The sequence below is a fragment of the Balaenoptera acutorostrata genome, chromosome 18 (assembly GCF_949987535.1).
Source record: "Balaenoptera acutorostrata chromosome 18, mBalAcu1.1, whole genome shotgun sequence".
NCBI classification, from domain to species: Eukaryota; Metazoa; Chordata; class Mammalia; order Artiodactyla; family Balaenopteridae; genus Balaenoptera; species Balaenoptera acutorostrata.
In genome coordinates, this window is record NC_080081.1 from 51,691,343 (window position 1) to 51,835,521 (window position 144,179).

The 144,179-nt window shown below is 33.8% G+C and overlaps 1 long non-coding RNA gene across 1 annotated transcript; it reads left to right on the top strand.

The window, feature by feature from the left end:
* Positions 1-74,829: 74,829 nt before the first annotated feature.
* LOC130705616 (uncharacterized) lies at positions 74,830-110,175 on the top strand. The gene is made up of 3 exons (XR_009005935.1): positions 74,830-75,233; positions 98,808-98,904; positions 104,948-110,175. It is a non-coding gene; the product is annotated as an uncharacterized LOC130705616 (long non-coding RNA).
* Positions 110,176-144,179: the final 34,004 nt, after the last annotated feature.

Below are 144,179 nucleotides of genomic sequence, written 5' to 3' on the forward strand. Positions count from 1 at the left end.
TTAAGGTTAAATAACTTTTAATATACAGTTGGCTAAAACAAACCTGAATTCTCCCAAATCAAAGACTGAAGTAAAAATATTAAGTGTAAAGCAGTAAAAATTTTTAGCTAAAATCACAATTAGCCCTCAGAGCTGCATGTTGGAATTTTTGATGTCCAAGAGGGATAGAACCTTTGGCTTTTGGATTAATAAAAGCATGAAACTTTTTATAGTCCCCCTTTATGTATATAAAGCTAGTAACCTGGAATTTTGAACCTAAAAAAGTATCCACAGCATTGAAAGAACACTAGAAAACATCTAGTCAACTGTCCAAAAAATAACAATAAATTGTGATTTAATGAAAGATATAGATTAAAACCCCACATTTGATTCCCATGTATACAGCATAACAATCAAAACTGATACCTAACATCATAGTAAAACAGTAGAACACCAAAGAAAGTAGAAATTTTAAAAGGAAACAGCTAAAAAAGATAAAAAATAAAACAGACTTCTCATGCAAATGTAAACGTCAGAAGCCAATATATTTAGGTCCCTGTAATATTTGAGAGGATAGAGATGATGTTTAATCTTAGGCTTTATAAACTAGAAGGCATATTAAAATATTTAGGGAAAGAGACTTCTGGCTTCACTCCAGGAAATAGAAAGCTGTAAAGAGATTTTTCTAACAACCTAAGAATAAGTTTGATAATTTAAAAAATCATGATTTTTCTTGAGTTCACTAGAGTGTTCAGGAGACAACAAACTACCTTGAAATCGAAGGAAATCTGAAACACGTGGGGCTCCTGGGAACAGAAGCCCTTCTATCCCCCATTTCTTTTGGGCAAGACTCCAGCCTCCATGACATTCCCTGAGTTCAAAGGGTGATATGAACAGCTGCTAATCGAGGGAGGAGCAGCCAAGAAACCACCAGAGGTAGGATTAAGGGACCAGAGAAGCTCATCAAGATTAGGAAACAACCACCTGAGATAAAGGGAGTGCAAGCCCTGCTCACACCCTAATCTTGTCAAAGACCCCACGTTTGAATGACTGTTATAAAACCATTCATCAAATCCTCTGGGGTTAGGACACATAGTTTTTTGAGGCAGAAACCTGGTGTGTTACCCTTTGCCTGGCAAAGCAATAAAACTATCCTTTTCTACTTCACCCAAAACTCTGTCACCAGGATTTGATTTGGCACTGGTGTACAGAGAGGCCGTTTTCAGTAACAAATCCAAGGCAAGAGAGGGTATGAACACTGGCTCATCCTTGGCAGGGAAGAAAATGGAAGCCTCCTTACAAACAGGTAAGAAGAAGCCAGTTAATGTATTTGACAAATTTCTAAAGGCTGAAAGTGGGCTAACACATGTGTATAGAATCTAGTGGGAAAAGTTTACACCTTACAAAACAGGTGGGGAATTTCAGAAAAAAGAAACTATATGCAGTGGGGTGGGGATGGTAGTGTGCTGAATTGGGCAATTGGGATTGACATGTATACACTGATGTGTATAAAACTGATGACTAATAAGAACCTGCAGTATAAAAAAACAAACAAAACAAAAACAACTAATACTAAACTTTCTTTGGGTTATTTGTATGTTAATATAAATGTTTCAGACATTACATGAAATTCCTAAAAATCTTATATGTTCTGGTATAATGTTATAAGTCATAATTCTAGTTATTACTTTAAAATATATATCTCAGAAATAACTAAATTTCCTTGTCAATTGCATTATTATGAACTTTCATCAAATCTTTAACCATGGTCTTTTATAAGTCTTCTGTCATTTACAGATAGTTCTGGGTGTACTCTGATGTTTTTGCTAAAATCTTCTTATAAAAGGGTTTCATCTTCAAGGAATTCATGGAAAAGACTCTGACAAGTACAGGTTTCTGGTAACTGACTATACTGCTGAACTGAATGAATAAGCATTTTCAGAACTCTAATGGAAAACTGATGAATTCATAAAAGTGCTAACAAAAGATTGATGAAAAAATAATAATTACATGGGACTGAGTGAACTGATGAGGATGATTATAATGTTTGTGACTTTCTGTTTGAATTAAAAAAAAAAAAAAATCCTGCAAGGACTCAGAGGCAAAAAGTATACAAATCAATTTTCACTGCAAAGTAAAGGACCTGTTACAGTGGAGGACTACTGGACTGAATGTCAATATTATGACATAGTATGAGTGTGTTTCGTGTTTGGTAATTGCAATCATTGTTGCTTTTGTTGTGGTCATCCATTTACAATGTTTGGTGTCAGTGTATTTATCTCTTTTAAAAATAAAATACAGTGTGTGTGTATGTGTGTGTGTGAAAAAAAAAAAAGAAAGGAACACATGCATGTTTCAGAAAGTAACAGAGAAATTAAATCCAGAGAAATTAAAAAAAAAAAAAAAAAGCAACTATGTGGAAGGGTCCAAAGGACATGTCCCAAAATCAAAACAAACAAAACTTAGTAACAGAGATAAAGAAGTCTTTGAAGGAGTTCCTCAGTAGACTGGACACAGTGTGGAAAAACTAAGTGAACTTAATGATAGAACAATAAAATTACTCAAATTGGAACACAAAAAGGAATGAGAGATAAAAAACAAAAAAAAAGAGAGAGAACAGATTCCAACAGGTAATGATATAACGATGTCAAATGGTCTACCATATATGAAACTGGAATCCCAAGAGGAGAACAGAAACAGGGAAGAAAAAATCAAATAAAAAAAAAAGAAATTAAAAAAAACCAAAAAAAACGGGAGGTGGAGTCAGGATGGCAGTGTGGGAAAACACGAAGTTAGTGTCTCCCCACAACTAGGGCACCTGCCGGCCGCTGCTGGGGGACTCTGATGCCCAAGGAGATGGGAGGAACCCCAAAGTGAACTGGTAAGACGTAGAGGTACTGGTGGGGAGGAGAGTGGAGGCCAGACAGGATCAGCGCCCCTGAGGCAAGGGAGCTCAGGAGAGGCAGGTGTGAGGGACTCTCTGAGAAGAGTGGGAGAAGAGCAGAGTGTGATTGTCTCACCCACTTGGGCTGGGGAGCCTGCTGAGCTCCCAAGTAGGTATCCCCCTCCAAAGCCCCATTCAGGCCATGTGGGTCCTGGGGGCATAGGAGGCAGGCCAGGGAGATCAGGATAGGCAGGCAGGAGGGGCCACCCAGGAGGAGCATGAGAGGAGTAGAGGGTGTTTGCCCCACCCACTTGAGCCCAGGAAGCTGGCTGTGCTCCCAGGTGAGGTTCCCTGCCCTCTGACACCAGTGGTGGGGGCACGCCTGGGCCCCTTCTGTTCCTTGAGCCTAAGCCCCAACCCCCACAGCCCCCAGGGACTTTTCCATCTTTGTGGGTCCTGAGCATTCACTCCATGACCATGACTGCCCAAACCTTGCCCTTGCTTAGGCCCTGGCCTCCACAGCCAAGGACTTTTCCCCAATTTTTTTTTTTTTTTTCTTTTCCCTCCTCCTCTTTTTAATTATTGTGGTACTGATGTACTTTCTGGTTGTTGATTCATCTATATTTTTATTTTTATATTATTTCTAACATATCTGTTAGTTTCCTAGTCTAATTTTATTTTTTACATTGTTATTGTTCTTTTTTTTTTTTTTTTTGCCACCCCATGTGGCTTGTGGGATGTTGGTTCATGAGCCCGGGGTCAGGCCTAAGTTCCTGCAGTAGGAGCTCCAAATATGAACGACTGGACTAACAGAGAACTTCAGAACCCAGGGAATATTCATCAGAGTGAGGTCCCACGGAATTACTCATCTCAGAACCAAGACCCAGCTCTATGCAATAACCTACAAACTCCAGTGTTGGAAGCCTCAGGCCAAACAACCAGTAAGACAGGAACACAAACTAACTCATTAAAAAAAAAAAAAAAGTCACAGATGAAGGACCAAGATAAAAACCTACAAGACCAAATAAATGAAGAGGAAATAGGCAATCTACCTGAAAAATAATTCAGAGTAATGATGGTAAAGATGATCTGGAATATCGGAAATATGATGGAGGCATGGATTGAGAAAATACAAGAAATGTTTAACAAAGATCTAGAAGAACTAAAGAACAGAGATGAACAACACAATAACTGAAATGAAAAATACACTAGAAGGAATCAATAACGGAATAATTGAGGCAGAAGAACGAATAATTAAGCTGGAAGACAAAATGGTGGAAATAACTGCCAAAGAGCAGAATAAAGAAAAAAGAATGAAAATAATTGAAGACAATCTCAGAGACCTCTGAGACAACACTAAATGCACCACCATTCGAATTGTAGGGGTCCCAGAAGAAGAAGAGAAAAGGAAAGGGTCTGAAAAATATTTGAAGAGATTATAGTTGAAAACTGCCCTAACATGGGATAGGAAATAGTCACCCAAGTCCAGGAAGCACAGAGAGTCCTACACAGGATAAATCCTAGGAAAAACACACCAAGACATATATTAATCAAACTAACAAAAGTTAAATTCAAAGAAAACATATTAAAAGCAGCAAGGGAAAAACAAAAAAATAACGTAGGAGGGAATCCCCATAAGGTCATCAACTGGGGGAAAGTAAAGAGTAGCATTGACATATATACACTACTGAATGCAAAATAGTTGGCTGGTGGGAAGCAGCACATAGCAAAGGGAGATCAGCTTGGTGCTTTGTGATGACCTAGAGTGGTGGGATAGGGAGGATTGGAGGGAGGCTCAAGATGGAGAGGATACGGGGACATGTGTATGCATATGGCTGATTCGCTTTGTTGTGCAACAGAAACTAACACATTATTGTGAAGCAATTATACTCCAATAAAGATCTTTATTTATTTATTTATTTTAAACAGACAAAAAATAAAGATAGGTGTTAGCTCTTCTCTAAATGTTTGATAGAATTCAACTGTGGAGCCATCAGGTCCTGGGCTTTTGTTTGTTGGAAGATTTTTAATCACAGTTTTAATTTAAGTGTTTGTGATTGGTCTGTTTATATTTTCTATTTCTTCCTGCTTCAGTCTTGGAAGGTTGGGCTTTTCTAGGAATTTGTCCGTTTCTTCCACATTGTCCATTTTATTGGCATAGGGTTGCTTGTGGTAATCTCTCATGATCCTTTGTATTTCTGCAGTTTCAGTTATTACTTCTCCTTTTCATTTTTCTTATTCTATTGATTTGAGTGTTCTCCCTTTTTTTCTTCATGGGTCTGGCTAATGGTTTATCAATTTTGTTTATCTTCTCAAAGAACCATCTTCTAGTTTTACTGATCTTTGCTATTGTTTTCTTCATTTCTTTTTTATTTATTTCTAATCTGATCTTTATGATTTCTTTCCTTCTGCTAACTTTTTCTCAAACTCTTCCAAATATAGCAGAGGGAGGAACACTCCCAAACTCATTCTACAAGGCCACCATCACCCTGATACCAAAACCAGACAAAGATGTCACAAAGAAAGAAAACTACAGGCCAATATCACTGATGAACATAGATGCAAACATCCTCAACAAAATACTAGCAAACAGAATCCAACAACACATTAAAAGGATCAGAAAACATGATCAAGTGGGGTTTATCCCAGGAATGCAAGGATACTTCAGTATATGCAAATCAATCAATGTGATACACCATATTAACAAATTGAAGGAGAAAAAACATATGATCATCTCAATAGATGCAGAAAAAGCTTTTGACAAAATTCAACACCAATTTATGATAAAACCTCTCCAGAAAGTAGGCATAGAGGGAACTTACCTCCATATAATAAAGGCCATATGTGACAAACTCACAGCCAACATTGTCCTCAATGGTGAGAAAGTGAAAACATTTGAACTAAGATCAGGAACAAGACAAGATTGCCCACTCTCAGCACTATTACTGAACATTGTTTTGGAAGTGTTAGCCACAACAATCAGAGAAGAAAAAGAAATAAAAGGAATCTAAATCGGAAAAGAAGAAGTAAATCTGCCACTGTTTGCAGATGACATGATACTATACATAGAGAATCCTAAGATGCTACTAGAAAACTACTAGAGCTAATCAATGAATTTGGTAAAGTAGCAGGATACAAAATTAATGCACAGAAATCTCTTGCATTACTATACACTAATGATGACAAATCTGAAAGTGAAATTAAGGAAACAGTCCCATTTACCATTGCAACCAAAAGTTTAAAATACCTAAGAATAAACCTACCTAAGGAGACAAAAGCCCTGTATGCAGAAAACTATAAGACACTGATGAAAGAAATTAAAGATGATACCAACAGGTGGAGAGATATACCATGTTCTTGGAATGGAAAAATCAGTATTGGGAAAATGACTATACTACCCAAAGCAATCTACAGATTCAATGCAATCCCTATCAAACTGCCACTGGCATTTTTCACAGAACTAGAATAAAAAATTTCACAATTTGTATGGAAACACAAAAGACCCCGAATAGCCAAAGCAATCTTGAGAAAGAAAAATGGAGCTGGAGGAATCAGGCTCCGTGACTTCAGACTATACTACAAAGCTACAGTAATCGAGACAGTATGGTACTGGCACAAAAACAGAAATATAGATCAATGGAACAGGATAGAAAGCCCAGAGATAAACCCACACACTTATGGTCACCTTATCTTTGATAAAGGAGGCAAGAATATACAATGGAGAAAAGACAGCCTCTTCAATAAGTGGCACTGGGAAAAGTGGACAGCTACATGTAAAATAATTAAATTAGAACACTCCTTAACACCATACACAAAAATAAACCCAAAATGTATTAAAGACCTAAATGTAAGGCCAGACACTATCAAACTCTTAGAGGAAAACATAGGCAGAACGCTCTATGACATAAATCACAGCAAGATCCTTTTTGACCCAGTTCCTACAGAAATGGAGATAAAAACAAAAATAAACAAATGGGACCTAAGGAAACTTGAAAGCTTTTGCACAGCAAAGGAAACCATAAACAAGATGAAAAGACAACCCTCAGAATGGGAGAAAATATTTGCAAATGAAGCAACTGACAAAGGATTAATCCTCAAAATTTACAAGTAGCTCATGCAACTCAATATCATAAAAACAAAAACACAATCCAAAAATGGGCAGAACACCTTAATGGACATTTCTCCAAAGAAGATATACCGATTGCCCACAAATACATGAAAGAATGCTCAACATCATTAATCATTAGAGAAATGCAAATCAGAACTACAATGAGATATCATCTCACACCAGTCAGAATGGCCATCCTCAAAAAATCTAGAAACAATAAATGCTGGAGAGGGTGTGGAGAAAAGGGAACCCTCTTGCACTCTTGGTGGGAATGTAAATTGATACAGCCACTGTGGAGAACAGTATGCAGGTTCCTGAAAAACCTAAAAGTAGAACTACCATGTGACCCAGCAATCCCACTACTAGGCATGTACCCTGAGAAGACCATAATTCAAAAAGAGTCATGTAGCAAAATGTTCATTGCAGCTCTATTTACAATAGCCAGGACATGGAAGCAACCTAAGTGTCCATCGAGGGATGAATGGATAAAGAAGATGTGGCACATATATACAATGAAATATTACTCAGGCATAAAAAGAAATGAAATTGGGTCATTTGTAGTGAGGTGGATGGACCTAGAGTGTGTCATACAGAGTGAAGTAAGTCAGAAAGAGAAAAACAAATACCGTATCCTAACACATATATATGGAATCTAAAAAAAAAAAAAAAAAAGAAAAAAAAAGAAAAAGAAATGGTCTGAAAAACCTAGGGGCAGGAGGACAAGAATAAATATACAGATGTAGAGAATTGACTTAAGGACATGGGGAGGGAAAAGGGTAACCTGGGACAAAGTGAGAGAGTGGCATTGAAATATATACACTATCAAATGCAAAATAGGTAGCTAGTGGGAAGCAGCCACATAGCACAGGGAGATCATCTCAGTGCTTTGAGACCACTTAGAGGGGTGGGATATGGAGGGTGGGAGGGAGGGAGATGCAAGAGGAAGGAGATATGGGGATATATGTATATGTATAGCTGATTCACTCTGTTATAAAGCAGAAACTAACACACCATTGTAAAGCAATTATACTCCAATAAAGATGTTAAAAAAAAAAAAACCCTAAAAACAGGAAACAAAAAACAAACAGAAAAAGAAACAAAACAAAACAAAGAAAAGAAAATTAAAAAACAAGGCAGAAGACATATGGGAAGAAATAACAGTTCTGATTTTCCAGTAGTGATGAAAATCCTCAAAATAATATTCAAGAAGCTTAGCGACCCCAGGTAGAATAAATATCCCCCCAAAACACATGAAGATATATTATATTCAAGCAGCTAAAAATCCATGTAAAATGAATAGCTTTACTGTAGTCAATAAAAAAGGAATGTGCCACAGAGAAAAACAAAGAAACATAGCATATTTCTCATTTAAAAAATATGAGACAGAATATTGAAATATACAAATGAAACACACACATACATACACTCAAAAGGCTAACCCATAGGAAAATATATTTCAAAAATGAATAAGAAATAAAGACTGTTCCAGAAAAACACAAATTGAGAGAATTCATTAACAGCAGGCCTGCAGTACAAAAGTGTTGAAGATATTTTTTCAGAAGTATTACAATACCAGTTAAGAGCCTGCATCTACCTGAAAACAAAGATCTCTGACAATGGTTAAAATGAAGGTACATATGGAAAATTGTTTTGATTGTTGTTATTTTTATTTTTATTCTTTACAATTTTAGTTTTCTTTTTTTTATATCTATTTATTTATTCATTTTTTGGCTGTGTCGGGTCTTAGTTTTGGCACACAGTCTCTTCGCTGTGGTGCGCAGGCTTCTCTCTAGTTGTGGTTCACAGGCTCCAGACCATGCAAGCTCAGTAGTTGCTGTGCATGGGCTCTGTAGTTGTGGCATGCAGCCTGTCTAGTTGTGACATATGGGCTCAGTAGTTGTGGCATGCGGGCCTAGTTTCCCCAAGGCATGTGGGATCTTAGTTCCCTGACAGAGGATCGAACCGGCATCCCCTGCATTGCAAAACCGATTCTTAACCACTGGACCACCAGGGAAGCCCCTGTTATTATTATTTTAAATCTCTAAAAAATCGTGGAGAATTAAAAAAAAAATCTATTCTAATCACATTGAGCTTTCAATCAGAGATTTGTAGTGTTCAGTCCAGCAGGATTTTATGTAATTATTAAACTGACAGTTTTGTCTTTGCCCCTTTTTGTTGTTGTTCTCTTGTTTCTTCTTTCTTGATTTCATTTCAGTTAATTGCTTTTTCTCTTTTTTAAGAATTCTACTTATTTGATTTGCTTTTCATTATCTGTATCACTGTTAGTCATTTAGGAACTAGTCTGTCCATCAGAAACAAAATACATCTCTCAAACTTTGTTATGTTAAGCCCTACAGCTTATGGTGCTTCCTTGTTTCTGTATCCAACCAGAATGTGATTAAGCCAAGAGAAGACAAGAAAAGTTTTGTGTGCCTCAGGGGTGGTGTGTGAGAAGGGGGATGTAGGAGCAGATGTAAATGTAAGAACATATTTGTTATCATTGTCTTTAAAAATGTCTCCCAATGTTTGTCCTCTACCACAAAGACTTCTTAAACATGGGGACAAATTATAAGGTTTTATAAATGGATTAAAGCTATTCATTTGTTTTTAGTTTTTGAAAATGTTTATAATCATACTATCACAGCCAAAGTGTCATGACTTTTTAAATTAGTGGTAGGGGAAGGTTTTCCAAAATACAGTGTTTTACTGTGTTTTCAAATACTTAGCAATCCTCTCTTAAGGGCTATATGGATAGAATGTAAGGATTTTCTCTGACTACAAGGTTTGTTTAAAGTGAAGTACAAAATTATTTTTTTCACATTGATTCATTTACACAGTTTTGCAAGGAGATAGAAGAAGATGATGAGAATTGACCTAGAAGCACATTTTTCTCCCTGTCTTTATCAGGAAGTATTTTAGCCTTCTTCAGTTCAATTTATTTACTCTGGCTTTGGCATTATTTGCTGTAAGAGGGATGGAACAGTGTTTTCTGTTCTAATGGAGACATAATATTCTCTTTTGTAATCTTGCCAGTAAGTATAATATGAATAGGTAACAGAGATCAATTAAATTTTGACCCTTCTTAAATCATATGTGTAGAGAGATATTAAAAATGTAAGATATTCATGATTTGGAGTTCTGTATTAGAAGAAAATAACCATATTCTTGTAGTATAAAGAGTTATATAGCAACTAGGCTTGTATTTAGCTAATTATATTTAACTCACTGAAAAGAATTGTCTAAAAAAAGGATGTTAAAGATACTTGAATATTTCATTCATTCTTGTTGATCCCTTTTTTCCATGGCAGCATAAACAATTGATAACTGTGAATGACTGCTCCACTTTCCCTTAAATATTTATTGGTGTTTCCTTTGTGGTATTTCTGCCTTCTGACTTTTTTCTCCTTTCATTTGTCAGTTTCTGTCTTACAGTTTTTTATTTGGCCAAATTTAAGACTTTTTTCTGTATTCCCTCCTAAAATATACCCCTTCAACTATTTTTTCATTTAAACCTGTGATTTCATTGTTCACTTTTTACCAAAAAAATAAATTTTACTTTTTCCTATAACATTATTCCTTGCTCTCAAAAATCACTGGTATTTATAATTATTTTAACCACAGTAATATTCTTTTTTTGCTAAAATTCTCAAATATATAATCCGGATAAAATAACTTTATTACGTCTTTGTTCATTTTTCAAACCAAACAGAAATGAGACTACATTGAGGTTAGTAAAAATATGATTAACTTTCCTTTTAGTTATTTTCCATTTTCATGCTGCTTTGAAACTTCTGTTACCTTTAAATAGTAGAAAAAAAATGCCAACATATTAAATGGCTTTAGTTCTTTAATATTATTTTATATAAGTAATAAAGGAAGTACCCATGAATTACTAAAAATACTTCTTCAAGGGATAGTAGCTTAATTCTGTAATGTCAGTAGATCTGGAAAGTAAAATGTTAAGCTTAAAACTTTGCATAGTTGAAGTATTCATTTAAGTTTCAGAATATCTTTGTAATTAAAGGTTCTAGGTTCAGAAGACAAAAGCCAAATTTACGCTGCTGGCTTTACTATTGTCTAGATGTTACTATTTCTATATAGTGTAGTAAAGGACAATAATTACTGATGAAAAAAATATACATATCTTGGAACTTGCGCAGAAGTCTCTAAGGCCACAATAAAACCATTAGACTACAGTTGTGCATCACAAGAACAATAACCAAATGCACCTAAATTTGTAAATTGTCATGCCTTTTTTCAAAGAGCTTCCATAACTGATATCTGCCTTATGTCTACAACATCCCCATCAAGTTTTCAGAAAGACTCTAATTGAGGAACTTTGATGATAAGGAGCTCATTAGTCCTTCAATCAACATCTTTGCACAGCTTAGTGAGTCTTCTAAGCCTTACTTAAAGCAGGATCCTACCTTCATTAGAATTGCTTAAGGTCATTTAAAACAGTGGAATCTCAGTGGTCAAGGTGGTTCTTATTCGGCAGAATTTATGTCAACAAAGGATATTTCGAATATGCAATAATTATCAATACCGAAAAAAGAGAATTTTTTTCATATTTTGGTAAAATTTTTATAAAGAAATTCTGTCATATTGTCATTGACAGATATTACTTACACTGCCAAAATAGCTGTTTTCTCTTGACAGCAAATATTATCAAGAAGAGTTAAGTAAGACTTCCATGGTTGTCCAGTGGTTAGGCTCTGCTTTTCCACCATAGGGGGTGTGGGTTCGATCCCTGGTCAGGGAAGTTCTGCATTCTGTGCAGTGCAGCCAAAAAAAAAAAAAAAAAGTTAAGTGAAAGATCCCTGAATGTGGTGATTATAAGTTTTTCATTGCTATAAACTTCAAAAGCCAAGAACTATGTTTTATATAATATTTAATAATGACAGGGAATTTAGAGCTCTCTGTTTTCCTTCTTCTTAACCTACTTGCCCTAAATATAGGCCACCTTACACCAGAAAAAATACATAATTTAATAATTATCTATACATAGATAATAAGAAAGAACAAAATAATAAACTTGTATATCATGTATGTATATATTTGTGAGTGTGTATACACATTTTTTTCCTCAGTTGGCAAATATCCACATCTATATATGTGATATTTATGTAACAATAACATCTTGCCATTTGGAGAATTTCTACTAAAACAAACCATGTTGTGTTGAGTACTGTCAATCACAAATACTCTCTTGCCACCGAGATAGATTGATTACATAGGTGATATAATCAGCATTCACCATTTGAAGGACCATAAATACGTGGTTTATGCTTTGTTTGGAATCTTGTGTTAGGATAATTTCTTACCTAATAAACATTTTCCCAAAAGCTGTAGTTAGGAATTCACTTCCTCAGCCTTACTTGCATTAGGTCACAGAAATATGTTTAGGGGTTTGTCAGCCAGACTCATCCGTGGGAGACATCAATCAGAAACAAACACTTTGAGGATGCTTCTGCCACAGAGAAGCTATTTTCTAGCCCTTAGTGTAGCAGAGCAGTGGTAGGTATGGCAGAAATACCGATCTTCATTCTTTACATCAGCTTTGCATGCTTTGGTATCTATGACCAGTGGTGGAGGAAACGGCGCCTTGGTTGACCACTACCTGGCTGCTTCAAAGCCCAACTGAAGGTCTCTTATGGAGGTTAACTGAACTATTCTTGATATTTATATTTACTACTAAACTAGTCAGAGTCCATTCTGCAATTTGCAAATTTAACTTCTACTTATAGTGATACTTAAACATGAAATCTCCTGCAACTGCTAGCTGAATAACTCATCTAGAGAAAATGGGTTTAAGAAAATTAAGCAAAAATACAAAAAATGGTACGGATAAAAGGCACATCAAAGAGATCTGAGTGCCTTTATTGCAACTCATTATACAAGGCTTTATTTGCCTTTTTAGGTATATTTTTATTTAAGTTTTTTAGAACTGTTTTTGTTGCATATAAAGTAATGCTTATATTGCCGTTGTATTCAGAAACAAAAACTTATTGAATGTAGATTTCAATAAATAACAATCAAATGAATAATTAATAAATGAGTAAATTGATATATTTATATTAGAGTACATCAAGGTAGGTTAAAAGTATTACTTTATGGTCTGTAACTGATAGTGAGACTTCACTCTGCTGCCAGTTAATAACTGCCTCTGAAGAAAATTGTGATTTATGATCCCAATGAAAGAGTAGAGACTCTCACATAATAAGATATGTTATTTCTTATAGTTCTGTTTCTGGTTACCAATTTATTTGGATAGGTGATGAAAATAAATATACTAATATATTTATTTATTTTAAGTATTTGGTAAAGCAATAATAGCTCTAGAGATATTTCACAAAATCTGCAGAAAACAAAAAATGTTAGTTGTTGATGTTGCTACATATTTTTTTGAGATTTAAAAGGTAAGATTGGTTGATCCAATGCTAAGTCCCTGCCTCATGTGGCAGCTTAAGGGTGGAATGAAAACCTGTACTGTGATATAGCAACTTTGGCAGTGGACAAATTAGAAGCACACCGCAGTTTTGATGATAGGAATGAAACAGAAACTTTAAATGAAGGTTGTATTATTTGCAAATGCTTTCTCCCATTCTGTGGGCTGTACTTTCTTGTTGTTTATGGTTTCCTTCATTGTGCAAAAGCTTTTAAGTTTAATCAGATACCATTTGTTTATTTTTGTTTTTATTTCTATTGCTCTAGAAGGTGGATCCAAAAAGATACTGCTGCGATTAATCCAGAGTGTTCTGCCTATGTTTTCCTCTAAGACTTTTATAGTACCTGGTGTTATATTTAGATTTTTAATCCATTTTGAGTTTATTTTTGTGTACAGTGTTAGAGAATGTTCTAAAATGTAGCTGTCCAGTTTCCCCAGCACCACTTATTGAAGAGATTGCTTTTTCTCCATTGTATATTCTTGCTTCCTTGGTCATAGATTAAATAACCAAAGGTGCTTGGGCTTATTTCTGGACTTTCTATCCTGTTCCATTGATCTATATGTCTGTTTTTGTGCCACTGTCATACTGTTAAAAATGCCATTGTTAATTTCATAGGGGTTGCATTGAATCTGTATATTGCCTTGGGTAGTATAGTCATTTTGACAATATTGATTCTTCCAATCCAAGAACATGGTATATCCCTCCATCTGTTTGTGTCATCTTCAATTTCTTTCACCAGCATCTTGAGTTTTTGGGGTACAGGTCTTTTGCTTCCTCAGGTAGGTTTATTCTTAGGTATTTTATTCTTTTTGATGTGATGGTAAATTATTGTTTTCTTAATTTCTCTTTCTGATCTTTTGTTGTTAGTGTATAGAAATGCAACAGACTTCTGTGTATTAATTTTGTATCCTGCAACTTTATAGAATTAATTGATGAGACCTAGTACTTTTCTGGTAGCATATTTAGGATTTTCTATGTATGGTATCATGTCATCTGAAAACAGTGACAGTTTTACTTCCTCTTTTCCAACTTGGATTTCCTTTATTTCTTTTTCTTCTCTGATTGCCATGGCTAAGACTTCCAAAACTATGTTGAATAAAAGTGGACATCCTTGTGTTATTCCCGATCTTAAAGGAAATGCTTTCACTTTTCATTTTTGAATATGATGTTAGCTGTGGCAAATGATGCAACCAACAAGGGATTAATCTCCAAAATATACGAACAGCTCATGCAGCTCAATATCAAAAACAAAACAAAACAATCAAAAAATGGGCAGAAGATCTAAGTAGACATTTTTCCAAAGAAGACATACCAATGGTCAAAAAGCACATGAAGAAATGTTCAAATGTTTGCTTCAACTAGCAGTTCAATTGTTTAAACAGAATCAGTAGAGTTGCTTTTTCAATTGTTCTACAAGGAAAACTATCCACCTTTTCCAAATAAAAATACACCACCGCAAACGATCATCTGCACCAGCAACTGTTCTAACTTACATATCCCAGAATTATTTCTGCATTGGAAATTTTCATATTTATTTCTTATTTTGTCATAATATTTATCAAAGGTAATATCTCCAACTAGCACAAATTATTTTATCAAGGATTTCAAAATAGAATCATTTCACTATTTTAATCATATTATTCCTTTTGTCATACAAGTAATAATATATACTTTTCTTCTATTTGACAATCTAGCTTATTCTAATGTTATTTTACCTAAAGGCTACTATGTCTCACCTGGAGAATTTAACAGACTAATAACAACAAATACATAAATGTGTCACATGTGGAATTCAAAAGCTTCTTTGTAACCAGTAGTCTCAACACATATTGTTTTATTGCTCTAAAATTAAAAAAAAAAAAAAAAAAAAAAGTTCTAGCTATTTAGGAAGTAGGAAAGTATTACTCAGAAGGACAATCAGATTGATAGTGATATGCCAGCTCCAAGTATTGAACCATCATAAACAAACTCTGGCATTTGCAATCAAGAAGGTTTTGAATCAAGAAAATGAATATTTGTTTTACAGAGACATAATGTGTACCTCAGATAAAAGTAGTTGCTAAAGACCTAGAGGGATGATTATGTACATGAATGCAATTTTGTTTTCCAAAACTTAAGATTTTTGTAGGACAAAAATCTCTCTTTTCCAAAGTACTAAGCAGACATAACTTAATAATATGAGTAATTTAAAAGAAACATTAGAAATTCAATTCATCAGGCATCTATTGTTTTCTGACTCAATCTTGAACTTAAAAACATTTAAAGTTCACAATGTTTTACTTTTCCAGTAATTAACTAGTTCCCTTTTTTGAAAAAAATGGTGTTCCATTATTGTTATCCACTTTCAGAGAAAAATAGATAATTGAACTCAAGGAATATGGGTATGATTAAAATGCTACAGGCCAGAGGATTTGCATTTTTCATTAAACACTAGAATGGAAATGGTAGATTGAGTTCAACATGATTATTTTATCATAACACAAACAGTGAAATGTAGACTTCAAGATTTTTTTATATTGGCCACCTTCCATCTATTTTGTAGCCTATAGAAACAAACAAACAAAAAATCTCTTAATGGCATTTCCAAAAAGCTGAAAAAAGTATACAATTATTATCTCCCTTCATTGTCATCACTGTCCACTTTGTTTTAATAAAGAATTTGGAAATCAGACATATCCTGTCAAATATCCATGTGTTTGGTTTTTGTTTTTGTTTTTAATTTGATGAATAACCTTGGTACAGTGTAGATTTAAGGAATAAAATTAATATCAAGATTATATCATGGCCTTGCATTCAAGAATTTGTATTCAGGTTTAGCCTCACACTGGTTAGTCCCAAGAGAAGCAGGATAAAAATACTGGGTCACAGATACCCATGTGACCACAAAGCTAGACAAGAAATAATGCTAAAATAGTCATAGGTAATTCAAATTTCATATAAAAGGCAAGAAAAAACTTTAAATAAGTAAAGAACTTATGCAAGAAAGCTGTGTTTGGTAAAAAGAAAAATGAAAAAATAACTATAAGCTAAGCAATAAGGGAGGTAATGCTTACCATATACTTACCTATTCTGGGCTAAGCTCTTCACAGATGCCTTGCACTGTTTAATTTTCACAAGAGTCCTCTGGGGGAGAAATGATTATACCCATTATGCAGATGAAGAAATCAGTCTTGAAACTTGCTTAAGAACTTATAAATGGCATCTCTGAGACTTAAATACATGTCTGAGTTTTATATTTTGCTTTTCATTGTACAACATGGTTTACAATGTATCTAAAATTCTTTTGCCTCTTAAGAATGAGAGTCATATTCTAATGAATCAAATTGACTTATGTTGCCCTCCTACAAATTAAAAATAGAGAGTCCATATTGGGGAATGCGGAAGGGGAATGGTGGTAGGTGGAAGAAAGCATGGATTTTGGAATTAGACACTCATAGTTTAATATTCATTCCCTAAAATCTCACTATGTTTTAACTATTATAAATTCTACCAGGTTTGTTTTTATGCATAGCATTTTGGAAAAAAAAAAAAATGTGGTCATAAGCAACCATGCTCTCCTTCCATTTTCTCCAGTCTTTCAAATCATATTGATTGAACACAAAGAGTTTTAATCTAATTTGGCATAAAGTAGATAATTTTGTCCCAGCTTTTAACATTAGGGGGTGTACTATTGGTAATAGTACATAGAAAGTGATCATAACATTAAACTTTTATGGGTTTTTGTTTGTTTGTTAGTTTTCTTGATACTTTGAGCAGTTTTCCAAATAGCATCTAGGTTAGAGATGATTCTTATTTTCTCCAAAATGTGAGAAAGCCAATAGATATCATTTTCTGTTTTCAAGTGATTTGTTGAAACATAGTAGTTAAAATAAAATTGATTTCAATTTAAAAATTAAATCTGGCCTCAAAAAGCCTGATTCTATTATTTAGAGCCATAATTATATTGCTGTTTTTTTAATGTGGAGATAAAATATCAGAATTTCTTAGGAAGCCAAACTGTAGTGCAGATAGCATGATACTTGATGATTTTCTTCATTCAACAGAGAAAGCACTCAATGCAATATAATTAATATAATTTGAAAAAAAGATCCAATTCATGTAATTCTATGTAAATAAATACTTTCCAGAGTTAAATTCAGTGAAAGGACAGATTAAGAATCCATTACTGCTGTTAACTCAAATTGAAATTTTTATCTTGTCACTAAGGGACTGACTTACTATGACATAGAAAACAAACTACTATACCTCTCAGTGAAAAAATGCTCCAACATTTCTATGATTAACAAGGCCTCTCTGACAGATTTATCTGCACTTTCTATATCCTTATATATAAAGCAGTCATTCCTTATAAACATTAGTTTTTAAATCCAATCTGACCATCTGTTTTTAATTGGAATATTTATCCCATTTACATTTAATGTAATTATTGGTATATTTGGGCTTAAAATCTATTATCTTACTATTTATTTACTATATGATATATTTTATTATTCCTTTTCCCCCTCTCTAACCACAATACTCTTATAGTTTTTTATGACTATCTTAGTGGAAATCCTAAAAATTTCTTTTTGTATCCTTGACCTTAAAGTTCAATATAAATTAGTACCTTTTCCACTCTTCATGTAATACATTTGAATGTTATCTATAGTTACTGTCCTCATGATTTTGTAATAATTTGTCACAAATTTTGAGCATATGTAAATGTTCGTGTCATAGGAAATTATTAATATCCTTTTATTACATCTTATATTTATTTAGATTTACCCAAATTTATTATTTTTATTACATTCTTATTTCTTCCTATATCTCCATAATTCCATTTGAGATTAATTTTCTTCTAACTAAAGATAAATAACTAGTGGGTCTGATGCTGACAAATTCTTACTTTTGCTGTTTGTTTGAACATATTTCTGTTTAACTTTTTATTTTTTTATGTTTATATAAGAATTATTTATTCATTTCTGTAATTTTTTTTTTTTTTTTTTTGGTAGATGTTCTGCAAATATTTAGTTGATTTCTTACCAGGTATTTGGTGTTTTCAATGTAATTGCCTGAAACATTATGAACTGTAGATGTTCTTCCAGCAATGTCCCAGACGTGATCACCTTTCCCAGGTCATAATAGCTTAGCATGAGAAAATTGGCAAATTTCTTCAGTGATACTACAGACAAGCCTCTTGTATTTGGGATAATCATTGTGATATAATTTATGTTACAGAGCTCTCTTTGGCAACAGGCTGAGAGCAGACTCTCCTAAAACTATCTCTTTACCTCTTCTACGCTATCATTCTTTGTGCATTCTGGTATAGATTTCTACCGAAAGCACTTCCTATTAAAAAGGAAAAGCACTTACTCACTTGCACAAAAATCTCCATCTGTGGTCTTACTTGGAAAACTAAATTAATCTATGTGGTAACTGAGGTAGATTGTGGTCAGGTTGCAATTTTAGTAAGATTCAGGTCATCTCTTATTTGTCTCTCTTGCTTAGCAGTTACCTCCCAAGACTGTGTGCCTTACAGATCACTGCAAAATAGTTCAGGAACATACATTTACACATCAGAAATTTTAAGTTTAAACTTTAACCTCCCATTGTGTGAAGTTCAAAACTTTGCAAATGTCTAAGGAGGAAACAGGCTGTGAAGAGATCCCCTTCCTCTAATAGTGATACTGAGTCCAAGCTCCTACTTCTTGCCCATAATTCAGACCAATAAATGGAGGGACAAGGTTTTGGTCAAGGAATACCAACTTTATTGGGAAAGCCAGCAGACCTGAAGATGTCGAACCAGTGTCCCAAAGAACCATCTTACCCGAGTTAAAATTCAGACTTCTTTTATACTAAAAGGGGAAGGGGAGTGGCTAGTGGTTACAGACTTCTAGGTGCCAGCCAGACTCTAGAGGGGATTTAATAATCTTTTGTCCTTGCAGCTGTCCATGTAGGCCTGGTCATGATGTTCCTGTAAACATTCAACAAGACAAATGTTATTTTCTGTTCTGCAACTTTTTATCGCTATAGAAATGAAAAGTGTTATGCCCTTAAAGGTCAAGTCTGGGAGACATAGCCTTGAGAAAGGCTACTATGTATATTTCAGGCTATAGGCAACATTCTTTTTCTGTTTGAGGAGGCAAAGGTTCAGAGCCAGCATGACTAAGCACAGGTAACAGAGCACAAAGGTTAGAGCTAAAGGAATAGTTCCAACATGGAGTCAGGTTTTTTCTTCTCTGTTACTTTCTTATGTACCAAGAGACTGCAGAATATTTACTATAATTCTTCAAGCTTTCTAGCTCAGTTTCCCCAGGTTTATACATAATCCTGAATGTCAGCATAAATTCTGTTGGAAAAATGCCCATGTGCTTTATCATTCTCTAGTTTCTCATCTATCATGCCTGCCCCTGTGACTGTCAAAAGCTCCACTGATATCTCCATCTATCAGTAAAATCTCTCTGACTGGGAAAATCCTGAATTTTTTTTCTATACCCAGAATTAGAAAGTTCTCCCAGGAAAGAAATAGTTAGTGATTATTTGCTGGCCTAGAAAAGACTCATCTTTTATATAATTTTAGTTTATGTAATCTTCATTCTTTCACTGTCTTTAAAAAATATAATTTTTAAAATAAATCTTGTTTTCTAATTGTTGCAGTAGGAGCATGGACCTACCACAAGCTCCTGTACTTACCAAGAAATATCCTTCTCTCACTTTCATTATTAAATATACTACTATAGGATATAGAATTCTAAATTTATATATTTATATAAATATATATGATCTTTCAGTTCTTTTAAGATATTATTAGGTACTCTAAATTCTATTGGAGATTTCTATTTTATAGCCCCAAATTTCCTCCCTCTGACTGATTTTAAAATGTTCTCTATAACTCTGATTTTTAAGTTTTAGTAAGAAATCCTTATGGGTAGTCTTTATGATTATCCTGAATTTCTGTTATAAATTATTTTAACAGTTTTGGAAATGCCTATCCATTAACTTTTCAAATTTTGGTTTTATTTCATTGTCTCTATTCTCTCATACTGGAACTCTAGATATAAATATATTGGCTCTTTCACTTTTAAAAAATTACCTCTTACATAATTTCCTACATTTTCTGTCCTTTTACTGTTCTATGACTCAATTAACTATTTTTTACTAACCTATTACCAGCTCACTAAATTTCTCTTGCGCTGTTTCTAATTTGCTCTTGAAACTAAAGACTAAGTACTTAATTTCAGTTTTCAAATTTCACTTCTAGAATTGTCATGAGGTTTTATTTTTAAATTCTTATTCCTTACCAAATTTTTTTTATTTTTAAACATACTGAGCAAAGTATAATTAAGTTTGATAATGTACTGACATTTGATAATGGCAATATCTGTATCTCCCGAGTTTGTTTTTACAGTCTCTGTTTTTATGTTGGTTTTAGTTAATTATTTTTTAATATCCTTATTACTTCTGATTTACTGTGAGATATTGAATATGAAAAAGTATGTAGGAATAATTTGCAGCTCTGTGTGATGCTCTATTCCTCAAGAAAGACTTCTAAACAAAAGTTAGAAAAGAAACAGAATAGTTTACTCCAATTGAATTCAGCATATTTTGAGCATATTTTAAACCAGACTGTGGTCAATGGGGGACTTGTTTTATTTGTCATCTACTCTAACCTCTATGATAGAGTCCAAACTGAGATCCCGAAGTGCCTACTTAAGCTTTTTACCTTCCTGGGCCCTGAAATTCAGTTTTTGTCATCCAACATTATGATATTCCTGAAAGTTCTACTGATTCTTTCAGCCTTTCTTTTACTGTTTTTTGCTCCATTGTTGCATCCTCATAGCCACAGATTTTGAAATGCCTTAGGAGAAAAGGCATTGCCAAATGTGATGCTGACATTTGGAATGGGTTTTCCTTCTTTCCAGGACTTTTGGCTGTATAATTCTTGATGAGTTGATAGCATTTGATGGATTCAAATAGATGTTTCCTACATATTATTCAATTCTGTTAGATTGTTTCATGAGGTAAGTAGTTCCAAAACAAATTTGTTCAAAATTTCTGGGAGCATAATTCTTATTGAATGATTTTTAAAATAAGCCTATTAATCATTTTACTTTATATATATGTGTATGTCGGAGTCCAGCTCCAACAGGATCCAGGATACCCCAAAAGGATGGACAGCGTCGGCGATGAACAACAGGAAGGAGACTGAGACTCGTGGACTCAGCCAAGTAAAAGTAGCACCATCTCGTGCTTTCTTTATTTCATATACTCATATATAGATTACAGTAGAATTACATAAATCATTAACATACATTGTAATTCTATTGTTTTGAGTCGAAAGAATGAATCATTTTGAACCCACAAAGATTTCCTTAAAAGATTACATAAACCATACCTTTTAGTTTCTAGATTTTCTCATAAGATAAATTCCAAGGTTACCATTACGTACAGTACATGTTCTAAGAATTATTCTTGGTGGTTAACCAACCTTAGCACCTAAGTCTAAATATATCCTTATATTCTATATATCCCCAGCCCCCACATAGCTTTTCCTACATGGACATCCCTGTTTTATAATGCCATTAAAATATCTAAAATATATTTTACAATTTCTATTTTGAATATTGCTACTCAAAGGCAATTTAATATAGCAACAAACGATATTAGGATCCCAATAATCTATTAAAGAATAACTTTCCAAATCATTTCTATTTGTCCCTAATCTAGAACATATCTGTTCACCAGTTAATTGATCAAATATCATTAAACTACCATTAATATTGAACCACAAATTATTATTATCATCATAAACACCCTCATATGGCCATATCTCTAGGGAGGATGGTGTTTTCCAAAGAAACATTTCCCTATGTCCAGATTTAGTCACTGTTTCCCAATGTCCTTCTTTAGGCACCGGGCCTTGCCATACAGTACTCAAAGAGGGAGTCAGGGTAGTTTTTCTTCATCTAGGAAATCTAAGATTTTTCCTTTGGGCAAATCCTGCCACACTTAAATTTACATATATAGAAATTATAAGTATTGCTTTTATCAGGAGTGTAGTCCACCTTCCACATGCAGTTCTGCCTTGCAGTTCCGCACTGGAGCACCCCATGACCTTGTCATGGCGTTGCAGTGTCTGGATGGCTTCCAACATGTGTGTATATATGTGTGTGTGTGTGTGTATATATATATATATATATATATATATATATATATATATATATATATATATATCACTGGTATAGTGGTATATTAATTACTTTGAGTGAATAAAACAGAATTACAATGTGAAGTATTTTATTCATATGAGGACAACGTTACACATAAAATGTAAAATACCACCTTTTTTACTAAATGTAGAAAAATGAATGAATATGTAAGCCAGTGTTCATGAAAATTTGACATTTATAATAAATGATTATAGCTGAAAAATCTAATGTTGTGAGAAGAAAGGAATTTCCACCAGTTAAACAGACATTAGTTTTGAAACATTTAAACAGCAATCTCTTTGATGTTTTCTGTATTATCTAATACATACATACTACTTTAATAAATATAAATATACATATTTCAAATATTTATGCTCTATAGACAAAACACTGATAAATAAGTTCAGAATTTATGATTTATTAAGATTAAATTTAATCAACTAAAGTTTGTTACCATCATCATAATATAGCCTTAAAACAAAAGAAAAAATAATAGTATACTTTCTTTTTTAATTAAATGTGGTGAACTGCCACTGTCTCCAAATTACATTTTGTCTTTCTTCCATAGTTGTATAGTGTTAACTAGGCACATGGCTATTCGATGGAAAATAAATTTCCAAGTCTTCTTAATATATAAATATGGTCATGTGAATCAGTTATTACTGATGAAAGATAAGCAGAAATGATGTGTACAATGTAAACATCACTAGCTAAAAAGAAATGGTTCTATCCTTCTTGTTGTAAGCAGGAACAAAATCTTGTAGCTGGCCTTGCTTTGCTAGAAAAGTGAGAAAAATATCCTGGTGTTTAAAGAGTGAGTGGTGAAAGAAAAAAAGGAAAGAATGAAGGAAGGAAGGAAGAAAGGAAGGATGGAAGTAGGGAGGGAGGAAAAAAAAGGAGGGAAGAAGGAAAGAGGGGGGGGAAAGAATCCTGGGCCTTTGAAAAATCTAGTGGAGCTAAAACAAACCACGAGTCTGAACCATCAGCTCATTTGAATAATTAAAAGAGAGAGAAAGAAATTTCTGTCTTATTTATGCTAATATATCTTGGAATCTTTTAGCCTGAATTGTATTTAATACATTAACTTTAAAACACATAGTAGACTAATGTTATGGTTTGGATATTTTAGTTTAAGTCTAATAGCTAAGCGGAAGTTTTCTGTTTCTTTAAATGTGCAACATTTGAGACAGAGGTGAATGTAATTCTTTGTTATAAAAATAGTGTCCCATTCATGTTCCATTTTAATTTCCAAACTTCAGTTGATGCTAACATATCTAGATGATAGTAATGATGATGATGGTGATATACTTTGAAAAGCTTGTATTATTTGTGTGCTGATGAATTAATGTAAAATGTCACACTTAAGAGTTTATGGTTCATAAAACCATTCATTCAGAGACCATCCCTAAACTGGTTATTTGTCAGGATGGAACAAAGTGATCTCAATTTGAATTTCTATGGTATTGGAGTAATCCTGGATCATTATTAATTTTGACTTCATATTTGTTTCAAATCTCCCCAGTATGTTTATGTTAGTATTTCTTGAAAAGCAGATACATTCTGTAAAACAATTAATTAAATAATTAAATACAATAAAGTATTTGACAGAAGTGGGTAAAAAAGGCAATGGATAATACCAAATTTGCTTATTCCTTAACCAAATAATCAGGTAAACTGTTATCCAATAACATTGGATATGCAAAATTTAAATATACTGAGGATGAGTTGACACATAATGGTTTAAAAAATATCCTCCAAACAATTGATTTTATTTAAATTATAAAGTCAAGTTTGAGCAGCGTACAATGTCAGAAAGTCAGTATTTGATTTACATTTGCCTTTCAAATGCATATATCATATTTCCTGTTTCTTCTCTGTCATAGAAAGGTTTTGGAAGAGAGTGATCGTTCTAAGTTCTAATTTTAAAATATTAATGGTTTCATCTCTTATCTGCTGTGTGGATTTTCACTATCATTTTGTAAAATGCTGTTGTTGTCTTCTGTTGAGACTTACATGGAAATATAAAATAAAGAACTTATGTGGATTAATTAAGCTATACCCATCATTCTCTACAATCACAATTATATTTCTGTTATCTGCTTCTTGAATGCTATTAATGTTATGAGTCTTTTGATTTATCCAAAATAGTCATTTAAAAATTAACCTCATCTTATCATCTCTCTTAATTTCCTGATTATCACTATGCAAAATCAAATTTAATTTTAATGGTTTTTACCATGATGACCACTTTCTATTTAGCTAAATTAACTTAAAGTAATATCTAATACATCAATGCCTTGTTTTCATTCCTATAAACATTTTACCTTTTATCAAAAATATTAAAATATTTCTTTTTTAATACAGTTGAAAACATTTCTTAATTTGGAATACACATAAATTGTAGTTTTGTTTTGTTTTTTTTTTTAACTAAAAGACACTACATATTAGTTGAAATCTGATGTGGCATAGGGAAAAATGGTGGTATGCAATATTTTTTTGAGTAACGATATATGGAAAATTTCTTAAAACTAAAACTCTTTTTTATAAAATGTTTTTAGGAAGCAGAAAAATAGAACTACTACAATTTTCTTATGAATAACATTGTCTAAAGTTGAGTATACTACAACATCTGACAAAAACACACCTTTTCTATAGGCATTAATGTAGAAAATAAAATATGACTATTTCTCTGTGAATCTCATTTAGATAAAGGGTATTTTTTTAATATGTGGATACCACAGTTCCAAGACAAAGTGATATTTGTTGTTAGCACATAAGCATTTGCTATTTAATAAAGAGAAAACTGTGAAAAGAAAGAGAGTGGATATAAAATTATTATATGAGTCAAAGTGTGAAACAATAAAACATATTAATTCTAGTAATAGAAATTTTAAAAAGAGAAACAAAGTTATGTTTGAAGATTAAAAGTGCAGCTTTTTAAACTAATTAGAGGTGAAGGGGTAGAGAAATATAAAATAAATATGTGAAGGTTTCAAACCAGCAAGAATGATGCCTTAATTTTCTCTCTGTGTGTGGTAATTCAACTTGCACAAGAGAGAACTTGTGACTAATATTTGCCTACTTAACAATATGCAATTAATATGCTTTATTTTCAAATGCCTTTTCAGAGACTCATGTAAGAAAATTTAAAGGTAAAGTTATTATTGTTAAGTCATCTATTTGCATCTTACAGAATAGATCATATTTTTTTGTGAAATAACTTTATAAAAGAATTCACATCGTTGTAACCCACTAGAGTTTCATTTACCTTAATGAAAATAGACTCCCTTATCATCATGAGATTTTTGTTTGCATCCTAATTATTATTCAGTTAAATTTGCAAACTTTTTTTTGAACAATTACATCATATTAGTAAGCAAAGCAGCCAACTAACACAGGATTGTGAAGCACTTATACTCCAATAAAGATTTATTAAAAAAAAAAAAAAAACAAAAAACCTTGTCATCATGGACCTTACATTCTGAGAAAGCAGACTGGAAGTGCTATAAATCTTAAATTGTATCATGTTTTAGAAGGCAATAAAGGCTTAGGAAAACTATACCAGGCTTGGGGGGAGGAAGTGTTGAAATGGGTGATGATGAATAAATATAATTTTAAATATTACATATTCATTATTTTATCCCATTTCACTGTGGCTAATCACATATAATTTATCTATTTGTGAGTTGGAGTTATCTCTATAACTTGCATGGGTTATCACCATCTACTCATTCCATTCTGTGAATTCTTTATTCTTTAGCTCCTTTTCTTTGGTATGCTGCTCTTTTTAATTTATAATTTTCTAGGAACTCTTTATATATCAATATAATAGAGAGACAATTCTGCATTAAACATAATGCTGTCTTTTGGTGACATAAATATGTCACCTGCAAAGCCCACCGGGGTCCCTGCAAAAAATAAGATGGAATCTAGGTGATAAGATAAGGTCTAACTTCTTCTTTGGTACTTAGACTAGTTTCACTTGACTTTAGGGGCCCATGGGCAGAGGTCTTGCACCTAACATGCTGGATTAGAGTTCCCAGCACAGAAATGCTGTGTCAAACACCCCAACTTCACGAGGCATATAGAGAAGCACTGAACACAACACCTCAATTCAGGATGGTGATGCTGGGCCGTGTGCAGAGATGCTGCCCCTGACATTTTGATCTGATGTGCTGGATGCAACACAACTGTGCCCAACCCGCAAAGACTCCACTCTACTTCTCTGCTGACAAGAACCCTATAAGCCCCCCAGCCAATGGCTTACTGGTAAGAGCATGTACTTTAGAGTATGAGTTCACACTCCATTCTTTGCTCAAAGAATACAACTGTCCTTTGTTTCTGAAACAAACTCAGTCTTGTTCTGTTGGCAGAAGTGACACCAGGCAGGAGTAGATCTGATCATTTTAAAGACATAACCATTTATTTCAGTTATTGTTGATAATTAAAAACCAAGAGCTATAATGTTTTTTTTAAAATATGTTTTAGTATATTCAGAGATAATCATATCACTTTTGTTCTATTATTTTAAAAGAATGGCCTGTATTGGTAGCTTTCCTAATATAGAAACATGCTAGTATCCCTTAAATAAAACCTAATCAATCCTGATGTCTAATTCTTTCAATACGCTGCTAATTTATGTTTGTTAATATGTAGGATGTTTGCTACAGTACTTAAGAGTTTGATTGTAGAATTCTCTTATTGGGTCTGGGCAAGATGGCGGAAGAGTAAGATGCAGAGATCACCTTCCTTCACACAGATACATTAGAAATACATCTACACGTGGAACTGCTCCTACAGAACACCCACTGAATGCTGGCAGAAGACGTCAGACCTCCCAAACGGCAAGAAACTCCCCATGTACTTGGGTAGGGCAAAAAAAAAAAGAAATAACAGAGACAAAAGAATAGGGATGGGACCTGCACCAGTGGGAAGGAGCCATGAAGGAGGAAAGATTTCCACATACTAGGAAGCCCCTTCGCAGGCGGAGACTGAGTGTGGCAGAGGGGGCAAGCTTCAGAGCCACGGAGGAGAGTGCAGCCACAGGTGTGCGGAGGGCAAAGCAGAGAGATTCCCGCACAGAGGCTCGGTGCCAACCAGCACTCACCAGCCAGAGAGGCTTGTTTGCTCACCCACCAGGGCGGGCAGGGGCTGGGAGCTGAGGCTTGGGCTTCGGTGGGATCGCAGGGAGAGGACTGGGGTTGGCGGCGTGAACACAGCCTGAAGGGATTAGCGCACCACAGCTAGCCAGGAGGGAGTCCGGGAAAAACTCTGCAGCTGCCGAAGAGGCAAAAGACTTTTTCTTCCCTCTTTGTTTCAAGGTGCGCAAGGAGAGGGGATTAAGAGAGCCGCCTAAACGAGCTCCAGAGATGGGCGCGAGCCATGGCTATCAGCGCGGACCCCAGAGACAGGCATGAGACCCTAAGGCTGCCGCCACCAAGAAGCCTGGGTGCGAGCACAGGTCACTACCCACACCACCCCTCCTGGGAGCCTGTGCAGCCCGCCACTGCCTGGCTCCCGTGATCCAGGGACAACTTCCCCAGGAGAATGCGTGGCGTGCCTCAGGCTGCTGCAATGTCATGCCAGCCTCGCCGCCGCAGGCTCGCCCCACATCAATACCCTTCCCTCTCCCCCACCTGAGTGAGCCAGAGTCCCCAAAGCAGCTGCTCCTTTAACGCCCTCCTGTGTGAGCGAAGAACAGATGACCTGAGGTGACCCACACACAGAGGCGGGTCCAAATAAAAAGCTGAACACCGGGAGCTGTACGAACAAAGAAGAGAAAGGGAAATATCTCCCAGCAGCCTCAGAAGCAGCGGATTAAAGCTCCACAAACAACTTGATGTACCTGCATCTGTTGAATATCTGAATAGACAACGGAATCATCCCAAATTCAGGAGGTGGACTTTGGGAGCAGAATATATTAATTTTTCCCCTTTTCCTTTTTTTGTGAGTGTATATGTGTATGCTTGTGGGTGAGATTTTCTCTGTATAGCTTAGCTTTCACCATTAGTCCTAGGGTTAAGTCCGTCCTTTTTTTTTTTTTTTTTTTTTTTTTACTTAAAAATTTTTTTCCTAATAAATTTTTTCTTAATAATTTTTCCTTATTTTTTATTTTAAAAAAAATAAATATTTTTTTCTTAATAAGTTTTTTATTTTTTATTTTAAAAAAATTAAATAATTTCTTAATATTTTTTTCTTATTTTTTATTATAATAGCTTTATTTTATTTTATTTATTCCTCTTTCTTTCTATTTTTTCTCCCTTTTATTCTGAGCTGTGTGGATGAAAGGCTCTAGGTGCTCCAGCCAGGCATCAGGGCTGTGCCTCTGAGGTGGGAGAACCAACTTCAGGACACTGGTCCACAAGAGACCTCCCAGCTCCACGTAATACCAAATGGTGAAAATCTCTCAGAGATCTCCATCTCAACATCAAGACCCAGCTTCACTCAACGACCAGCAAGCAAAAGTGCTGGACACCCTATGCCAAACAACTAGCAAGACAGAAACGCAGACCTATCCATTAGCAGAGAGGCTGCCTAAAATCATAATAAGGCCACATAAACCCCAAAACACACCACCAGATGTGGACGTGCCCACCAGAAAGAAAAGATCTAGCCTCATCCACCAAAACACAGGCACTGGTCCCCTCCACCAGGAAGCCTACACAACCACTGAACCAACCTTAGCCACTGGGGACAGATACCTAAAACAATGGAAACTATGAACCTGCAGCCTGTGAAAAGGAGATCCCAAACACAGTAAAATAAGCAAAATGAGAAGACAGAAAAACACACAGGAGATGAAAGAGCAGGGTCAAAACACACCCGACCTAACAAATGAAGAGAAAATAGGCAGTCTACCTGAAAAAGAATTCAGAATAATGATAGTAAAGATGATCCAAAATCTTGGAAATAGAATAGACAAAATGCAAGAAACATTTAACAAGGACGTAGAAGAACTAAAGAGGAACAAGCAACGATGAAAAAAACAATAAATGAAATTAAAAATACTCTAGTTGGGCTCAATAACAGAATAACTGAGGCAGAAGAACGGATAAAGGACCTGGAAGATAAAATAGTGGAAATAACTACTGCAGAGCAGAATAAAGAAAAAAGAATGAAAAGAACTGAGGACAGTCTCAGAGACCTCTGGGACAACACTAAATGCATGAACATTCGAATTATAGGGGTCCCAGAAGAAGAAGAGAAAAAGAAAGGGTCTGAGAAAATATTTGAAGAGATTATAGTTGAAAACTTCCCTAATATGGGAAAGGAAATAGTTAATCAAGTCCTGGAAGCAGAGAGAGTCCCATACAGGATAAATCCAAGGAGAAACATGCCAAGACACATATTAATCAAATTATCAAAAATTAAATATAAAGAAAACATATTAAAAGCAGCAAGGGAAAAACAACAAATAGCACACAAGGGAATCCCCATAAGGTTAACAGCTGATCTTTCAGCAGAAACTCTGCAAGCCAGAAGGGAGTGGCAAGTTATACTTAAAGTGATGAAGGAGAAAAACCTACAACCAAGATTACTCTACCCAGCAAGAATCTCATTCAGATTTGATGGAGAAATTAAAACCTTTACAGATAAGCAAAAGCTGAGAGAGTTCAGCACCACCAAACCACCTTTACAACTAATGCTAAAGGAACTTGTCCAGGCAAGAAACACAAGAGAAGGAAAACACCTACAATAAAAAACCCAAAACATTTAAGACAATGGGAATACGAACATACATATTGATAATTACCTTATATGTAAATGGATTAAATGTTCCCACCAAAAGACACAGACTGGCTGAATGGATACAAAAACAAGACCCATATATATGCTGTCTACAAGAGACCCACTTCAGATCTATGGACACATACAGACTGAAAGTGAGGGGATGGAAAAAGATATTCCATGCAAATGGAAATCAAAAGAAAGCTGGAGTAGCAATTCTCATATCAGACAAATTAGACTTTAAAATAAAGACTATTGCAAGAGACAAAGAAGGACACTATATAATGATCAAGGGATTGATCTAAGAAGAAGGTATAACAATTGTAAATATTTATGCACCCAACATAGGAGCACCTCAATACATAGGGCAAATACTAACAGCCATAAAAGGGGATAGCGACAGCAACACAATCATAGAAGGTGACTTTAACACCCCACTTTCACCAATGGACAGATTATCCAAAATGAAAATAAATAAGGAAACACAAGCTTTAAATGATACATTAAACAAGATGGACTTAAATGATATTTATAGGACATTCCACCCAAAAACAACAGAATACACATTTTTCTCAAGTGCTCATGGAACATTCTCCAGGATAGATCATATCTTGCGTCACAAATCAAACCTTGATAAATTAAAAAACTTGAAATCGTATCAAGTATCTTTTCTAATCACAACGCTATGAGACTAGATATCAATTACAGGAAAAAATCTGTAAAAAATACAAACACATGGAGGCTACACAATACACTACTTAATAACGAAGTGGTCACTGAAGAAATCAATGGGGAAATCAAAAAATACCTAGAAACAAATGACAATGGAGACACGATGACCCAAAACCTATGGGATGCAGCAAACGCAGTTCTAAGAGGGAAGTATATAGCAATACAAGCCTAAATCAAGAAACAAGAAACATGTTAAATAAACAGCCTAACCTTGCACCTAAAGCAATTAGAGAAAGAAGAACAAAAAAACCCCAAAGCTAGCAGAAGGAAAGAAATCATAAAGATCAGATCAGAAATAAATGAAAAAGAAATGAAGGAGACAATAGCAAAGATCAATAAATCTAAAAGCTGGTTCTTTGAGAAGATAAACAAAATTGATAAACCATTAGCCAGACTCATCAAGAGGAAAAGGGAGAAAACTCAAATCAATAGAATTAGAAATGAAAAAGGAGAAGTAACCACTGACGCTGCAGAAATAGAGACGATCATGAGAGATTATTACAAGCAACTCTATGCCAATAAAATGGACAACCTGGAAGAAATCGACAAATTCTTAGAAATGCACCACCTGCCGAGACTGAACCAGGAAGAAATAGAAAATATGAACAGACCAATCACAAGCACTGAAATTGAAACCCTGATTAAAAATCTTCCAACAAACAAAAGCCCAGCACCAGATGGCTTCACAGGCAAATTCTATCAAACATTTAGAGAAGAGCTAACACCTATCCTTCTCAAACTCTTCCAAAATATTGCAGAGGGAGGAACACTCCCCAGCTCAGTCTATGAGACCACCATAACCCTGATACCAAAACCAGACAAAGATGTCACAAAGAAAGAAAACTACAGGCCAATATCACTGATGAACACAGATGCAAAAATCCTCAACAGAATACTATCAAACAGAATCCAACAGCACATTAAAAAGATCATACACCATGATCAAGTGGGATTTATTCCAGGAATTCAAGGATTCTTCAATATACGCAAATCAATCAACGTGATACAGCATATTAACAAATGGAAGGAGAAAAACCATATGATCATTTCAATAGATGCAGAGAAAGCTTTTGACAAAATTCAACACCCATTTATGATAAAAGTCCTGCAGAAAGTAGGCATAGAGGGAACTCTCCTCAAAATTATAAAGGCCATATATGACAAACCCACAGCCAACATTGTCCTCAATGGTGAAAAACTGAAACCATTTCCACTAAGATCAGGAACAAAACAAGGTTGCCCACTCTTACCACTATTATTCAACATAGTTTTGGAAGTTTTAGCCACAGCAATCACAGAAGTAAAAGAAATCAAAGTAATCCAAATCGGAAAAGAAGAAGTAAAGCTGTCACTATTTGCAGATGACATGATACTATACATAGAGAATCCTAAAGATGCTACCAGAAAACTACTAGAGCTAATCAATGAATTTGGTAAAGTAACAGGATACAAAATTAATGCACAGAAATCTCTTGCATTCCTATACACTAATGATGAAAAATCTGAAAGTGGAATTAAGAAAACACTCCCATTTTCCAATGCAACAAAAAGAATAAAGTATCTAGGAATAAACCTACCTAAGGAGACAAAGACCTGTATGAAATAAATTATAAGACACTGATGAAAGAAATTAAAGATGATACAAATAGATGGAGAGATATACCATGTTCTTGGATTGGAAGCATCAACAATGTGAAAATCACTCTACTACCCAAAGCAATCTACAGATTCAATGCCATCCCTATCAAACTACCACTGGCATTTTTCACAGAACTAGAACAAAAAAATTCACAATTTGTATGGCAACACAAAAGACCCCGAATAGCCAAAGCAATCTTGAGAATGAAAAATGGAGCTGGAGGAATCAGAGTCCCTGACTTCAGACTATATTTCAAAGCTACAGTAAGCAAGACAGTTTGGTACTGGCACAAGAACAGAAACATAGATCAATGGAACAGGATAGAAAGCCCAGAGATAAACCGACGCACATATGGTCACCTTATCTTTGATAAAGGAGTCAAGCATATACAGTCGAGAAAAGACAGCCTCTTCAATAAGTGGTGCTGGGAAAACTGGACAGGTACATGTAAAATATGAAATTAGAACACTTCCTAACACCATACACAAAAATAAACTCAAAATGGATTAAAAACCTAAATGTAAGGCCAGACACTATCAAACTCTTAGAGGAAAACTTAGTCAGAACACTCTATGACATAAATCACAGCAAGATCCTTTTTGACCCAGCTCCTAGAGAAATGGAAATAAAAACACAAATAAACAAATGGGACCTAATGAAACATAGAAGCTTTTGCACAGCAAAGGAAACCATAAACAAGACCAAAAGACAACCCTCAGAATGAGAGAAAATATTTGCAAATGAAGCACCTGAGAAAGGATTAATCTCCATGATTTACAAGCAGCTCATGAAGCTCAATAAAAAAAAAAACAAACAACCCAATCCAAAAATGGGCAGAAGACCTAAATAGACATTTCTCCAAAGAAGATATAGAGATTGCCAACAGACACATGAAAGAATGCTCAACATCATTAATCATTAGAGAAATGCAAATCAAAACTACAATGATGCATCATCTCACACCGGTCAGAATGGCCATTATCAATAAATCTACAAACAATAAATGCTGGAGAGGGTGTGGAGAAAAGGGAACCCTCTTGCTCTGTTGGTGGGAATGTAAATTGATACAGCCACTATGGAGAAGAGCATGGAGGTTCCTTAAAAAACTAAAAATAGAACTACCATACTACCTAGCTATCCCACTACTGGGCATATACCCTGAGAAAACCATAATTCAAAAAAGTCATGTACCGAAATGTTCATTGCAGCTCTATTTACAATAGTCAGGACATGAAAGCAACCTAAGTGTCCATCATCGGATTAATGGATAAAGAAGATGTGGCACATATATACAATGGAATATTACTCAGCCATAAAAAGAAACGAAATGGAGGTAATTTTAGTGAGTTGGATGGAGTTAGAGTGTGTCATACAGAGTGAAGTAAGTCAGAAAGAGAAAAACAAATACAGTATGCTAACACATATATATGGAATCTAAGGAAAAAAAAAAAAAAAAAGGTCATGAAGAACCTAGTGGCAAGATGGGAATAAAGACACAGACCTACTAGAGAATGGACTTGGGGATATGGGGAGGGGTAAGGGTAAGATGTGACAGGGTGAGAGAATGGCATGGACATATATACACCACTAAATGTAAAATAGATAGCTAGTGGGAAGCAGTCGCATAGCACAGGGAGATCAGCTCAGTGCTTTGTGACCACCTAGAGCGGTGGGATAGGGAGGGTGGGAGGGAGGGAGATGCAAGAGGGAAGAGATATGGGAACATATGTATATGTATAACTGATTCACTTTGTTATAAAGCAGAAACTAACACACCATTGTGAAGCAATAATACTCCAATAAAGATGTTAAAAAAAAAAAATGTAGAATGAGACCAGGAGTATGGCCAATGCAAATTCTAAAAATATTAGATTATTTATATTCATTTATATGTCATTTTCCTGGAATCTGCATCTGGCTGTTAGAGAGCACACACAGCAAAATCCCGATAAAATGCCTGGGAGGACATGGGATCCTTTATTTACTGGGACCTCAAAGGAAACATAGTGCTATTCAGTCCCCCATCAAAGAGCTAAGAGCAAATCTTGAAGCACCCAGTAAAAGCCAATTCAAACAAAAAAGCTTTTCCACTTAAACTTGAAAAAGTTAAGTTCCCAAGAGACCCCCTACATCAACCAATGAAACTCATCTGGCAGTAAAAACAATAACATTCCGTGAACAACAAGCAATCTAAAACAATAGTTGTTTTAACAACAACAACAAAAAAAAATCCAGCAGCTAATCAGTGTTTTTCCTGTTTGTAAGAAGGCAGTGGGAAGTGGACAGAAGACCTGATAGGAAAGATAAAAAGAAGAGGAAAAGGAAAATAAAAGTTTCCAGTTTGACAATCAAGCTGTCTTCTGCATCCATTTCATCCCAAGACCACCAAGCCAGTGTGGAGGCTTTTTCCTCCTTTCCTTTTCGTGAGACTGATCACAACTAGTACTGCAGAGTCCATTAAGTTAAGAAATGCTGTTGCATACATGTGTGAATGAGCTGTGAGTAAAGTACTGGAGTAGAGGACACCTAACTTGAAACATCCTCATGAATGTCCATGTGGCTGAGCAGGAAGTTAGCCTGTCATAGATGTGCTAAATCAGAATAGTTGGGTTTTATTTCATTTACTTTTCCCTGGACTCTGTTGAATGGCTGTCATCTACAAGTTCAGGCTACTTTTTGCTGACGATTAATGCACTGGGAGAGCTGAGAGAAAACTGAATAGTAGAGCTGTCTTTTTCCTGACAGTTCACCTTACTTTCCCAAACTCAAAGTCTTTCCCTATTTCTTTCTCCTTTTTATTGTAGTAAAATGAACATAACATAAAATTCACCATTTTGATCATTTTACAATTCACTGTACAATTCAGTGGAATTTAATACTGTCACAATGCTGTGCAACTGTCACCAGTGCCTAGTTGCAAAACATTTTCATCACCCCAAAAGGAAACTTACACCCATTTTAAGCAGTCATTCCCTATTTCCCTCTCTTCCAAACCCCTGGCAACCACTAATGTATAATATTTTCTGTGTGTATGGATTTGCCACTGTTGGACATTTCGTATAAATGGAACCATACAATATGTGGCCTTTCATGCCTGATTTCTTTCACTTAGTTGCATCCATGATGTAGCATGTATCAGTAATCCATTCACTTTTATGGCTGAATTCCCTGATCCTGTTCTCTTCATACTGTTTGAATACAAACTTTAAAATATGTTGAGGGTGAAGCTCTGTTTTAATGGCATATCTATTAGGCCAATTCATTTAAAGAAGGTGAAAATGGAGATATTGTTGTGAAATGATAATCGTTGAGAAGCCTCAGCTAATTTGATAATGAAAAGTTTGGGAAATGTTGCAAAAAATTATTTGCTTTATATTATAAGCCTTTTAAACAAGGGGAAAAAAATTCTCTTGTTGATTAATATATTAACAAGTTCTTGTATTGTTTTCATTTTTCTTTATTCTTTTTTTTTTTACAGATAACTGTCATCATTTGTCTTTTAAAAAGCTTAGGTGGAATTACCTTGTAACCACATTTGATACTATTGCTAACGTGTCAAAGAGATGTAGAAACTCTTTGACACTTGACACTTTTCTTAATTCCAACAAAAAATAAATTTCTCTAAATTTTCTCTCTAGTCATCATTTTTGAGAATTTTACTTTTTAGAAAGTATTTAAACAACTTAACCAATATTTCATATTAATTTGCATAGACTTGATCAAAGTTTGTGTCAAATTCTTTTTGTGTATGACATTACTTCTACCACATATATTTTTTTCATTATTGAACATTCACTCTGTATTGTAAAGAAATTATGGAAGCAGCATATACACCAAACACTGGCACAGTGTTCATAGAGGAAAACTGATAAATAGTGAATCAGTAGCAAGTCTGCAGACCCACCATTCACTGTAAGGCATCACAAAAGGATCTAGGAGTGTTGTATTTCAGACTCTAGAAAGGGAACCTGACTCATGGCTGTGAAGTCTTGCATTTGCATTTGGGGTGCATCATTCCTTCTTGGTATGAATAGGGACCATCATTCAACAGCAATATGATATGGCATAAGCTTTGCTTTGGCCTGTATGTCCAGCTCAAGTTTCATGGTTGTGGAGTTACTGAACTCACTCCTGGCAAGATCGTCTGGGAGTCTATGCCTAACAGCTATATGAAATGGCAATTAGTGGCAGGGTTAAACATGACAATATTTATATTTGGGGAAAAGTCCTGTCTTTCACCTTGCACCCTCAAGGTTTTGAGGCATAAAGGGTGTTAGATGACTAGAATGAAATACCTAAGCACAGGCACAGCACATATTAGGTTTATGTAAAGCTTTAGTGGTGGCCAATGATAGGAGAGTTAACCATGATCTCTCACTCCTTCCTTTACTTTATTTGGCCAAATAGTTTATTGTATTTTAATTTTATTTTAGAGGTAAATTTTTTGTTGTCTGAGTATTTCTGTCTCTCTTTTTCTCCTGGTTTATAATTTCTTTAAAAAAGAATTTGCTTCTGTATTTTTACGTTTGTGTGCATAGATATTCCTAAAATTTACATCTTCATTATGAGATATAACTTTTAGAATTATAAAGGTTCTTCTCTGTTTTATTTAATACTTTGGATGTGAATTCTAAAATGGCTGAGGTCATATTAGCAACACCTGCTTTCTTTTAATGTGCATTTACTTGCCATATGTTTGTCTCTCCCTTAAATTGTTAATCTTAATGCATCTCTTATTTTAGGTCTGTCTCTTGAATACAGCATAAATTTTGGATTTTTCTCTGACATCTATTTTCTTTTCAGTATGAATTAACACTATTTTCTATTATATTTGTTTATGAGATCTTTAAGTATGTTTTACTATGGGATTCATTTTCTTTTGTTTGTGTGTATGTGAATTTTCTGATATTTAAAAATACTTACATTTTTTGTTGTAGTGCTCACCATTTTTTTTTAATTTTAACTTTCTATAAAACCCTTAGTCGTGTTTTATTCCCCCAAATATCTCTTATTATTAAGCAATGAGCCATGATTAAATTAGTAGGTATCTTGTTTTTTCCCTCCTCACTTCCCTCATCTATCTGTGTACATTTCAATTTTTAAAAAAAATTCTTAGTTTTTAGTTTGTTGTAAAAATACACTTACCCCAAAATTACTTTATGTATAATCAAAGACTTAACCTGGAACAGAAGAGACAGAGAATTTATCTGATTTCTTATCTTATTTTTATATAATCTTTGCATTTCTTGTTAGTTATATAATTTCTACATATATAAGGTATACAATACTTACAATTCTGATTAATAACCTAATTCCCATTGTTTGATTAAGTTTTACTCGTACATTTAATTGTATTAATACTCATAATTGTATTTTTGAGATGACATTAAATCACCTCTTAAATTAATACATCCAATCATTTTTCTAAAGAGAAATTCATGAGAAAATATCCCTTGAGTTCTAAAAATATCTGTGTAGGGGAGGATCTTCAAGATGGCGGAAGAGTAAGAAATGGAGATCACCTTCTTCCCCACAAATACATCAGAAATACAGCCACATGTAGAACAACTCCTACAGAACACCTACTGAACGCTGACAAAAGACCTCAGACCTCCCAAAAGGCAAGAAGCTCCCCACATACCTGGGTAGGACAAAAGAAAAAAGAAAAAACAGAGACAGAAGAATAGGGATGGGACCTGCACCAGTGGGAGGGAGCTGTGAAGAAGGAAAAGTTTCCACACACTAGGAAACCCCTCCACGGGCGGAGACTGCCAGTGGCGGAGGGGGGAAGCTTCGGAGCCACGTAGGAGAGCGCAGCAACAGGGGTGCGGAGAGCTAAGCGGAGAGATTCCCACAAGGAGAATTGGTGCCTATCAGCACTCACCAGCACGAGAGGCTTGTCTGCTCAGCTGCCGGGGCGGGCGGGGGCTGGGAGCTGAGGCTCGGGCTTCAGAGTTTGGATCCCAGGGAGAGGACTGGGGTTGGCTGCATGAACAAAGCCTGAAGGGGGTTAGTGTGCCAGAGCTAGCCAGGAGGGAACCTGGGAAAACGTTTGGAACTGCCAAAGAGACAAGAGACTTTTTCTAGCCTCTTTGTTTTGCAGTGCTCGAGGAGAGGGGATTCAGAGCACCGCCTAAATGAGCTCCAGAGACGGCCGCAAGACGCGTCTATCAGCACAGACAACAGAGGTAGGTGTGAGACACTAATGCTGCTGCTGCAGCCACCAAGAAGCCTATGTGCAAGCACAGGCCACTATCCACACCTCCCTTCCTGGGAGCCTGTGCAGCCCGCCACTGCCAGGGTCCCGTGATCCAGGGACAACTTCCCTGGGAGAACACACGATGCGCCTCAGGCTGGTGCAACGTCACGCCAGCCTCTGCCACCACAGGCTGGCCCTGCATTCTGTACCCCTCCCTCCCCCCAGCCTGAGTGAGCCAGAGCCCCCAAATCAGCTGCTCCTTTAACCCCGTCTTGTCTGAGCAAAGAACAGAGGCCTTCAGGCGACCTACACGCAGAGCCAGGGCCAAATCCAAAGCTGAACCCCAGGAGCTGTGCGAACAAAGAAGAGAAAGGCAAATCTCTCCCAGCAGCCTCAGGAGCAGTGGATTAAATCTCCACAATCAACTTGATGTACCTGCATCTGTGGAACACCTGAAGAGACAATGAATCATCCCAAAATTGAGGTGGTGGACTTTGTGAGAAAAAATATATTTTTTTTTTCCTTTTTCTCTTTTTGTGAGTGTGTACGTTTATGCTTCTTTGTGTGATTTTGTCTGTATAGCTTTGCTTATAATATTTGTCCTAGGGTTCTGTCTGTCAGTTTGTTTGTTTTTTTTAGTAAAGTTTGTAGCACTTGTTATCATTGGTGGATTTGTTTTTTGGTTTGGTGGCTCTCTTCTTTCTTTCTTTAATTACTTTTTAATTTTTAAATATTTAATAATTGTGTTTATTTTAATAACCTTATTTTATTTTAGTTATTTATTTTTCTTTTTTCTTTATTCCTCACTTTTATTCTGAGCCATGTGGATGACAGGGTCTTGGTGCTCCAGCAGGGCATCATGCCTGTGCCACTGAGGTGGGAGAGCCGAGTTCAGGACATTGGTCCACCAGAGATCTCCCAGCTCCATGTAATATCAAACGGCAAATATCTCCCAGAGATCTCCATCTCAACGCCAAGACCCAGCTCCTCCCAACAACCAGCACATTACAATGTTGGACACCCTTTGCCAAACACCTAGCAAGACAGGAGCACAACCCCACCCACTAGCAGAAACGCTGCCTAAAATCATAATAAGGTCACAGACACCCCAAAACAAATGACTGGAAACGTATCTGCACACCAGAAAGACAAGATCCAGCCTCATCCACCAGAACACAGGCACTAGTCCCATTCACCAGGAAGCCTACAAAACCCATGAACCAAACTTAGCCACTGGGGGCAGACACCAAAAAACAACAAGAACTATGAACCAGCAGCTTGCTAAAAGGAGACCCCAAAACACAGTGAGTTAAGCAAAATGAGAAGACAGAGAAACACACAACAGATGAAGGAGCACAGTAAAAATCCACCAGAGAAAACAAATGAAGAGGAAATAGGCAGTCTACCTGAAAAAGAATTCAGAGTAATGATAGTAAAGATTATGCAAAATCTTGGAAATAGGATGGAGAAAATACAAGAGTAGTTTAACAAGGACCTAGAAGAACTAAAGAGCAAACAAACAATGATGAACAACACAATAAATGAAATTAAAAATTCTCTAGAAGGAATCAGTAGCAGAATAACTAAGGAAGAAGAATGGATAAGTGACCTGGAATATAAAATAGTAGAAATAACTACTGCAGAACAGAATAAAGAAAAAAAGAATGAAAAGAACTGAGGACAGTCTCAGAGAACTCTGGGACAACATTAAAGGTACCAACATTGGAATTATAGGGGTCCCAGAAGAAGAGGAGAAAAAGAAAGGGAATGAGAAAATATTTGAAGAGATTATAGTTGAAAATTTCAGTAATATGGGAAAGGAAATAGTTAATCAAGTCCAGGAAATGCAGAGAGCCCCATACATGATAAATCCAAAGAGAAACATGCCAAGGCATATATTAATCAAAATATCAAAAAGTAAATACGAACAAAAAATATTAAAAGCAACAAGGGAAAAACAACAAATAGCATACAAGGGAATCCCTATAAGGTTAACAGCTGATCTTTTAGCAGAAACTCTGCAAGCAAGAAGGTAGTGGCAGGACATATTTAAAGTGATGAAAGGGGAAAACCTACAACCAAGATTACTCTATCCAGCAAGGATCTCATTCAGATTTGATGGAGAAATTAAAAATTTTACAGACAAGCAAAAGCTAAGAGAATTCAACACCACCAAACCAGCTTTAAAACAAATGCTAAAGGAACTTCTCTAGGCAGGAAACACAAGAGGAGGAAAAGGCCTGCAATAACAAACCCAAAACAATTAAGAAAATGGTAACAGGAACATACATATAAATGACTACCTTAAATGTAAATGGATTAAATGCTCCAACCAAAAGACATAGAATGGCTGAATGGATACAAAAACAAGACCCGTATATATGCTGTCTACAAGAGACCCACTTCAGACCTAGGGACACATACAGACTGAACATGAGTGGATGGAAACCAATATTCCATGCAAATGGAAATCAAAAGAAAACTGGAGTAGCAATTCTCATATCATATAAAATAGACTTTAAATAAAGACTATTACAAGAGACAAAGAAGGACACTACATAATGATGAAGGGATCAATCCAAGAAGAAGATACAACAATTGTAAATATTTATGCGCCCAACATAGGAGCACCTCAATGCATAAGGCAAATGCTAACAGCCATAAGAGGAGAAATCAACAGTAACACAATCATAGTAGGGCACTTTAAACCCCACTTTCACCAATAGGCAGATCATCCAAAATGAAAATACATAAGGAAACACAAGCTGTAAATGATACATTAAACAACATGGACTCAATTGATATTTATAAGACATTCCATCCAAAAACAACAGAATACACTTTCTTCTCAAGTGCTCATGGAACATTATCCAGGATAGATCATAGCTTGGGTCACAAATCATGCCTTGGTAAATTTAAGAAAATTGAAATCATATCAAGTATCTTTTCTGACCACAATGCTATGAGACTAGTTATCAATTACAGGAAAAAAAATCTGTGAATAATACAAACACATGGAGGCTTAGCAATACAGTACTTAATAACCAGAGATCACTGAAGAAATCAAAGGGACAATCAAAAACTACCTAGAAACAAATGACAATGAAAACATGATGACCCAAAACCTATGGGGTGCAGCAAAAGCAGTTCAAATAGGGAAGTTTATAGCAATACAATCTTACCTTAAGATACAAGAAACATCTCAAATAAACAACCTAACCTTACACCTAAAGCAATTAGAGATGGAAGAAGAAAAAAAAAAAAAAAAAAAACCACAACATTAGCAGAAGGAAAGAAATCATAAAGATCAGTTCAGAAATAAATGAAAAAGAAATGAAGGAAACAGTGGCAAAGATCAGTAAAACTAAAATCTGGTTCTTTGAGAAGACAAATAAAACTGATAAACCACTAGCCAAACTCATCAAGAAAAAAAGGGAGAAGACTCAAATCAACAGAATTAGAAATGAAAAAGGAGAAGTAACAACTGACACTGCAGAAATACAAAGGATCATGAGATATTACTACAAGCAACAATATGTCAATAACATGGAAAACCTGGAAGAAATGGACAAATTCTTAGAAAAACACAACTTTCCAAGACTGAACAAGGAAGAAATAGAAAATATAAATAGACCAATCACAACCACTGAAATTGAAACTGTGATTACAAACCATCCAACAAACAAAAGCCCAGGAACAGATGGCTTCACAGGTGAAGTCTATCAAACATGCAGAGAAGAACTAACACCTATCCTTCTCAAACTCTTCCAAAATATTGCAGAGGGAGGAACACTCCCCAACTCATTCTATGAGGCCACCATCACCCTGATACCAAAACCAGACAAAGATGTCACAAAGAAAGAAAACTACAGACTACTATCCCTGATGAACATAGGTGCAAAACTCCTCAACAAAATACTAGCCAACAGAATCCAACAGCACATTAAAAGGACCATACACCATTATCAAGTGGGTTTTATCCCAGGGATGCAAGGATTCTTCAATATATGCAAATCAATCAATTTGAGACACCATATTAACAAACTGAAAACTAAAAACCATATCATCATCTCAATAGATGCAGAAAAAGTTTTCGACAAAATTCTACACCCACTTATGATAAAAAAAAAAAAAAAACCCTAGAAAGTAGGCATAGAAGGAACTTATCTCAACATAATGAAGGCCATATATGAAAAACCCATAGCAAGCATTGTTTTCAATGGTGAAAAACTGAAACCATTTCCACTAAGATCAGGAATAAGACAAGGTTGCCCACTCTTACCACTGTTATTCGACATTGTTTTGGAAGTTTTAGCCACAGCAATCAGCGAAGAAAAAGAAAAAAAAGGAATCCAAATCGGAAAAGAAGAATAAAGCTGTGACTGTTTACAGATGACATGATACTATACATAGAGAATCTTAAAGACTCTACCAGAAAACTACTAGTACTAATCAATGAATTTGGTAAAGTAGCATGATACGAAATTAATGCAGAGAAATCTTTTGCATCCCTATACACTAATGATGAGAAATCTGAAAGAGAAAGTAAGGAAACACGCCCATTTACAATTGCAACAAAAAGAATAAAATACCTAGGAATAAACTTACCTAAGTAGATAAAAGACCAGTATGAAGAAAACTATACGAGAGTGATGAAAGAAATTAAAGACAGTACAAACAGATGGAGAGATATACCATGTTCTTGGATTGGAAGAATCAACATTGTGAAAATGACTATACTACATAAAGCAATCTACAGATTCAGTGCAATCCCTATCCATCTACCACTGGCATTTTTCACAAAACTAGAACAAAATATCTTAAAATTTGTATGGAGACACAAAAGACCATGAATAGCCAAAGCAATCTTGACAATAAAAACAGGGCTGGAGGAATCAGGCTCCCTGACTTCAGACTATACTACAAAGCTATAGTAATCAAGACATTCTGGTACTGGCACAAAAGCAGAAATATAGATCAATAGAACAGGATAGAAAGCCCGGAGATAAACGTATGCACATATGGTCCCCTTATCTTTGACAAAGGAGGCAAGAATATACAATGGAAAAAAGACCGCCTCTTCAATAAGTGGTGCTGGGAAGACTGGATAGCTACATATAAAAGAATGAAATTAGCACACTCCCTCACACCATACACAAAAATAAAATCAAAATGGATTAAAGACCTAAATATAAGGCCAGACGCTATAAAGCTCTTTGAGGAAAACACAGGCAGAACACTCTGTGACATAAATCACAGCAAAATCCTTTTTGATCCACCTCCTTGACAAATGGAAATAAAAACAAAAATAAACAAATGGGACCTAGTGAAACTTAAAATCTTTTGCACAGCAAAGGAAACCATAAACAAGATGAAAAGACAACCCACAGAATGGGAGAAAATATTTGCAAACGAAGCAACTGACTAAGGATTAATCTCCAAAATATACAAGCAGCTCATGCAGCACAATATCAAAGAAACAAACAATCCAATCCAAAAATGGGTAGAAGACCTAAATAACCATTTCTCCAAAGAAGATATACACATTGCCAACAAACACATTAAAGAATGCTCAACATCATTAATCATTAGAGAAATGCAAATCAAAACTACAATGAGGTATCACCTCACCCCAGTCAGAATGGCCATGATCAAAAAATCTACAAACAATAAATGCTAGAGAGGGTGTGGAGAAGAGGGAACCCCCTTGCACTGTTGGTGGGAATGTAAATTTATACAGCCACTATGGAGAACAGTATGGAGGTTCCTTAAAACTAAAAATAGAACTACCATACGACCCAGCAACCCCACTACTGGGCATATACCCTGAGAAAACCATAATTCAAAATGAGACATGTACCACCATGTTCACTGCAGCACTATTTACAATCGCCAGGACGTGGAAGCAACCTAATTGTCCATCAACAGATGACTAGATAAAGAAGATGTGGTTAATATATACAATGGAATATTACTCAGCCATAAAAAGAAACGATACTGAGTTATTTGTTGTGAGATGCATGGACCTAAAGTCTGTCATACAGAGTGAAGTAAGTCAGAAAGAGAAAAACAAATACCATATGCTAACACATATATATGGAATCTAAAAAAAAAGAAATATATATATATATATATATATATATATATATATATATATATATATATATTATGATGAACTTTGGGGCAGGATGGGAATAAAGATGCAGACCTACTAGAGATTGGACTTGAGGACACAGGGAGGGTGAAGGGTTAGCTGGGAAGAATTGAGAGAGTGGCACGGACTTATATATACTACAAAATATAAAATAGCTAGTGGGAAGCAGCCGCATAGCACAGGGAAATAAGCTTGGTGCTTTGTGACCACCTAGAGGGGTGGGATAGGGAGGGTGGGAGGCAGGGAGATGCAAGAGGGAAGAGATATGGGGACATATGTATATGTATAGCTGATTCAGTTTGTTATAAAGCAGAAACTAACACACCATTGTAAAGCAATTATACTCCAATAAATTTGTTAATAAAAAAAAAATCAAATCCACATTGGGATATCACCTCATACCTGTAGGATGGCTGTACTCAAAAGGACAAAAGAATGAGTGTTAGGTCAAATGTAGAGAAAATGAAATCCTTGTGAACTTCTAGGTGGTAATATAAATTGGTGCAGCCACTATGGAAAACAGTTGTGAACGTTTCTCAATTATACCACACTAAAGGTGAAAAGAAAATCTATTTTAAAATGAAAAGCAACAACAACAAAACCAAAACCACAGGGCTTGTGGGGAAATGGAGTAAGGCCCAATACTCAAAAACTGTCATTGGTACATTGAAAAATAAGGCCCTGCTTTGGACTGAATGTTTCTGTTCCCTGAAAATTAATATGTTAAGCCCAATGCCCAATGTGATGTTATTTGGAAGTTATGTGTTGTTACTTCAGGAAGTAATTAAGTCAGGAGGGTGGAGCTCTCATAAATGGAATTAGTGTCCTTATGAAAAGACACCTGATAGCTTGCTTTCTCTGCTCTTCACCCAGAGAATACCTCTCCAGGAAACAGTTCTCACCAGACAAGTTCTGCCCCCTTGATCTTGGACACCCCAGCCTCTAGAACTGTGAGAAAAAAATGTTTGTTGTCAAAACCAAAAAAAAAAAAAAAAAAGTCTGTGTATACAATTCCCAAATCTGAATGACATCATAGTTGGATAAAAAATATAAAAATATATTGGACATAAAAATAAAGATATATATGCTGCTCCATGGTTATCTCACAAGAGACTGTTGCTAACATCTGTCCTTTTTCTGACACTGTAACTAAAGTAGTCTTTCTTTTATTTATGTATATTTACTAGGTTTGATTCAATGAACTATTCTGGAAAATATCTCCTGGGCACTTTATGCCAGAGTATGTAAATTCAACATTTAACATATTTCAGGAATATTTTAATTAATTATATCTTTTTCAAAACAAATTTTTGAGTTTTAATTGCAATCAACTGCAAATAATTAAAGTGTATAATTTGGTGAGTTTTGACACATGTATACACCCAAGAAATCACCAAAATCAAGTTAAGGAATATAGCATCACCTAAAAAGTGTTTCCTCATACCCCTTGTAATCCTTTTTCTCTGTCTCTCTATATTTTCATTCCCCCATCCCTAGGGGGGAACAAAACTGATTCGTTTTCCTGTCACTACTAATTAGTTTGCATTTTCTATATGTATAGAAATGAGATGGTTCAGTATGTGTTCTTTTTTCTGTGGTTTCTTTTACGTACCATAAATATTGTGATATTCATCCATGTCATTGTGTATACCAATAGGTCATTCCTTTCTATTGCAAAGAAATATTTTACATAAGTATATAAAATGATTATTTATTTGTCCATTCACCTGTTGATGTACATTTGGATTGTTTTTGTTAATGCAGATAAAACTCCAATGAACATTTCTATGTGTGAGTTTCTATGATCATGTAGTTTAATTTCTCTAGTGTAAATACATAGTTATGGGAGAGTTTAGTGTACACTTAACAATTAATAAAACTGATCAACTATTTTCCAATTTTGTATTCCCAGAAGCAGTGTATGAATATTCTAGTTGGTGTACATCTTGGCTGATACTTGATATGGTTAGCCTTCTTAATTTTAGACATTCTAATAAGTGTGAAGTGATATTTTATTGTGATTTTAATCTGCATTTTCCTGAATACAAATGATACTGAGCATATTTTTAGGTGTTTACTTGGTTCATCTTTATCTTCTTTGGTGCAGTGTCTATTAAAACTTTTTGCCTATTTTTAAATTCATTTTTTCTTGTCAGGTCTTGAGAGTCTTTTATTCTGGAAACAACTTTTTAATTGGATATATGATTTGCAACTATTTTTTTTTTTAAATTTTTGCCTTGTCTGTTCCTTCCCTTAACAATGTCTTTCACAGAGCACACATTCTTAATTTTTATAAAGTCCAATAATCTCTCTTTTTTCTTTTTTTTTTTTATGGTTTTGCCTTTGTGTGTTTTACCTATGATAGCTTACTTAACCTAAGGTCACAAGATTTTTTTTTTTTCCTCTCTCTTTTTCTACAAATTGTATAACTTAGTTCTTACCTTTAGGTCTATCATTATTGTGAGTTAAATTTTGTGTGTGGTGTACACATCATTAGAGATTCGTTCTTCTTCTTCTGCTTCTTTTTGTATAAAAATACTCATTTTCCCAGCACTATTTGTTGAAAAGACCATCCTTCCTGCAATGAAATACCATAGTACTCTTGCTGAATATCTATTGCCACATGTGTGGCATATTTCATATTTCATGACTCTCTATTTCATTCTATTCATATTTCATTCTCTATTTCATTCCATTTCATACTTCAGGACTCTATATTCCATTGATTTATAGGTTTATCTTTCTCTCCCTAGATTATTGGGGACTCATATTCAGCATTTTCCAAGATCTCATCACCACATAACCTTTGCTTCTCTTCAACTCAAATCCTTGATGCATACTCTATCTTCTACTGAACTAGACTGCTACTTATTTCTCAAATGTCACATAGACTTTTTTCCATATCCCTTAAACTTGTTTGGAGTATTCTTAAAGACTGGTTTGCATTCCATTTATTACCTCCTTCATACATATTTCACATCTTTATAGTTCTGGCTCAAATTCTAACTTTTCTGTGGAAACTTTTCAGTACCACGAGAATCAATATTCATTATTTTAAACCATATTCTCTTTTGAAAACACACATTGTTTCTGTTCCTTAAGACAGAAACCATGCCTAGCATATTTCCAGGCACAAAATTACGACTAAATAAATATGTCTTCAATTGAGTGATATTTTATATCTGAATTATTTCTGCAATATTTAAACTCCTTTACTAGAATTTTAAGTCCTTGACTCTCTGGAATATGGCATATTCATATTGCACTTCATATTACTCAATAATTTATAGCATAAATGCATACATGAATAATTCATTTTCTTAGCTGAATTTTGCTTTCACTTTTGTCCATTATGTTGTTATCAACTTGAGTTTGTTTCAATTTACTCTAATCTGAAATTTCAGAAATCTTCAGTCAAAAGTTTGATTCCAAACACAAGTGAACCACTAGTTAGTTTTATCTTGTTGTATTATAATTCCCTCAACTCTAAATTCATAAGGTTGAAACTGACATTATCTAAGATAATTTATAAAATTAAAAATTAATCCAATGTTTGAATAAAAAGGATATAAGTGATTTTCTGGCAAATTTTAAAAACACTTTTGCATATATATATCCTTGTTAAAGGCTGGTTCCAGTTTTTAAAATAGAGATAATTATGCCTTTAAAAACAATAACATTTTATTATATATCTTTAATGTCTTTATTGTAAGTCAAAAAGCTACAAATTAGACATATATAAGCAATTTCACTTTTATTAAATAAATATGAAGCATCTTAGGATTTCACTAATTTTCCACAAGTTTATATTCAAGCAAATCATACTTCAAATGTTTATTTTAATGGAACCCAAATGTTACAAGTATACATAAAATAACTTTCAATGTTCAATAATTTAATATACTTCCTTTAATTACTAACATCTACCTATTTTAAACATTAAAATCTTCATACAATTAAAAACCCCCTTTCATTCTGATAGCAATCCCCTCATAATATCAAATTACATGATAAAATCTCCTAACCAATATAAATAACTACGAAAAAATTTATTTTAAATCATCACTTTCAAGTAAAGATTTGGATAAACAGATGGGATTTTTATCATGCCATGAAGGTCAAAACATTTAAGACTCCAGAGGAATGACAAATTTTAAAAATCAAGAATCCCCTTCAATGGTTGTCCCTCCTCTATTCCTCCAGAAGTTTTATTTTCAATTTATGATGAACATGCTTTAAATTAATTCTGTTGTTGAAATTTGACAGACAAAAAAAAAAAAAAAAAAAAAGAAAAAAAGGTTTATCTTAAGGGGATAAAGTCCATGTAAACAAATATATTAGTGATTGTATATTTTAAAACTTATAATTTTAGCAACTTCTGATAGTAAACCATTATGAGATTCCAATCAATACATTAAGGCTAAAGTCACTAAGTGAAGCTTCTTGGTAATTAAGCATCCAGTTCATAAATATATTTGAATAATATGATTGTGTCATTGCAGAGTAAATAAGATAATCTGAACTGTTTACATGCCTTAATAACTGAATTTTCAGTCATATTAGAACTTTCATCTTATATTGTTTTAATGATTAATTTCTACTAATCAAATATATAATCTTGCGGCTATTCTTGTATTATTAAAATAAATCAAACACAGTACATTGAATTTATGCTTTCTAAATTTAATATTAACAAGGAATAATAAAGATGTTACTTTAAATCTGTTCTAAAGTTTATAAATCATTTTATAGATGAAAGAGGATAATTAGGAAGCAGCTGTTTTTGTAAATAGTTAAATGTATTTCTCTGATTTCTTAAATCCTGTTTATTTCCTTTTCATCTATAACCACACTTTACTGAAACTTTGCGAACAAATTAATAACCCTTATCCACTTTATTAGGTAACTTCAGATTTTATATAACAACCTGAGATAGGATAAAATCTTCATCAATTATCTCATTTGTACATTTAATTTCAGTAAAATGCTTAGGTTTTTTAAGGTTAATATGCTATTTCCACTGCTTTATTCTTTTAGCCATTAGTAATAATATCTCAAACTATTGTTTTAAAAAAGAGTATTCTAAATTTGTTCAAGGTGAATGAAGTATGCTTAACAAATAATATTGTATTACAACCAATTAATCCAATCCATTCGTCAATATTTTAAAAATAGATGAAAACCAATGTGTATATTTACTCTCCAAACGGAATAATTTTTAAATGAATAAATTATAACGAAACATTTTTATTCTTTTAAAAAAGTTAAGAATAGTATATTTATATAAAATAACTACTCTCATTTTCTTTTTAAATGGCTGCTTATAATAGTTAATGCATAGTTCTATTCCACATATATATTGTGGTCATAATTACTGGAATCATTTCCAGATATGGATACAAAAAGCATCTCAACAGTTCCTCAATTATCATAAGGATTATTTAATAACAAATATTTCAATTTTATAGATGTAACCATTACAGCATATGATGTCCAATGCTCTAAAGTTTTCTGATCTGCTTGATAAACACTTACCATTTTGAAGCGCTTGAAATAACTCAGGTTTTTATATAAATAATAGTTTATTTAACTCTTATAACTACTTCACAAATGATGTAACCTAATGCCAAAAAGGTGAGAAAAATCTAGTATAGGGTGGCCCAACAAATGATTGACAGCACATAAACTTTTATGTGATAACAAAGCTGGTGCTTTAACTTCAATCTGCATATTAAAGACACTACAAAATAGATCTGCAAATGGTATGGAGCTATGCCAGTCTCTACAGGAAATCTGTGTTTCAAAGAGCCTCGATTTTTCTATATACTGACTTATTAAATCTACCATTTTCCCACATAATAAATATTAGGACATTCAATAAGACTTCTTAAGTTTATAAATGCTCAGAGCAGTTTCAAATTCCTAATGTCAACTTGATCTACCACTCTAATAGCTAGCCTTCTCACTGAAGCTCTACTAGGCATTAACATAACCTTACTAGCCTAAAAATGTTTAATCTTAAGCCAAAATAACACATTTGTCTTCAAAAATTTATTACAGAAAACATAATATATTTAAAATAACTATACTTAGTTATTAGGAATATTATTTCTATAAACTTGTCCAAAATTAATTGTTTTCATCTGAAGTCTTCTAACTTTGTCACCTAGTGTGAACTATAAAAATGCTATATATATATATATATATATATATATATATATATATATATATATATATAATGAATAAATCAATGAACTGAATGTTCCTGATGATGATACATTTGTGTGTTTTTAAAAAAAATACTGAAGTACACTTTCAGAAAATGCACATAAGTGTCATTAGTTTGAAACTCAGTGAACTGAATCAATGCAGGTAAACAGAATCCTCATAAAATAGGACATTATCAGCACCAGACGAACTCTGTCACCTCTGATCCTTTCTAATCATTAACCTTTAGCATTAACACTACCATGACTTGTAAAAGCATAGATGTTTTATCTGATTTTATATAAAAGAAGACATACTTTTTTGTACTTGGATCTTTTCTTCAGTATTATATTTGTGAGATTTGTCATACAATGGGGTCACAGACGCACACCACTAGCACGGCACACTTGCAGATATAATATAGATTTTGTGGGGCAGAGGAGGGAAGAAAAAGCAGGGAAGTAGCAGATGCCCACAATTCCACTAACACTGATTATTCCACAGTATTATTTGGGCAGACATGGTCCCTGTGCAACTTTTCAACGTTGCCTTACCCTTCAGCCTATGACCCTGTTCACCTTCACCTTCTGTTAAATGTCCTAACAAGGAGATCGGTGACTTCTTCACCCCCATCCCAGCAAGGTATTTCTTTTTTTTAGTGTTCTTATACTTGGGAAGATTTTGCTCTTCATTTCAGAAACTTTCAGCCTAGTTTTCATCCTTCCAGAAATTCTTGATAAGCTATATCTTTTTAAGAACAATTCTGTTTCTTGAAACAAGAATTGTTTTCCTATTTTGTTAAATGAAAAAAGCATGTTATATCTAAATGTGAATTCCACAGTCTTTTGTATATATAAATTTTAAGTCCTATGAAAAGTTAAAAATTTGGTAACAAAGATGAAGAATGCCTTTGCTAGACATAACTGAGGAAATAACCAGTAAACTTGAAGATAGTCAATAGAAATTAAAATAACTGAAAAAACACAAAAATAAAAAGAAGTGAGGAATCAACAACAACAAAAAACCCAGAACAGGGCATAACTTCCAAGGGGTGTGGGGCCATTTCCAATGAAACAGCACATGTGTAACTGGAATTCCAGAAGAAGAGAAGAGAATGTGGTAGAAGAGTATTTTAGAACATAATGGGTGAGAGTTTTCAAAAAATAATAAAAGAGGTTAAATATTAGGTCCAAAAAGCTCAGCGAACACAAGAGAACATTAATAATAATAATAATAGTAACAACTATAACAGCAACAATACAACTAGAAAAAACAAAATCAAAGCAATAAAAGACAAAGATTAATGAGAACATCTTGAGGACAGCTAGAGGGTGAAAAACGAATTACCTATAACTTTGCCTTTGTTGGGAAGGTTTGCCAACAGTCCTCTCATAGCCATATTATCATCTCAATATATTTGAGAATGTATATTGTGAATGATTGTTCTGGATTATCATGATAGTTGCCCAGCTCCCAAATTGCTAAAACTCATTGAATGCACACAGTAAAATTATACCTTACGTTTACAGTATAGCCATTTGATGTCCCAATCCCAATCCTCGTCCCCAGTCTTGGATTTGTCCAGGATGATGGACACTGGACTATAATTTTACCTTCTCTAACTCTGAGTCTCCTAAAACCTCTCTCATTTTCTTATTGTCTCAAATGTCTTTTTCATAGTGCAAATATTTCTGGAGGAAAAGCAGCTCTGTGTGTTCCAATCACTCCCCTAGATTTTCTTTTTCCTCTAGGTTATATCCCTGTTTTTCTTCATTATTTTGACAAATTTGTAATGTTTTCACTCAATATGTTTCATTTGCATTATTTTTAATATCATTTTCAGGTTTTCTAACAGTGGTCAATAAGAGATCACTTTACACATCCTAGTCAAATATTTTGCAGTGGTCTCCATATGCTCATCTTTTCTTTCTCTTAACAGTATTTCTTGATGAACTGCAATTTCTTATATTAACATATTAGAAGCTATCAATTTTCTTCTCTATGGTTAGAAAAATTTTTGTGTTTCTTAACTAATATATTTTTACCTGAAGGCCATGAAAGTATTCCCATATTGTAGTTTTGATAAGCTTTGTAGTTTATTCAAACTTAGTTTCTAAGCCATCAGATTTGATTTTATTGTATCTTATGAGTAAACTGTCACTTTAATTTTTTTTACATGATTAATGTATTAACCTAGCAACATCTACTTAAAGATTTGTTCTTTCTCTATCTCACTACTCTGTTCTGCTCTGTTCTGCTCAGTTTTTGCCATACATTAAGCGCCAATGTATTTTAGATCTGAACCTAGATCTATTGGTCTGTCTATCTTTCATGAGTTCCACAAATACTTGATTTTTGTATTAGAAAGATAATTCCTAAGATATCTTTCAGAATATTCTCCAAAATTCCAGGAGAGTTAGTCCTTTCACCTTAAGATTATTTATCAAGAGTTTCTTGGCTATTCATGGTCTTCTGTATTTTGCTATACATTTTAGAATCAGTGTGCTAATTTCTACCCAAAAAAACCGGATACTTGAATTTTTATTGAAATTGAAATAGTACAGATAGTGTTCCAGGATAAGTACCCAACTCTTTTTCAATTTTCTATTTATAATGTATTCAGGAAAGGATTTGTATGCACTCTATAAATTCTGGTCAGTATAATAACCTGTCAGTTCTAAGGATGTCAACCTCTTGTGGAATGATGCCTGTATCACTTCAATGTTGACATTTTCTGCTCAGCCAACTCGTTATTAGGCTAGCTAAGGTAGGAGATTATTAGACTTATCAGAGTTAAAGGATTTTTCATTTTTCCAGTTTATTGGAAGACCCTGTTATTATGAATTTATCCTCTTAAATATTTGAGGGAGCTAGCTTATATTTACAACTTTTCTTCCTTTGTTTGCCTAGGACTATGTCACCTCTCTCACAATCACTGGATATAGATGAGAGTCAGATTTATTTCTGACCTTTAACCTGTAAGTATAGCCCCTTGGAGATCCAGCTAAATATGCAGATGATGTACTCTAGACTCTTCTGCATTTAATGCATTTAACTTTCTGCAAAGTTGTCAAAATTCTCAGCTTTGGGGAAATTTAATGCTTTCTGGACAACAAACATCATTTATACTCTGTTTCCTGTATGGATTTTTTTCTTAATATTTTGTTGGAAGTTCTCTCATTTTCTTAATCATGTGAAGAATATTTTAGAAATGTATTCTATAGTATTTTTATCCATTGCTTTTCAGTGAAATAGTTGGTTCAAATAGTCCAGCTTGTCATATTCCAAGTTACTCTCTACATTCCTTTTATCCTGATTACTCATAGCACTTAGCACAATATCTTTCTACCTTAGGTACTTGATAAACACCTATTAAATGAATCAAAGCATGTTTCTTCCCTTCTTTTCTTGATTCAATTATGGATAAAATTCCTCTTTATTTCATCATGGTGTATGTATGTGCATAAAAGCAACTCATATTAAAACAGAACTGTGGCTTGGTTGCTGGTATAAGTGATACGTTGTTTAAAGTAGTTTAGAGTTAGTGCAGGTTTCCCCTGTTATCTGAAAGTAGTATTTTCCTATGAAAACTTTCATAAGCCAAAATTGCATAAAGGACACATCTTGCTAGTGGATTCACAAAATAAATCAAGACAAAGGACAGATGCTCCCAGACACAGTTCAAAGCCATGGGAACTTGTTGCTGAAATACTGAATATAGTTCCTGAGGAATGAGCTTGACAGTGTCACTCTCTCTGCCCCTCTGCTACCTTTATAATGGCTCTCTGCAAAACAAACTCTGAACACTACTTTCAATTTTTGCCTTTTTTTCATAAAAGCAAATATCCTTTTTGGATTTCTTTCAGGTTTTGAAAACACATATTAATGTAATTATTTTTTTACAAAAGTGAAGTTGCATAAAGGGAACTTTCAAAAAGCAGAGGGTAACTGTATTTAGCTTGCTTATATGAAAACATTAATAATGATTAATAAAGCAGCCAGACTTTATTAAAATTCTGTAGTGTGATATGAATTAAGAGGAAAAAGAAGTTATATATTCAGACAGTTTCTCATTTCCCATAATAAATGATTCTCCTTTGCTACTGAAGATAAAATATATTAAACAGAGGTATGATAGGCTGACATCAGTAGAATATAAGCAATTAAATATAGAATTAAAAATAGAATATAAGCAATTAAAAAAAAACACAACATGAGTTGACCCTTGAACTGGGTCAACAATACAGGGCTGGGACGCCGTCCTTCACACAGTCAAAAATCCAAGTATAACTTTACAGTATTCCCTCTGTATCTGTGGGAGGATTAGTTCCAGGACCTGCCTTGGATACCAAAATACATGGATATTCAAGTCCCATAGTTGGTCCTCTGTATCCGTGGTTCCATGACAATGGATACAACCAATCATGGAGCATGTAGTACTGTAATACATATTTAGTGAAAAAAAAAAAAAAAAGATCCATGCATAAGTGGGCCTGTGTAGTTCAAATCCATGTTGTTCAATGGTCAGTTGTAAATACATATAATTTTAAGAAAAAACTTGTTAAAACTTACTCTGTAATTATGTGGAAAATTATATTGTAAAGGTTTTCCCTTAGTTATGTCTACAGCTGATGAAGATGAGAGAATAAAGGTGAATTAGAAGGCACACAAGTATGTTTAGTATTTACCATTAACACCTGGCGGATCAAGCGATTTAAGTAATAATTTTATCCTAATACCCAGTAAATGTCTATTAAATCTAACACATTTATTTTTTGTAGAAAAGAAAGAATTCATGTTGGGATAAACTCTATTGCAGACACCCAACTTGAACACAAAGCATACATTTGAACTTCAAGTCAAATGTCCACTTATCCTTGTTATGCAAGTGAAATAAATATATACAAAATAGCTTAAATAGCACAATAGAGTTCTAATCTATTTGAATTTGTTTTGAACAATTTATTATTTTATTTGGAAAAATAAATATATTGAGAATCTATGCTATAATAAAACTAGTTAGAGTGTATATTTTAGGTTCTAACACAGATTAATGCCAAAATTCACTAATAAAGTTTATATCAAATATTTATTTTGTATTATAATAAGAAGCCAACTAATCATTTCAAAAGAAGAGAAAAAGTTATCAATTAACTAGTAAACAAATTATTTCTTAACTGCTAAAATTGCTTGCTATGTTAAGTAGTCCTTTCTTAAATGGAAGAAAATTCATATTTTAGCCAAACTTTTGTGGTTAGTCAGCAAATAAACTAGGCCATATTTTGTCTGTTGCAATTTTATTTATCTTTCACAAAATGGAATGATAGCCCAGGTGAAAAAGCTATAAAAGCATATCAACTCAGTTCCCAACTAAAATATAAATGGATCCCCTCTGCTCACCCATAGAACATTTTCAATAAGGTACCTAAATAATAATAAAATAGTTCCTTATATCTTCCAAGTAACAAAAACAAAGTAACCACTTTATTTTCATGTGTGTTCAGTCTTAGAATTTGGTAGTAACTGTTATAGTAACAGGCAGAGAAATCTTCCCGAATTGCTTTCAAAAGCAAAAAAATTATAGAGATAAAGGGAAATTACATTAAAAACACACTTTGTTGTAGACTTTCTTTGACAAATTTGGTATTGACATGTCTCCAGAACCTATTTTTAATGTTCTATTGGTATTCAAGTGGTGAAATTTTGAAGTACTTTGCCCTTGTGACAGATGATTGCAGAAAGCATTTCATTTTCAATTTAGGCTTATTCCCCAGAAGTAAGAGACTATAAACCCTTTCTCTCAAAATAGGGATGAATCTTCCAGCACCTGAAGTAAGAAAGAGTCTTAATTGGGGTATGTTATAGCTTAAGCTGTCAAATCGCTATGAAAAATGTATTGCTGTTTATTAAATATACAAAACATACATTACTCTCCTCCTTGACGATTCAGTTATGGTTATTTACATTTCACACCTGAAAGTTATTTATATGTAAAAATACACCATTATTAGAAATGATATGCTATTAGAGAACACTGTCCATGACACCTGAGCTGATTAAGTTTTCCTTAACCCCATTAAAAACCTCAGCAATCATTTATATGTATTTGCAATGAGATTGACTATTTCATATTAAGCTACTTTTTATTTAAAGATCAGTATTAACTCATCATTTACTATACATCCACCTATTTAGAGTTCCTTATTACTGTTTATTAGAAGACTTAAATATATCATGCATATTACCTGCCACTACAGGTATTTGTCAGTGTTTTTAAGAATATGCTCAGATGTTTATGCTAGTATAGTTTACACAACAGGAAATACAGCCGAATATCACTGTAGTCTAAAGTGTCACCCCAATTGTTTGGAACAAGCTGGAAAAAAATATCCCAGATTTCAAGTCACCCATATTATACACAACAGTTAAATATAAATTTTAAATATAAAATTTCCACATCCATAAACAATTTCTTTAGTCATTATTCTTGACCATGCTCTATTATGATATATCTTCTTTTCAAATGTAGTCAGAAATTTCCTCATGTGACTAGATAGCAATGAGCTGTGAGTCAACTTCAAGAACTGCAAGACAATCTTATGAATCAATTTTTGAGGAGCAAAAACAGAAAAGGAAACACTATAGAGAGAAATGAAGAGCCATTCTCCCATATGAAATAGAAAAAACAAATAATGTTCTTCTTAGGGAGTATAAACTAAATCAACAATTTGCTTGCTATTAATTGATTATGAAGAACAGGTTAACACATGCATGCACACACACACATGCCACCATGGTAATTATTGGTGGCAGTTATGCTCTACATACTCTTTTAAAGTTTATTTTGAGTATCTTTTCCACCTATCTGAAAGACTGAACTATAAGGTGTGAAACTGGGCACACTTTTATTTTGCTTTGATTCCCATGTATTACTATTGAGTTTAGGCATCTGGTAAAGAGCCCTTCCTTTTGTTAGGTTTATATGTATATACATATTTTTTTTTTCAGGATAGTGCTTATAAAGTTTTATATTTCTTAATATTATTGGAAATAATTTAGCATTGCCAAATATCAATAATCTTTGTGTAGTCACAAAATAAAAGTTTCTCTTTAGCCAATATCTTCTTCTCATCACATTAGATTGAAAGAATCAGAGAGGGAGGGTCTGGATAATTTCAACAGTGTTGTCTAACAACTTAGAAACCTGTACCTCAAGAAACTCAGCTATTATAGAATCAGACAGTGGCAGGGGTATTCAGAGTTCAGTTTTGAGCATGTTGAGTTGAGGTCTTTCTTGGACATCACAGTGGAGATGTTTACTAAGTCATTGAATAGCTGGTTCAAAAACAGAACAAAGCCTGAAGTTACCATAAGTACTTCAAATTATCAGCTCAAAAGTTGCAATATAAGCTAGTCTAGTGGATACAAGCACTCATCCAGGCGAAAAATAGAAAGAGAAAGGTATTGCACACAGAATATTGAGGCACATTAATATTTAAGAGATTCTGTAAGAAAAAATTGAGCCAGCAAGGTAAGAGAATAAGAATGACCATCATGGCAAGAGGGTAGAAAGAAGAAAGTGATCTCTTGAAAAAGGAAGGTGACAGTACTTCAAGGAGAAATGAGGGATCTGTTTCATTAAATGTTCTAGAGATGTGTGCCAATGTTGATACACAACTAGACATCTTCAGTGATTGAAAGGGCTTAAAGAAGTGAGATTGGTGGAATCATTCTACCAAGACCCTCAATGAGCTCATCTACATCAAAGCCTGAGCAAAATGAAAACAATCAAGTAAATCTATATTCTGATAGAAAAATTAGTTTCGCCTAGAAGAATTGTGTATACTACTAGAAATCACTTTAAAAAATTATGTTTTTTTAATTTATTTGGCTGTGTTGGCGCTCAGTTGCAGCACCCGGGATCTTTGTTGTGGCATGTGGGATCTTTCGTTGCAGCGTGCACGCTCTTCATTGTGGCATGTGGGCTTCTCTCTAGTTGTAGTGCGTGGGCTCCAGAGCACATGTGCTCAGTAGTTGTGGCATGCAGGCTTTCTAGTTGTGATGCATGGACTCCAGAGTGCGTGGGCTCAGCAGTTGTGGTGCATGGGCTCTCTAGTTGTGGCATGCATGCTCTAGAGTGCGTGGGCTCAGTAGTTGCGGTGCACAGGTTTAGTTTCCCCGTGCCATGGGAGATCTTAGTTCCCTAACCAGGGATCAAACCCACATCCCCTGCATTGGAAGGCAGATTCTTAACCACTGAACCACCAGGGAAGTCTACTAGGAATCACTTTTGAAGGTAAAGTAAGGCACACGTGTACCTTGTACCTAGTCCAGGCTTTGGAGAAAAATCATAACTAATTTGAATAATACAAGTAATTTACTGATATTAGAAATTCATTTGTTCAGAGGACAAAGTTCTCAGTAACACATTTCATCTGTTAGAGTTCATTGATGATTTCAACATTTTCTAAAGTTGAAAAGTATATATAGAGAGACAAAATTTTACTAAGCAGTAAATCTCTCAAGGTAGAATACTTCTTAATCAGAAAATATTTTATTATAGTGATAGATAATGATTTAGAAGAAAGCTTGATGTACTATGATGCATTCTATGATGGTATATTTTTAACATTAAAAAGTCATTTATTACGGAGATACCCAGACAGCATGGAAAGGCATAACTGTAAAAAAAAAAAGTGAATATAATATAAATATGCAAATACAATTTTGTGTGCATATGTAGCTCAATAGATGATAGTTTGATAGATAAATTGATATAATTAAATCTATCCATGTCTCCATAGATGAAGGTGGCTCCTAAATATAGATATATAAAAATTATTTTTAACTTTTTATTTTATATTGGAGTATAGCTGATTAACAATGTTGTGACAGTTTCAGGTGCACAGCAAGAGGACTCATCCATTCATGTACAGGTATCCATCCTCCCCCAAAATCCCCTCCCATCCAGGCTGCCACATAACGTTGAGCAGCGTTCTCTGTGCTATACAGTATGTCCTTGTTGGTTATCCATGTTAAATACAGCAGTGTGTACATGTCAATCCCAAATTCCCTGACTATCCCTTCCCCGCATCCTTCCCCCCTGGTAACCATAAGTTTGTTCTCTAAGTCTGTGAGTCTGTTTCTGTTTTGTAAATAAGTTCATTTGTATCATTTCTTTTTAGGTTCCTCATATAAGGGTTATCATATGATATTTCTCTCTCTCTTACTTCACTCAGTATGACAATCTCTATGTCCATTCATGTTGCTGCAAATGGCATTATTTCCTTCTTTTTAATGGCTGAGTAATATTCCATTGTATTTATATACTACATCTTCTTTATCCTTTCCTCTGTTGATGGACATCTAGGTTGCTTCCATATCTTGGCTATTGTAAACAGTGCTGCAATGAACATTGGGGTCCACGTAACCTTTCAGACCATGTTTTTCTCCAGATATATGCCCAGGAGTGGGATTGCAGGATCATATGGTAGCTCTATTTTTAGTTTTTCAAGGAACTTCCATACTGTTTTCTATAGTGGCTGTACCAGTTTACATTCCCATCAACAGAGTAGGAGGGTTCCCTTCTCTCCACATCCTCTCCAGCATTATTGTTTGTGGATTTTTGATGATAGCCATAAAAATGATTATTTTTAAAGGGAAACTTTCAGAAAGACCTCTGAAACTGCTGTGCATTTTAACATAGCAAATTAAGGAAAAATACTTTTTATTGGATAAGTTTAGAAAATGGATGAAGAAGAGACAGATGACTTGAGTCATGAATAAGAAAATCAATCTTTGAAATATAAAGAGTTTTAAAATTACTATTTGAACAAACTCATGATACAATTATATGGGAAATTTACAAGATGTTTAATCTTAAAAATGGTGACCTGATAGTGGATAGTCAACCATTGTCTTGATGTTTATTGCCACAAGTTAATTTCATCTCTTTCACCTCAAACATCAGGCCATCCCATTTGATTCCAGTGTCAAATGAGGTCAAATTTAGTGTAGGAAGAGCAGCATAAAATGGTAACAACATATTTTCTCAAAAAGAACAAAATTAATCTTAGACATGGAAATATTTGTATTATTTAATCCTTGTGACAGTTTTAAAAGTTAAAAGTAAAATAAGATGATGATATAAAACATGAAACCTTGGAATACAGAGTAAATTAATAACATATTGACCATCATTGATTTGATTTTCTTCATTGTGTCTTTCTGACTTGTAAAGTCATTTTAAATTTCGCAGCTGAATGTTAGGTTTTTAACTCCATTTTTCTCCTTTGAGTCAAGATTGCAGAATTAACACACAAGGCCCTCAAAGTCTCACTATAGTTATAGCAAGAATGAATGCTACCAAAATTATGAACAGAGGGAGATTCACTCAGGAAGAGAGCCCTTGGGACTTTCAGATCCAGACAGATTTAGGACTTAGAAATACCAAATACAGAATGAGAGCAATATTGAGCAGAGCAGAAAGCAAGGATTAAATTAAGATCTCTCTATGAAAGAGTAGATAATTCCTGCCAACCCTTCTTCATTCACTTCCCTTGCAGACAATAGCAACAGCTAACCTCTGGTATAGAAGTGTGTTCCCCACCATATCAATCTAAATAGAATAATCCCAAAGGCCAACAAACATATACAGTACTCATAAGCAACTTTTTAAAGGTTTTAGGCTTAAATTTGAACAAGGATTGCCAGTATAAGGAGCATTTTTCAATCATTTTTGTTCTTCAAAATTTGAACCCTTTCTATAGGAATGATATTTATTCATATTCTCTCTCTCTCTCAACAGTGACAACTGAGGTGGTCCCTGGGTCAATTTCCTGACACAGAGTTGTCAGAAATTACAGTATAATTGAAATCCTGGAACTTCTCACTTTTGGAGGCACTGTTTTTGGAATCTTAGTGTAGACTGAACATCCTCAATGCTCAACAATATTTTGGGTTACCTATTGTTTGATAAACATTTGTTTAATCATACTTGCATAAGCTTTGGTTATTTACAACTAAGATCATTGATTGATACATAGATTAATAACTGGGTTAATGGTGGGCAAGAAAACTTTAGGAACATTATAGAGAGCTGATATTTGTTCTGGTCTGTTTGTGGCTGAAGGCAGAGAACATTCAGGTTGGATTAAGACATGGGATTCTGGAAGCCCATGACATTCAGTGACAAACAGCTAATTAAATTATTACCTGTGGTCACCTAGAATGAAGTGTCTATTAATGACAAGGCTTTGAGAGATTGAGTCACCTCTCAAAAAGAACAGAGTGAAGGGCATGAGGAATTCAAGGCTCTAGGGTGGGCTGGTTGCTTTTAATTTTCCTGGACATCTTAAAGACAATGCGTAACAAGCTCACAGTTCTAAATTCGCAGTTCGAAACTCATACAGACAACCAAAGATGTTCAGTGTCTCTCATTTCTTTTTGCCTCTAAGCTGAGATAGATGAAAATCAAACTAAAAGCTTGATCCTAAGGGTTTTCAATTTATGTAGGTTGAATTAAAAACCTGACAATGCATCAAATGTGACAGAGCTTTGAAAGGGAAAGAATAAAACACTGAATGTAGGTATAAGGACATGTTGAGAAATTTGGACACTTTAAAATACACCAAATAACCAAACTCCAAATCAACCTTTATTTCCAACTGAGACATTACTCCTGTCTGATATGACTATCCCTATCCTATTCAAAAATCTTAAAATTATTTGACCAAAGCAGTTTCTTACAAAGATAATTTAATCCTTCCCATATTCCATACTGAAGAGCTGTCTTATTGTCTTCAGACCACTAACTAAAGTCAAATTCCAGCAGATGCATAAAATTACATATTAAAACACATGAGAAAAAAACTTGTACTCAAAAGAAGAATATAAGATTTTGTTACATATTTTTTAAACAGGAATCTATATGAGATAATGTATTTTAAGTGTACTAGATAAAGAAAAAGAAGGAAGAACATATTTTTAAATGAAGCTGAACTTATAGATTTGGGTGCACTGAAAGAGATTCTTGGTTTATTGTGCTGGCTTGCATAGATATGATCATTTACTTGGATGGTTACTGAAATATTGATTACAAGGTCATTCACACTAACATAAGTGGACAATCTAGAAATTATTTTGAATATGTAGAGGAAGGAAATGAAGGGCTTAGGGTTGTATTGTTATGTATGGTATCCTAAAATATTCCTTAAAATAGGAAGGCCCAGACAATATTCCCCTCACCAAAGCATTGGGAACACCTTTGTTGAGGAGAGAAAATGCATCTGTAAAAAGACCAGGAGTGGCAATTCTCCTGGGGGTGTGCTTATTTAGGGGGGATAGTGTTACATTTGACATGTATCTCAGATTCAAAGTAGAAATTACAGGAATAGGACTAGAGAAATAATCAGACAGAAATGATAAACAGGAATCTTTGAAGGTGGCTAATTTTTCATGGAGTCCATAAGACTGAGATTAATATTTTACCAAATAGATTCTTTGTTATTATTAATAACCAAAAATTGTACTAAGTTTGGCAAATAGAGCACTGACAATTTTTTCCATACCTAATTTGGTTTCTATACCTGTTACTTCATGGATTTACAGTGTCTAGAATTAAGATAATGGCAGGTAATCTTGAGAAATGACACACAAATATGAACTATAAATATTTCTACTATCACTACTGAAATTCACCAGCAAACATTTACCAGGATCATTATTCACCACTGAAAGGGAAATAGCCAACATTTGGGAAATTGATTGGATTGGACACTGGGTCTCAGCTAATGTTAATTTCTGTGGTGCAGGACAACACTCCTGCCCACTGGTGAGACAAAACTTATAGATATTAGGTGATAAATGGAATTTTCACCTAGTACATAATTGCCATTTTGGGCTGTTAAATCCCTGGTTCCTGACTTTATGTTTGAAATAGTTACACACAAATAACACTATTTATGTTAGGTAGAGCCTAATGAAACCCACTAGAACTGTACTCTTCTTCCAAAATAGTAAACTAAAAGTGGAAAAATATTCTTGGGTTCATCATAAACATTATTACTGCTGAGTTTTAGAAGACCAAGGAAAGGTGCTGATTCCTATCTCATTCACTTGTAATTCCTGTTTGACTAAACAGAACATAGATGAGACAGGTTTTTAGAAATACACTAGGCTTGTTATACACTAAATCATTTCAATTTCACCTGTTAATTCAGCTGTCTACTTTTACTGAGGTAATTAACACAGCCCTTGACTTGTATGTAGACATTATCTACAATGTCTTTTTATACCTATCTGATTATGCAAAGACTCTCAGAAACTGTGTACTTTCACCTACTAGTGACATAAGTGCACACTAAGCCCAAAACATCAAGTACCTGATGGGCCAGTTAGTCCAAAGTGACCTGGAACTTCTTTCCATACCATAGGATGTCACACTGTCAATTACACTGTGACATCATTCTGCTAATAATTGGGAAGCTAGAATCAACATTCTAGATGACACAAAATATCCCAAGTTATGAGCCAAAAAAACAACAAGAAAAGATAAGCTACCCAATTCAGTGATGTTCCTGGAGGTCTAGTGATCTTAGGATACATTGAAATAAAATTTCCAAGGAAAAGAACCAAGTCCTGCCCTCAGAATCCTTTATTATTGTAAAAGATACCAATTGCTTACTTTAGGAATTTGGAGACAACATTTGAGTATGCTACTCAGAACTGTATATTAGGAAACCTAGAAGGTTTCTACCTATATGAGGGATTAGAACAATAAATGTTGTCCGTCTGTTCCAGACTGTGGCATAGTCATCTCTATTACTTGACCACTTGAGAAAACAGATACAATGTTCAGGCTACAAAATTTCCTTCACTGTGCAATTCCAGCAACGCCATTCAAAGTTGATCAAAATGTGAATGATGCCTCTAAAATTAGGGAGCACCCAACTGTCACAATTATACATGATGGCCCTGACAATTATATGGAAAAGTAGGATTCTCTTTAAGTCTGTGAGAAAATCGTGTGGGAAATTCAAAGTAGATTCCCCTATAATTTTGGACCATGACCTCTTTAGGAGACAAAAGAAAAGGTGGATCTTCTAAAAAAGTGGCTCTTAGCTCTTCTGGGCTCTGATAGAAACTGCATGCTTTACTCTGAGACTCCAGGTGATCATACCACTTGAGTGTCCTCATGACTTGGTGTTATCTGATCCTTGAAGACAGGTATACCCAGCAATATTCATTATTGAGCATTATAGATGGGACCAGGTTGAAACAGATTTTGAAGACACAAGTAAGTTGCATAACATATAACTTATTAACCTAAAATATGTGCCCTACCACTCTTCCCTCAATCTACACATATGGCTTCATGGGCATACATATATAGTTGATGTAGAAAAATATATTGAGCTTATTTTAAAGAGAGACCTTTAAAATTTTCTAGCACCAGAAAGGAATGGAATATTTTGGTATTTAAGCTCAAATGAGATGATAGTAGAGAAAGGAAATCATTTTTTACTGAGATGTTAATGATTATCACATTGCCACCTTTATTAGAAAGAAGAGATAGCTGGAGGTAAGGATCTCTACCATTTGGGGCTAATGTTTTGAATATATTTTAAGTGAGTTAGTAAGGGTAATATTGGAGTTCATATCGTTAGCTTTTTGGAAGAGTTAAGTAAACAGTCCAGAAGCATGATTGTTCCGTGTGAATGCTCAACAAAGGCTTCAGCTGTGGAGAAGCTTGTGGATGTTAACTACCCACTTATCCTATACCCAATTTTCACATAAGGGATTCATGAACCAAGTGACAGTGTTGGCAGGGACAAACAGTATAGGTGGCCCAACATTGACTTCCCCTTATCAAGGCTGACCTGATTAACAAAACAAGTAGATGTAATAATACTAGATAATTCTCTAGTGACATGAACCAATCTTATGTGCCACAATACCTCAGACAATCAGGTAATATAACAAATTTTTTTTACATTTAATATTTCACAACATGAACAAGAGCCATTATTGATTTGAAATTACTGTTACATGTACCATATTTTAGTGAGCATCCCTTCAGCAAAGTTCCTGAATGTTCTATTTAATACCATGATCTAATCCACAAAAATATTTATGACCATAAAATGTTAAAGATATAAGGCTGTATACTACTGCTTATGAGATTCATTGTTCTTAACATGCACTCCATCTTTCAGCAGCTGCCCTAGAGTGTATGGGAATTAATATAAAATATTCCAATTAGGTGACCACATCTTATAAATTTTATTTCTTACCCTAAAAAAAAAAAAGCAAATGACTAATAAAGGATATTATTTTTCCTCCCAGCCCTGATGTTTCCTTTTAATAATGTTCTATCCACTAAACCCCACCATACACATTTCCTTGACTATACATTCTCAGTTTTCCCTTTTTTCCTTGTTTTATTCAGAGTTGAGCCCAATCTATCACCCTTACTCTAAGACCCCACTATAGTAACCCCTTGAATAAGATCTGTCTCACCATTCTTTAACAAGTGTCATGAATATTGTGTGCTTTAGTATCACCCAAGCCCATTCCACTATCAACAATTCCTGAGATAATCACAAGCTTCCAGACTGGTTTTCCAGATTGTCCACCGCTTTATTAGATTCTTTTCTCAAAATAGCAGCCAGTATGCTCCTTTCAAAAGGTAAGCTTGGTATGTTATTACTCTGTTTAAAACCCTTCATAGGCTTACTGCAATATACAAAATTAAATACAAGGTCATCTAGCTTTTTAGTACAAAACCTAGAATAAAGTTTCTACACTATTTGGCCTTTTTAAACCAACCTGATAGTTTCTCCAACCACTTTCTTCCTTTCTCGTTCATTGCAGGAATATTGGTTATCTTTTAGAATCAATCTTTTTCCAAATTCTCATTGATTCCCCTGTGATTAGAACAAAAAAGATTATTGTCCACTTTCCACTCCAAATAATTTTTTTTATCTACTGAAGGCTAGAGGGGAAATTTTAGTGTAATAGGATTAGGTATTTTTTTCCATATTAACTCAATATGTTTTCTTAAAATATATATCTCTGCTCACCTGAAATATAAAAACATACACATATAGATTAACAGTAAATGTATGGAAAAATATATACCACAGATCAAAAGAAGGCAAGAGTTTAATTTCAGAGCGAAGAAACTTCAAAGCAGGGAAAGTTATCAGGGAGAAAGAAAGGCATTATATAATGATAAAAGTGTCAATACTCCCAGAAGACATAATCATCTTTAATGTGTGTGTACCTAACAAAGTGCCAAACTACATAGGGCAAAAATGAACAGAACTTCAAGATGTAATAGATGAATCTACTGTCCTAATTGGAGATTTCAGCACCCCTCCATCAGAAATGGCAGAAAATCAGTAGAGACATATTTGAACTCAACAATACCATCAGTTCTTCCCAATCTGATCTACACTATATATCTCTGCTCTGCGTTTTAACAGAGCCTCCCATTAAAGACAATGTGAAGTTATATATGGAAGATCTTAGTAAAAAAGAGATCATATTATAGAAAATATTATATTGAAAATAAGTTGGAGTTTGGAGAGTGTGAGAAATTAAGTAAAAAATAAGTTGGAAAAATTTCCAGGAAACTTAACTTCAGAATGACTAGGTCAAAACATTTTTTTAATCTTAAATAAATATCAGAATTCTTCAATATGCCAGCAAATTAGTGTCTAAGGACTGTGGTAGATTACATTAATGACCTAACTCTTTTACTCATCCATGCCGCTACAGTCTATTATTTGACTTTGCAGTTTGTCCCATATAAAATGTTGAATATATTTTTCCACATCTTGACTTTGACTTTTGCAAATGACTGACTTTAGCCTATTGAATGCTAGTAAGAGTAAGTTGACCAATGGCTAGAAAAGCACATGTGCAGTTGGGATTTCTATCTTGTGCTACAGCAAAATCCATGAGAAGAATATCCCTGCGCTAGCCTACTAGTCCCCAAAGACAGATGAAGGGCATGTGGAGCACTGCTGAGATTAGCCAAAACCCCCATAGGGAAATCCCCAGAATTGCTTGTGTGCTCAATAAAATTTCATTAAATCATTTTTTTGTAAAGACAATTGATAACTTTGTATATACAGATTTTCCGATTAAAGAGGTGTTATAAGCATACACTATTTTTTTATTTCCTCTGCTATTTATTATAATAGAAGATGAAATAAAACAAAATGTAAAGGCCATTAAATAGCATTCAGAAAGAAATTTTAAATAAAACTCAATGACAATTGCATGGAATAAAGTTCTAAAATGAATAGGAGCATATTGGTGACCAAGATGGAAACTCTGGTGGTCATTCTTTGGGAGGAGCAGTGGAAAGGAAGATGAAGGGGGTGATTAGAGAGGTCAGAGAAGAGATACTCTCAGAAAGATGAAAGAGATCTAGTCACAACATCTACTCACATTTCCTTTCTCTGTCAGTCTCCTCCTACATTCAAAATCCTGCATTTTCTTCCAAAACTTCTGTATCTGACTTTACTAGCCAAGATCTAACCTAGAACAGAGGATCACCAAAGAAGCTTTAGGGCTTGGCAGATGGGAGAGCTGATTAAGGAGCCTAAAAAGTTTGAATTTATGATGATTCTTGCTGAATTTATGAATATATTTTTTCATAGAAATAAACTCATTCTCGTTATTTAGATTTTAAAGCACTCAGTGCATAACTATGGCTCAAGGTCATTATTGAAAAAAATAGTCTTTGGTGGGCAAAACAAGAAAATGTTAATCTTGTGTATGAGATTGCTAATAAGATAATGTGTTCATATGTTGTAACTTTCACACAATTGAGTTGCTTTAGAATCCCACTTATTCTTAATTGAGGCCTGCCTGTGTATATTAAAATAATAATTTAAAAAATCCCATCTTGCATAATGGGATAAATGCATGCGATTTCCAAGTTTAAACAAGTTCTGTGCATAAAATGAAAATAAATATTTTTAAAGATTTTTTCTATTATTTAATATTTTGTTCTGATTATTTTAAAATATTATGAATTTGAAGAATCAAAATACATAAATAAGTGAATAAAAAATACATGAATTATATTCTATGTTTTGTCTGTCACTAGAAATTGGAAATGGAGAATTATTTAATAGTAATTTATTATAGTCACTAAACATTGAAATTCAGCAGCAAATATAAATTATTCATTTTTAGTGCCAACATAGAAACTAGATGAACAACTGTTAACATTTAAATATCTTTATTCATTAGAAGTAATCATAATTTGATTCAAGTATTATTTGCATTTTTATTTCCCACAAAATATTCAAGTTTTTAAAATCTTCATTTGGCTAAACATACCACAAAGTTTTGCCATACATAATAAAAGGCATGGATTTGAAAGAGAGATAAACTGCTTATGATTATTTTACCATTTTTTAAGATGACAAACTTAAGTATGTAAGGAGGGACTACTGGTAAGTGACTAAAAATTAATATTTTTTAAAATGGAACTTGAAGTAAGGAAACACTTGAAGAGTTTTGGCCTTGAATATACAACTATCAAAATTAGAATTTCGGAATGGCGCTACCAGGTCAAAGTCCATGTACACCAGTTGGTTAATATTTTCCAGAGGACTTTCTTGATGGTTGTTGGTTTTGGGATCTGAATCACTTCACCACCACATCTGAGGATGACTGAGAAGAAACCTCAGGGCTTTGATTAGGCTCCAGCTGGCATGATAGAAGGCCTTTCTTGGTTGCATGAGTGGAGTAGCCCACTACTTTCAAAGAGTTTACGTTCTCCTTGCAGCTTCTTTTCTTCTTTGTCATCTTTCCTTATTTGGCCAATTCCTCTCTGCAGCTGGTGCTATGGGTGGCTGCGTCATCCACATTCTTGTCACATGCCCTTAACCTAAACAAGGCTTCTTGGGCAGTAAATTCCAGCTGCAACAAATTGTGAAATGTTTATAATATCTAATATATAGTGTGAAAATTAAATAAACAAACATATGCAGAAGGTTGAGCATAGTATTAGAATATGTGTTAGTGAGTATCTCATGCATTTTAGTTATTATAATGCAAGTTAACACAACATACTACAGCAGTAGTTATGAGTCCAGATGAAAAGTTATAGCTTCTAGAGAAGGGGAAAGATAAGGGGATAAGAAAAATTCATAGCTGAAGAAGACATTAGGTATTTGAATATGTAAACATACTGGAGGACTATCAGCGATAAAAGTGAAGGAAGCATGGGTAAAAACATTAAAAAAAGGTATATTTAATACAGAAAGTGATAGGTAATTCATTTGATAGAATTTCGGAATAAGTGAACATTAACAAAGAACAATACATTTTAGTATACCAACATAAGGCATTCTTACTTGGTTTTCCAGTTGTGAAGAGAAATCCTGCCCAAATTTGAATCTTGTTTTTTTCACTAACTAGATGTATATCTTGAGAAGGTGACTTAGACTTTATATGCATTGCTTTTTCCATCTATAAAATGAAGTATAATAGTTTCTACTTCATGAGGTTGTTTCAAGAATTAAATGAAATACATATTAATATACATAGGTAGCATATATATGCTTACATACATATAATATTGCTTAGAATAGTTTTTGATGTGTGGTGAGTGTTCATTAAATACTAGCTATTTCAATATCAAAATTATTAATAATATAATCAAAAGAGATTATCAAGAAATTGATAGGATGGGCTTATTAAAAACTGATGTCTTAAACCCTAAAGGAAGGCATGCCCTTACCTTAAGAGGCATGAGAGAAGGTAGAGATTCAAGCTGAAAAGACGGAACTTACAGTTTGGATGGTATTAAATTTAAGGTTCTTGTAGAACTTTCAGTCACAGTTGTTCAGGTGATAGTTAAGAGTTTTAGGGTTTAAAGGCTTTTAGAAATCATCAGAGGTATAACTGTGAAGTATGCTTGAGTAAAGGCTGGGATGCATGAAGGTTGGAAATAGAAGGCACACTCATGGATGAAACAACTTGCCGAAGGCCACTGGGCTAATGAGTGGCAAATTTGGGATTCAGAGGTTAGTTTGATAAGTGTAGATAACTTGAATTCTTTGTAACTCAATTACCTATAGAATGATGGGATAAGATTACAGAATGTCTTTTTTTTCCCTGTCAAGAAGAGTCTGATAAATTTAACAGAAACTCTCTAACTAACTTTAAATATGGACAATTGATTTGGGCACAATTTATTTTCTAACAAATGTAGAAAAAATAAAATATTTGATTCTGTGAACCTTATATTATGCCACTTCAAAACTATCTTCATGGACCATAGTTGTTGTTGTTGTTGTTGTTTAACTAATGGTATTAGTAATTATTTTAAATTAATTCTTTTTTTCAAAAGTTTATTTCTATTTTCTAAAATGGTTTGTCAGGGAAAACAAAAAAAATATATTAAAAGGCCAATATATTCAATATTAAGTATGATGTTGTATTTGGTGTAGCATTGTAGCTTTCTGTGGCCTACTACATATATAAGATGCATACACAAATGTTTATGTATGAACTATTTATCTCTTTCACATTGCTTAAAATTTTCAGTTAAAATCATTTTTTCTTGATGATAAAGCATTTTCTTACAATTTTAGTAAATGTCTATCTTTTAATGTTCAAATATTAACGCTCATAAAATTGTCTAATTTTCCTATTGTAAAAGTAAAGAAAATTACATTTTTTTAATGAAAATACTCAAATAGTACCTATTATTTCTTGGACTTAAGGTATTTGAAACTTTATATTCATTCAGCTGAAGGGCATGGTCAAAAACAAACACATTCATATATACGTATTGGCTTTCTCTAAGACTTTATTTTTGTTTTATTTCTCTCATTACTATCGTATTCTTTATTTATATGCTTTATTTATTTATTTATTTATTTATTTTTAAAAATTATTTATTTATTTTTTATTTTTGGGTGTGTTGGGTCTTCGTTTCTGTGCGAGGGCTTTCTCTAGATGCAGCAAGCGGGGGCCACTCTTCATTGCGGTTCGCGGGCTTCTCACTGTCGCGGCCTCTCGTTGCGGAGCACAGGCTCCAGACGCGCAGGCTCAGTAGTTGTGGCTCACGGGCCCAGTTGCTCCGCGGCATGTGGGATCTTCCCAGACCAGGGCTCGAACCCGTGTCCCCTGCATTGGCAGGCAGATTCTCAACCACTGTGCCACTAGGGAAGCCCTATATACTTTATTTAACAAAATATTCTAAAATCTCTAGATGGGACACAATTATAGTAAGATTTTTTAATTAAGAACTAGCTAATAAGAAGGAAGTATAAAAAAGACCCATTATAACTTTATAATCGACTCTTCTACCTACTTTTTTCTAAGCTCTCATGCTCCTTTGTGCTACTGCTCTCATTCTACAGAAATTCACAGCCACCGAAAGAATATTCTCCTATTCCTTGTCTCTGTGTCCTAACTGCCCATTTATATTCCAATACAGTTTTATTTGGTCTTTGCTCCTGCACGTCCTTTTAAACTATGTGCATTAGCTTACCATTGCATTATAATTGCTTAATCCAACAAACAATTCATTCTTATATTATTTGTATTAGCAATTGCTTAATGACAAATTACTACAATTCATTGTGCTTAAACAAACAACATTTATTATCTCAGTTTCTGTGGGTTAGGAATCTGGTTATGGTTTACTTGGATCGTCTAAATCTGTGTTTCTCACAAGGCTACAATCAAGGCATCAGCCAAGGCTGAAAAAATCTTATAGCTTGATTGAAAGTAGATCTGCTTCCAAGCTCATTTACGTCACTGTTGACTGAATTCAGTTCATTCTGGGCTATTGCACAGAATGAAAATAAAAAAATAAAAGTTATCATTTCTTTCTTTTTTTTTTTTTTTTTTGGCTGCACCGTGCAGCATACAGGAATCTTATTTCTCCAACCAGGGATCGAAGCCCGGCTCCCACAGTGAAAATGCTGAGCCCTAACCACTGGACCTTCAGGGAATTCCTGAAAAGTTATCATTTCTAAAATGTCCACTGTTTGTCAGACACTGATAAGGCACATAAATATTTTATTTAAATCAATTCTATTAGATTTTATATATTGTTAATTTTATTTAGATAAGTACTTATATCTTCATGTAATAAAAATTAGAGAAAGCAGACAAGCAAATGAAAGTAAGTAAAATAAAACACCGATTTCTGTAAGCAGTCCTGCAAGCATCTGGTGGACCGCTGAATCTTTTTAGACACATAACATGTTGAGTTTCTTTCTTACTACCAGGAAGCCTGTCCCTTTTCTCCAGACGTTCTTATTTTAGATACAATCAGTTCTTGCTGTTCACAATAATTATTTTCTGTAAAGTCACGGTGAACACTAAATTAGCAAATACTGAAGTACTGCTGCTGGGAAAATATAGGGTTAAGTTCCTGTGAACCTCCAACCACGACAACAAATACAAGACATAAACTTGTTTTATATGCGCTTCTGTTTAAGAACGTCATATACATTGTTGATTCATTAACATTGAACTTATGGTCAACAGCATTATAACTCATGCCTGAACTAAGCTTATCCAACCACACTTATTTTTTCCATGAGGCAAAGTCGTGAGCTTAGGAGTATCAGACATCAATTCAGTTCTACATTTGGGGACCATTTTCAACAGCAAAACCACAGACCAAAAAAAAAAAAAAAAAAAGACCAAAATGCCACACACACACACAAAAGGTGCTAAATAGACTGAAAAAACAACACTTGCTTATACTAGGAGAACTTAAACAAAAAAGCAGATCATTGCCTTATTAAACCTTGTTCAATGAAGAATATGCACCTTGGATTACTCAAATTTTTCAGCTCTCTGTGCATGTCCTCAAATGACTGTAAAAGCATTATGTGTCTAATATGAGGATTACAAACAAATTTTAGTGAACCGGTAAATTCACAAATATGAAATCAACAAATAATGAAGATGGCCGTATTAAGATTCTTCTTACTCTGTCAATCAAGCAAGGTTTGTTATGCTGTTCTTATTAATATTTTTGAATATTGTTTGACCATTTGAATTATTTTCTTTCCCCAATTTTCTATTGGGTGCTATAAGCTAAACCCTTCTCTCCTCCTCTCTATTTTCCTACCTTAGGCTATTATATGCAGCAAAGACAGCAATGAGAAAGTGCTTTCACTTTCTCCCTTTTATACTCCTTACCAAGGACAAGGAATATGTTTTCTAATAGGAGGGATTGAGATGGATTTACATTGAGATGAGCATACAAAATTTAACATCTTCCTCTTATTTTTATGGAGTTCTTACATTCTTATACGATTAGAAGATACAGTTTTCTAGTTCTGCTGGTGACTAAGTGGGTTCATGTACTCAGTTGAATAGTACCTCCTCCAAAAATCATGTCCACTGGAACCTGTGAATATGACCTTATTTGGAAAGGAGATCTTTGCAGTTGTAAGCAAGTCAGAATGAGATCATACTAGATTAAGGTGGGCTCTAAATCAGATGACTGTTGTCCTCATAAGGAGAGGGAGATTTGGAGAGATATGAAGGTAAGATGGATGAATGCAGAAACTGGAGTGATGCAGCGATTGTCAAGGAATGGCAAGGATTGTTGGTGGCACCATGAATTAGGCAAGAAAGGTTTCTTCCCTACAGCCTTCAGTGGAAGCATGGTGGCCGTGCTGACACCTTGATTTCAGATTACTAGTATCCAGTACTCTGAAAGAAAACTTTTTGTTGTTTTAAGCTATCCAGGTTATAGTAATTTGTAATGGCTGCTCTAGGAAACTAATAAGTCAATTTAATCCTGGAGTGAAATATTAGGGAACTGACATAGTTCTATGCCAAGTTCCCCAAATAGCTATACAGTAAGTCTCCTACATATGAACCTTCAAGTTGTGAACTTTCAAATATGTGAACATGCCCCTGTATGCCAGCTGTTGTACTATACTACTGTACTTTTCAAGGTACGTACCGTAAGATTAAAAATGTTTTCTTTATTTTTTGTGTTTGTTTTTTATGTATTATTTGTGTGAAAAATATTATAAACCTATTACAGTACAATACTATATAGCCAATTGTGTTAGTTGGGTACCTAAGGTAACTTTGTTGGACTTTTACAAATTGGACTTTCAGACACACTCTTGGAATGGAACTCCTTCATATGTAGGGGACTAGGGGACTTACTGTATAAAGAATGTGTACTTATTCCTTTGCATTCTTTTCAAATATAACCTTGAGTAGGAGAATGAAGGGAAGCGGGAGCAGGTGAGTAATTTACTGTTTCATTAATATATCAACATTTTGTTTTCACACGAGGAAGGCCATATTTATTAACATAAATATACTAGCAATTATAAATGAACTCTGGAAAATTTGTTGAAAAATACTTTCTAAGATTGAACAAAGAAAATCATCGAATACTTTGGAATTGTATCTCCTAGAATTGATATTTTTTCTGATTTCAAGACAGTTTCATTGCCATTTATAAATGTATAATGTCACTTCCTCCACCAACCTGTGAGCTCCACATTTGGAGGGACCATACCTATTATGATTGCTATTTGATCCTCTGTTATTTGAGCAGTGTCTGACATATGATTATCATTCAATATGTATCTATTTAATTATAAATTATTAAATGAATGTACAATTTGTACAATCCTTTTGGACACTAGGGTGATGTTTTTTCAACATATCATTGCAAAAGCCAAGCATGAAGTCATGACACTTGCAACATATCTAGTAGGAGAAAGGAATAGAAAATTAGGGGAAAATAATGCAAAAAGCCAATAATCTATATATACAACAAAAGAAAACCTAACAAGTTTCTATTTGTTCCCCTTGATTGGCAAAGAATAACAAAAATATAATACCTAAGAACAGAGAAAGCCTTGAGAAAAAGATCTAGCCCATGTGGTAATAAGGCAACTACACACACCACATGCTCAACAAAACAAAACAAAACCCAAAAAATGGTTCTACTGTGGCTGTTTCCAGATGGTGGCATTTTATTTTGTTTGTTATTACTAATCTGTTTATTCTAAGTGTTATTCCATAAATATGTACTACTTTATTATCTTAAAAATTTACAGGGGCTTCCCTGGTGGCGCAGTGGTTGAGAATCTGCCTGCTGATGCAGGGGACACGGGTTCGAGCCCTGGTCTGGGAAGATCCCACATGCCGCGGAGCAGCTGGGCCCGTGAGCCACAACTGCTGAGCCTGCGCGTCTGGAGCCTGTGCCCCGCAACGGGAGGGGCCGCGATAGTGAAAGGCCCGCGCACCGCGATGAAGAGCGGTCCCCGCACCGCGATGAAGAGTGGCCCCCACTTGCCGCAGCTAGAGAAAGCCCTCGCACGAACCGAAGACCCAACACAGCCAAAAATAAATAAATAAATAAATAAAGTAGCTATACAATTAAAAAAAAAAAAAATTTAAAAAAAAAAAAAAAAAAAAAAAAAAAAAAATTTACAATACACAATACCTAATGACAATTAACTTAAACATAATACTTAATGTTGAGTCTTAATCAGTGTCCGACACATAGCCATCACTTTATAAATAGTAACTGCCATCATTGCTATTGTCATTATTGAAAAATTATCAAGGGTCAGTGCATGCTCTGAGAAAATACAGGGCTGAAGATTGGATCCTGGAGAATAACAATATCTATAATCTCAGAAAAAAATTATGAGGAATTATTTTCCTCTTATTTTCCTCTTATTTTCAAAAGAGAAAATGTGTATCTCATTAAATAAGTTATTATCAATTCAAAAGAGAGCCCCTTAAAACTACTTCAAAATATGTGCTTTTCTTGGAACAAGTCTGAAGTAGACATTGGGGATACAAATGCAATTTGAAACATTGTATTTCTACATTACTTATATAGTCTCTGTTATTACAGTTTCTCTCATAGTTAAAGAAGAGATGGAGCACTGAACTTTGTGTCAACCAAAAGGAATAGAAAAACAACCCCAGAATTCAATACTGTTTAGTCCAATTTATGAAGTGATTTGAGGCAGGTAATTCAGATACTGGAAAAACTGTCTTTCACTTAAGTAGTGAAAAATCTAATTTAATGCAGTTGATAACTTCATTCCAACCAGGAAAGCTGTTTCATCTTCATTTTAGTCTAGATTGCTACTATATGAAGTGACAGTGAGTTTACATGCTCTGGTAGTATATTTATTTTTTGAAAAGAGCTGAAATACCATCATTTTTCAATTCCATTTGCCGTTTCATATTTCATTCTAGGAAGGCTCAAAGTATGAAATGGACATGGTGATCTCATTAGTTTAAATTAACTCAACTTCACAAAGAGGAAATGATGATTAGTTAAATAATTAGCACATATCTAAGGATTGAGGATGTTAACATGTCTCCCATTCTGATACCTTAAATTAATCAAAATTATTTATTAAAATTCATTCAATTAATGCTTTTAAATAACTGTTACCAAGGTTTGAACGCCAAGTCTTTCTGATATGTTTTTTTCTCTTTTCTGCTCTCAGACTGACATTTTTGTTTCAACTTCTATCTATCTATAAATCTATCTGTCTATAAATCTATCTACCATAATCATCTATATCTCTCATTTAAAAGATCATTTATTACTAAAATACTGAAACACATAAGTACTGAATAGTAGAAACAAGAAATGTAACTATAAGTAAGATAGAGGAGAAGGTTCTCTCAACACACATTAGAATCAGAAATGAGACTTCATCTGAGCAAAGAACTCATCACTCAAATCAAAGGATGGTAGGAAAAGAAAAATGGACTTTGCAAATACAGGGTGCAACTGTAAAACAATGATACAATTATTGTTATCTGCATTTATATTTTAATTCATGCACTGCTTGTTCATAAGTAATTTATTTGGGTTTTTTCTTGCTTGAAACACTATCTTTGCAATATGTCTTGCATCTATTTCTATTTTTCAGTACCTTGTGATTATACTAGACTCATCTCAAATAGTTTTCTTGTCAAATAATTCAGCTATCCACAAATAATTGATTGATTTTCTCTGGAATAGTTACATTTTTCCATAAAATCAACCTTATTAATATTCCACCACTACCCCAAAGTTATTAGATAAAGTGTAAACTAAATTTCTTAGAATTCAAGTAATTCTACAGTCTAGTAAATCTAACCCTGATTGACATTATCAAGAATCTTCAGTCCCTATTTTCAGATATAAGTTTCAGAAAGACTCATCTTTCAAATCTAGAAATGTAGATGTATATGAATTATATGAAGTCAAAACCCTATACCTTCAAAAGAAATGTCCCAGAAATTTAAAATAATTCATATATGTAACTAGATATCAGCTAACAAAACAAATCCCCAAATTAAAAAAAAAAAAAAAAAAAAAAAACCTCTAGAATATAGGTATTTTGATAGGAATCTCTGATGTTCATTCCTTTTTACTACATTTTTATCCTCCCATATTCATCATTACTGTTGGATAATGTGCTGCTCTATTTCCTATCCGTTATTGTCATCAGTATTTGTTGTACTCCCGGACACATGATTCTCTTTGAATTAGACAGTCTTTGTCAGCACCATTATCTGGGAGTGTCAGAAAAACTCTAGTTTTCCTTTCTTCCATGCCTGTCCCAACTTGGTTTAATGAAAGTTGTCCACAACTCCCAAATAATGCAGTCAATCAGTTGGTGGTCTGCCTATTTAACGAAATATCCTAGACATATCAGATACCAAAAGAAAATAGGTTATATATATCCCAATAAGTTCTAAGAGTGAGATAAAATACATATTTAAAGGGTTTTGCTTTATACTGAAAGAAAAATGGAAATGAAGAATTTCAAAGCATTTGGCATCAATCTATTAACAGAGCTTAGTACATTACACTGTGACTATGACATGATCAGGCAGGATCTATTTGTGAATAGAGATTACTAACAAAATATTTCCTCAAAAAAAGAGATTCTATAGTATCCAGTTTTGACAACTGTGGTATGAAGTGAACATAATTTCAAACTCAAATATAAATAAAAGTAAAAATAATGAACATTATTCATTGCTGAGAGTACTGAGCTAGAGTCACCCAAACCCCTTCTGACCAGTATCTGGATTGGTCCTGGGCTCACAATTCACAGTAAAATCAAGTTTTGTGGAAAAAAAAGAGAAAAAAAAAAAAATATATAGATAGATATATATAGATATATATAAATATATAAAATGAGATATATAAAAACTTGTAAATTAGAATTTTTTTGTTTTTTCAGTCCACTCCAGTTAATACACCACCCTTAACTCTCTCTATCCACAACCATAGATATTTGGAAGGTTGGCCATTCTCTCCATAGCGTCATCTGCAATGTTTGCATGGACCTCTTTGTTACCTACTTTGAACAAAGTGATAAATAAGTAGTATGATTTTGATTATGAATTTGACTAATACGGATACTTTTTTTCTTCCTTTACAATGCATAGATATTAGTCTTGATCTCTGGTGTGCATTTTTTAGGAAGGAAGGGTTGTAAGCCAAGTTTAATTCAGTAATCAGGCAGAAGACTTCTGGAGTCAAACAGTTTGTATTTAAATGCTTACTTCAAATATTCTAAACCTCTGATCTTGAACAACTCTCAAAGAGTCTTCATCTCTAAAATGGAAATAATTGTACCTACCATATATTTGCTGTGAGGAGTCAACATAAATTGTTTGTAATGTAGTAGTTGTTCAAGATGTTAATTATTTTATTTTCTTACTTTATTCTTCCATTCTCATCCTTTTGTTACAAGACTGCTCTCATGTTAAGTTCTCACCTTTTCAGAGGAATCTTCTCCTGCCCTTCTTTTTTTCTGCATAAACTGTTATTTTTCAAGTTTATATTGTATTGCTGTTAAACACATTAAATAAGGCACCATAGAATTTGCTCTTCATCTGTATGGACCTCAATTTGTTTATAAGTAAATAGGGTTGAGGAGCGGTAAGAGTACCAAACATCACCATTGTTGAAAAGATTAAATGCAAAGTACACAGTACAGTACTTTACCTGGTATATGTTTAAAAAATCATAGACATCATTATTAAAATCATGAATGATTACAGCACTTAAGAAACCTAAATATACATTCTAAAAATTTTTAAAGTTGACCAAAATCACATCTGGTCTTCCATAGACATTTTGCATAAGCAGTTCTTACTATGTTAAAATATTTGTTCATCAAATATAAAAAGCAATTGTGATTTTGCGATTAATGCTTGTGTGTGTAATGGAGACAGTTGCCATTTATAATACAGGACTGCTTATGACCTCTAGGACTCTGTAAAAATCATTGTTTATGCATATATTTAAAATTTAAAGCATTAAGATTTGACACAAAAACCACAACCACTATCTTAAACTTCACCTTTCACTAGTGTGAAAATATATAAATCATGTCTGTAATTGTTTTCAGTATTCATCACTTAAAAGTCTCAAGAATCCCAATCTTTTAAGAAAATCAAGAGAGCCAGTTTTACCTACTTAGTAGTGAAGATTTACATTTACATTGATATAAAAAATAAGCCTGATGAAATAATCTTAAATGACTGCCTCTCCAAAATGAGTATAAGAGACTTGAACAAAGAAGATATGAGGGTTTTGTGTGTGTGTGTGTGTGTGTTTGTGTGTTCCTGATCTGATAGCATGTGTTCTCTGGTTAGTGTATATAAGTTTTAGTTTTAAATTATGTGATGGGTAGCACCATAATCTACTCAATACTTATTTCCTCTGAGGTCTTTTTCTAGCTTTTGTTATTATTACTATCTACATTTTAAAGGTAAAGAAATTGGATTCAAAGAAATTAAGTAATTTTTCCTTGACCACCCCAGTGGTAAATAGAAAAACTTGCTTCCAAATCTTTATGCTTGAGTTGGTGCTTTTTCCATACTGTATTGGAGTTATTAACACCATCCTTGCATATTTAGCATAGAATACTGAAAAAATAAGCACTTTGTGTTGAAACTTAATTTAAAAATGTGAATTAATTCTTAAAAGAAGTGTTTCCCTAAAAATATTATACTTGGAATAATTGTGCTTCCTTAATCAAGTTAAGCAGGAAAACACTGAGTCGATTTGATATTTGAAAAAAGATTTCTTAGTATGCACTTTTGTTTCTTAGTTAATATGTGGATGAATAAAAATTAGATGTTACAATGTGCTTTTGATAAGAAATATACTACCAGCTTTAAGAGCTAGTATAAAATGTTTTCCATTTACTCAGTTTTTTCTACTTATGTATTCAAATGGAAGTATTAGTATTTATTTTCAAAAACACTTGGGAGAATGAACACTTTGAAAGGTAATTATAAAAATGCTGACATTCAAGCTTTACAAAAATATCACAATAAGAAATATTTTGAGATCAGAGATCAAATTTTGAGAATTCTTATTAAGCCAGTGGACTTGAAGTATTATTGGGATATCCAAGGCACATTCCACGAGCACTTCTCGAAATTTATCCATCTGAATTTGTACGAAGATATGAGTTTCTATATCATAATTCAGAAACACTTCAATTTCAGAGATGTTCAAAATATAGGGGGCAATAAAAACAATGTTGATTCTGTAAAAGTAGTCAGTTTCTGTTAATCAAGAATATGCTTCTCAATTCTTCTCTGTATCTCTGGTTTCATAACCTCGGAAGCCCAGTAATGAAAGAATATATTAGACTTCCTGGTGTCTGAAGCTATGATCTGTTTACTGAGTTTTTCTCAATCAAAAATCCACAGGGGATCCAATAGTGTTACTAATGCTTAGAGGATTGAACAGACATATAAACAAATCACTCCAATAGGGTATACTAATGGGAGGATATGTGAATTGCTATTGGGGTTGTATACGTGCATCTTAGTGCAATGTTTAGGGAAGATACTATTAAGGAGATGGCCTTTGGAATGATTCTTTAAAATACAAGCATTATTAGCAATAAAGCAAGATATCACAGGCATTCTAGTCATGGACTAATGATAGAATTAATTTGGGCATTTGGAGTATAGAGTGCATGTAGAATAGGTGTAAAGTAGGCAAAAGAACATATTTGAAGAACAACTATTTCACTGTATCTGGCTAAGTAGTGGAAAAATGATCTTTTTATTGCATTATACATAGACATTATCATATCTATCCCAGGACATAGAACAGAAGGAGAAAATCTCAAAACATTTAAAACATCAACTTCACTTTAATTCCAAAAATTGAGAAAGAATAAAGAAAACAAATAAATGAAAAGGAAACTCTAGGCCATCTTATTTATGAAAAAGTACTAATTAAATTTTAGCTAATTGAAACTTACAATGTATTATAGCAAAAAAAAACAAAACAATAATTTATCAATATGATTCATTGCATACACCAATCAAAGGAATAAAACATTATGATCCTATTAAATTTAAATTTAAATTTAAAGTTATTAAACTCAACTATACTACTTATAATATAAAAATAAAATAAAAATAGAAACAAACAGGATGTTACTTGACATTTAATTTCTTTTAAGACACTGACAGTATTATTCTACTGTCTTTTAACTACTGTTGTTGTTGCTGAGAAGTTACCCATGGGTCCCACTGTTATTCCTCTATAAGTTACCTGTCTTTTTTTTCTGCTTGTCTTTGTCTTTGGTTTTTGAAGTTTTACTATTATGAATGTCCAGGTTTGGTTTTCTTTTAATTTATTCTGTTTGAAGTTCATTGAACTTCTTTGGTACACTCATAGTGCCTTAGGCTTTAGAGAACTTTCATCCATTACCACATGGGTATTTTTTTCTTTTTAATTATTTGTATTATCTCTGATGGAACATCAGTATTATGTATACTGGACTTCCCATTCTGTTATCAATGAGTCAGTATCTTATTGTTTCCTATCTCTTTGTTTCACCATAATAAAGTGTTCTGGAAAATTTCTTTGAATCAACTTTTAATGCTCTAATTCTATCTTCTGCTGACTTTCATCTACTCTCTAACTCTTCCATTAGTTTTCTATTTCAATTACTACAACAATTTGTCCTAAGAGTTTTAAATGTACTATTTTTCATTATGACTGTTATCTCTAGTTTCTTGCTCAATATTTAAAGCCACTCTAATTTTTTTAAAAAATATTGGACATGCTTATTTTATAATCTTTATCGGATGACCTATATAACTAAAACCTTATGGAACTCATTTTTCTGTCTGATAATATCCTAACTCTCTTGTAGGATGTCCTGCTGCCATGCTGATTGTATGATTTTTTACAGTGGGCTGAAGTTGTCTTCCTCCAGAAGGAATGTGCATTGAGTCCTACCAGTCACTTGAAGCACTACTAACCTAGGAATCTTTTCATTTAAATTCTCCCCATGAGATGTTTTTGTCACAAAATAAGGATAATATGGATTTAGTACACAAAATTATGTAAGGACTCACTTGTGGTTATAAATTGTCCTGGAAGATGCTCTCTTCAGCACTAATGCATACAGAGCCATTGAGATCAGAAATGGCTCATCTTCTAACCTTGTATTGTGGATTTATCATTTTTTTCATTTATCTTTTTTTGCAAGTAGTAAATCCCATTGGATCTTAAATTCTGATTAATTTCCAATTAGTGTTCCAAACCTGAGTGAGCACTATACATTTTCTCCTGTGCAGCCATGTACCCTGTGGAGCCTTGAAAATGAAAGCTCAGCATACTCAGGGATCGGCAGACACCATCAGTGTAAAATCTGTGGTGCTTATTTTTCTCCCCAAATGTCTAATTTCACTTTGTTTTTAATCTCTTATAATTTTGTTTATCCCTCAGATTTTTAGAAGTTTTATTTTTTTTTCAGATTACATAATCAAATATACTGATGGAAAGCATGCATTTCAAATAATTCCAATCTTAAATATTTAACTGTTTTGTTTAGTGTACATTTGTTTAGGACTTTTAATTTTGAGGAGGAGAAATTAGACCTTTTATTAGAATATAATTTTATCTTATTTTATCTTGATTTTTTAACCCAAAATTACCATGTATATAAATGCAGAGTGTATATCTGTGTTTTATTTGTTTGCTTTCTCTTAATAGTCCCTTGACTTCCTTTATGTCAATGTTTCTTTAGCACTTTACTTCTCACAATTATTCCATAGTTGTGTTTTTATTATGAGTATCAGAAGCAAACCAAATTATAAAACTCTATTTCATTATTGAGGTATAGTTGATTTACAATATTGTGTTAGTTACAGGTGTACAGCATAGTTATTCTTTTTTTTTGCAGACTATATTACAATATAGTTCATTACAGGATATTGGGTATAACTCCCTGTGTTATACAGTAAATTCTTGTTGCTTATCTATTTTATGTAGAGTAGTTTGTATCTGTTAATCCCATATTCCAAATTTGTCTCTCCCCCCTTCCCTTTCCCCTGTGGTAACCATAGCTTGTTTTCTATATCTGTGAGTTTGTTTATGTTTTAAATATGGAATTATTTGTATTAGTTTTTAGATTCCACATATAAATGATATCATAAAGTATTTGTCTTTCTCTGTCTGACTAATTTCACTAAACATTATATTCTCTAGGTCCATCCATGTTGCTGCAAATGGTACTATTTCATTGTGTATATATACCACATCTTCTTAGGTCAGTCATCTCTTGATGGACACTTGGGTTGCTTCCATGTCTTGGTTATTGTAAATAGTACTGCTATGAACAATGGAGTGCATGTATCTTTTTGAATCAGTTTTCTTTTTTTTTTTTTTTTCTGCATATATACCCAGAAGTGCAATTGCTGGATCATACAGTAGCTCTATTTTTAGTTTTTTTTAAAGAACCTCCATACTGTTTCCATAGTGGCTGTACCAATTTACATCCTCACCAACATTCTTATTAGAACTTAATTTTCTCTCTTATTCAGGAAGCATGGAAATCCAGGACTGCCATGAATGTTCTACTTGGTCAGAGTGCCAGGCTTATTCAGCCATGATGCTCTACCATATTTGGCTCCCATCCTGAAGGCCATGTTAGGTTCCAAATTGTTGTTGGAGCTCTCGCTATTATATTTACACTCAGCCAGTAGGAAATAAGAAAAGACATTTTAATGTCCTTTTCATTCAAGATTAGTTCCCCAAAATTGCACATATTACATCGAATTACATTTTGACCAAATTTAATAATATGGCCACACCTAGTTGCAAGTCAGTCATAAATATTTAATCTTACTATCTGTTAAGTCTTCTGATTTACAAGAAAAAAATATAGGAATATTGTTTGAGAAACAGACTTTTTTCCAATCTGTCAAGGCTCCAAATTTTGTGATAATTAGCCACTGAATATGCTTCCTTTAGCAAAGCTTCATTCCCTTCTATCCCCACTTGAAGACTGATTGGCTAATTCTAGCTGAGTACTTCTCTCTTGAAAGACTTTAATAGCAATGGCAAAAATGGATGAACAAGACCAACATTTTAAAGTTTCAACTATTTCTCTTAATGCTGCTTTTGACTCTATCTGAAAATGGAATGAGACAACTTCCATTTTATAACAAGGATCATCAGATTGTCAGCCTTCAATATTTGAGTACTTAACACTTGTGACATATCTGCTGTGATTCTAATGTCACATATTTTTAGTTCTGTCATGTGCAGAAATCTTCTAGATTCCAATTATTTTAGTTATCACAAATCACCTTATGAGAGTTTCAAAACATACAAAATAACAGGAGTTAAACAAGATAGTTTTATTTTGCCTGATCTTGAAAAAGTCTGGAAGTAGGTATGTTAGTACCAGTATGTCACTCCATATCTACAAGGATACAAGACTCCTTAATCTTGTTTCTTGGTAAACTTTCTATTCTCAAGGTCATATCAGAGGCCAAAATGGCTGGTGGATTTCCATCTACTACATCCACATTATATTTGAATTAAGGGAAGAAGAAGAATGCTCTCTAATGTTAAAGATGCTGCCTGGAATTTAGAGACACTCTTTCTGGTTATATATCTTGTAAGGGAAAGGTTAAGAATACAATCTACATTTAAGGAAAGAATAAAGGCAGGTGACTTGTTTTAATGTCCTTTCAGGCATGTTAATCACAGACTTCCTGGCAAGTAAACTAATGATATTTGCTATCAGCAGAGTTTGTATCTATAGGACATATTTAGCAGGAGATAATTAGCAGATTGTCTAAGATTGTTTATAAGAAACAATTATAAAATCTATGGATCTGTGGGGAAAGTCTCCCTGGAAAATGTCACTGAAGAGTTATCACTATCTGAATATAAAATGGAAATGTTTTACAACTAAGATTACTCTCTTCTGTATAAATACTCCAGATGCTCACCTCACTTGATACCTCACATTTAAATTGGGACCAGAGCAAGTCTGAGGCAGTGAGAAAGAGCCCAGGAATCCCATTGGAAGACCTGGACCATTTTTCACGATTCCTTGTGATCACTTGATGAATTGAAATTACTGGTAAAATTTAATACTAGGTAAGATTTCTGATTTGTCTAAGACATTTTGACTAGCCAATACAATATAATACCTCATTCTCCTTGGCCAGTACTTAGTCACATACGGATACAAATTAGGCTAAAGTATACATTTATTCTGAGAGACCATGTGTCCAGCTAAATATCAGGAATTCTTATTTTACCTTAAAGAAGGAGGGTAACTAGGATAGGATAACTAGAAGGATAAATAGGGATCTCTGTAATTCACTTCTTTTTATGAAGTATAGTTGATTTACAATACAATATAAGTTTCAGGTGTACAACATAGTGATTCAATATTTTTTATAAATTATACTCCATTTAAAGTTATTAAAAATAATGACTATATTTCTCTGTGTTGTACAGTACATCCTTGTTGCTTATTTATTTTACACATAGTAGTTTGTACTTCTTAATCCCAAATACCTATCTTCCCCCCACCCCCCCCACTGGTAACCACTAGTTTGTTTTCTATATCTATGAGCCTGTTTCTGTTTTGTTTTATCATATCTGTTTGCTTTCTTTTTTGGATTCCACATATAGCTGATAACATAAAGTATTTGTGCTTCTCTATCTGACTTATTTCGGTAGGCAGAATACTATCTAGTTTCATCCACATTGCTGCAAATGACATAATTTCATTTGTTTTTTTATAGCTGAGTAATATTCCTTTTTTAAAATATACTAAATTTTCTTTATCCATTCATCTGTTTATAGACATTTGGGTTGCTTTCATACCTTGACTGCTATAAATAATGCTGCTATGAACATTGGTGTGCATGTATTAGTGTTTTCATTATTTTCAGATATATATTTCCTTCCTTCTGCTGACTTTGGGCTTTGTTTGTTCTTCTTTTTCTAATTCCTTTTGATGGCAGGTTAGGTTGTTTACTTGAGATTTTTCTTGTTTCTTCAGGTAGGCCTGTAGAGCTATAAATTTCCCTCTTAGAACTGTTTTTGCTGCAGCCTATAGATTTAGAAAGTTGTGTTTTCCATTTTTATTTGTCTCAGTATTTTCTCATTTCCTCTTTGTTTTCTTCATTGACTTATTTGTTTTTTAGTAGCACATTGTTTAGTCTCCACGTGTTTGTATTTTTCCCATTTTCTTCCTGTAATTGACCTCTAGTTTCATATAATTGCGATGCAAAAAAATTTTTGGTGTAATTTCTATCCTCTTAAATTTGTTGAGACTTATTTTGTGGCCTAATATGTGTACTTGAAAAGAATGTGTATTCTACTGTTTCTGGATAGAATGTCCTCTAGATATTTATTAAGTCCAACTGGTCTATTGTGTCATTTAAGACCACTCTTGCCTTATTAATCTTCTGTCTGGATGATCTGTTCATTGATGTAAGTGAGGTGTTAAAGTCCTTTACTATTATTATATTATTGTCAAGTTCTTCCTATTTCTCTTAATATTTTCTTTATATATTTAGGTGCTCCTGTATTGGGTGCATAGACGTTGATGAGTATAATATCTTCTTGTGTTGATCACTTTATCATTATATAATGACTTTCTTTATCTTTTGTTATAGACTTTGTTTTAAAATCTATTTTGTCTGACATGTGTATTACTGCCCCCACTTTCTTTTCCTTTTCATTTGCAAGAAATATCTTTTTTTTTTATTGCTTCACTTTCAGTCTGTGTGTGTCTTTAGCTCTGGAGTCTCTTACAAGCAACATATAGATGGATCCTGTTTTTTTAAACCAATCAGCCACCTTATATCGTTTGACTGGAGCATTTAGCCTATTAACATTTAAAGGAATTATTGATAGGCAGGCACTTATTTCCATTTTATTACTTGTTTTCTGGTTGTTTTTGAAGTACTACTGTGTTCTTTTCCTCTTCTTTTTGTTTTTCCCCTTGTGATTCAATTATTTTATTTAGTGGTATACTTGTGTTTCTTTCTCTCTAGTTTTTGGGTATCTATCATAGTTTTTTCTTTCTTTCTTTTTTTTTTTTTTTTGATATGTGGTTACCATGGGGTTCAAATACTTTGACCTATAACTATATCTACTTGTTTTAAACTATATCTACTTGCTTTAAACTTAAATTCCTTTAAGCTCAGATGAATTTTAAAAGATCTACATTGTTTACTCCCTTCCACTAGTTTGTGTTTTTGATGTCATATTTTACAACTTCATGTTATCAGTTTTCTGATTATAGTATAGTGATTTTATAATTTTTTGTCTTTTGATCATTATACTAGGTTATTTAGGTGGTTATCCTTAGCCTTTACTATACATTTGCCTTTACTAGTGGGATGGTTCCTTTCCTATAAATACTTCTTCTTACAGCATTTTCTTTTCCACTTAGAGAAGATCCTTTAACATTTCTTTTCAGGTAAGTTTTGTATTGATGGATTCTTTTAGTTTTTGTCTGCCTGAGAAATTCTTTATCTCTCCATCTATTCTGAATGATAATCTTGCTGCTTAGAGTATCTTAGATTGCAGTTTTTTTCCCTTTCAGCAATTTTAAAATATCATGACACTCCATTATGGCCTGCAGAGTTTCTGCAGAAAAATCAGCTGATAACCTTATCGGGGTTCCCTGTATATGACTATTTTTCTCTTGCTGTCTTTAGAATTTTTTCTTTTTCCTTAACTTTTACCTTTCTTAATTATATGTCTTGCTGTGGGTCTGTTTTGGTTCATCTTGTTTGAGACCCTCTCCTACTCCTGTACCTGGATATCTGTTTCCTTCTTCAGATGTGGGAAGTTTTTAGTCATAATTTCATTAAATACATTTTCTACCCCCTTCTCTCTCTCTCTTATTCTTCTTCTCAGGCCTCTATAATATGAACGTTGATATGCTTGTTGTTAACTCAAATATCCTTTAAATGTTTTCACGTTTTTTAATTTGTTTTGCTTTTTGCTATTCTGATTCGGTGGTTTACATTATTTTATCTTCTAGACCACTTATGTGTTTTTCTGTATCATCTGGTCTACTATTAATTCCTTCTAATGTGTTTTTTTCATTTTCAGTTAGTTTTTTTCTTCAGTTCTGAGTTGTTTTGTTTTATATTTTCCTTGTTAAAATTCTTCCAGTGTTTACCTATTTTTTTTTCTCTAATTCAGTTAGCATTCTATTACTAATGCTTTGAATTATTTATCTGGTAAATTGTTTATTTCTTTTTCATTAGTTGTTTTTTCAGGAGTTTTCTATTGCTCCTTCAATTGAGACAAATTCTTCTGTCTTCTAATTTTGCTTAGCTTTCTCTTTCTCTATGAAATTAGGTGAAACAGTTACCTAATTCAGTCTTGAACAGGTGTCCTTAAGTGAAAGTGTCACTGTACAGCCTGCATGTGCCCAGTGCCTTGGTGGGAGAGCTAGATTTGATATGAAAACAACTTATGTCTTTCCTTAGGGTGTGCTTCAGTTATCACCTTGGTAGGAGGTGGAGCTGGAGAAGTGGGGACTAAGTCAAGAGCTAGATGTGATCCAGGGTTTTCCCTCTACTCAGTCACTGTCACCACACCCTATTGGGGGCAGGCTCCAGGTCTCAAGCTGCTGGAGCAAAAGCCCTGAGTTTTGGGACCAAACTGGCTTTATTTCCTTTAAGTGTGTGCATTTCCTTGTCCCAGCACTTGTACCCCCACTTCAGAGGGGAGCAGTGCTAGAGCAAGAGGGGTTGGCATGGGTACTCAATATTTGTCAGATTGTGGGCTGTTGTCGTCCACCCAGGGTCAGAGATCCAGACTTCTTCTGATGTGCTCCTTGTGAAAGCACTAAAAATGACTGCCTCCACATTGTTTAGTCACCATCTTCGGCCAAAGTCTCCTCTGTCTCTCGAAGCTGGGATCTCCCCCCAATCCTAGTGTGGAGCAATGCTGCAGGGCAGGCAGGTCTTGGGTGGTGTCTCAACATGTGTTGAGGTGCAAGTTGTGGTGATCTGGCTGCAGACAGAAATGGGATTTCTTCTGATGAGCTGCCTGTGTAAGTTCCAGCAATGGCTGTCCCTGCCTTGCTCAGATGCTGATTTGGGTCTGAGTCATGTGAGTCTCATCTATCTCAAGGCCAAGCTCCCAAGCAGGGATGGAGTGTTTATTTGGCCCAGGCTAATGTGCACACCAGGGTGGTCATGGGAAACTAACCAGCCACTCCTGCTGTTTTCAATCTACCCTGCCTCAGGAGCAAGCAAGCAAGTGAATGTGCCTCATAAGTGGAGTCCAGGCTTCCCACAGCCTCTTGTTAGTCCCACTGGCCCTCCAACCAGCAAAGAGACTTGTCTTCCCTGTGTCAGGGCCCAGGACTGGGGTGCCCAATATGTGTCTCAAACTGCTCACCCCCTAGGGAGTATCTCTGCCCATGTAGCCACCCTTTTAACCTGAGTCCCCTCCCAGGGTGTCAGGGCCTGACCTGATCATTTCTCTTCCTACCTGATTCTATGTAGATCTTTCCTACAGCCTTGGTAATACAGGAGTATTTATGTCAGTGTCTAGTTAAGTTTTCAGTGATAATTGTTCCACATGTAGATGAATTTTTGATATGTTTATGGGGGAAGGTGAGTTTCCAATCCTTCTACTCTACCATCTTGATCCCTCCAAGAATCTGTAACTGACTTCCAAATATATGTCCTATATAAATTCTCATAAATGTGCATCACAAGACATGTATAAACATGTTCACACATTGGAACTGATATTTTGGGAATTGTAAAGAGTAATGAAAATGGTTGCCTTTGTTCCTTTGTCTCCTCACCTGCAAAGCCCCATTGGCAGTAGCTGCAGGAGTAGAAAGAATAACCCTGGTCCTCAGCTTTTCAGTCACTGGGATACAGATGTCAGCAGGTCCTTCCAGATATTCACTCAGACCAGAGTTGTTCTTTTTGTTATGTCTGAAGGCCTGAACATCTCCAGAAAATGCTGCCTTATTCTTGCTTCAGGATTTTCCATAGCTGGTCACTTGGTTTGGTCTTCAGGTGACAACTGTCTCCTTCCAGTCTAGAGCTGAGCTCATGACTTTGTTCACATCATGATGACATATCCAAAATGATGTTAGGATTCAAGATTGCAGTAGGCAAGGAAGGGCAGCAAGCATGCATTCAAGATGCTGAGGCTGTCTTCCACCAACTGTCTTCTCTGTCTATCATTTTTTAAAGTAAATATAGCACATAAAATATGATTTTATTTTTATAAAATATTTCTTAGTCGATCTGAATAAATATATAAAAATATACCTGGTTGAGTTAATGTCATCTATTGTTATTTCTGAATGTTAGAATTAGGCTGATTTTTAAATACCATTGTGTTAGCTTCCTACATTGCCTTAATTCTTCAAGTAATCATATAATTTTAAAATGAGATATTTTTTCTGAATCTCTTAAGTAGTAAAGCAATATGAACTCTATGAAAACAGATTTAAAACAATTTCCCTGTAGATAAAGGCCCTAATTCCACACCTACAAAACATTCTGGAAATACAATGGTTTACCTCATAATTTGTTAGAAATTTAACAAAAATTAAATATTATTTTTGAAGAGTTTTATATTTAAAACATCTATATGTTATACATCTCATGTTTTTCTATGCAAGTACCTATTAGCAAAAATAACTACGCTTCAAATCAAGCATAGCATGTTACATCTAACCTCTCCTATATAAAATAAAAAGTTCTATATCAATATCAACAGATATATTCACAAGAGAATATAATGTTAAAATATAATGCTGCTAGAATAGTTTCTGTTTAACTCACAATGTTTCTAAAGTCAACAAAATCCAGATTATCTACTAAATCTGTTTTGCATTCAGCAAGCACCTTTACAATCACTTTGTAAAATACATTTTTGGAAGAAGTGTATTTTCCATCAATTAACTACAGATTCCATGCATCCTAAAGATCAAAGGCTTATCTGTACTTGCACCCAGATATACCACAACAGTAAAAAGTTTATATTCTTTTTGCATGCTTAGCTGGTGCATATGCATGGCAATGAGAAGTGTCTAATTCTCTGCACATGATTTCAGTAGCTGAGGTGAATTGGCTTTCCTGTTTTCTTTGGCTCAAATTAATAACTTAGAGAGTTGTTCAAAATGCAATATGATTAGTCATCTTTAATCAAGTTAATAAATTGACTAATAAGAATCTGCCCTGTGATCACTCTCTAGAGAAGTACATTAATCTATGTATACACTTGCATCTTCTGCCCAGAGAGAGGTCACTTATACTGTCTGCACTGCTGCCATATTAAGTGCATCCCAGACAAGATAAACATCCATCTTGCTTCAAGAAATGATAGTTTAGGTACCTGGCTAACTTAGAAGATTGAAATCTCAGCATGCATATGGGATAGACTTTAAAATTAAAGTAAAAAATAAACAAAACAGACAAACAAAAGAACCCAAACCCCCCCCCCCAAAACAGGCTTCAAATGGTTAGCATTTTTTTCCAAGTTAGGAGGCTAGTTTATTAAAATGAATGCTTCTTTTCAAAAGCAACAGATTAAGTGTATAAAGAATAAAATTCATTTTATTATATCCCTTTTGTTTTAAAATTTTGTAATTTAGCACAATACTTATAATACTAAAAATAAAGAGTTTTAGGCAAGCAATCATGAAATGTGCCAGAGTTAAGCTACAGAATTTTCTTAAAGATAAAAAAGATGTTTTACAGTTTCTAGATCATTTGTCACAATATAACAATTCTATAAATATGGTGCATTCAAATTTAAAAGCTGTAAGATTCAAATCAGTTTAAATTAAATGATGAAAAAGAAACATAAATCTTCAACTAGGTATTCAGAAATGTATTAAAACCACAATGTCCTTGGAACAATGCATACTGAAAGACATAATGCTGTAATTCTTGTAATGTGTCTCAAATTAGAGCCATAGCCTGCATGTAAGATAACTTTTGCATTCATTCTGCAATATACCTAACAGTCCAGCCCCTAGTCCTCACATTTTTTAAACAATAAATTCTGTAAGACTAGGGAAAGTGAAGGCCATTTATTTCCAACTTCTCACTGGACTATAAGGCAGCCCTCAGGTGTGGTTTTTGCATTTTTGAAGTTGGTGGAGAGAGAAAGAAAATAAGTATGTTTATGGTGCTTGTAACCTGACTTTCAGGAATTTGCTGCTCCCACTCTGCGATGTTAGCAGTAACACATATTTATATTATACCATCACACTATACCAAGTGTTATTTTCTCTATTTTCACAAATGAGAAACATGGAACTTAGTTGTGGGGCTTAACTTTCTTTGAATGAGTCAGGTGGCAAAAGACATCAGCATATTTGGCTTTAAATTCTTACACTTATAACTATTACAAGTGTAGGTGACCTACAAATGCATGTGCTTTATATGCCATGGCTAGATATGACCCTAGTGTTATGGACAGTTGCCATCGTCTATATATTTGACAAAGTGCTTCATTTCACATGAACAAAAGATGTGAACCTGTGTAGGTCAGAACTTGAATTGGAAGCCACTTTTATATTCTTACATAGATGGAATATTTATATTCTTAAAACAGATGAGAGAGCCAAGAGACAGCTTGCAGGTACAGAAAAGAAAGAAACATGAAATATAATCTTGGGTAATGTCCAATATTGAAAATAAAGAAGTCACAGCTGTAGAAGGAAAACCAATGAGGAAACCAGGTGCCACTAAATCAAATTAAGAGAAATTTTAAAATTAATGATGCATTAAAAATAGAAAAGGGAGTTCCACAATGTCAAAGACCTGGCTGGAGATGGTGTCAGGCAAAATGTGGATTTCACAAGCTGAAGTTACTGAGGAAGTATGGAGCCAAGAAGATTCTTTTGGACAACAGAGAGACAAGGGAAAATGTGAAAAAATTTGCTCTTCATAGAAAAGATCTCAAGTATAAAATGTGATTGACCCTGCTGGTGAAGAGACACTCAGGGTAGATCTATTGGAAAGGAAATGGTTCCAATCAAGATGAGATGATGAAGATATGAAATAAAAAAGTCTCTAAAGAAGAGAAGCTGGATTTTATGGAGTATTTCAGATTTATCAATGGGATATTTAATTTTGCCTTTTATTAAACAATCTCTCATAATTTTAAATAAATAGATGTGGTTCTTGCCTCCCACACTATCCTGCAATATTGATGTAAACACTGATGCATATTAGTAGCACGATGACCTGGAAGACTTAGAAATCACTTATGTGGACACAGCAATATAAGATCTAAAATACGATATGTGAGGACAAATATATATAAGAAAATTATATGGAAAAGATTAAATATATGTATGGCTCATTCCCATATTCCAAAACTCATTATATGTAATGGGTGTGCTTTCTCAATAAACAAACCTAATATCATCTCTAATAAATGTAAACTAGTGGGACCAGAAGAAGACCTAAGAAGAAATAGATTAACATTACAGTAAAACTCTGACATAACATGACTATATTCCTCCCACCCCTGTCTCCTCTTCCAGCTTTGTTCATGGTCACAAGTGAGGCAGAAATGCCATAATTCTAGTCAAAAGAAGGTCTGTATCAGAGCTTTAGTGGATGAAATTTTTTCAACCCATTTAAAAGAAACATATCAATAAACATAAGAAAAGATTCTGAACTTCAGTGGTTATAGAAAATGCAAATTAAAATCACAGAATAGCAAAGATCAAAAGTCTTGACCATGCTAAGTTCAGTCAAGTGTATGGAACATGGGAGCTCTCGTACGATGCTAGTGGGAGTACAAATTGGTAGAAGCAATATGGAAGACAAGGAAGCATCTCCTAACTGTGAATATATGAACCCAGTAATTTTAATTCCAGTTATATACCTGATATAAATGTGTGCATATGTTCCTCTGAAGATATATAAGAATATTCATAGAAATACTATTTGCAATAATCCCAAACTGGAAACTACCCAAATGCTCATCAACAGTAAAATGAATAAATGTATGCATTTATATTCATCTAACAGATGATACAAAGCAATGAGAATGAGTAAGCTGCAAATATGAACAAGAAATCAAATTAATTTCAGAAGCATAATGTTGAGTTAATAAGTTAGAGATAAAATAGCACTTATTGTATACTGATTCCATATATATATATATATATATATATATATATATATATATATGGAGTACACACACATACACAAATATATATTGATATATATATATACACACACACATATATATGACTTGGATATTTCAAGAATAGGCATACAAATGGTTACTATTGGTGATGTAGTAAGTGGAAGGAGGTCTGATGGAGTTTCTGGAGGTTATGGTAAACATATATCTTAATGTGTGGAGTGTTTCATGAGTTAAGTTCTATATGAAAAATCATCAAGCAAAACTTACTTTTCCATATGTATGTTATTCACCAATTGTATTAGTCTATCAGGGCTGCCACAACAAACCACAGACTGAGTGGCCTAAACAACAGAAATTTATTTTCTCACAGTTCTGGAGACTAGAAGTCCAACATCAAAGTGTCAGCAAGTTTGGTTTCTCCTAAGGCTTCTTTCCTTGGCTTGTAGACAGCTATCTTCTCACTCTGTCCTCAAATGGCCATTTCTTGTTGTGCACTTGTTGGTATGTCTTCCTCTTCTTATAAGGACACCAGTCCTATTGGAGTAGGGCCCTACTGTTTTGATTTCATTTAATCTTAATTACCACTTTAAAGGTTCTATCTCCAAACACAGTCATATGGAAGGGTTAGGGCTATAACATATTAATTTGGGGGGTACATAATTCAGTTCATAAATATTAAACAATAAATAATAATAATTATTTCACAAAAAGAAAGAAAAATAAGAAATATAGCATCTACAATCTGAAAAGTACCTTACATGGCAATTTTCTTCCCTCATTCCTTTCGTTTGCTATTCTAGTATTTCCCTTACACAACTTGGCATAAAAAGAACATTAATATTGCTCTCCCTTCTTCACCTCTATGTTTACATCAACTGTATTGTGCATCTACCTTTAACCAGCAGACTTAGCTTCATTGCTTATGTTTCTAATGAAAAGAGTTGGGAATATTTATCCTGCAAACTTTAGACAAAACAATGAAAAATTTGAGGGTAACAAGTTTCCCTTTGTCTGACCTTTTTAAAATAAAACTACATTAAGAAATTTTAAAAATTTCATCTTTCAACCACATTCAAATTTAAATCAAAGTTGGAATCTAAATTACTGGTGTAGCATTATGTTAATTAATGAATACTTGTTATGAAATTAATTACTAAGAAATTTCAGTGTCATAAACTTTATTAAGCTTAAGAATTTTAAAGGTCAAATTAGAAAACAACTGTTAAAGGTTAAGACTTTCTAACAATTAAATATGTTATAAATCTGTATTGTACATAGAAATGTTTACTCTGAAACAATTTATCAATATTCTATTCTATCCAATTTTGTTGTTGAATTATATGCAGGAGACAGTGTCTGATCTGGGATTATACAGCTTGTTCTTAGAACTTAGCAAGCAGTTTTAGAAATTTTAGATATCCAAGATAACAATTTTGAAGTTGGATAAACTGTAATCTTTGAATAAAATCAATCTAACACCCAAGATTTTCAATACAAATCATATACAGTACATTTCAAAAGTATACCAAAAATAAAGGACTGAAATACACGTAACTAATCCATAGCCCCAAAGGTTTATGAACAGCTGGCTTATTTTTCACTACCCATAGGCCTTTGAATTTAGCTGTCTGTTTTTTACATTTCAACATGTGGTGCTTATAACATCCTTAATAATCAAAACTACATAGCTGTCATACATACAAGCCCCTAGTCACAACATATTAAACACATAAATAAACACATATTAAATACACACAGCTATTCAAGAGTATAGAGTAATTTACAAATATTATATATTTAAAAATAATATTTAAATACCTCCATCAATTTTCATTTTCAAGAAGATTATATATCTATTTTTCTACTTAGTATTTAAAAATAGAACAAAGGTGTGGCTTGAACATAGCCTATGAAAATGCATCATATTTCCTCTAAACCACATATGCAATGGAAGAAACTCATCTGATCTTTTAGCATATCTGTTTGCTTTTCTGAATTATAGTAAATAGATCAAATTATAGATTCTTTGATAAACCTATTGCATGTTTATGTCTATTGAAATAAATGTAAAGGACTATAAACTCAGTTTCATCAATTAATCTTATGTATAAAGATGCTGATAAAATATATTATTTTATATATATCAGAAGGCTGATGTAAAAATTTGGTATTTTTTCATACTTATTGATTTAATTAAAAATTAATTGTAACTTGATTTAAAAAAAATCCTAATTCCTTCCAGGTTTGTAAAACTATATGCATCCACTAAACTAATGTAAATATTACTTATTATGTAATGTGATAAGTTTGGGGGGCACTTTCTGCATAACTGGAATTGCCATAGCCTTTATAGTATAGAACATTCAGTCCACTAGGACCTATGGGCCAAATTTGGCCTACCACTTATTTTAATAAAGTTTCCTTGGAACACTGACCCACCCATTCATTTACATTTATTTTCTGTGAGTACTTTCTCTCTACAATGCCAGAGTTTTGTAGTTGCAACAGAGACTGCATGACTAGCAAAGTAAAAATATATACCATCTGGCCCTTCACCAGAAAATTGTGTCAAACCTTCATATGGAGGATTATGTGTATATGCAGAAAAGTTAACCTCTTTATGGACAATAAAGAGAGTGGAAACTCACAGGGCTTTTGCAATTATCAGAAGATGCATTATGTGAAAGCACCCTAGTGCCAATATTAGTGCATGTTTAGATATTCAATAGATGTTTAACAAAATTAATTAAAAATGTATCTACTAATGTACACTGAGCACATAGCAAATGTCAATTAGTCAGGTGTTTATATAAATGTGAAGAGTTCTTTCTGAGTTTCATCTGTCTTGTTACTTCAAATACACCAATACTTTATATCTTACTTTACATTGTAGTTAAAGTTATACCAATAACAAAAAATAATAATAAATTTTATGTTTGAGAATGCCCTTTATTTTCTGAATAATCATAGTAATGTTACTTTACTTTTGCACCCGCCCTTGCCAGACCTCTTGTTTTTAAATCCGGAGCCCCACTATTACCCAACTTAAGATTTTGTTCAGCTTAATATCTTTCAGATTCTAAAAAGATGCAGTGATGAACATACGTGACTATCCATGAAGTGGTGGGAAGAGGTTGGATTCTGGATATATTTTGAAGGTACAGTCAACACAGTTTCCTGAATAATAGCATGTGGAGTGTGAGAGGAGTCAAGGATTGTTGCCATATATGTTTTGTGGGTTTTTTTTCCTGAAAAACAGGGAGAATAGTCCTGCTCTTGACAGACATGGAAAAGACTATGTATTGTAGATTTTAAGTAAAAACATTAGGAGTTTATTTTCAAATATGTTAACTAAACTGTTTAAACTTTATGTGGGGGATTTTATGTTCTAGATTCTTGACACATAAAAGCATACATGAGGATGACACCTAGACTTTTCTCAAATAGATTTCTGCTTAAGTGTATTTGAACAGGACAGAATAAGGTAGGATGGCAGAAAGTTATTTCTTTTCCTATACATTACCAAAAAAAAAAAAAAAAAAAAAAGAAAATAAAATAAATGGTAGAAGCAAAATTGAACTCAAGTGTTGATCTCATGATGCCTCAGTTTCCCATATTAGTACATCAATTAAATTTGAACTATTTCCTGAGGATATCACAATGACAGAAAAGTGATTTATATTGAAATAAATTGCTTTTATTAAATGTATAGAGAAATGAGATGGATATTTCTGAAAATGCATACATAAATTTAAATACATTTTCAAAACAGCAAGTATGTAACATTTCCCACTATTTCACTATGGTGTTATGAAGTCAATTTGATTTCCCAACTGAATGAACATTCTCACAGCTTTTTACTTATGCAATGAAGAAGTGAATGGATTGCAATTTATAGTTACACTGTGTAGTTGTCACCAGGGGAAGAAATAGAGCTATATATAAAAGTATACATTTTTTATTTCCTTAAAACTCCAACCCAGTCACATTCAATGAACATTAGACTCATTCTATGTTACTCTTACTTGGCCTAAATGAATATACTGTAGAACTTTTCTTTATCAGTTGTATGAATGGCAAAACAAAACGTCTTTTAAAATAAAGTTAAAAGGAAATATTTTAGGTTAAATAATGAACGGCAATATTATCTTCAAGAACAAAATCAAAGTGTCCTGATGCATGTTACTTAAAATGAAGGTTTATAAGCTATTAATTTGTTTGTACCCTGAATATAGTCTGGAGTAATTAAATTATTAAAGATAGTGTGTATTCATGCCCATGTTGCCAGAAATGGGAAGGACACCTCCCAGGAATAACTCCTCAGAACTGTTACCTGACAAGCTTGTGCTGCTAATCCAACAGCAGGCTAATAAACCGAGAGATGAGGTGTTGGGGCAAGGAATAGTGACTTTATTTGGAAAACCAATGGCCAAGAAGATGGTGGACTAGTGTCCCAAAGAACCATCTTACCTGACTGAGAATTCAGGCTCTTTTATACCAAAAGGGGAGGGGGTGCGGCCGCTTATTGCAGACTTCTTGGTGCCAGCCAGACCCAGAAGGGGTGTGATAACTTTTTGTTCTTGCAGCTGTTCATGTTTTGACATCTTGAAGTTAATCCTAAGTATTATCATTTAGAATGCTTAATATACTCTAACATTTAAAGGTATTTTTGTTTGTTTCTTTTTCCTGCATAGACAAACTTGATTTATTTTTTAATTGGAAGACATTTTGTTACTGGAAGTATTATATTCCATATATGATCCATAAGTTTCAAAATAACCTTTTTATTCCCAAATTCCTGCCCTATCCAATCTGATTCACGTATCATAAGTAACAAAATAGCAATGGTTTTTGTTGTTTTTGTTTGTTTCTGGTGGAGCTATGACAGTTTAACTTTACTTGAAATGCTTTCTGATAACTAATGGTTCAAAAATTAACCAGTACATAATCTATAAAAAATTTCAATAACTTATTGAGTAATTGAAAGTTAAAATCAATCTTATTCTCAAACATTTGTTTCATAAATTATTTGCCTGAATGAGAAAGTAATATTTCCCAGTGCTTTGGGTGATAATTTTAATGATTTGATTTTGTCAGCTGGAATGTTTCCAAAGGCTAACCTATTCAAAAAATAATTTAAAAAACACTTTAATCTGTTTTTGAACTTTAAACAAATAATCCATCTACTCTGAAAGTAATAATACTGGTATCATTGCAAACTACATAGATAAATACTGTTCTTTTTTATCATCCCATCATTAACAGCAGTATATCTCAAAAGTGTTACATAATTATTAGCATCCCTTATATACCATCTTGTTTCACTGTTCTTCACAAACACAAAGTAACACATCAAGGTATTTCATCTTAATTTCACTGGAAATATGAATGCTTGCTTTGAAAAATGTAGAACTAAAAGCTCACAGTGCAAATACATCATTTATATTTATACATTACATATGACTGAGTTGAAGTTTTAAAAAATCTATGTACATTAATAATGGCAAAATGTGAAACTATCCTTACATAAATTAACCTAATTAGTTTTATATGTTTAAAGCAATAAAAATGTGGTGATTGCACTAAAATTTTCCTCCAATACATGCTAAGTAGGTAGCCAATTATTTACCCTATATGTGCTGAGAAAAAAATGCTTTCTGTTTTTCTTTCATACATTATTATGCTTAGTTTTATATATCAACTTGCCTAGGTTATAGTACCTAGTTATTCAATTAAGCACTAATCTAAGTGTCGCTGTGAAGGTATTTTGTAAATGTGATTATCATCTAAAATTAGTTGATTTTAGGTAAAAGGGATTATCCATGAAAATGTGAGTGGGCCTCATCCAGTCATTTGAAAGACCTTTAGAGCAAAAACTGAAGTTTCTCTGAGGAAGAGGAAACATGTTCATTAGCTGCCGCTTTAACTCTTGCCCTAGACTATCCAGTCTCTTGGTCTGCTCTATAGATTTGCCCACTGCCCAGCCAGATCTTAAAATTCTGTATGCCAATTTTTATCCTACTATCCTACTGGTTTGATAGAACCCAACTGATACACATGTCTTTTACCCTTTGTTGGAAATCTCAAGACAAATTAAATGTGTTAGCCATCATTTATTTATGATTTGGATGGCTGGGAAATATTTGCAATACGGCATGGACAGGAACAAAGCTGATAAAAGTTACAGCTGAACTCATGCAGACTCATTCATGAAGTTTGAGTGCATTGGGAACTAGTGAGCTATATCTTGAAATAACCAAAATAAAGATGTCAAAATTACTCGTATGAAGAATATTGACCTACAATTTAATTATCAAATATAATTTAAAAATTCATTTCAATGATTTGACAGTAGAATAATCAAAATACTTAACAGAGAATGGAGGTATTAAGAGTTTTACTGCCTATATTAGGAAAAGAATTTTCTTATCAAACTGTAGGACAGTAATAATAGATATTATTGTAAAGAATTACACATTAAAACTGCTTGTTATTTACTTCTCCAATTTATTATAATATTATATATTAGTAGCATACAATGTCTAATATTTTATATAATGTTTTATAATTAGACAACAAAATGAGAAGTAGAACCATTGACTTTTAGTTATTTAATTGTTCAAACTAAACTGACTGAATCTAATATTTCTACTAACTATGCAGTCATACAATCAGTAAATACAGACATTCAACCACATGCTTAAGTTAAAATGTTATTGCATAATGTAAATTTTTTTCTTTCAATATATTAGATCTCAGTCTTGCTTCTTGATCTCTTGGTGATTATGGACACCCAGAGAAGGCCAAATCATTACAGACTAAACTGAAAGAAATAGAATTATATTTTCTTTGCTAATTATTTAAACATAAGAACATACTAACAAAATATTTATTATCTGATGACACCTTTTGTTGCTTTCATATAACTCAATTCCTTTATTATTACAGACATATTTTTATTGAGTCTGAAGAGACAGCTCCACACAAGAAAGTATTCAAGAAAACTAGATACATGATTGGAAGTTTGTCATAAAGAAAAAATACTATATTTTAATAATTTTATTCCTGTGTTCACACACACATAAAAACAATCAGATATAATCAAAATTTAATCATTTCAAGATAGTTTAGTTCAGTATGATGACCCTTTAAATGGATTAGTTCCATGTCCAATGATATTTCAGAGTAATCACCAAATCTCTCATTCACAATCATAAAGTGTTAATTTCTCTTTTTATGAAATAATTGAGTAAATTACTTCTAGTGATATTTAATACTCATAAATACAACTAATATAACATGCATAAATTGATATTACAGTTATAGTGTAATACAAATATATTTAATATAGTAGTTATATACATGTTTGTTTCTATATCAGCAGATAGGAGATGAAAAAATGAATTTTAAAAGCTCTAGAGAGCATTCTAAATTATGAAATTGAAGGTTTTAGCAGGCACAAAGTAATTTATCCTTATATTTTCTTTCACATTTAATATGTTGAAAGAACTTAGATTTCTTCATTTTCATGTCAGAATGATAGTCTACCATCACCAGTAGACTTTTTCCTTTAACAACTTTAATTATATTTGGCTTTTTGGACATTCATGCGAGTTTTTCCTATCATTGCTACTTATAAGACAGCTATCCCAAGCATCAAGTGAAATTTAGCAATATTTTTACAGTTTTTACTCATTCAACTAATATTCCTAAATGACCACCATGTCTAAGGGACTACTGGGACAGCAAAGATGACAAATTCAGTCTTTACTACTGTGGACTTTACATTCTTATGGAAGTTCACAACTCAGTACAACTCAGATTCCATTAAGAGTACATCATGATGAAAGAATAATAGATGGTAGGAATCACAGTTACTCTAGAAGAAGAGATTTAAGGAAATTTTGAGTAAAAAAATAAAAGTTTTATGTTTTGTAAGAATGAGTAATGTAAATCTGCCATTTGGGATCAGGAGAAGAATATTCTGTATAGAAGGAACATCATGTGCTGCAAGACCTATAGGATTGTACACTCATTTTGTTATTTCTGTTGCCATTGTTTTATTTCTTCTCCAGCCTTGATTTTAACACATAATCATAGATTCAAAATAAATATAGTTTCAAAGTGATGATAAAAAAAAAAAAAACGTTATGCAAGAAGCATTCATTGTTATTCATTATTTATAATATTATGACACTAAATATGTCAACATATTTTTGGTCATTAAAAGACTCCTGAAAGAATGGCACACTGACTTCTAAGTTGATTTCCCATTACACTCCCAAAAAGAAAGAGTGGGTATAGCAGCTTTCTTCTCCTAGGCCAACAGAAGAGTTTCTCTGTTAGTCTGCTGTCATGGAGTCTTATACAATACAATGTACTCAAGGGAGTGACATCTTTTCACCATTGCTATGTTTTATAGATTGTAAACAAGTCACAGTTTCCATCTTTACTCAGGGCAAAAGTGTTATACAAACCACTGAATCATCAGGGCCATTCCTTAAGGTGTCCTTCCTTTCTTTGTATACCTAGTGAAACATTCTTTTTTTAATTTTTTTTAAACATCTTTATTGGAGTATAATTGCTTTACAATGGTGTGTTAGTTTCTGCTTTATAACAAAGTGAATCAGTTATACATATAAATATGTTCTCAACTTTGGCAAAATAGTTAACATTTGTTAAAGTATGAACAGTGAATCAATGGCTGTCTCATATTACTTTTTATAGTTTTAAAATGTTTACATTTTTCTAGGCTTCCCTGGTGGTGCAGTGGTTGGGAGTCCACCTGCCAATGCAGGGTACATGGGTTCGAGCCCTGGTCTGGGAGGATACCACATGCTGTGGAACAACTAAGCCCATGAACCACAGCTGCTGAGCCCATGTGCCACAACTGCTGAGGCCCAGGCACCTAGAAGCTGTGCTCTGCAACAAGAGAGGCCCGCACACTGCAGCAAAGAGTGGCACCCACTTGCCACACTTGGGGAGAGCCTGCAAGCAGCAACAAAGACCCAACACAGCCAAAAATAAATAAAATAAAATAAAATAAATAAATAAGTAAAACTTTTTAAAAAGCTTACATATTTGATGGGTAAATTTTTAAGGATATAAGTGATATCTCTTTACACATACAGCCTTCTTTTTAGAGTTTTCCTTATTTATCAGGTGGCATTAATCGTGCATTTTTTTCTTCCCTCCATTAAGGATAGATAACATATTAAAAAGACATGAAGTGAAGAAGAACTACAATCCTGAAGCCTGTGGAACAAAAACCACATTCACAGAAAGATAGACAAGATGAAAAGGTAGAGGGCTATGAACCAGATGAAGGAACAAGATAAAAACTCAGAAAAACAACTGAATGAAGTGGAGATAGAAAACCTTCAAGAAAAAGAATTCAGAATAATGATAGTGAAGATGATCCAGAATCTCAGAAAAAGAATGGAGGCAAAGATCGAGAAGATGCAAGAAATGTTTAACAAAGACCTGGAAGGATTAAACAACAAACAAACAGAGATGAACAATACAATAACTGAAATGGAAACTACACTAGAAGGAATCAATAGCAGAATAACTGAAGCAGAAGAACGGAAAAGTGACTTGGAGGACAGAACGGTGGAATTCACTGCCTCGGAACAGAATAAAGAAAAAAGAATGAAACGAAATGAAGACAGCCTAAGAGACCTCTGGGACAACATTAAATGCAACAACAATCTCATTATAGCCGTCCCAGAAGGAGAAAAGAGAAAGGAAGGACCCGAGAAAATATTTGAAGAGATTATAGATGAAAACTTCCTTAACATGGGAAAGGAAAGAGCCACCAAAGTCCAGGAAGTGCAGAGAGTCCCATGCAGGATAAACCCAATGAGAAACATGCCAAGACACATAATAATCAAATTGACAAAAATTAAAGACAAAGAAAAATTATTGAAAGCAACAAGGGAAAAATGACAAATAATCTACAAGGGAACTCCCATAAGGTTAATAGCTGATTTCTCAGCAGAACCTCTACAAGCCATAAAGGAGTGGTATGATATACTTAAAGTGATGAAAGGAAAGAGCCTACAACCAATATTACTCTACCCGGAAAGGATCTCATTTAGATTTGATGGAGAAATCAAAAGCTTTACAGACAAGCAAAAGCTAAGAGAATTCAGCACCACAAAACCAGCTCTACAACAAATGCTACAGGAACTTCTCTAGGTAGGAAACACAAGAGAAGAAAATGACCTACAAAAACAAACCCAAAACAATTAAGAAAATGTTAATAGGAACATACATATTAATAATTACCTTAAACGTGAATGGATTAAATGCTCCAACCAAAAGACAAAGGCTTGCTGAATGGATACAAAAACAAGTCCCATATATATGTTGTCTACAAGAGACCCACTGAAGACCTAGGGACATATAGAGACTGAAAGTGAGGGGATGGAAAAAGATATTCCATGCAAATGGAAATCAAAAGAAAGCTGTAGTAGCAATACTCATATCAGATAAAATAGACTTTAAAATAAAGAATGCTACAAGAGACAAGCAAGGACACTACATAACGACCAAGGGATCAATCCAAGAAGAAGATATAACAATTATAAATATATATGCACCCAAAATAGGAGCACCTCAGTACATAAGACAACTGCTAACAGCTCTAAAAGAGGAATTAAACAGTAACACAATAAGAGTGGGGGACTTTAACACCTCACTTACACCAATGGACAGATAATCCAAAATGAAAATAAATAAGGAAAGAGAAGTTTTAAATGACACAATAGACCACACAGATTTAATTGTTATTTATAGGACATTCCATCAAAAAACAGCAGATTACATTTCCTTCTCAAGTGCACATGGAACATTCTCCAGGATAGATCACATATTGGGTCACAAATCAAGCCTCAGTAAATTTAAGAAAATTGAAATCATATCAAACATCTTTTCCGACTACAACTATATGAGATTAGAAATGAATTACACAGAAGAAAATGTAAAAAAACACAAACACATGGAGGCTGAATAATACGTTACTAAATAACCAAGAGGTCACTGAAGAAATTAAAGAGGAAATCAAAAAATACCTAGAGGCAAATGACAATGAAAACATGATGATCCAAAGCCTATGAGATGCAGCAAAAACAGTTCTAAGAGTGAAGTTTATAGCTATGCAAGCCTACCTCAAGAAAAAAGAAAAATCTCAAATACACAATCTAAACTTACACCTAAAGCAACTAGAGCAAGAAGAACAAACAAAAACCAAAGTTAGCAGAAGGAAAGAAATCATAAAGATCAGAGCAGAAATAAATGAAATAGAAACAAAGAAAACAACAGCAAAGATCAATAAAAATAAAACTTGTTCTTTGAGAAGATAAACAAAATTGATAAACCATTAGCCAGACTCATCAAGAAAAAGAGGGAGAGAACTCAAATCAATAAAATTCAAAATGAAAAAGAAGTTACAACAGACACAGCAGAAAAACAAAGCATCTTAAGAGACTACTACAAGCAACTCTATGCCAGTAAAAGGGACAACCTGGAAGAAATGGACAAATTCTTAGAAAGGTATAACCTTCCAAGACTGAACCAGGAAGAAATAGAACATATGAACAGACCAATCATAAGTAATGAAATTGAAACTGTGATAAAAAATCTTCCAGCAAACAAAAGTTCAGGACCAGATGGCTTCACAGGTGAATTCTACCAAACATCTAGAGAAGAGCTAACACCAATCCTTCTCAAACTCTTCCAAAAAATTGCAGAGGAAGGAACACTCCCAAACTCATTCTATGAGGCCATCATCACCCTGATACCAAACCCAGACAAAGATACTACAAAAAAAGAAAATTACAGACCAATATCACTGATGAATATAGATGCAAAAATCCTCAACAAAATACTAGCAAACAGAATCCAACAACACATTAAAAGGATATTACACCATGATCAAGTGGGATTTATCCCAGGGATGCAAGGACACTTCAATATATGCAAATCAATCAATGTGAAACACCATATTAACAAATTTAAGAAAAAAAAAATATGATCATCTCAATAGATGCAGAAAAAGCTTTTAACAAAATTCAACAAGCATTTATGATAAAAACTCTCCAGAAAGTGGGCATAGAGGGAACCTACCTCAACATAATAAAGGCCTTATATGACAAACCCACAGCAAACATCATTCTTAATGGTGAAAAACTGAAAGCATTTCCTCTAAGATCAGGAACAAGGCAAGGATGTCCATTCTCACCACTATTATTCAACATAGTTTTGGAAGTCCTAGCTACAGCAATCAGAGAAGAAAAAATAAATAAAAGGAATACAAATAGGAAAAGAAGAATTAAAACTGTCACTGTTTGAAGATGACATGATAGAATATATCCTATAGATGCTACCAGAAAGAGCTAATCAATGAATTTGGTAAAGTTGCAGGATACCAAATTAATACAGAGAAATCTCTTGAATTCCTATACACTAATGATGAGAAACCTGAAAGAGAAATTAAGGAAACACTCCCAATTACCATTGTAACAAAAAGAATAAAATGCCTAGGAATAAACCTACCTAGGGAGACAAAAGACCTGTATGCAGACTATAAAACACTGATGAGAGAAATTAAAGATGATACCAACAGATGGAGAGATATACCATGTTCTTGGTTTAGAAGAATCAATATTGTGAAAATGACTATACTACCCAAAACAATCTACAGATTCAATGCAATCCCTATCAAATTACCAATGACATTTTTTACAGGACTAGAGCAAAAAATCTTAAAATTTGTATGCAAACATAAAAGACCCCGAATAGCCAAAGCAGTCTTGAGGGCAAAAAGCAGAGCTGGAGGAATCAGACTCCCTGATTTCAGACTATACTACAAAGCTCCAGGAATCAAGACAATATTGTACTGGCACAAAAATAGAAATATAGATCAATGGAACAAGATAGAAAGCCCAGAGATAAACCCATGCACCTCTGCTCAACTAAACTGTGACAAAGGAGATAAGGATATGCAATGGGGAAAAGACAGTTCTTCAGTAAGTTGTGCTGGGAAAACTGGACAACTACATGTAAAAGAATGAAATTAGAACACTCCCTAACACCATACACAAAAATAAAGTTAAAATGGATTAGAGACCTAAATGTAAGACTGGACACTATAAAACTCTTAGAGGAAAACATAGGAAGAACACTCTTTGACATAAATCACAGAAAGATCTTTTTGATCCACCTCTTAGAGTAATGGAAATAAAAACAAAAATGAACAAATGGGACCTAATGAAACTTAAAAGCTTTATCACATCAAAGGAAACCATAAACAAGACGAAAAGACAACCTTCAGAATGGGAGAAAATATTTGCAAATGAATCAACGGACAAAGGACTAATCTCCAAAATATATAAACAGCTCATGCAGCTCAATATTAAAAAAAAAAAAAAAAACAACCAATCCAAAAATGGGCAGAAGACCTAACTAGACATTTCTCCAAAGAAGACATACAAATGGACAAGAAGCACATGAAAAGCTGCTCAACATCACTAATTATTAGAGAAATGCAAATCAAAACTACAATGAGTTACCACCTCACAACAGTTAGAATGGGCATCATCAGAAAATCTACAAACAACAAATGCTGGAAAGGCTGTGGAGAAAAGGAAACCCTATTGCACTGTTGGTGGGAATGTAAATTGATACAGCCACTATGCAGAACAGTATGGAGGTCCCTTAAAAAACTAAAAATAAAATTACCATATGATCCAGCAATCCCACTACTGGGCATATACCCAGAGAAAATCATAATTCAAAAAGACACATGCACCCCAATGATCATTGCAGCACTATGTACAATAACCAGGTAATGGAAGTAACCTAAATGCCCATCGACAGACAAATGGATAAAGAAAATGTGGTACATATATACAATGGAATATTACTCAGCCATAAAAAGTAATGAAATTGGGTCATTTGTTGAGATGTGGATGTATCTAGATACTGTCATACAGAGTAAAGTACGTCAGAAAAAGTAAAACAAATATCGTATATTAACACATATATGTGGAACCTAGAAAAATTGTACAGATGAACCAGTTTTCAAGGCAGAAATTGAGACACAGATGTAGAGAACAAACGTATGGACACCAAGGGGGCAAAGCAGCAGGTGGGGGGTGGTGGTGGTGAGATGAATTGGGCGATTGGGATTGACATGTATACACTGATGTGTATAAAATTGATGACTAATAAGAACCTGCTGTATAAAAAAATTAAATAATATAAAATTTAAAAAAATAGTGTTCTTTGATGAAGAACTCTTAAATTTTAATGTAGTCTAATTTGTCTATTTTCACTTCTTTTTGCTTCTGGTATAAAACTCTTATTTTTTAAAATTGCTGGATTTATTTTGTTAATATTCTGTTAAGGAATACTCTGCATCTGTATTCATGAGTGAAACTGGCCTGTAATTTGCCTTTCTTATATTTTCCTTTCCTGGTTTTGTATCAAAATTATACTAGCCTCATAAAATGAGTTGAATAGTGAAAAGAAAAAAAAAAAAAAGACACTGTGTATACACACATATCACACATATGCATACATTTCTGTATATATACATATTTTTCTTTTGATTTCATATTCCATGTTGTTCTAGAAAGGATATACAGGAACTCAAGTATAAAAAGTAAATTCACACTTTTATTTACAGCTGAAGTTCTTGTTAATTTGGATATACTGACATCAATTTGTGTATGTCCACTGCTTGCTGCACAGAAAATACTTAAGGCATGTTTGTTAACTGAACTACAGAGGAAAAAGTTAAGTGAGATTTTCTCTCAAGAGTTTAAAGGATAAAATCCTTTTGATGTGAACATATTATATTCTTCACTGATTATAAGGCTATTTAAATAATTTTAAGTAAAAGAAAAACTGTTTACTCATAATTCATTAGTTTTATGCTTTTGCCTGTTTTGCTTTTTAATATGCCATGAAACCATTGTTTCTCAAAATGTAATGTAATACATTCCTTAGATATGCTTCATTAGATCTACTAAATTAGAAATCTCATGGTTTTGGGTCTAGAAACTGACACTATAACAATCTCCCAAGTAATTAATATAAGCAATAATTAGAAGGATATTTTCTGAGACTTCATGCATATGCACTGCACAAAATATATCATATAAACAATGAACTTTTATTATTACTCTCACTATACTGACCAGGCAAAAAAAAATCACATTGAATGACTGGTCTGAAATAAGGGGAAAAGACGACTTGATTGTGTAGTCAATATTTCCAATAAAGTGTGACTCTCCCTGCATATAACTATGTTAAACTAAGCCTTAATTTGAAATGACAATAAAAGAGAAATAATTGCATTATTTTACTTATATACAAAAATTACTGTGTTTATTTGAAGCACTAATGTAAAAGTATTTTTACTTTTTATAAATAATTTTTTTATAAATAAAATTTAATAACACATAGAAAATATGTTTAACTATTGCTTGCATATACTTCATGTATATAAATTATATAAACACAAAATATGCGATTGTAGGTATTTTTCATGAATGACCATTCACATCTCCTGAAATTCTGAAAAGGATTTCACAAACTTTCAGATGATAATATATTTTCTACTATATCTACTATACTCCCTTACATATTGGTGAAATAAGATATCTTGAGAAATGACAAATTATCACTTTCAAGGATTAAAACTAGAGAAAATTGACCTATTGTAACAAAAAGATCAAGGGAAGGCAGACTTTACTGAAATTTCCTATTTACTATTTAAGGAAGTAGATTTTGGTAATAAAATGTACTTTTCTAGAAGATACATTCCTATCTACCTTAGATAATAATGTTAACTTGGGGATATATTAAAAATCACCACTATTGATACATAGCTTATCTTTAGCTATGGCCAGAAAAAGGAAACCTATTAATAAAATAATGCTTATATTTCTAAAATGTACAGATATTCATTTAGGTGGTTTATTCAATGTTCTGTTTTCTCAAAATATACTGATATTGTAGAGTTATATGTTATAAAATATCTATGATGGAGATCAATTGTTGAGTAATTCATGAACATGCTAAGTTTATCTGAAATTGAGCATTTCTGAAGTTTAGGTACAAGAAGGAAGCCAAATGTCAACATAGTAAAAAAGCAACATGGTTTCATCTGTTATTCAAATTTGGGCTTTATTGATCAAAATAGCAATTTTCTTTGTAATCTATATTTGCTTGTGTGAGCATGTGTGCTGAAAGCTTCATAAATTCATATAAGGATTAGAATTACTTTTTTGAGTTTGTTATTAAAAAAAAAAGAACTTCAGGTTTTTCAATGAAAATGTCAAAAGACATTACAAAAAACTTTCATAAGTATAGTCTATTCCCTGATAAATCCTGTTCATATTTAATACATTTTCAATAAACACTAGAGAGTTGGCTTCAGCAATACTTTTGTTTTTGTGGTATGAAACTCCTCCTCAAAGTGATATTCAACCAATGGCAAGAAAACCTGTGTTTTTATTGTTAAAACTTTGAAATACTCTTTACTCATTGAATAACAGATACTATATAAAATTTCTTGAGTATCTGTCCTTCTACTGCTACTGTCCTATCCTCTCCTTGACTATCCCAGTGCTCCCCATGATTAGTCATCCAAAAGGTTAGCATTTGCCTTATGAGGGAACCCCCAAGATTCTGACCCAGCACTTAAGACTTCATTCATTCTAAATGGTCAATGTCAATGTGATGATTTCCTCAAAAGTCCAGCTTTGAGGCTACCCCTATTGGCTACCGAAGGAGACACAAGAGAATCAATTTCATTTCCAAGTACTTTTCTCTCAGGGCTTAGGCAACTGGCAGCCCAGGACAGGCACTGATAAGGAAGGCCATCCAGAGACACTCCTTCTTTTCTTCAATTTCCCACTCAGATGCCAGAGGGAGAAACGGAATCCTTTCAGATAAATACCTAATACTAGAGATTGCTACTTGTCTTGATTAAAATCCCTGACATTTCTTGCTTGGTTAAACAAATTCTTTATCATTAGATAATTTATTCTGTTACAATAATATCTTTACTTCCTCTTCTTTCCTGCTATCTCTTTTTATACCTCCTCACCTTTGAACTCACTTCAATCTGTATTCTATAATTATTTGTATTCAAATCTGCCTCTGCAATTGTATTAGAAGCTTCTCTGAGATGGGTGAGCTTCAAATATGATTTCAATAAAGCATATAGCTCCTGGATGCTCAGCATATGGTTCTAGAATAAATGGATCAATGAACTAATTGAATAACTGTCATTAAGAGATGATTATAATTTCTCACTTTTAAATATTCAAGTTAAAAAAGAAACTGCTACTAAATTATCAAACTGTTATTTTACGTGATGCTCATATTGACCAGGAAATAAACATATGGATGTAATTTTGAAATGCATCATTCATTATCAGGTTATATTTAGAGTAATTCAACAACATGACAGGAGTTTCCCACTCTCTTTAGATTTTGGGTGATTTCTATCAGCTAATGTGACATTCATAAAATAGAACACAATATCAAGGGACAGGCCAAGGAGAGATGAGCAAATGTACCAGAAAAGAAGAATCTTTTTAATTAAACTGCATTTCCATCCTCTTATTGCATAATTTAATTATAGAGTTTGATTACTTGTTTATAAATTTTAGCTGCTACACAAGAAAACTGACTGTAATTTATATTCATATGGACTTTTGTTATTTATAATAATGATTTACTTTTTTCATATTTTATCTTGCCTTAAGTGGATTCCTAGTGATTGAGTCTATAGTGATCACAAATATATGAGATCACTTAATATTACATTTTGGTTTTAGATGTTTGCATATGTAAAATGCCCATTAACATTTACACAATATTTTATTTCTTGACAATTTTAAGGTAACACAATTCACCAAACTATCTAACATATATATGTGTATGTGTGTGTATGTATACACACTAACCCTAACTCTAAGCCTATCATTAGATCATTACTATTAACATCAATATAATTCAACCTAAATTTTTAATTCACACATTTTTTTATTTTCATTTTTTTAGAATAAAATACATAAAATAAAGTGAAACACAATGCTTTTTCCCCACCCATTTTGAAAGTTTTCTCATATTTTGCACCATATATATTTAATTTCATCATAATGTTCACAATTAATTTAGATAAGCTATTAATCAAAAACAGCCTGATGTTAATATGTTTTCTTTGTTGTTAATTAAAGCCCTATCAAGCACTAATTGCAATTACCCTAGAGAGTCCTCAATATGTTTATACTAGTGTTGTAGTACAGCAAATGTGTATGATTGGAAAAATTCTTTAAAATAGTGTGAGTACTGTAAAATATTTTCAGTGAACCAAAATACCTTTGCATAAACTATTCAGAGCCATTTGGTTAGCAAGTTTTAGTCTCTTCTAGATGTATCGAGATTGTTTCTGAATTTTGTATCTACTAAAGAAAACTCACTTGATTATTTTGAAATAAAAATACATTTATTCTTGTCATTTATTTGCTTTTATGAGAAAGCTTATGTTAATTTCTGTTAGATATACAGACTAGCACACTTTTTAAATTTAGATTTTACAGTAATAGATAACACATCTTCTAACTAATATCTATATTTTCATACTAAATTTTTGAAAACCTACTTATTCATTGCAAATTATGAAATTAGCTATTTCAGTTTAGGCCTTATTAATTTGAAATAGACATATTGACTTAGATTATTATATGGACAATTTTTAGATGATATTCTAATCACTTTATTCTATTCCCACAGAAGGTATAATATAGGCACAAAAATTATCTACAGGTAGGACTTTTCTCCCCATCACATAGAGTGATGAAAGAATAGGAATTCTCAGGCCATCCACAAGTAATGTTGCTATTGCTCTCAACTCTTTCAGAGCAGCTGTTTACACTAGATAAAGTGACATCCAGATCTTGGAGATACTTTTGGATTTTACAATAATACTAATTATTAGAGATTTCAGAATGTATCTGTGGTCAATGGGTCAGAGTGGGCTTAATGGAATCAGGAGATAAATGCTGTTTTGATCTAAGTCTACTATGGTAGATTGATGCATATCTATCACCCATACGATGTTTATTTCCCCACACCCTGCGTGTACTGTCATAATAAATATTTTGACTAACTGAAAGAACACCCACAATGTTATCTTGCACAGAGATAATGGTTATGATGTTAGAAAAAGTCAGGTGGAAGTATTCAGAATCCCCACTCCCTCCCAAAATAGTAAATAGAAAATCAATTCCAATGGTATAACTTCAAGGGGATTACAAGAATTAGTGTCATATTGAAGGACTGTAAGGTTCAAAGATATTGATTCTTAAAGCATCCACATTTCCACTCTCCAGCATAAGGATAGATCGTATTTGAGAATGGCAGTGGATTGTTTTAAGATTAATCATCTGTAAATACAATTACAGCCATTGTTTTTGATGTAAACTTACTGACTGAGCAAATCAAACAGTCCTTGGCAATGAATATGCAGTTATTAAGTGGGAAATACAGTTATCTCTAGTCCAAAGAACAGAGAATCTCATAATTGGCTGACTATTATCTGGAATAGATAGCAATACATGTTTCCTACCTTGGAAGACTGCTGAGAAGGAGAGTTGCAGAATGTTCAAAGGGATAACTACTAAAAACAGACTTAATTTGTAGAGTATTTTTGTCCCACATGAATTCTCTTACAGAGTTCCGCTATGGATATGCTCACTGATGAAGTGTAAAGGTGATGCTGGTCATCCACAGATCCCAACTTGTTTGACAGACTCATGGACAAAGTAGGTAGAATGGTAGCAATGGAGACTGTACATGGGGTAAAAAAAAATGGATTCTCTAAACCGGGGCCAATCTAGCCACCACAATTTTTTCAGTGCTTAAGTTGCCAGCGGCAGGGAAAAACCCAAACATTTGATATGGTGCTATAAACCATAGCGGACGAGCCAGCTTTATGTGGCAAATCGATTACACTGAACCTTTTCCTTCATTGAAGAACTAGTAATATGTTCTCATGGGAAGAGATGATATATTTGGGTTGGATTTCCTTATCTACTATTATTACAGTTGTCTATTCCTACATAACAAAATTTCCCAAATCTGAACAGTTCGCTTCTAAGTCACGTGACATACGTTAGGGTGGGCTTCTGCTAGGGTATCCACTTCCAAGGTGGCTTCTTCTTTCACATGTCTTGTTCCTAATTGACCCTGAGTCAGCCTCTCTGTCTCTGTCTCTGTCTCTATCCATGTGCTATCTACCTCCAACTTCTACTTACATGCCTTGAGCTTTTCACAGTATAAGAGTTTCTGGGCCTATTTCCCAAATTAAGTGTCCCAGTGTTCCAAAAGCAAGCACTCCATGAAGTCTAAGCAGTGGCTGCAAAACTTATCATGACCAAGACTCAACAGTCCAAGACTTATTCTATTTGCTAATCAAGTCACTAAGGATATCTTTATCCAAGAAGAGGAAAATAATAGACATCTCGGAGTCAGAGAAGATGGAGGAAGAGTAAGATGCGAAGATCACCTTCCTCCCCACAGATACATCAGAAATACATCTACACGTGGAACTGCTCCTATAGAACACCCACTGAACGCTGGCAGAAGACCTCAGACCTCCCAAAAGGCAAGAAACTCCCCCACGTACCTGGGTAGGGCAAAAGAAAAAAGAAAGAACAGAGACAAAAGAATAGGGACGGGACCTGCACCAGTGGGAGGGAGCTGTGAAGGAGGAAAGGTTTACACACACTAGGAAGCCCCTTCATGGGTGGAGACTGCGGGTGGCAGAGGGGGGAAGCATCAGAGCTACGGAGGAGAGTGCAGCAACAACGGTGCGGAGGGCAAAGCAGAGAGATTCCCACACAGAGGATTGGTGCCGACCAGCACTCACCAGCCCGAGAGGCTTGCCTGCTCACCCGCCGGAATGGGTGGGGGCTGGGAGCTGAGGCTTGGGCTTCGGAGGTCGGATCCCAAGGACAGAACTGGGGTTGGTGGCGTGAACACAGCCTGAAGGGGGCTAGTGAGCCACAGCTAGCCAGGAGGGAGTCCGGGAAAAAGTCTGGACCTGCCGCAGAAGCAAGAGACTTTTTCTTCCCTCTTTGTTTCCTGGTGTGTGAGGAGAGGGGATTAAGAGTGCTGCTTAAAGGAGCTCCAAGACGGGCGCGAGCCACGACTATCAGCGTGGACCCCAGAGATGGGCATGAGATGCTAAGGCAGCTGCCGCCGCCACCAAGAAGCCTGTGTGCAAACATAGGTCACTATCCACACCTCCCTTCCCGGGAGCCTGTGCAGCCCGCTACTGCTAGGGTCCCGTGATCCAGGGACAACTTCCCCGGGAGAATGCACGGTGCGCCTCAGGCTACTGCAACATCATGCCAGCCTCTGCCGCCTGAGGCTTGCCCCACATCCGTACCGCTCCCTCCCCCCGGCCTGAGTGAGCCAGGGCCCCCGAATCAGCTGCTCCTTTAACCCCGTACTCTCTGAGCGAAGAACAGACGCCCTCAGGTGACGTGCACACAGAGGCGGGGCCAAATCTAAAGCTGAACCCCAGGAGCTGTGCTAACAAAGAAGAGAAAGGGAAATCTCTCCCAGCAGCCTCAAGAGCAGTGGATTAAAGCTCCACAATCAATTTGATGTATCCAGCTTCTGTGGAATACCTGAATATACCACGAATCATCCCAAAATGAGGAGGTGGACTTTGGAAGCAAGATATATTATTTTTCCCCTTTTCCTCTTTTGTGTGTATGTGTATGCTTCAGTGTGAGATTTTGTCTGTATAGCTTTGCTTTCACCATTTGTCCTAGGGTTCAGTCCGTCTGCTTTCTTTTTCTTTTTTTTACTTTAAAAAAAATTTGTTCTTAATAATTATTTTTTTATTTTTTGTTTTAATAACATTTTATTTTATCTTTATTTTATTTTATCCTCTTTCTTTCTTTCTTTCTTTCTAATTTTTCTCACTTTTATTCTGAGCTGTATGGATGAAAGGCACTTGGTGCTCCAACCAGGAGTCAGTACTGTGTCTCTGAGGTGGGAGAGCAAACTACAGGACACTGGTCCACAAGAGACCTCCCAGCTCCACGTAATATCAAACAGTGAAAATCTCCCAGAGATCTCCATCTCAACACCAAGACCCAGCTTCACTCAAAGAGCAGCAAGCTACAGTGCTGGACACCCTATGCCAAACAACTAGCAAGACAGGAACACAACCCCACCCATTAGCAGAGAGGCTGCCTTAAATCATAATAAGGCCACAGACATCCCAAAACACACCACCAGACGTGGACGTGCCCACCAGAAAGACAAGATGCAGCCTCATCCACCAGAACACAGGCACTAGTTTCCTCTACCAGGCAGCCTACACAACACACTAAACCAACCTTAACCACTGGGGACAGACACCAAAAACAACGGGAACAACAAACCTGCAGCCTGCAAAAAGGAGACCCCCAAACACAGTAAGTTAAGCAAAATGAGAAGACAGAAAAACACACAGCAGATGAAAGAGCAGGGCCAAAACCCACGAGACCTAACAACTGAAGAGGAAATCGGCAGTCTACCTGAAAAAGAATTCAGAATAATGATAGTAAAGATGATCCAAAATCTTGGAAATAGAATAGAGAAAATGCAAGAAACATTTAACAAGGACCTACAAGAACTAAAGAGGAAACAAGCAATGATGAACAACACAATAAATGAAATTAAAAATACTCTAGAAGGGATCAATAGCAGAATAACTGAGACAGAAGAAAGGCTAAGTGACCTGGAAGATAAAATAGTGGAAATAACTACCACAGAGCAGAATAAAGAAAAAAGAATGAAAAGAACTGAGGACAGTCTCAGAGACCTCTGGGACAACATTAAATGCACCAACATTTGAACTATACGGGTCCCAGAGGAAGAAGAGAAAAAGAAAGGGACTGAGAAAATATTTTAAGAGATTATAGATGAAAACTTCCCTAATATAGGAAAAGAAATAGTTAATCAACTCCAGGAAGCACAGAGAATCCCATACAGGATAAATCTAAGGAGAAACACACCAAGAAACATATTAATCAAACTATCGAAAATTAAATACAAAGAAAACATATTAAAGCAGCAAGGGCAAAACAACAAATATCACACAAGGGAATCCCCATAAGGTTAACAGCTGATATTTCAGCAGAAACTCTGCAAGCCAGAAGGGAGTGGCAGGACATATTTAAAGTGATGAAAGAGAAAAACCTACAACCAAGATTACTCTACCCAGCAAGGATCTCATTCAGATTTGATGGAGAAATTAAAACCTTTAAAGACAAGCAAAAGCTGAGAGAGTTCAGCACCAAGAAACCACCTTTACAACAAATGCTAAAGGAACTTCTCTAGGCAAGAACACAAGAGAAGGAAAAGACTTACAATAACAAATCCAAAACAATTAAGAAAATGGAAATACGAACATACATATTGATAATTACCTTAAATGTAAATGGATTAAATGCTTCCACCAAAAGACACAGACTGGCTGAATGGATACAAAAACAAGACCCATATATATGCTGTCTACAAGAGACCCACTTCAGACCTAGGGACACATACACACTGAAGCTGAGGGGATGGAAAAAGATATTCCATGCAAATGGAAACCAAAAGAAAGCTGGAGTAGCAATTCTCATATCAGACAAAATAGACTTTAAAATAAAGACTATTACAAGAGACAAAGAAGGACACTATATAATGATCAAGGGATCAATCCAAGAGGAAGGTATAACAATTGTAAATATTTATGCACCCAACATAGGAGCACCTCAATGCATAAGGCAAATACTAACAGCCATAAAAGGGGAAATCGACAGTAACACAATCATAGAAGGTGACTTTAACACCCCACTTTCACCAATGGACAGATCATCCAAAATGAAAACAAATAAGGAAACACAAGCTTTAAATAATACATTAAACAAGATGGACTTAATTGATATTTATAAGACATTCCATCCAAAAACAACAGAATACATATTTTTCTCAAATGCTCATGGAACATTTTCCAGGATAGATCATATCTTGTGTCACAAATCAAGCCTTGGTAAATTTAAGAAAATTGAAATTGTATCAAGTATCTTTTCCAACCACAACGCTATGAGACTAGATATCAATTACAGGAAAAGATCTGTAAAAAATACAAACACATGGAGGCTAAACAATACACTACTTAATAACCAAGTGATCAGTGAAGAAATCAAAGAGGAAATCAAAAAATACCTAGAAGTAAATGACAATGGAGACACGACGACCCAAAACCTATGGGATGCAGCAAAAGCAGTTCTAAGAAGGAAGTTTATAGCAATACAAGCCTACATCAAGAAACAGGAAACATCTGAAATAAATAACCTAAACTTTTACCTAAAGCAATTAGAGAAAGAAGAACAAAAAAAAACCCAAAGTTAGCAGAAGGAAAGAAATCATAAAGATCAGATCAGAAATAAATGAAAAAGATATGAAGGAAACGATAGCAAAGATCAATGAAACTAAAAGCTGGTTCGTTGAGAAGATAAACAAAATTGGTAAAACATTAGTCAGACTCATCAAGAAAAAGAGGGAGAGGACACAAATCAATACAATTAGAAATGAAAAAGGAGAATTAACAACAGACACTGCAGAAATACAAAGGATCATGAGAGATTACAAGCAATTCTATGCTAATAAAATGGAAAACCTGGAAGAAATGGACAAATTCTTAGAAATGCACAACCTGCCTAGACTGAACCAGGAAGAAATAGAAAATATGAACAGACCAATCACAAACACTGAAATTGAAACTGTGATTTAAAATCTTCCAACAAACAAAAACCCAGGACCAGATGGCTTCACAGGCGAATTCTATCAAACATTTAGAGAAGAGCTAACACCTCTCCTTTTCAAACTCTTCCAAAATATAGCAGAAGGAGGCACACTCCCAAACTGATTCTACGAGTCCACCATCACCCTGATACCAAAACTAGGCAAAGATGTCACCAAAGAAAACTACAGGCCAATATCACTGAAGAACATAGATGCAAAAATCCTCAACAAAATACAAGCAAACGAAATCCAGCAGCACATTAAAAGGATCATACACCATGATCAAGTGCGGTTTTTTCCAGGAATGCAAGAATTCTTCAATATATGCAAATCAATCAATGTGATACACCATATTAACAAATTGAAGGAGAAAAATCATGTGATCATCTCAATAGATGCAGAGAAAGCTTTCGACAAAATTCAACACCAATTTATGATAAAACCCTGCAGAATGTAGGCATAGAGGGAACTTTCCTCAACATTATAAAGGCAATATATGACAAACCCACAGCCAACATTGTTCTCAATGGTGAAAAACTGAAACCATTTCCACTAAGATCAGGAACAAGACAAGGTTGCCCACTCTCACCACTATTATTCAATATAGTTTTGGAAGTTTTAGCCACAGCAATCAGAGAAGAAAAAGAAATAAAAGGAATCCAAATCGGAAAAGAAGAAGTAAAGCTGTCATTGTTTGCACATGACATGATAATCTACATAGAGAATCCTAAAGATGGTACCAGAAAACTACTAGAGCTAATCAATGAATTTGGTAAAGTAGAAAGATACAAAATTAATGCACAGAAATCTCTGGCATTCCTATACACTAATAATGAAAAATCTGAAAGTGAAATTTAGAAAACACTCCCATTTACCATTGCAAGAAAAAGAATAAAATATCTAGGAATAAACCTACCTAAGGATACAAAAACCTGTATGCAGAAAATTATAAGACACTGATGAAAGAAATTAAAGATGATACAAATAGATGGAGAGATATACCATGTTCTTGGATTGGAAGAATCAACATTGTGGAAATGACTCTACTGCCCAAAGCAATCTACAGATTCAGTGCAATCCCTATCAAACTACCACTGGCATTTTTCACAGAACTAGAACAAAAAATTTCACAATTTGTGTGGAAACACAAAAGACCCCGAATAGCCAAAGCAATCTTGAGAACAAAATATGGAGCTGGAGGAATCAGGCTCCCTGACTTCAGACTATAGTACAAAGCTACAGTAATCAAGACGGTATGGTACTGACAGAAAAGTAGAAATATAGATCAATGGAACAGGATAGAAAGCCCAGAGATAAACCCTCGCACATATGGTTACCTTATCTTTGATAAAGGAGGCAAGCATATATAGTGGAGAAAAGACAGCCTCTTCAATAAGTGGTGCTGGGAAAACTGGACAGGTACATGTAAAATATGAAATTAGAACACTCCCTAACACCATACACAAAAATAAACTCAAAATGGATTAAAGACCTAAATGTAAGACCAGACTCTATGAAACTCGTAGAGGAAAACATAGGAAGAACACTCTATGACATAAATCACAGCAAGATCCTTTATGACCCAACTCCAGATAAATGGAAATAAAAACAAAAATAAACAAATGGGACCTAATGAAACTTAAAAGCTTTTGCACAACAAAGGAAACCATAAATAAGACCAAAAGACAACCCTCAGAATGGGAGAAAATATTTGCAAATGAAGCAACTGACAAAGGATTAATCTCGAAGATTTACAAGCAGCTCATGCAGCTCAAAAACAAGGAAACAAACAACACAACCCCAAAATGGGCAGAAGACCTAAATAGACATTTCTCCAAAGAAGATATGCAGATTGCCAACAAACACATGAAAGAATGCTCAACATCATTAATCATTAGAGAAATGCACATCAAAACTACAATGAGATATCATCTCACACCAGTCAGAATGGCCATCATCAAAAAATCTAGAAACAATAAATGCTGGAGAGGGTGTGGAGGAAAGGGAACACTCTTGCACTGTTGGTGGGAATGTAAATTGATACAGCCACTATGGAGAACTTTATGGAGGTTCCTTAAAAAACTACAAATAGAACTACCATACGACCCAGCAATCCCACTACTGGGCATATACCCTGAGAAAACCATAGGTCAAAAAGAGTCATGTACCAAAATGTTCATTGCAGCTCTATTTACAATAGCCAGGACATGGAAGCAACCTAAATGTCCATCGACAGATGAATGGATAAAGAAGATGTGGCACATATATACAACGGAATATTACTCAGCCATAAAAAGAAATGAAATGGAGGTATTTGTAATGAGGTGGATGGAGTTAGAGTCTGTCATACAGAGTGAAGTAAGTCAGAAAGAGAAAAACAAATACAGTATGCTAACACATATATGCGGAATCTAAGGAAAAAAAAAAAAAAAAAGGCCATGAAGAACCTAGGGGTAAGACGGGAATAAAGACACAGACCTACTAGAGAATGGACTTGAGGATATGGGGAGGGGAAAGGGTAAGCTGTGACAAAGTGAGAGAGTGGCATGGACATATATACACTACCAAACGTAAAATATGTAGCTAGTGGGAAGCAGCCCGCATAGCACAGGGAGATCAGTTCGGTGCTTTGTGACCACCTGGAGGGGTGGGATAAGGATGCTGGGAGGGAGGGAGACACAAGAGGGAAGAGATATGGGAACATATGTATATGTATAACTGATTCACTTTGTTATAAAACAGAAAGTAACACACCATTGTAAAGCAATTATACACCAATAAAGCTGTTAAAAAAAAAAAAAAAGAATAGACCTCTCTTTTCAATGGGAAATGGTATCTACGTATCAAAGGGAAGAAATTGTTTGAATCCATCTTAAAGATGAGCCACTACAGTTAGTTTTGTGTTTGTTTCTGCTAACAATAGTATATATTATTCATTACCATGGTACTGCACAAAACTCATAAAAGAAATGAAGATATTCTTTTAATTATGAATAAAATGTGTAGAAGTTAACTTTATTGAAGTATGGAATGGCTTATTGAAGACACAGTTATAGGCTCAGAAAGATAAAATTTCTTCCAAGTTTGAGATTATGCCCCACAAGAAGTGGCATAGCATCCAAACCAGGTATCAATAAGCAGTGAGCTCTCTTATATAACTAGAATGTATGTGTTCTAAAATCAAGGAATGGAAATTAGAATGGCAACTCTCACGGTCACACTTACTGATCCCTGCTCATGAAGACACCTCTCCCGCCAACTCTAGGTTCTTCAGTTTTGGGAGATGTAATACTCAAATAAGAAATGTTTTCATCAGGAGTTACACAATGCTTCATTTCAAATGAAAATTGAGACTGCCTCCCAACCTTTCAGTTTCCTCTTACCTCTGAGCTAATAGAAATCAATGGAGGTTACAGTGTTGATTGAGATTGAGCTTGACTATCTAAAGGAAAGAAGTTTGTTTCTAAAGAATTGAGTGTGAAAGGAAAAGAAATAGAATCTAGGTATACTTCCCTGACATTCTCTATTTATTGCCATGTCTATAGAAAAAAAATTTAATTTAATTTTTATTTTATATGGGAGTTTAGTTGATTTACAGTGTTATGTTAGTTTCAGATATACAGCAAAGTGATTCAGTTATACATATACATATATCCATTCTTTTTCAGATTGTTTTCCCATACAAATTATTACAGAATATTGAGTAGTGTTCCCGTTCTATACAGTGGGTCCTTGTTGATTACAGGAAAATGTTAATAAAAGTTAACTCTAATACTATGGAAATTAAACCACTAAAGACTTACAATTGATGAAAAATCAAAATTTAGGCAAATAAAATAACTTCTGTTTCTTTCTCTTCTCTTAATGTTTTTGCCTATAGGCTGTTGAATACCATGATATAGTACAAAGACTAAAACCAGAGGGGAAACAAATATCACCTAGAGATCCTGAACTTGGGTCTGAATGCAGCAGGAAATACATATTTATATATTGTTTTTTTAGTTGGTTGGTTGTCTTCCTCCTTTTCTTCCTTCTTCTTTCTATCTTTCACTCTCCCTTTCTCCCTCCCTTCCTTCCTTCCTTCTTTCCTTCCTTCCTTCCTTCCCTCCATCCTTCCTTCCTTCCTTCCTTCTTTCTTTCCTTCTTTTCTTCCTTCCTTTCTTCCCTTTCTTCCCTCCTCTCTCCTCTTTGGAGAGGGAATAAATTTTTAACGTCATTTGAGGGATGGTTTAAAATGTACCATTGCATTTTATTAGGAACACATTTTATTTTCTTTTAAAATTGGAATTGGAATCTAGAAAAAATGGTGTATATTGATTGTGACATCCATAATATGGAACATAGTGGACGTTTCTACTCATTTAGGTGTTAAGAAATTTAACCCCCTTCTTATACATTGGGATTTTTACCATTGTATATGTTTATTCCAATCAGATATGCTTATTTGGAACTTTGAATCTGGCCTAGTGATTAACATAAGCAGAGACAAAGAAATTCAATTCAACAATGGCAGCAATGGCAGCCACATCAGTTTTGAGAGGTATCTGTAACAAGTGTGCCAACACAGGCAATTGATGCTTGGTAACATTGGTGATGGTGGTGGTGGTACAAGCTGAGACAATCTGTATGAACTTGTGGCAAGATTTCCTTATAGATTGCTTCTATGGTATGATTCAGACGGCAACCCTTATTATCTATATTCTCTTTTTCCTTCCCCATTTTCTAAGCTTTGTCCTCCTGTTTTGCTGGTGAATTTATGAGATACCCAATAATCAATCAGTAAATTCTCCTATTGCTTAAATTAGTCAGAATCCTTTTCTGTTGCATGCATCTGAGAATCCTCTTATAAACATATATTCACAAAGACCTACGCCTTTTAAGTACATTCTGAATTAAAGACACAGTAAATACGTTTTAAAAATTGTAATTGATTTTATAAATTCTCTACATCAGTGTGATTGATATTTCCCTCACACAAAATATGAAATGTATACTATGCATACCCCATTAAAAAGTAAGAATTACAAGTCTACCTGAGGATAGTACAATTATATCAATTTTCTATAAAATATAAGGGAGCACTCATTTCTTTATTGTGGGAAAAACAGATATTCATTGGCATATTCTGTGAAAGAAATGTAAGAGTTTTATAGAATACCAAATAAGTATTGATCTCTAGCAGTATTATGAAGAATGCAAGCATTGGTATTACACCACCATTGCTTCACCCTGCAGTATTGGAATTATATTTAGTCATAAAAAATCAAAAAGCCTTGAGATGTCATTTTCTTATTATTTAAGGATAACTATATCTACCAAACACTCATAGACACAAATTAATAAAGATGTACTTTCAGATTATACAGGATTTAAAATGTTTCACAAGTACTTGACATAAGTATGATCCTTATATTGGTAATTTCACTCTGACAGCTCACAGGAAGGTCATTATGTCTTTGGGTTATGTTGATTGGAAATAATTATTTTTAATGTCATTTAAGCTAGAAAAAATCAGTATTTATTATAACATAAAACTAAATAAATAGAAAATTAAGAGTTGTAAATGAAAGTAGTGTAACCATTTAATGTATTTACTATTTTTTAATCTCAAATTTTGTAAGAACGTTATATACTTTTGTTTTTATTTATTTATTTAATTTTTTGCACATTTATTTGAATATTTCTTTTTTATTATTAGTTGTTTTTTTTTTATTGGCGTGTGGTTGATTTACAATGTTGTGTTAGTTTCTGCTGTACAGCAAAGTGAATCAGCCACACATATGCATATATCCACTCCCTTCTAGACTCCATTCTCATAAAGGTCATTGTAGAACACCAAACAGAGTTCCCTGTGCTATACAGTAGGTTCTTATTAATTATCTTCTATATATAGTAGTGTGTACATGTCATTCTGAATCTCACAATTTATATTTGTGATCCAAAATGTCTAAGACAATACTTTGTACATTGTAGTAATTAAAACATTACTATAATAAGTAACTGAGTTTCATGATTTTGACATAAAATAATTTATTAAGAGAATAGTCTAAGAAGAAGGTACCGTGTTTTTCAACAAGATTTAGAAAGAATGTTTGTGAAAATAGATGATGCACATATATATAAGTACTTTTCTTTTTCTTTTCTTTTTTTACATTAGAATTGGTTACTGATCAGAAAAAAATGGATGTCAAGGCTTTAAAATACCATTTTTATTACAATATTGTGGATTTACCTTACTGGTTTGTCTTCATTTAATTTCAGGATATATATATATATATGTATATATATATATACATATATACATATATATATACATATCTAGATATATATATATATATATATATATATATATATATATATACATATATATATCACAACAATGCTTTATGGTAGGGTACTATTTGAACCCCTTTATTTATCCTCCAAGAGACTGTATAACTCCTTTTTTGGACTATGTTGTCAAATTGTTTATAATCTTCCCAGCCTGGAGTAATTGTTCCTCTATCTGGTCTTCACATTTGATCAATACATACATTGTTAAGTTCTGCTGAAATATATGTCACCATAATTTTGTGTATTGGCAAGTGGTCTATGAGTTACTGGACAGCAAGATGTGTAGTTATATCTATTTGAATATTCAGTATCTATACTTTATCTGGTATAGTATAGTATCTTACTGTGTATGTATGAATGCATCAATCAATCAATGAATGCTACCTTAATAAGTTTAGAGTTTATTTTTTTTTTTTTTTAACTTTTGATGTCCCAGTAAAGTAGAATGATGTCTGACTCAGTAGTTTCTCTCAGTGCCTGATGGTGAATGAATAATTACCCACTATTAGAATATAAGAGGGATAGCCTAGACTCATTTATTTATTTTTTTTTTAGTGTTCAAGAAACTTTTCATAACACACAAAAAATGTGCTGAATAAATGCAATCATGTGTAATGAGGAACAAGATTATAGTTTGTTATAGATAAACATTATATACTTATTATATTTTAACTTTACTTCAGCTACCCTATGTTCTTAACTCTAACAAAGCATTTAGATAAGAGTTTGAAATTTCCTCTACTATTTTTATTTTACTTAGCTGGTTATGATTCATAGTGGCATTGAAATTTCAATCTGTGGTATTAATTTTATTGACATAAGGTTATTTACATGCTTTATGCCTTTGGAAGTTTACAAGTTTCAAAGGGATAGTCATATCTTATGATAACTTTATTGAATAAAAACAATGTGCCAGATACTGACTATTCTACCCATAATAACACATATAATAAATTAAAAAAATACTATTGCACAGGGATTATTATTTTTTTGTTTACATATTAAGAAACTGGGGAAAAGAGAGTGAATAACTTGCCCCAGATCACAGCGCTAGAAAGTGTTAAATCTAGAATTTAATGGCAGTCTGACTCTGGAGTTAACGTTTGTAATCACTACCCTCAGATGATGAAGGAGAATAGCTCTATTGGGTAGATTAGGAAAAATGAGTTTTCATGATTTTGCCTTAGTAGTTCCTAACATAAAAAATATTGTCTTCAAAAATTAAAATTATGATGCTTTCCAGTAATCCCCAGTTTTCTTTGTCTTTGTCCCATTTCCTTCTCCTCTCCCCCAGACATCATATGTGTCACCACAGAACAAATATCTTCCTAGGTAGACCCAGTAGCTCTTGATAGGTAAGGAGTCTGTGCTTATTTAGAGAAGGATGTATTTTCAAGATGGAGGTGTTTCATTTGTCTTGGAGAATTATATGTAGGAACTTCCCTTCTTGCCAAAAAATGTTCTCCTCTAGTACTGATTACTGAAAGACTTACAAACCTAGGTAAGAAAGATATCAGGACCTGAAACACTGAAACTCACCCTGAAGACCAAACAGGTACAAATCATTACATAGTTATCTATCTCTATTTTCACAAATTTCTTCAAAACAATTGTCTTTTGTTATCTTTCAAGGGCAAATAAAATATAAAAATTTAATCAAATGAAACAAATCCATAAGTATACCTCAACAATTGACTGATCGATGAACTGGCAGAAAATTTTTGTTGTACTGATAAATATGCATTTAAAAGAGTTCAATCAAAGCTAAAAGTTACATATTTTCTGAACCTACTGAACCTTCAGAAATAAAAAACAAAATGTTATCCAAAATGTTCAAAAGTGAACTGATACTTTATTTTTCCATGATTTAAATATAATATTCTTTTACATATTACATAATGAAGTACCCCCAAAGAAAAATTACTTTACATCATGAAGTAATTTTTCTTATTCCTCCTGACAAACTAAAGATTCATATCTAGATGCTGAGTCTACCAATTGTTTCTTTAGAAACAATGTTCATACACTGAAGAAAATTAATATGGGTATAAATATATAATATTATTACTATAATATTAATAGCATACTTGAATATATGGTATATATATATATATATATATATATATATATATATATATATATGACAGGTGATAAACAAATGTATAAATAATATTTTAAAATTCAGAGAGTGAATATTTCCATTAGCAACACATTCAAATATTTTATGGCATACTTTGCTCAAGTAACCTACTTCAAAACAAGTTTAAAAAGTTATTATTCGGGTTCTTTGTTAGATTTTTATATTTATTGCTTTGCTAAAAGTTCCATCTTTTTATGATTTTATAATTCATTTAGCAGCCTCATAATAACGATTTTATTAACTACAGACATACTCACACACCTCTGCTGCGTGTCAAAAATATGCGTAAATTTGTTTAGCCACCAAGAGAAAGCTCTCTTCACACCATTCATCAGAAGCTTAAGAAGTATAAGCAAGAAATAATTTGCAGTTCACTTAACTACGTCTTCAGAATAAGATATCCAGGGCTCATAGGACAATATGGTATGTCTTCATTTATCATGACTCATTCTGAAAAGGATTTTGCATCTGATGAGAACTAATGAGTAAATATGATTCTACGTTTAGAGATAAATGTGATGGACAATAAAAATCAATTCTCCAATATTATGGATTAGGGACAGTGAATTGATGATTAGTGAAGCTGCTGTTCATACGGATAATTCTTGAATTCTTATTCAGATTATATACATAAACCCAAACCTACAAGGAGGTGTAAAAGTATGGATAACAGTAAAATAATGTATACTGGAATTCTCTTTTTACAGGATTCACTTATTTCATTGGGAGTGGACTGCTCATTTATCATTACTGGGGGCTTTTCAACAAGAGTGTTTTTTGTACAACCTGCTATATTGTATTTTCTGGCTGACAAAATTGAAATATGGGAAAACAGATAAGATTAGACAATCTTAGAAGTTAAACATTAACTAAAATAAAAAAATAAAACATTTTAAACTCACCTTGCAATTAAAGAAGGGAGAGTTTACATAGTGAATATAAATTAACTGTAATATAGACTACTATGTTAAAGAATGGATAAAATAAACAAATAATTAGTTTAAAACATATTTAATTAGCTACTGTGCAAAAGAATTGAAATAGAACAGAAAATGGGAAAGATTTTTAAAGACTGACCAAATACCTGGCTATATGACAAACTAACAAATAGGAATTAAATGAAATAAGTAGACTTTTTTGACAAAGAAAAAATACTTCTATGGTAACAAATCCAGGTAATGTAGAAAAGTTTGGTGCTAATTTTTTCTTATGAAAATATCCTTTACACCTCCACTTTCTATAATATGATTGAAAATAACAGGATACTTGAATTATCACTTTGTATCTTTGTTTAAGGTAAGAGTTATTTTTAATCAACTAGCATTTTTACCTGTGCTGAGCAAACTAGTTTGATAAGCCTCCACTCCCCAAACTAGGTCTCAGGTGGTATTTAATTTGAAAGCAGGCACTTTCTTGCTACATTGAATAATTGTTTTGATATTCTCAGAAAAAAAAGATATGCATCTATTTTAGAAACTAAAAACCTTGAATGAAATCACAGTTAAATAGACAACTAAGTTATCCTTTAGACTCCTTGTTGACTTTGAGCTTCCTCCTCTATGTCATCTCTTTCCTTAAGTAATTAGGAAAAACTCTGGCAAATTAGTTTATACAAATGAAAAAAGTCTTAGAGTGTGACATAAATTTTTCTATTACAGTTGAGCAAAATCACCAAGCTTTAGGACTCAGTTAAAACAATAGCAAAATATTCTTAATATCATCAGAAAATTCTTGGGACCTCAGAGAATAGCTCAAGGAAGCTGGGTATATCAATACTTGAAGAGGAATTCTCTAAAGATGAGAAACAAAGGGTACCAGTAGGTAAAGTTGAGGACTAATTTATTCTACACAACCAGGGATGGAGTTTTGCTGCAAATAAAATAAAATAATAATAATCATCATCATCATCATCCTTGAAAATGGGAGAATTAACATAAAGTAATACCGATAATTTAAGCTCATCATTTATTTGTTCAAATATTCATTTATTGAATATATTATTAATTGAACACTATATTTGTGGCATTCTGCTATTCCCTAGATATACAAATATGAATACATTAGAACAGGTCTCTGCTCTCATGAAGATTGAATACTGCAGTAGGAAAGACAAATAATAATGCAGCCTCTAGTCCCATTACTCACTCTTTCTTTGAATCTTAGTGTTGTTTTTTTTTTTTTTTTTTTTTCTCCATGATACTCTCTTCCACAGAATATATATTAAAAGTCATACCTACTCTTCTAATTTAAGGCATCCCATTACCATTCTCCTATAAAAAGAAAGAAAACCTAAACACCTTATCCCAGTTTAAAAGCATTCACTAATAGTTTGTTTTCATTTTCAAGTAATGTGTTATTAATCCAATCTAAATATTCTTCCTCTCATTTCACTCTTTCCAGACCCCCATTTCAGTTGGTAAATACTTTCCAATTATTCTTTAACAGGATTTCTTAACCTGGGAATTATCTTTATCCCAGGGAAAAATGTGGGTATTTTAGGTTGTCACAGTGACTGGAGAGACTTGTCACTCTTTACCTGGGGTGGGACTGATAAAACTAAATGGTCTGCAATATGGGACAGCCAAATTAGTAAAGGATCGTTCTACCCAAAAACCAATGGCACCTCCATGGAGAATCATATGCAGGTTCTCACTTCTTAATGATTTCCACTTTGTTCTCCCTAAAAACAAAATCTTCCAAGTGCCTTACTTTCTTGAAATATTTCTTCCTCTTTCAACATCACAACATCAACATATCAAGATTGTCCCAATATTAAGGCAAAGAAATGTTTCAGACGACTTTCTCCTTGCCTTAGGTAACAACACTTGAGTTGTGAAGGTGAGGATAGCTTAAAGATTTCCAGTATTAGGTCCACAGATCATTCTGTTACTCCTCACTACTTCTGTTAAATTTAACTTTAGATGCCGAAGAATGAAAAGTGAGATATTATTGGTAAAGAGTGCCATTTATTGGTAAATATGTGTGTAAGTTGCTGGCTAGGAAGTTAAGACTTAAACCAAGCAATTACTGAAGCAAGGACAAGTGAAATTCTCAGAGCAGGTTGCCATTTTATGCTAGCAAGTTTAAGAATGATGATGATGGTAAAACTACTAATGAGAGAGAGGGAGAGGCTGAGTGAAGGGCACATAGGAACTGATGCTAGTCCAAGCTTGTTGTTTACAAGCTCCATTTAAAAAAAGAACTGTAGAACAATAGAGATTGTGTGACACAGCACAGATCCCCAGATTCAGAGATTGGAAAAGGACAATAACCACTGAAGAAAACCTTTGAATTTGGCCTTCCTTTAGTTTATATCAAATATTCTTAGAGTTTCAAATTAGGTGAATGAATGTCAACCATGCATAAATTTCTAAGGTTAACCAGGAGTAAGAATTGCAGTCAATGAACTTATAAAGACATTAGTTGGACCCTCCTCCTTAAGAAGGTCCATGGGAACCACAGTCTTCATAATAATATAAGTTTTGATCAAGTTAGAATCCTTTTCATTTAGACAATGATAAAGGTAAAAGCTAAGAAATTAACAATGGCGGACCTTATCCTAAGTGCCTTAAATGCAAAGATCCTCTTAAGTAGGCACTATTTTATCTACATTTTACAGACATGGGAACATAGAGTGGTGTTGGACAGGATGAAATATGTTACAAGGTGCTTTTAATCCCTAAGAATATCAAAATACTTTATTTCATTTTATAGCTAAATATATAGTGCATGGGTTCCTGCAGTTCATTCAGATGTGAGTAGCCTCAAGCTTTTACAAATTTATGCAATCAGCAGTGCCATGAAGGTCAGACGGCAAAAGAGTAGCAATCTTCAAAAGAACTCATTTTTACAAAACTATCATTGAAAGGACCTTACCTTTTATCTCTCCATTAACCCTGTTCACACCACCCTTATCTTTATGCTTAACCAACTGTCTTGCAAAATAGCATTGAACAATATATTCTATAAGTAGTTTCATGTACAGTCAGAATGACTACAGTAAAATTACCATAATAAACATTTATGTCTCACATTTATTAAATTCAAGGTTCTACAAATAAAGCACGTGTGTGATAAAAGTTACAGAACACAGAAAAGCTACCTAAACCATTTCCTTAAATTATCTAAAATAATCTTTTCTATTTTATTTTTATGAAAAAAATTATTTGTTTATGGGGAAAATGCATATATTTATATGTTTAACTGTCCACTGGATATTTCCAGTGAGAACTGAAACCACTGAAACCATTGACACATACACAGTTTATTTTCTGTCTACTTTAATGTAACTTTATTATTCCATTGTATCCATCAGCATGTCATTCTTATTCTTAAAATCATTTGAATAGAAATATTCAAATTATAAACAACTTTATTTTTTTCTTCCGGGAACTTCTGGAAAAAAACAACAACAACAACATTTAAATGTATATGAAACTGTTCAACTTCTTGATAAATAATATCAAAGGACTGTTGTATATTTTGGTTGTGAAGGGTTGATTGCTTTTGGTATTTGTTTGTTTTTTTACCAAGAGTCTTTGAACCTCTTGCTCAGAACAAAAAGGGGCGGGGGGGAACACACCAAAAACATTATACATTTGTATATGCATAAGAACACTTTAACAATATTCAGAACAAAAAATTACTCCATTAAGCTATTCCTGGACTGAACCAAAGAAAAATTTGAAATAAACCTAAAACTATCTTCTTTTAGATTCTCTACCTCAAAACTAGAAGCTAAATGCTTGTATCTTACTTAACTCTTCCCTAATTCTTTGCTCCATCATTTCTCTCTGCCCCTAATCCTCTCTCTGAACTGCTCTCCTTCCCTCTTGGCCTGGTAAAAAAAAAAAAGCCCCCAAACTCAATTACTTCTTAAAGTTAAATCATTCTTAGAACAAGGAAGGACCATTTTAAGATTTAAGCTTACACTGAACTGACAGCTATCATCAAAGACTTTTCAAAACTTATACAAAATAGAAAGAAATTTTCAGAGGAATATAAATTACTTATAAGGATGTATAACCCAGGGCTCTTAGATATATGACAGTTAATTCAAATGTTAGTGGAAATCTCAACTGCAAAAAATTGGATCGAAAATACAGAATGAGAAGACTCCAGAGTGACTTAAAAGGACTCCAAACTGAACAGAAAATCAGAAATATTTGGGAAAACTATAGACATTAAACATGGTATTTTGGAGGGTATCTCCAAAGTCTTTCCTATGAAATAGTTTTGCTATGATCCAGTCCTCTAAGCAAGGACAGGTTGAATATTTGGGGGACTTTTGAAATAGCTCTCTCACAATTTTAATTAGACAACAGGCAAGAGTAGATCCTAAAATACATGTGACCCCAATTCTTTCCTCAAGTTTTGCTAATGTCTTTAAGTCAGATGTAAGAAATTTAATATGGAACAAAATACTAGAATCATACATTGTCCTATTGCAAACCTCCAGTACTTTGTTAAGCATTTTTTTTTAAACCTTGTACACAATGTTGAAAAACTGAAAGCTTTTCATTTATTTTTATTTTATTTTTTTAACTTTTTTATTTTAAACATTTTGAAAGAGTCTTAGAACAAAAACATAATACAACTCAGATAAATGATGTCTTTACACATTAGAACAAAACAAAAAATAAAAATTCCCACCCTAGTCTGTGAACAGGGTCTCTAGGTACAATACCAAAGGATATTGATTTTTTTAAAAGTTTCTTGTGTAGCTAAATTCAAATAAAATGTTAGTGATCAGTGAAGGTGATACTAAGAAAATTTAGCACCTCAGTTTCCTTTTGTTTTCTTTAACTCAAAAAGGATAATTTTCCTAATATACATAAGGGCAACCTTGAGAAAACAACTTCCAGAATAGATGAATGAGTACCTCAGTGGCCTTGCTATAACAAAAATATGGGCAAGATAACTATAAATCAAACATATCAGAACTCTGGCAATTAATCAAATTATCTATCAAATAAAATGACAACCTCAGTAAGACAATTGGTTCAGTAGTTTTTAAATTGGGACTATTCCCATACTTCTTCCCTTCCCAGCTCAGTGGTGTGATAAACAAAAACCAGTAGCATTACAGGCAACAGAGAGGACTAACAGTTTTTGGAGATCTATTAAAATAACTGTATTCAGAGTATAGTCAGTATTTTGTCTGAACTTGAAGTTTTAGGAAAATCTCTACTATAAAACAAGCCTCAATAAATTGAAATGTTAAAATCATACATATTATGCATTATGATTGCATTGCAAATAAATAAAAAATCAACAACAGGTAAATTTGGGTCACTCACATATATGTGAAAATTAAAAACAATATCCTAAATAATCAAGGGTCAAAGAAAAAATAGCAAGAGAAACTAGGAAATATTGTGACATGAAAGAAAATGAAAGCAAAACCTACCAAACTTTATGAGATGCAACAAAAGCAGTGCTTACAGGGGAATTTATAGCCATAAATGTTTTTACTGAAAAACAGAAGAAAGATGTAAAATCAATAATAAACCTCCCATCACAAGAGTTAGAAAATGAGAAAGTTAAATGTAAAGCAAAAAAATAAAGATTAAAATTAAAATTATTAAAAGAGAATAGTAAAACAATTAGAAAATCAATAAAGTAGAAAATATATTTTTGCAAAGGTCAAAAAAATTAAATAAAAACTCTTTACCTAGATGGACCAAGAGAAAAAGAGAAGATACAAATTACTAAAATCAGGAATGAAAGAGGAAACATTATAACTGGTCTTAGAGAAATTAAAAAAGGATAATAAAATAATGCTATGAACATCTGTGTTAACAAATAAGATAAATTGGATGCAATAGTCAAATTCCTAGATAGACACAAAGTACCAAAACTGACTCAAGAAGAAGTAGATAGGCTGAATATATTTGTAACATGTAAAATGATTGAAATAATAACTTTAAAAATTTCAACAAGGACATATTCTGACATCAGATAATTTCAATGGTGCTATTGATGAAAAATTTCAAGAATCAATACCATTCACAATTTTTTCAAAATATAGAAGAGGAGGAAACACTTCCTTACTCATTCTATGAGACAATTATTATGCTGATAACAAAACTAGCTAAACACAAGAAAACTACAGAGCAGTATTCCTTATGAATGTATACATAAAATTTATCAACATATTGCTGGCAACCTGAATCCAGCAACGATTAAAATGGAGCATATACCATGGCCAAGTGGCGATTATTCCAGGCTTGCAGGGTTCACTTAACATCTAAAAATCAATCAATGTAATATACCACATTTATAGAATAAAGGACAAAAGTAACACATGATCACATCAATAGACACAGAGAAAACATTTTACAAAATCCAACACCTTTTCATGGTTAAAAAAAACAAAAAAAACCAAACAAACAAAAAAAACCACTTAAACTAGGAGTTGAAGGGAATTATCTCAATCTGTTAAAGAACAACTACCAATAAGCCATAACTTAACGGTGAAAGATGGAATGCTTTACACCCAAGATCAGGAACCAGGCAAGGATATCTTATCTCACACTTATATTTAACGATAGTACTGGAGGTTTTAGCTAGGGCAATCAGGCAAGAACAAAAGTAGAAGCTGTCCATATTGGAAAGAAAGTAGTAAATTAGCTCTATTTGTAGAAGACATGATCTTACATATAGAAAATCATAATGAATGTGTCAAACTTATTAGAACTAACAAATCAGTTTAGCAATGTGATAGGATATAACATTAATTTTAAAATTCATTGTATTTCTATCCACTAATGAAAAATCTAAAATCCTAATGAAGAAAACAATTTTATTTATAATAGCATCTACAAGAATAAAATACTAGAAATACATTTAACAATAAAGTGCAAAATTGACACACTGAAAACTATGAAAAATCACTGAAAGAAACTGAAAGAATATACTGAATAAATAAAAGAGATTCCATGTCCATGGATTAGATGACTTAACATTGTTAAGGTGACAATACTACTCAAGAAGGATGAGTCCCCCCAGTTTGTTCTTTTTAAGAGAGTTTTGGCTATTCTAGGTCCTTTGAATTTCCATATGAATTTTAGGTTTAGGTTACCATTTTGCTTAAAATTAAGAACAGGTGGGGCTTTAATAGGGATAGTGGGTATCTCTAACAATCATAATCCTCAGACATTCCCTTTGTCCCAGTCCAGACCTGTTACCTCACTCCTTTACACAAGAAACAGTCTTCCTTATTTCTGAGCCCACATCCACTAACTTAATTATGAGACTTTTTTACTGGGCAAATGGAACTGCTAGTTTAAGTGCTCTCCTAGTGGTCTTCTTGAAATTTCTGAAGATATCTATTTTCATAATGAAGTAATGGCTATATTGAACACTGACTTATCAGTATTCTTGTGCCTAAACTAAGTTAAAATTAAAGGCTTTAACAAGGTGCTGGCTTCTTGTGGAGGAAAACAATCTATTTTCATAGGTTCGATTTTGAAAGTTGAGTTAATTTATGTTCCCACTGAAACATCTAAACCTCTAGCCAAACTAACAAAACTAGACTAGACTCAATCATTAAGATCCTAGTAATAAAGGACTCAACAGCATACCTTAACTCACTCTTATAGTACTCCTAACCTCCCTATTAAAACACACTACACAAGGATATACGTTTATTTGGAAGCTGGGAGCTGTAAACAAATATAATATCATTTTATTTCACTGTATTATGAAGCTGGGATTTGTTTTACCCTCAGTACCTCCTGATTCTGCATATTTTGCAGTCGCAGGTTTCTGCACTGCTTTTCTTAGTGTCCCTTTAGAATTAGATCAATATAGGCAATATTTGTTTGCCTTCTCCTGGAAGAAAATCAAACAGCAAAACATCTAGATAATATCCAAGAATTTAGTAAGGAACTCTACTACATTTCACAAGTCCTCAACCAATACCTAAAGGAAACATTACATTTTTCTTGTTCAAGATTTATAGGACCATTTGTTGTGTTTTAAAGATAAAGAAAATTCTAACACTGATTCTATATATCTATTAACTATTATAGTTTAGAAAGGTTATGAGATTTCTGAAGAGAATTTAAATGTTTTCTTAAGTAAAGTTCATTACCTGGATCACGAGTTATCCCAAGGAGATAGCTCTCTTATTCCTGACTGAATACAAGTCATTCATAACTTTCTAAGACCAATAACAAAAAGACAATTAAAAGGAATTCCTAGATTTTATTGAATTCTACCAGCAATGGACCCCAATTTTTCTGAAATCACCATCACACTATAGGATTTAATCAAATCCTTGTTAGGTGAACCTTTTCCCTGGAAACCTAAAGAGTGGCAGATTTGTGTGTGTGTGTGTGTGTGTGTGTGTGTGTGTGTGTGTGTGTCTGTGAGCTAAATTAGATCTTCAAACATCTGATATGGGTTTGCCTAATTATCATAAGCATTTCTACCTCTTCATATATAAAAGCTCTAGACAAGCCCTTAGTGTTCTTTATTAATATTTTGGGAATGACCATAAACCAGTAGCTAACTATAGTTTCTTTCTGAGCCCATGTCACAAGCCATATCATCTGTTTTGTTTAAAGGTAATAGCCAGAGCAGATAGATAATCAGAGGCTTCTGCCAATTTGATTTTAGCATCTCCTTTCAACTGGATCATCCCCTCATGTTTTAAAATGGTTGCTCACTGAAAAACACATTTCTTAGCAAGCAGGCTTACACCCTATGAAATTCAATTATTTTTCTCCCTCACACATTTCCATTAATCACTAGAATGTTTCAAACCCTGCTCCTTTTATTACATTACATGGAAAAGGGAAAACTCATAATTGTCTAATCTCTTGTTCATGAACTATGTTCCTGGTCGATTTATTAGAAAACCCTTTAGAATACAGACTTAATCTTTTTGGTTGATCGTCTGTATTTTGAGATTGAACCCAGAAAAACATCATGGATGTCCCTCTGATAGATCTGACTTCACCCCCAGAATATGACTTCTTGTCAGAGGCAAAATATACCCAGAAGAAAAAATTCCAAGTGCTCACCAGAGCTGTTCATTTAGCCAGAGATTAGAGAGTAATGTGAACAATAATAATGGATAAGCTTTGGGAAGTGGACCATAATTTTGGAATTCTTTTAAAAATAAGGAGGGTTCCTGACCACATCTGAGTAGTCAATACATGAACTTTTGTCTCTCAAATGCTTTCTTAAGACATGGACATAAATGAATAACCTGGAGCCTACAGAATATGACATGCTGCTCATTTTCCTAAAGAGACTGCACTCATTAATATCCTAGTTATACGCCCAAAGAGTAAATCTTTAAAAAGCTTCGAAAGTTTATCACAATATGCCAGCAGTTGGTGCCAGAGTCAGAGAAAAGGGTACTGGGAAAAATATGAATGTAGATTGAATGAGAATAATCTCCAAAAATGACCACTTAGGAGCAATGGTACCACAAATGGAAGCATGCAACTCTACATGAAATTTCCTACTACGACAAGACAAAGTAGCTCTTGTATTCAATCAACATTGATGGGAAAACTTTACAAAATTTTCCGAGGGTGTCTACAATGCATGTCTCATCTTTCACCAGCATAATTTTGGTAAAACTGTAAAGGTAAGGGGCAAGGTTTAAGAACCCAAACCTCTGTAATCCTTTGATTACCTCTAAATGAATTACATATACCTGAATAGCTTTTCTGTATGTGTCTGCCACTGTTTTCATATTCTCAAAATAGATTGAATCTTTTTATTGCCTGAAAATATAACAATTACTTGACAAAAATAAATTAAATTAAATTAAAAATAACTAAAAATAAAATAAAAATACATTTAAAAAATGTAACTTTCTCAAGTTTGTCTTACCAACACAAGAAAACTCATTCTGTCCCTCAAGTGCCCTCTAGTGACAGGGGTGCTCATTTTATTGAAATGTTGTAACAAAAACTTTACAAAGCTTTGAAATTTTGAGAAAAGTAGAAAGAAAAAATGTAATTCTGAAACTGAAAGTAGCAAAACTCTCAGAGATTCTCCAACTTTTGTGCATTTAAAGTATTACCATTGGATTAATGACAATGAGATCAGCTCCTTCTGGGTATCATCAATCAATTCTCCCTTTATATGATAGTAACAGGCAGAAACATGTGTTTAGATGTATCATCTCCAATTCTAGACACCATATTATTACAAGAATACATTGCCAAAATTACAAGAGAAAGCAATGCACTCAGGTCTGCCATCAATAGCTATGAGAAGGCTTTCCTCAAATTTTTAAACAATAAATATTGCATAACAATACCTGGAGGCCTATTCTAGAAACATAAAGATATCAAAGGTATTAGAGAAACACAGACCTTGGACTCTGATGGAAAGGGGTCCATGTATCCCAATAAAAAAACATATATAGCATTCTTGAACCAGTGGAAGATAATCCCTTCTAGAGCCTTCAAGAAGAGGAATATTTGGAAAACTCCAGAAGTATATGATCTTTGTAAGGAGACAGATTCCAATGAAGAGACTTGGATCAAGTCAACAACGACATGAGATGTAGACGGTATTAACCAAAATTTCAGAAATGGGACCTGATTGAAATAAAAAGGTGTCATTTGAAGTTTGTTAGGACTGCAGCCTGGGAGACACAGATTCAAAATGTACCTGAATTATGTTCCACTGAACTACAAAATGCAGGAGGCTTTTTTTTTTTTTTTTAATATTTGACTTTTATTTTATTTATTTTTCTATACAGCAGGATCTTATTAGTTTCCCACTTTATACATATTAGTGTATATATGTCAATCTCTATCTCCCAATTCATCAAATTACCAGCCCCCGCCCCTGCCGCATCCCCCCCTTGGTGCCCATACGTTTGTTCTCTACATCTGTGTCTCAATTTCTGCCCTGCAACCCAGTTCATCTGCACCATTTTTCTAGGTTCCACATATATGCGTTAATATATGATATTTGTTTTTCTCTTTCTGACTTACTTCACTCTGTATGACAGTCTCCAGGTTCATCCACGTCTCAACAAATGACCCAATTTTGCTCCTTTTTATGGCTGAGTAATATTCCATTGTATATATGTACCAATTCTTCTTTACCCATTCATCTGTTGAAGAGCACTTAGGTTGCTTCTATGACCTGGCTATTGTAAATAGTGTTGCAATGAATATTGGGGTGCATGTGTCTTTTAGAAATATGGTTTTCTCTGGGTATTTGCCCAGTCCTGGGATTGCTGGGTCATATTGTAATTCTATTTGTAGTCTTTTAAGGAACTTCCATACTGTTCTCCATAGTGACTGTATAAATTTACATTCCCACCAACAGTGCAAGAGGGCTCCCTTTTCTCCACAGCCTCTCCAGCATTTGTTGTTCGTAGATTTTCTGATGATGCCCATTCTAACTGTTGTGAGTTGATACCTCATTGTAGCTTTGATTTCCATTTCTCTAATAATTAGTGATGTTGAGCAGTTTTTCATGTGCTTCTTGGCCATCTGTATGCCTTCTTTGGAGAAATGTCTATTTAGGTCTTTTGCCCATTTTTGGATTGTGTTGTTTGTTTTTTTAATATTAAGCTGCATGAGCTGTTTATATTTATTAGAGATTAATCCTTTGCCCATTGATTGATTTGCAAATATTTTCTGCCATTCTGAGGGTTGTCTTTTCGTCTTGTTTGTAGTTCACTTTGTTTTGTAAAAGTGTTTAAGTTTCATTAGGTCCCATTTGTTTATTTTTGTTTTTATCTCCATTTCTCTAGGAGGTAGATCAAAAAAGATCTTGCTGTGATTTATGTCAAAGAGCCTTCTTCCTATGTTTTCTTCTAAGAGTTTTATAGTGTCGGGTCTTACATTTAGGTCTCTAATCCATTTTGAGTTTATTTTTGTGTATGGTGTTAGGGAGTGTTCTAATTTCATTCTTTTACATGTAGCTGTCCAGTTTTCCCAGCACCATTTATTGAAGAGACTGTCTTTTCTCCCTTGTACGTCCTTGTCTCCTTTGTCACAGATTAGTTAACCATAGGTGCGTGGGTTTATATCTGCGGTTTCTATCCTGTTGCTTTGATCTACATTTCTGTTTTTGTGCCACTACCAAACTGTCTTGATTACTGTAGCTTTGTAGTATAGTTTGAAGTCAGGGAGTCTGATTCCTCCAGCTCTGTTTTTTCCCCTCAAGACTGCTTTGGCTATTTGGGGTCTCTGTGTCTCCATACAAATTTTAAGATATTTTGTTCTATTTCTGTAAAAAATGCCATTGGTAATTTGATAGGGATTGCATTAAATCTGTAGATTGTTTTTGGTAGTATAGTCATTTTCACAATGCTGATTCTTCCAATCTAAGAACATGGTATATCTCTCCATCTGTTTGTATCATCTTTAATTTCTCTCATCAGTGTCTTATAGTTTTCTGCCTAAAGGTCTTTTGTATCCCTAGGTCTGTTAATTCCTAGGTGTTTTATTCTTTTTGTTGCAATGGTAAATGAGAGTGTTTCTTTAATTTCTCTTTCAGATTTTTTATCATTAGTGTATAAGATTGCAAGAGATTTCTGTGCATTAATTTTGTATCCTGCAACTTTACCAAATTCATTGATTAGCTCTAGTAGTTTTCTGGTGGCATCTTTAGGATTCTCTATGTAGAGTATCATGTCATCTGCAATCAGTGACAGTTTTAATTCTTTTCCAATTTGTATTCTTTTTATTTCTTTTTCTTCTCTGATTGCCATGGCTAGGACTTCCAAAGCTATGTTGAATAATAGTGGTGACAGTGGACATCCTTGTCTTGTTCCTGATCTTAGAGGAAATGCTTTCAGTTTTTCACCATTGAGAATGATGTTTGTTGTGGATTTGCAGTATATGGCCTTTATTACATTGAGGTAGGTTCCCTCTATGCTCACTTTCTGGAGAGTTTTTATCATAAATAGGTGTTGAATTTTGTCAAAACCTTTTTCTGCATCTATTGAGATGATCATATGGTTTATCTTCTTCAATTTGTTAATATGGTGTATCACAATGATTGATTTGTGTATATTGAAGAATCCTTGCACCCTGAGATAAATCCAACTTGATCATGGTGTATGATCCTTTTAATGTGTTGTTGAATTCTGTTTGCTAGTATTTTGTGGAGGATTTTTCCGTCTTTATTCATCAGTGATATTGGTCTGTAATTTTCTTTTTTTTGTAGTATCTTTGTCTGGTTTTGGTATCAGGGTGATGGTGGCCTCATAGAATGAGTTTGGGAGTGTCCTTTCCTCTGCAATTTTTTGGAAGAGTTTGAGAAGGATGGGTGTTAGCTCTTCTCTAAATGTTTGATAGAATTCGCCTGTGAAGCCATCTGGTCCGGGACTTTTGTTTGTTGGAAGATTTTTAATCACAATTTCAATTTCATTACTTGTGATTGGTCTGTTCATATTTTCTATTTCTTCCTGGTTCAGTCTTAGAAGGTTATACATTTCTAAGAATTTGTCCATTTCTCCCAGGTTGTCCATTTTATTGGCATAGAGTTATTTGTAGTAGTCTCTTAGGATGCTTTGTATTTCTGCGGTGCCTGTTGTAACTTCTCCTTTTTCATTTCTAATTTTATTGATTTGAGTCCTCTCCCTATTTTTCTTGATGAGTCTGGGTAAGGTTTATCAATTTTGTTTATCTTCTCAAAGAACCAGCTTTTAGTTTTATTCATCTTTGCTATTGTTTTCTTTGTTTCTTCTTCATTTATTTCTTCTCTGATTTATGATTTCTTTCCTTCTGTTAACTTTGGGTTTTGTTTGTTCTTTCTCTAGTTCCTTTAGGTGTAAGTTTAGATTGTTTATTTGAGATTTTTCTTGTTTCGTGAGGTAGACTTGTATTGCTATAAACTTCCCACTTAGAACTGCTTTTACTGCTTTCTGTAGGTTTTGGATCGTTGTGTTTCATTGTCATTTTTCTCTAGGTACTTTTTGATTTCCTCTTTGATTTCTTCAGTGATCTCTTGGTTATTTAGTAACATATTGTTTAGCTTCCATGTGTTTGTGTTTTTTTTACGTTTTTTCTCCTGTAATTGATTTCTAATCTCATAGTGTTGTGGTCAGAAAAGATGCTTGATATAATTTCAATTTTCTTAAATTTA